The sequence below is a fragment of the Lepidochelys kempii genome, chromosome 2 (genome assembly GCF_965140265.1).
Source record: "Lepidochelys kempii isolate rLepKem1 chromosome 2, rLepKem1.hap2, whole genome shotgun sequence".
Taxonomy (NCBI): domain Eukaryota; kingdom Metazoa; phylum Chordata; order Testudines; family Cheloniidae; genus Lepidochelys; species Lepidochelys kempii.
In genome coordinates this window covers 162,059,310-162,181,205 of record NC_133257.1, presented here as the reverse complement: position 1 = coordinate 162,181,205, position 121,896 = coordinate 162,059,310, and the positions used below count along the sequence as shown (strand labels likewise).

Sequence of the window (121,896 nt, the reverse complement as noted above, 5' to 3'; positions counted from 1 at the left end):
CTCCTCCCCAGTGCTCCCCTGCCTGCCAGCAGCCCCGTCAATCAGCCCCTTCCTCCCCTCCCAGCACCTCCCCCTGCCATGGATCAACTGTTCCGCGGCGTTCAGGAAGCACTAGGGGGGAAGGGGAGGACCAGGAGCAGGAAGAGGCAGAGCAAGGGTAGAGCACCCCCTGGCAACTTGGTAAGTCGGCGCCTATGCTCCACACAAAACAGCCGGAAGAGGGGATGATGCCACCCACCTTGTAACTGTTAGCCCAGGTGCCCCCCACACCTGGTGTAGGGGTTGAACTCCCCTAAATGCACCCTTGGACTTTGCTGACCTCAGACAACAAACCATGAGTAAGGTGCAGCGGAGGAAAAGGGGAGTGGCGTGTTAAAGGGACAGTCGTCCATCGGACTTTCACACCACAAGGTGGGAAATTGAGGCAAAGGACTACTGCACAGGATACTGTGGGTAGCAAGAAAAAAAGACAATCAGATCTAACGTTTTGATACATGAACTGATTATTGCATGGCGTAGGGCAGTGTTTTTCAAAGTATGGAACGTCTGGCACTGGGTCACCTTGCTGATTCAAATTATAATGATCATTGCTGCGCAGCAGCTCTAAAGGACCACACAACAGGGACCTGGAGAGGACAGAGGTAGGCGGGAACTGGAGAGGGGAGCAAGTTGGGGCTTGCAGGGCTACTGCGGGCCTGTCCCCCAGCCCTGGAGCTCGCTGCTGGCAGTGGGGAGAGAGGGACCCTTCCCTTGGAGCTCCGTGCAGAGGGAGAGAGAGGCCCCTTCCCTGGAGGCTTATCCACTGGAGCTAGCTGTTGCCGGTGAGAAGAAGGCTGGGGGGAGTCCTCTGGCCCCAACCCGGGGGCAGCCTGGCTGCCTGCACCCCAAACTCCTCATCCCTGACCCCACCCCAGAGCCCACACCCCCAGACAGAACCCCCTCCTGCATCCTGAACCCCTCATCCCCAGCCCCACCCTTTGCCCTACCCTGGGCCACGTCCCACACTCCTTACCATAGGCTTACTAAGGTTAGTGTCTAATGTTAGTTATGTAAAGTGGGTTAAGCTGGAATGTATTGCAATATTATGATTTTGTGAAAACTCGAGTCAAAAGATATAATTATGTTGGGTCATGGGCATCGACAATTTTCTTCAACAGGATCTTGAGGAAAAAAGTTTGAAAACCACTGGGGTAAGGAAACTTGGTATTGGCCACTGCTGCAGGTAGAGGCTGGAGTAGATGGACTAATGGTATGGCAAACCCAATGTAAGGAATTAAAACTAGAAATTAGACTTAATAGGCACTATGACTGCCAAGGGAAACCCCTACTACTGGAGAAGCAATTCTATTCTATTTGTTGTTTTAATAGTTTAAATCCTACCTGGTTTCATTTTTCTTACTAAACTGGGATGTATGAATAAGCAGAGATGAACTCAGTAAATCTTTTTCAAGCAGGACTTTTGAAAATTGTGATATTGTAAGGACGTGTGTCTACAGAGCAGGTGCTAGCCCATTGGGGGCCCTCACCAGGACTATTTTTGGACAATGCCCTCCTCCCCCCCGCAACACATAGTAATAATTAATCAGGGGGGAAGAGGTTTGAGCTGCTTAGGGCCCTAAGCAATTGCTTAGTCTGCTTATGCCTAGTGCCAGCTCTGACAAAATCATCACTACTTCAGCAATTAAATTTACTTCCCATATCTCCTTCATATCACCAAAGTCCAGTCTTCTGAAACTATTAAAAAAGGACAGATGTCTTGACCTGAGCTATGCCAACATTTAAAAAAAAAAAAAAAACTTATCAGAATGAATAATTCAACAAAGATGAGGTAAACCTAACCAGGAAAGGAAAAACATCTTTTAAGTAATTCCCACTAGACTATCTTCAGAGAAATAAAGAGAAAACATGGGTACTTTTCAATTAACTTTGCATTGCACTTACTACCAGTGTTTCTTTGGTAAAGTACATGGTAAAAGAAACCACTTAAGATATCATAGTGAAAAATACGATGGCATCAAAATCTCGACAGCAATGGACTCACCCTAGATCAGAGGTCATGAGGTTATTACATGGAGGGTTGCGAGCTGTCAGCCTCAACCGCCAAACCCTGCTTTACCTCTAGCATTTATAATAGTGTTAAAGTGTTTTTAATTATAAGAGGGGCCACACTCAGGGGCTTGCTCTGTGAAAGGGGTCACTAATACAAAAGTTTGAGAACCACTGCCCTAGATTATGCAATGGGTGCATTCAGTAACTCAGATAATTAAGCAATAAATGTATACTTTGAGCTTTAGCAAAGCATTGCCAAAACTAATTATATTACTGTTGAATCACAAGATGCACTACATATACAGCAAAGAAGAACTTCCTTGTATCTTGTTTTTCAGTACCTTGGCCTTCATTGTTCATTTCTAATACTAATGTACTATTACTTTTGTTATGCCTCTTCTAAAAATACTTAAAATCATGGCATTCCCAATATGTGATTTTAAAGAATTTTATTTGTGCATGACCTTTAGCACTGCACAGAAATTCACCCATGTCCAAAAAATAAGAATATGCAGCTTTAGAAAATCACTACATCCTTATTAATTCAGTTGAAATGTCAACTGGCTAATCAAAATCTTGACAGACACATTCTGATCACACAAAGATGTACACTGTAGGCATACAGTTCAAAGATTTAATAAAAAAAAGTCTCTCTCAAAATGTCAGTTTAAAATCATTTGTCCTCAACTTTTAAAATACTCGTAGAAACCTTTATTTTGCCTAACCTCTCATGCTTTCTCTAGGGTCCAGTGCTTCAAATTGCTGAGTGCCTCTTTCAAGGGGCTGAATGGCCTTAACTCCGGTAAAGTCAATGGGAGATGAGTGCAAAGTGCCTCACAGGATCCTGCCCACTCTATAAGAGCCCTCAGAACTCACTTAATTGGTAAAGACAGTGTGTCACTGCTGATTAATGCACCTTCTTTCACTTTAAGCACCTGAGCTGAATCTAATCTACATGAATGACCAAAGCTCAATCTAATCTGACAGTGCTGAAATTATTAGGCATTTTACGTGCATTCTCAGTTCCTTTGCTAGTGTATAGATCCTTCCAAGCTTTCCAAAGTAGAGTTCAAACGATATTCACTTGTTCTTTGGCAAAATTATACAGAAAGCACTTGTAATAATAGGGTGAAAAGTGATGAAGCCAATTATATCTTCTGTGTTTATATTGGCATTTAACTTAATTTTTTCTAGAGGAAATAATCTATCATTGTGCCAGAAGTGTGCTGGAGGAAAGAAGGAATGTGGGGAGGGAAAGAATGTTCAGACTGTACCAAAGAAGACCTTCTCTGATCTTTAATAATGGGTTCCCTTTTGCTAAGTAAGAGTACAATCCTGCTCACATGGTGAAATCATTTGCAAAACTCCACATTTGTAAGGTGCTGCTGCTGTGCATATAAAGCCAGTGCAAGTAAGCAGTTTCAGCTTCTCTCCCTCAGGCTGCGCTAACTTCACAAAGGAATTGGCCTTGCCCAGATCAGCCTTCCAAGTCAAGGCAGCACAACTCTGACAAAGTTACCCTTTTTCTTCTCCCTGCTCAGCTTTGCTGAGTTATCGTCAGCCACAGATGAAGATCTGGGACATTACCCTCATCCAGTGTAAAGTAATGAGTATTTCGTCACACCACAACAATCCCAAATAAATATTACTCTTTCCACTAGTAATCTCACTATACAACACAACAATATTTTGAAAGAGAAACAGTATTTACATATATACAAGTTAATTATTCATATTGATCTGGTTCACATGCCATGCCACATTTGCATTTAATTGTGCCATAAATTAATGCTATCCCACTTTCTTATTAAACTACACATTCATCATACCCATTAGAAGTACTTCACTGAAACTTCCAGTCAGATGATTTTATAAATACCAATTAATCTAACAGTATTCCTTAAAAGAAAATGCTTAGATAACTGAAGGCCAGGTAATATAAACCGTTAAAAAGCCTACCTCAGAGGATCAGCAGGAGGCCACAATAACATGGCTCCCTGAAGCTTGAGCTCTGGGGGGAAAGCAAAGCAATCTGCCTCCATCAACCCCCCAAACTTACTAAACACCCCAAAACAACAGAGCACAGACTTGCAGAGGATGGGTTCTCCAAGCAAATCTGGAAAATTAAAAAGATACCTCACTCAGAAGAATGCTTCTGGCTCACAGTGTGAAGAAACCTCTCAGAGTCCAAGTGAGTACATGGCAGGCAAATCAGGCAGAAATGCCAAAGCTGAAGAAAATGAAATGGCTACCAAAGCAGACATTCTGGAGATGACCTCTAAGTGTAAGGCCATGAGAGATGATTTCATGACCAAGCTTCTCACAGTACAGAAGGAAGTTGCTGACTTGGAAGACAGGGTCACAATGCTAGAGACTGGCCTAAGAGAAGCAAGTGATCAATAAACAGATCTGCATGGCACTGATGGAGCAGAGGGAGAGAGACATGCATCTTAAACTGAATGATCTAGAAAACAGATCAAGGAGAAACAACATCAGAATTAAGGGGTTGCCTGAAAATGCTGAAGGAGGAAACCCAATCTGGTACGTAAAACCTGTAATTGTGGAGTTGCTACAGCTGACCTCTCTGGAAGAGGTAAAAGTGGAGTGAGTACACAGAGCCTTGCTCCCCCAACCTGGCCCTCATAATAATAAACCCAGAGACTTAATTGTAAAATTGCATGATTATCAACAGAAAAAAAAAGTAGTTATGAAAAAAGCCAGAGAGCATTCAGAGCTCATACTCAAAGGCCACAAACTGCCAGTTTTCCATGACCTCTCTGCCCTAACTTTAAAAAAAGAGAAAAGAGCTGTGGGAAATTACAGCAGCACTCAGGTGGGCAGATATCCACTACAGATGGGGGATTCCCATTTAAACTCTCATTCAGCTTTCAAAATCCGTATTATACAATAAAAGACTGTAAACAAGGGGAAAATATACACCTGTCACTTCGGTTAGAAATCCAAATCCCAGATGTACAAGAAGACTCCCCAGAGGTAGTAACTAGAGATAAGCTGCTGAAAAACTGCTGACAAATGGTGAAACCCAGAAAAAAGAAGACAGGGAAAAAAAGACAAAGACTCTAGAAACCATACTGGCCATGAGAAGCGAAGCTGACCAAGAGAACTTAGATACCTGAGTAGTAATCCAAATACTAATCAGAAGGGACTTCTTGGGAGTCACCAGGAATGAACAACGACTAAACAGTAACTGTTAATGTTATAAAAACAGTAGTATGACCTTTACTGCAATTGGGATGATCAGTAATAGCAGTGTTCTGTATTTTAAAACCTAGAGGAAATCAAGGACTATAAGAGTGGAGTGGGGGAATCATTTCAAGCTTGCAGGGGTCTGGAGAAAGAGAGGAAGGGGAAGAAGCATTTAGGGTGTCTGTGTAAGCCCTCCCTATAACTCAAAATACCTGATGGCAATCCAGCCCTGGGTAGGGAGGGGGGCAGGTCAAGGTCCCATAGTAGAGAACATAACTTCTTTTGGATTGCAAGAAAAGGAGTCTAAGTGCTTAGGGGGAGAGAACAAGGGTTTAGAATTCAGCAAAGCAGAGTTGTTTGGGTGCTGTTTTACATGTTGTGTTAGTACTTCATTTGTGGAATTAGAGTAAGGGGAATGCAGAAGAGTGGAGGAAACTGGGGAGGCAGGGGTGAAATAACACAAGTAGCAGCTATGGAAGTTTACAAACAGAAACCAGCCATATTCAGGTACCTATAGTGCATGCAACATAATTGGAAACAAGAGACACATGGGCAACACAAGGGTTCATGTAATCAAACATCTAAAGAATCACAATAATTTCAGGTTTTTCAATAAGATAATTAGTTCCTCTGAATGTCTCTTCCTTTAAAAGCAATACTTTTGAATGTTAAAGGGCTAAATAATGTCATCAATGGGGGGTGGGGGAATCCCTAGTAGAATTTAAAAAAAAACAAAACACATTCCCAGATTATTCTACTTCAAGAACCTCATTTTCAGCAGAGGCAGATTATGGACATGAAAGGTAACTGATTTCAACACACATATTTTGCTTCAGAAAAGAAAAGAAGTGGGCATAATATTTGCTAAGCATGTACCTTTTCAGATTAAAGGTCAAGTTAAGGATGAGGACGATTTATATTGCTGAAAGGCACAATTTCTAGTTTATTAATAAAAGCGAGATCAGTGTATACTTGTAACCCAAAGCAAAAAACCCCACTTTTTTTAAGGACTTCTTTTAAACACTGCAACACTTTGGGGAAAGGGAAATTATACTTGTAGGAGACTTCAGTTGCACACCAACTCCTTACGGGGACAGATCTGATAAAGACTGGGGCATAAGGAAGCAGGCACAGCATTGACTTCCTGTGCCAACAATTGACTCTTTCAGATTGCTGGAGAAAATGGCACACAGGGGAAAGAGATTACGTATTTTATTCACACCCTCATCAGTTATATGTTAGAATAGATTTACTGTTAATCTCTGAATCCTTAATGAAGCAGACAAGATCTGCAGAAATTGGCAACATTATATGCACCACTGGAAATATTTGATGGCTGGGTTGGGTCCCAAAGATTATTTTATTGGAAAATGAACTGCTTGCTTCTCCAAGACAAAGATCTGGTCGCAGCAATTAAAGACATTGTTCAAATAAATGATATGAACAATATAAAAAGTCTTCTCTGGGAGGCAGGTAAAGCAGTATTTAGGGGTTAGTTGATAAGCAAAGCCTTCAACTGAAAAAAAAAAAGAGCTCAAGAAAAAACAAGACTAGAACAGGAGACAAAGATTACAAGACATTCCTAAAAACACAGGTTCAGAAAAAATATAACAATTAACTAGTATTCAAGAAGAGGTGGGCAAACTATAGCCTGCAGGCCACATCTGGCCTGTGGGACTCTCCGGCCTGGCCCCCGAGCTCCCGGCCCGGGAGGCTAGCCCCCAGCCCCTCCCGCGCCGTCCCCCCTCCCATGCAGCCTCAGCTCACTGCACCGCCAGTGCAGTGCTCTGGGCATGGGGGCTGCAAGCTCCTGGGGCAGCGCAGCTGACTCCAGCTGGGTGGTGCGGCTGTAGCACCGCCAGCCACCGGTGTTCCAGGCAGCATGGTAAGGGAGCAGGGGGGGTTGGATAGACGGCAGGGAAGTTCAAGGGGGTGGTCAGGGGCCGGGGGTGTGGATAGGGGTTGGGGCAGTCAGAGGGCGGGGAACAGAGGGGCTGAATGGGGGCAGGAGTCCCAGGAGCGCAGTCAGAAGGAGAGGAGGCAAATTCATAGTTATTAGAACATAGATAAAATTCTAGATTGGGGAGTACATAAAAACTTAGCTTATGAGAAAGTTAAAATGATTATGTAGACTTTCCATTATTAAATTGACCAGTAAATAATTGATTTAATATAGGGTTCTAGGGCAGTGGCAGGGTGGTAGCTGCATCATTACTCAGTATGTATTAGACATGCATCTAATTTAAGATGACATTTTCCCTTACACTTTTTTTTTTAAGCAAGGGAGAAACTCAATTTCTTTTTAACAGATTTTATTTTTTATATGTATTTTAAATGTAGTTTAATTTTGCTGACATGGTATTTTGGTGAAACGTGCTGGGCATACTGTCCATACAATTTTTACAATCAAAAGGCAAACGTTACAGAACATTTTCAGTAACTGCTAATAAAGAGGAAATATGGCTAAATATTCTTAGTTGGAAAAGTAAAGTCACAATTTTAGTAGGTTACAAGTAGACAATTCAACTAACCACTACATTATATCTACATAGAACAAGCTTTTTGAATTCTTTCTTGTGAGTCAACTTTGATGTGCCAAAGTTGTCAAATTTTAAAATACATTCAAAATAGTACATAGCTTTTTGTACCATTTTCATGGTCGTCTTTTCTCGTGAACTAATTTTCTATACCATTTTTTCTAAAGGTCTAGAGATGGAGTTTTCAAAGCTTATAACATGAAGCTTGCATTGAAAAGTAGATATTATGTGGATGTACTTTTATAATGTTAAAGGCATTTCAGTAGTCATCTATAATCCAAAATTCAAATACCTATTTTAAAAGTACTTGTCACTCTACTTAAACAAAGGTACTATGCCTGCAGCGAACAAATTGCAGGAGTTTGCACTGCAGGTTCTGCAAAGTAATCAAAGCCACTAAGTATTTGTAATGAATGACGTACAAAATACCACCAGATCTCACAAGCTGCACTGCAGGAATCCAACGCTTTTTAGTTGATAGTGCTGTAAAGCTAAGAACGTCAATCTTTTCTCCTTTTGGAGAGCCCATATAAAAATGTGTTGAATATTGTAGTCTAACCATATACACATTTTTTAAAAAATAATATTTTTTATTTTATATTTTGCACCATCCCATTAACAAACAGTACATCCTACTTTAGCATGTTATCAGGGATTGACAAATTAATGCAAATTAGTTGTCTGCCTGCTCCAGTAAATTGTAGATGTGAAATAACTACATATAGTTATGATTTATTTTATAGGCATTACTATAGTATTCATCACTTTAAATTCTGAGCATGTAATCTAGTGAATTAATCCAACAAAACCCCTATGAGACAGGGAAGTGTGATCCCCATTTAAAAGATATGGAAACAAAGGCAGAAAGACGTTGGGCTTATAGTCACAGCTCCCAGTCAAGCACCCTCCTTGCCCACTCACCAGACTGCTGTGAGAGAATCTAGGTGCTGGATCTAGTGTGTTTTTTACCTCCAGAGTCTGAACAGAGTCCATACACTATCCCTACCTTGGGGCCTCTAGGCACACTCTTGGGGTGCAGATTCTCTGTCTAGCACCCCATACAGAGTTGGAACCAGGCAGTCCACTGTCCAACCCCTAGAATTAGTGGTGACCCCTCAGACTCTCCCCAGAGTTTAAACACTCCCTTTGCCAGAACTTCAGCCAAGTGAGTATTCTGGGCCCGGAGTTTACCTCTGGGGCACATGGTAGTTGTAATACATGGAACGCACCGGCACTTTTTACAGGATTCTAGCACTGTTGCTCTTAACTTAATCACATAAGAAACACACAATCTATATAAAATAATAAACCGAAAATGCACTTCCCTGCCTCAGTTTCTTCACCACTCTAGAACATTCTTTGAGCTGGAGTGAGGGTCTTCTGGGGCCATCCAAGGACCTTCTGCTGAAGTGCATGGATTGTGTTCTACAACATGGAGCCTTCTCTGAGCTTAGCTGGTCCATCCCCTTTCCTGCCCAAAACTTTCTGCATAGTTCTCTGTCTTCTGCCATTAGTCTTTTTTTAACTCTAGTTTGTCATCACCTCTGCCCAGTTTGGGAATTTTCCACTCTTTTCACTTCCCTCCTTCCGGAAGACAAGTTGGGGGAAGTATCTTCTCCAGGCTCCAGCCAACACATTGTCATTCTGGTATTTCCCCCAAAAATAGAACAGGAGGCCACTGTATTCTAAAATCCCACCACTGTCCCTGGTCTGCAGGGATGTGACTTGCCAGAAGTGGTAGGATACACAGACCTAGAAGCATTCCATGAAATGGCAATTTTCATAGTAACAATGGAATGTCATAACAACAATCAGAGTTCATATGTTGTGCAGTCAGGTGCCCCAAATCATCAGTTATAAGGCCAGAAACAGAACTAGATCTCCTAAATACAGTCCAGTACCTTAACCACAAAGCTGCTCTTTCATCTTTTGTGGCAAATTTTTAAAGATGTAACACCAATAAATATGTTGAAAGTGTGTAACTAAGGCCTTGTCTAAACACAAAAATTGTACCAATTTAACTAAAACCATTTAAAAAAATCAATTTAAACAGGTGGAAATTCCCTTGTGGTCACATTATATCAGTTTACCACATTACACCTGGTTTATCAATTAGACTTAATTGAGTAATCAATACCAAAACCAATCAACTGCTCAGAGGCACCACTGAATGTTGCAGTACTGGCCCATGAGGAAGAGTGTGGTGTGAAAGTTAAATGCCGGTTCATAAACAAATTATCATCTACTGGACAGAGGTGATTTGCTACTACCAAAACAACAGGTAAGACACTGCCTCATTTCTTGATGAGGCACCAATAAAGAGCCAACAGAAGACTTCCTCCTTCCAGGAGTAGCAGGTATTAGGAGTTAATGGAACTAAGCTCCACTTATAATGTCCCAACTGTATAGTGTGGCTTGATCTATGGGAGGATGCATACCACCTGATGCCACTGAAGTAGTCCTGGAGGTGCTCCAATCATTGGAGGTTGCAGTACTCATGTCTATAAGGATTTCTGGCCCTGTAACACGCAGATTGCCGGCAGCAGAAGCAGAAGCTACAGTGCAGGGAATACAAAATTATGTGGGGCTATTTCTGTTCTGCTCCACAGAGAGGATGCACATAGGACCGTCTCCACATGCTTCTTGTAACCTTCAGCCCCCAAAGTTCATGTAGCATACATATGGAGAATGTACACAGCACGGACTTCAGGCTTCTGTGGGTTTTTTTCAGATCAGATGCACATGCTTCCTCCTACACTGCTTTCCATCTAGCAAGAAGTACGTAAGGAGCACCTCCGAGCCTGGTGGCAGTGGACAACAGACAGGAGGAGAAAGAGTTTTGAGCCTGGAAATTGGTTCTCTGAGCCTATTTGGTTTGTGTATTCTGATCCTTTGTCTATACTACCAAGTTTTGTCGCCAAAAACTGTCTTTTGGTGACAAAACAGAGAGTGTGTACACACTGCAATGCGACTTTTGTCAGTAAAAACGCCCAGTTTCGGCAACAAAATACTTCCACCCCTATAAGAGACTTTTTTCTTTTCTCCTCCCTTTATTGTTGACAAAAAGCCAGCGTAGACACTGCTGTTTTTTTGTCGATAGAACTGGCTTCTGCCAGTATCCCACAATGCCTGCCCTGATCGCTCTGCCCAGTGTTTTGATCTCTGCTGCCCTGCAGCATGTGCCCTTCCCCTTTCAAAGCTCCGGGAAGTATCTGACAGCGGAGTATGCTGCTCCGTTTGGGGGACAAAGAGCAAATCATTGGAATGCTCTTGTTCTGTCCTACACCAGGAACACAGCAGCAGGCAGACTGCTGTGGCAGGGAGAGTGGGAGGAGAGACTGCTGCGCAGCTTTGACGTTTCTCAGCATGGGGAGCTACTCATGATGCCTTTCCCGGCAGCTGAGGAGGCTGTGGGAGAATGTGAAGGGAATCCTCCCATGATGCACAGCGATCAGCTCCGCCTTCCCACAACACAGCACTGTGGGATACATACCCACAGTGCATTGCTTACACTATCGATGATGGTGCTCACGATCTGTCGCCAGAGGGAGCAAGTGTGAACACCCTTTGGCGATTTTTGTTTTGTTGACTTTTGGGTGTCGACACAAGTTTTGTCGCCAAAACTTGGTACTGTAGACAAAGCCAGAGAGTGCTGGGTGCAAGAGGGTTCATAGCTATCTGTAGGTGGAGAGGTGGTTCTGAGCTTTGGAGAGGTTAGGTAGCAAGGGGAAATTCAAGGGGGGAATTCAAGGGGGAATGCAGGAACAATGAGCGTGAGAAGGGATTTCTGAGCCAGTGGGGGTTGGTTTGAGCTGAGGGTGCCTGAAGAACTTCTGAGCTGGGAGAGGGTTGGGTTGAATTGGCAGGGTTGAGTAATGGAGGAAAGGAATTGAACTGAGTAGTGAATGAGGATGAGAATGAGACAACAAGGCTAGATGGTAGGATAAAGCCAGATTGGATGAGGAGAGTTTGTGCCTAGTAGTGTACAGTGAAGGGGTGAGAGATGAATATTGGTTTCCCTCACTCTGCCTTTTACTCTAACCTGTCCCATTTTGTTCTTCTGAAAAGAAGTGGGAGAGAGAAGCAGCACTCCTATTCTTCATGGCAGAGCTAGAATTTGAATGTAAGTAGTTTTAGTGTCTAATGCCTTGTCTACAATGGCAAGTTTCTGCACAGTAAAGCAGCTTTCTGCGCTGTAACTCCCAAGGTGTACACACTGCCAAGCCGCTTAGCGTGCAGAAACGGCACAGTTCTAGTGCTCTAAAAAAAACACCCCGATGAGAAGCATCGAGCTTTCTGCACCGGGGCTACAGCACTGCAGTGCCAGTGTAGACACCGTGGCGATTACAGCGCTGCGATTGGCCTCCAGGAGGTATCCCACAATGCCTGTTCTCACCTCTTTGGTCATCGATTTGAACTCGACTGCCCTGCCCTCAGTCCTGCCCAACTGTCATCCCCACCCCATACATTCCTTTGCAAATTTGAAAGTCCTCTTCCTGTTTGCTCAGTGATGCGTGCAGTGGCCTCAGTGCACCTTTCCAGGTGGCCATGCCTGCTCAATGCACCAGGCAATCCCCCGCTTGGAGCAATGGTGAGCTGCTGGACCTCATCTGCATTTGGGGAGTGGAGGCTGTGCAGTCCCAGCTGCACTCCAGCCCTAGGAATTATGATATCTACAGACAGATTTCACGATGCATGATAGAAAGGGGCCATGACCGGGACACATTGCATTGTAGAGTAAAAGTGAAGGAACTGTGGAACGCCTACTACAAGGCACAGGAAGCAAACTGCCGCTTCAGTGCTGCGCCCACGAGCTGCCAGTTCCACAAGGAGCTGGACACGATACTTGGTAGCAACCCCATCTCCATTGCAAAAGCCCCTGTGGATATTTCGTTGGCTCGTGTGCCAGATGAGAGTGGACCGAGCCAGGAGGAGGAAATCTTGGACGAAGAGGGGGAGGGAGACCCAGAGGCAGGGGATGACTCAAAGGCCAGACATGCAGGCAGCCAGGAGCTCTTTTCTACTCCAGAGGAGCCTACGCAGTCAAAGCAGTCGGAACTTGGCAAAGCGCAAACAGGAGTGGAGGCCCCTGGTAAGTGAATCTGATTTTGGGAATTGCTGAAGCAAGTTGTTGGGGGCAGAAAGGTTGCAGAAAGCAGGCTTGTCTCCCGCCACATGGCTAATCTGAGCGGTGGAACAGGCTGTTGATAGACTCCCTCACTTCACAGGAACCTCAGAGATCTCCAGGAAACTCTCATGGAGATACTGGGCAATCCACTGCCGCAGGTTCCTCAGCAGAGCTGCTTTGTTTCTTGCCCCATTAACGGTAACTTTCCTGTGCCACTATGCCGTCACAGGGGCAGGGAGGGACCATTGCTGCACACAGGTGAGCCGCATAAGGGCTGGGGAGGAAGCCACAGGCTTGGAGAAGACCCTACCTTGATTCCCTGCTCACCCTCAGCAACAAGATATCTTTCATCATGATCACTTTCTGTGGAAAGTGTGGGGAGAGGAAGGATTATCAGGCCTCCGTAGAGTGCTGGCTCTCCCCAAGAGCCACATGCCCAGTGTACAGCAGGGTCAGGGAAGAGTGATTTACCCTGCCCATGTGACTACTCACCGTTTTGGGGGTCTTGTGGCTCATGTGTGCTTGCCTGGGGTCAGCCAGTTAGTGACAGGTGTGTGATTACTGGCTGCGTTTTAAAGCACTGTCATAAATATAAAGGGAAGGGTAAACCCCTTTGAAATCCCTCCTGGCCAGGGGAAAGCTCCTCTCACCTGTAAAGGATTAAGAAGCTAAAGGTAACCTCGCTGGCACCTGACCAAAATGACCAATGAGGAGACAAGATACTTTCAAAAGCTGGGAGGAGGGAGAGAAACAAAGGGTCTGTGTCTGTCTGTAGTCGTCTTGGCCAGGGACAGGACAGGAATGGAGTCTTAGAACTTTTAGTAAGTAATCTAGCTAGGTATGTGTTAGATTATGATTTCTTTAAATGGCTGAGAAAAGAATTGTGCTGAATAGAATAACTATTTCTGTCTGTGTATCTTTTTTGTAACTTAAGGTTTTGCCTAGAGGGGTTCTCTATGTTTTTTAATCTAATTACCCTGTAAGATATCTACCATCCTGATTTTACAGGGGGGATTTCTTTATTTCTATTTACTTCTATTTTTTATTAAAAGTCTTCTTGTAAAACACTGAATGCTTTTTCATTGTTCTCAGATCCAAGGGGTTGGGTCTGTGGTCACCTATGCAAACTGGTGAGGCTTTTATCCAACATTTCCCAGGAAAGGGGGGGTGCAAGTGTTGGGAGGATTGTTCATTGTTCTTAAGATCCAAGGGTCTGGGTCTGTAGTCACCTAGGCAAATTGGTGAGGCTTTTTACCAAACCTTGTCCAGAAAGTGGGGTGCAAGGTTTTGGGAAGTATTTTGGGGGGAAGGACGCGTCCAAACAGCTCTTCCCCAGTAACCAGTATTAGTTTGGTGGTGGTAGCGGCCAGTCCAAGGATAACGGGGGTAATATTTTGTACCTTGGGGAAGTTTTGACCTAAGCTGGTAAAGATAAGCTTAGGAGGTTTTTCATGCAGGTCCCCACATCTGTACCCTAGAGTTCAGAGTGGGGGAGGAACCGTGACATGGTGGCAGTGGTGGGATGATAAGGGGTCTGGAGGGTTCTTTGGGAGGTAGGTGGGGCTTTGGGCGGCCCCCGGTAATAGGGTGTGGTCTGGGGTGGTCCCTTCTGGTCTCCGCTCCAACTGCGACCAGTTTTCTTCTTCTCTGCCACCTCCACCCATCTGGCTCCAATCTCTCCTGCCTCGATTACAGTTTTGGGTTTCCCATCTAGGATGTATCTTTCTATTTCCTCAGGAACACCCTCTAAGAATTGTTCCATTTGCATTAGGAAGGGCAAATTTACTGGAGATTCAACACTTGCTCCTGATATCCAGGCATCCCAATGTTTCACAATGTGGTAGGCATGTCGGGTAAATGACATGTCTGGTTTCCACCTTAGGGCTCGGAACCTCCGACGAGACTGCTCAGGGGTTATCCCCATTCTGCCTCTCGCCTTGGATTTAAACAGTTCATACTTGTTCATATGTTCTTTAGGCATTTCAGCTGCCACCTCAGCTAAGGGTCCACTGAGCTGCGGCCTCAGCTCTACCATGTATTGGTCAGTAGAGATGTTGTACCCAAGGCAGGCCCTTTCGAAGTTTTCTAAGAAGGCCTCAGTATCATCACCTGCCTTGTAGGTGGGGAACTTTCTGGGATGGGAAGTGGTACCTGGAGAAGAAGAAAACTGGTCGCAGTTGGAGCGGAGACCAGAAGGGACCACCCCAGACCACACCCTATTACCAGGGGCCGCCCGAAGCCCCACCTACCTCCCAAAGAACCCTCCACTGGGAGGGAATGGGCAAGGATGTTTCTACCTATGTCCAGTCTTGTGAGGTGTGCCAAAGAGTGGGAAAACCCCAAGACCAGGTCAAAGCTCCTCTCCAGCCACTCCCCATCATTGAAGTTCCATTTCAGCGAGTAGCTGTGGATATTCTGGGTCCTTTTCCGAAAAAGACACCCAGAGGAAAGCAGTACATACTGACTTTCATGGATTTTGCCACCCGATGGCCGGAAGCAGTAGCTCTAAGCAACACCAGGGCTAAAAGTGTGTGCCAGGCACTAGCAGACATTTTTGCCAGGGTAGGTTGGCCCTCCGACATCCTCACAGATGCAGGGACTAATTTCCTGGCAGGAACTATGAAAAACCTTTGGGAAGCTCATGGGGTAAATCACTTGGTTGCCACTCCTTACCATCATCAAACAAATGGCATGGTGGAGAAGTTTAATGGAACTTTGGGGGCCATGATACGTAAATTCGTAAATGAGCACTCCAATGATTGGGACCTAGTATTGCAGCAGTTGCTCTTTGCCTACAGAGCTGTACCACATCCCAGTTTAGGGTTTTCCCCATTTGAACTTGTATATGGCCGTGAGGTTAAGGGGCCATTGCAGTTGGAGCAGAGACCAGAAGGGACCACCCCAGACCACACCCTATTACCGGGGGCCGCCCAAAGCCCCACCTACCTCCCAAAGAACCCTCCAGACCCCTTATCATCCCACCACTGCCACCATGTCACGGTTCCTCCCCCACTCTGAACTCTAGGGTACAGATGTGGGGACCTGCATGAAAAACCTCCTAAGCTTATCTTTACCAGCTTAGGTCAAAACTTCCCCAAGGTACAAAATATTACCCCCGTTATCCTTGGACTGGCCGCTACCACCACCAAACTAATACTGGTTACTGGGGAAGAGCTGTTTGGACGCGTCCTTCCCCCCAAAATACTTCCCAAAACCTTGCACCCCACTTTCTGGACAAGGTTTGGTAAAAAGCCTCACCAATTTGCCTAGGTGACTACAGACCCAGACCCTTGGATCTTAAGAACAATGAACAATCCTCCCAACACTTGCACCCCCCCTTTCCTGGGAAATGTTGGATAAAAGCCTCACCAGTTTGCATAGGTGACCACAGACCCAACCCCTTGGATCTGAGAACAATGAAAAAGCATTCAGTGTTTTACAAGAAGACTTTTAATAAAAAATAGAAGTAAATAGAAATAAAGAAATCCCCCCTGTAAAATCAGGATGGTAGATATCTTACAGGGTAATTAGATTCAAAAACATAGAGAACCCCTCTAGGCAAAACCTTAAGTTACAAAAAAGATACACAGACAGAAATAGTTATTCTATTCAGCACAATTCTTTTCTCAGCCATTTAAAGAAATCATAATCTAACACATACCTAGCTAGATTACTTACTAAAAGTTCTAAGACTCCATTCCTGTCCTGTCCCTGGCCAAGACGACTACAGACAGACACAGACCCTTTGTTTCTCTCCCTCCTCCCAGCTTTTGAAAGTATCTTGTCTCCTCATTGGTCATTTTGGTCAGGTGCCAGCGAGGTTACCTTTAGCTTCTTAATCCTTTACAGGTGAGAGGAGCTTTCCCCTGGCCAGGAGGGATTTCAAAGGGGTTTACCCTTCCCTTTATATTTATGACAAGCACTGAATCAGTGTAGTCTGTGTTGCAAACAATACTGCTTCTGTAAAATGTTGCATTTAAACTTCGCAGAGATGACCTTGGGAGGCCAGCCTGTTGTACCAATAAAATAAAAACCAGCAGGATCTTATTAAAGGGAAAAGGCAAAATACCACATTTATTGTAAATACAGAAAGAATCATAGTAAGCAGTTAGTTATAGCTATAACATTCCATTCAATCTCATATTTATTCACACATTCATTCATACAAACACACACCCACACACATACAGGTTCTGCAAGGTTGTTATCATAGTTACCAGCCTTAGAGTTGCTCATGCCAAGTCACTGGCCAGGTGGCCTGGACATGAGGAGGGAGCAGGGCCTTGTCAGATGCTCATCTGATGCTCCTGGAAGTTGGTTTGCAGAATCAGACCCCAAAGTTCTCACTTTTTAGAGTCTATTTTTATAGGAATTTCTTCCTATGCCAGTCTATGGGAATTGCTTCATCATGCTGTTGCTGAATCAATCAGCAGATAGCACATTCCTGACGGCTCCAAGATGTTATCTTGTTCTTTGGTTCTCCCATTCTTGAGGCTGTTGGGTGGATTCCAGTCTGCCCTCCGGGTGGGGTCCTCTGGTTATTTCCACTTGACACCTTCTTCAGCCGATGGACACTGGATTCTTAGGCTGGCACCTCCCTGATCATTCAGTTATTATCCACACCAAGCATCCATCCACATACATCCTCTATCTCTATTTTAATCACAATTGTTAATACAACAAAAGGGTGGGGAGTCTCTGGGTGCTGTTTCTGTTGTTAGAGTATTGCTTTGAGTCTCTCTCTCTTGTGAATTGCTTTGAGAACAGACTCTGTCTTAGAATGTACTAACACAGTTAGCAGCTTGCAAGTTTCACACATAGAGGGAGAGAAACAATACCAAAAACCAAGAGACCTCTTAATTAGTAATACCCTGGAATTTAAACTCTGGGGAATCAAACTCATTTGTGATTTTAATACAGAACTTCTTTAATATGATCCAACAAGCCTCCCTCTTTGTTATCGGTGGCACAACGGCTGCGCAGAATTAAGAAGCGGCCAAGATGAACTGAGGAGGACTTTCTCCGTGAGCTTATGATGCACTCCGCCACCAAGAAATAGGAATTGAAGGAGTGGAGGGACAGCAAGAAGAGGGACTGAAAGGAGAACACGACACTCCAGAAAGAAGCCATGGAGCGGCTCTTAAACGTTACGGAGTGCCAAGTGCACACGCTCCAGGCGATTCTAGCTCTTCAAATGGAGTAGTTCCACGCCCACCCTCCCCTGCAGCTGCTGTCGCAAAACTCTTTCCCTGTACCCCCCACACACCACCAACACTCTGTTATCAACCTCCTGGCTCCACTCTCTACCCACAGCATTCCACTCCTCCCTCCTCACAGTTCAGCAGTGTGGACTCCCACTACCCACTGTACTCAACACCCATCACTCTGCAGTTTGGCCCTGCTGAAGTACAGCACCCACAACATTGTACTCCAAAGGAGAAGGTTGAGTACGATCCCTCGACATACACAAATCTGTAGCCGTCCCGGGACCAGTCCTCCTCTTGAGACCTTCTCTTCCCCCATCACCCTCCCTGATGTATTTTTTCATTTGACTCTCTCCTCCAGTTATCTTTTAACAAAAGGATTGTGTTGGTTTGAAAGCAACCATTCTATTAAGTGAAAACAAAAAGATCACTGCAAAGCAACATACAATTATGTTAAGTCCCTTCTTACATCATGTGCACCAATCACCTCCTACAAGCACTGCAATCCCGAGCACAAAATATTAGTGGCTTTCAGCTTCAACTTGCTGCCTCAAGGCATCCCTGATCCTTATGGCCCCGCCCTGTGCCCTTCTAATAGCCCTGGTCTCTGGCTGTTCAAACTCAGCCTCTAGGCGCTGAGCCTCTGCGGTCCAGCCCTGATTGAAGCTTTCACCCTTTCCTTCACAAATATTATGAAGCATCCAGCACACGGCTATAAGCATAAGAATATTGTCATCGGCCAGGTCCAGCTTCCCATAGAGGCATCGCCAGCGGGCTTTTAAATGGCTGAATGCACACTCCACAATCATTCTGCACTTGTTCAGCCTGTTGTTGAACTGCTCCATGCGCTCAAGTTGCCCCATGTATGGCTTCATAAGCCATGGCATTAAGGGGTAGGCGGGGTCTCCCAGGATCACAACGTTCAACTTCCCCTACAGTGATCTTCTGATCCGGGAGAAAAGTCTCTGCTTGCAGCTTTTGAACAGGCCAGTTTTCCGAAAGATGCATGCGTCATGCACCTTTCCAGACCAGCCTGCATTAATGTCTGTGAAATGCCCACGGTGATCCATAAGTGCCTGGAGAACCATTGAGAAATACCCCTTGCGATTAAAGTACTTGGTAGCTAGGTGGTCTGGTGCCAGAATTGGAATGTGCGTGCCATCTATCACCCCTCCGCAGTTAGGGAAGCCCATTTGTGCAAAGCGATCGACAACGTCACGCACATTGCCCAGAGTCACGATCTTTCAGGGCAGGATGCAATTAATGGTCCTGCACACTTCCATCAACACAACTCCAACGGTCGACTTTCCCACTCCAAATTTGTTAGTAACCAATCGGTAGCAGTCTAGACTAGCCAGCTTCAACAGTGCAATTGCCACACGCTTCTCCAGTGAGATGGCAGCTCTCATTATCATGTCCTTGTGCTGCAGGGCTGGGGTGAGCTCATCACACAGTCCCAAGAATGTAGATTTCTTCATGCAAAAGTTCTGCAGCCACTACTCGTCATCCTAAACAAGCATCACGATGTGATCCAACCACTCAGTGCTTGTTTCCTCGAGCCCAAAAGCAGCGTTCCACTGTGGTCAGCACTCCGTGAATGCCACAAGCAATCTCTTGTTGTAGCTACTACGCGTGGTGAGATCAATGTCACACTCTTTTTGCCTTTGTAATTTAAGGAATAACTCCACTGATGTGTTGGTCTGAGCAAGCAGCATACTGGTCAGCAGTTCAGGATCCATTCCTGCAGCCCGAAAGAAGCAGGGCGTGCAGTACACACACACCGTTGAAAGATGGTGCCAAATGCGGACTTAAGCACAGGGATAGCTGGGATGTGAAGCAATGCATCATGGGGCATTGGGACAGGACCCAGGATGCCCCGCAACCCCCTCTGCCTTCCCACAAGTCTCAGCGGCAAAAGAGAAAGAGATGCTCTGTGGGATAGCTGCCCAGAGTGCACCACTCTGAATACCACTGCAAATGTGAACACACAACAGCGGTTTTCCTTCTGTGCTCTCTGAACGGCGCTGATGCTGTAACTTTGGGCTAGTCTACACTGGCAATGCTAAAGTGCTGCCGCAGCAGCACTTTAATGTGGCTTGTGTGGTCGTGGGGCTGGGAGAGCTCACCACCTTCACAAAGGGCGCGGCTCCCAGCACTGGTGCACTGTCTACACTGGTGCTTTACAGTACTGAAAATTGCTGCGCTCAGGGGGGTGATTTTTCACACCTCTGAGTGAGAAAGTTACAGCACTGTAGATTGCCAATGTAGACAAGCCCTTTGTCAGTGTAGACGTGCTGTTAATCACAAAACCATCCAGCCTCTCAAATTAAATCATCATCAGGGGGCACCTGAGGTCTTCTCAAGGTTAGGGAAATTTACACTGGTGTAATTGCACTGATATGTAAATTAATAATCTGGACAAGCCCTTAATTAACCACCTATTGAGCTGAATGGGACAACTCATACCTCTTAGAGCTTGTTTCAGTGTCCCTGGAAATGAAGGCAGATATTGCTGCATCATTTATACCTGGATCAGATTTTGAAAGCTTTCTTTACAATCATAACAACAGAAGGCTTTCATTTTAAGAGAGAGAAATTGTGGAGAACAAGATGGCAGTACCTGGTAGCCAAAACAGCATGACTTTGCTCAAATTAAGTCCTAACTAGAACATTCTGCTTCCTCAGGTTTGCAAACAAAAGATTTTCAACCTAATCTTATTGCTCTTTTCATTTAAAGATTTGACAAGGAACAAATTTCCTGTACAGCCATTTCATACTACATTAACTAGAAATTCATCCTAAATAATTTCAGGGTTTTTAAATGAGACAAGGTGGGTGATGAGGGAATATCTGCTAATGGGCCAACTTCTGTGATGAAAGAGACAAGCTTCCAAGCTTATCATAGAATCATAGAATATCAGGGTTGGAAGGGACATCAGGAGGTCATCTAGTCCAACCCCCTGCTCAAAGCAGGACCAATCCCCAATTAAATCATCCCAGCCAGGGCTTTGTCAAGCCTGACCTTAAAAACTTCTAAGGAAGGAGATTCTACCACCTCTCTAGGTAACGCATTCCAGTGTTTCACCACCCTCCTAGTGAAGTTTTTCTTAATATCCAACCTAAACCTCCCCCGCTGCAACTTGAGACCATTATTCCTTGTTCTGTCATCTTCTACCACTGAGAATAGTCTAGAACCATCCTCTTTGGAACCACCTCTCAGGTAGTTAAAAGCAACTATCAAATCCCCCCTCATTCTTCTCTTCTGCAGACTAAAAAATCCCAGTTCCCTCAGCCTCCCCTCATAATTCATGTGTTCCAGACCCCTAATCATTTTTGTTGCCCTTCACTGGACTCTCTCCAATTTTTCCACATCCTTTTTGTAGTGTGGGGCCCAAAACTGGACACAGTACTCCAGATGAGGCCTCACCAATGTCGAATAGAGGGGAACGATCACGTGCCTCGATCTGCTGGCTATGCCCCTAATTATATATCCCAAAATGCCATTGGCCTTCTTGGCAACAAGGGCACACTGTTGACTCATATCCAGCTTCTCATCCACTGTCACCCCTAGCTCCTTTTCCGCAGAACTGCTACCTAGCCATTCGGTCCCTAGTCTGTAGCGGTGCATTGGATTCTTCCGTCCTAAGTGCAGGACTCTGAACTTATCCTTGTTGAACCTCATCAGATTTCTTTTGGCCCAATCCTCCAATTTGTCTAGGTCCATGGACTTGTGTACGTCCAGCTTTTCTAAATAGTCCCTAACCACTTCTTTCTCCACAGAGGGCTGGCCACCTACTCCCCATGCTGTGTTGCCCAGCGCAGCAGTCTGGGAGCTGACCTTGTTCGTGAAGACAGAGGCAAAAAAAGCATTGAGTACATTAGCTTTTCCACATCCTCATTCAGTAAGGGGCCCACATTTTCCTTGGCTTTCTTCTTGTTGCTTACCCATGTATGAGCTGAAGAAGAGAAAGCTTGTCTCTTCCACCAACAGAAGTTGGTCCAATATATTACCTCACTCATCTTGTCTCTCTAATACCCTGGGACCAATACAGCTACAACTCCACAGCAAATAAAGTCAGTGCTGGAGCCAGACTTTATTTTCCTTTACTCCCAGTGCAATTCCAGTGAATATACAGGGTTATGCAGCTCTTTGTGTAGAATATGGCCCCCGATTCACCAACAATTCAGTATCTGCTTCTGATAGGTGAACACGGGACTGGGCATATTTTGTGGATACCTCCTACCCCAAAAAACAGTCCTCCTGGACTAGGAGTGAAATACTGAGGCCAGGTCTAAACGTACATCACTATAGTTAGGCCACTGGGGGTGTAAAAGAGCCACACCTCTGACTGAGACAGTTATACCAACCTAACCCCAGGTGAGGTCAGCACTCTGTTGAGGGAAGGGCTCCTCCCACAGACGGAGCTGCTGGTGGAGGTGGGTTAACTACACTGGTGGGGGACGCTCCCCTGTCCACAAAGTAGCCTCTTCACTGAGTGCAGCCCTGCCCTGAGGCCACCAGGCCCATGCCGAAGGGCTCCCGGGGCCTTGCATTTCCTCCCCCAGACCTCTGGTCCCGTCCCCCGCCCAGGCCGCCGCTCTAATGAGCACCTGGGCGCCCCGAGCACCTCGGATCTGAAGGAAGGAGGCGCCCAGGATTCCAACCGCACGCGCTACTCCCGCCTGCCCAGCCCCCACCGACCCGCGGAAAAAGCCGGAGGAAGCCGCGCATGCGCAGCAGCGAAACTGGAGGCGCGGCCAGGGAGCGAAATCAGTCCGCAGCCAGCCGGCCGCACTGCGCGCGCGCGCGCCCCCGCGGGGAGGGGCGGGCAGCCGGATCCGGCCCAGTGGAGGAGGGGGGGAATGGCCAGTCTGGTGCCAGGGGCAGCGGCTCTCGCCCCCGCCGCCCCGGGAGCGGCCCGCAGCAAGAAGCGTCCGGCGAGCCCGGGCAACGGCAGCGGCCCCAGCAAGAAGAAGAAGGTGACGGTGAACGGCCCTCAGCTAGCAGTGAGTGCGGGTGGTGAGGACTGGCGAGGGAGGAGTGCGCATGTGCGGGGGGGGGACGGGAGGAGTGCGCATGTGCGGGGGTCATAGCGCCCCCCCCCCCCCCGAAGCCTGCATTTCCCACAGCCACGTGCCCTAGGCGGGGCGCTCCCACCCACTGGTGCCCTTGACACCCCTCCCCCCCCATAAGCCGGCGTGAGGCAGCGTGGCCTAGCAGGCAGAGCACTGGATCAGGACTCTAGAGCTAGGTTCTATTCCTGCCTCTGCCACCAGCCTCCTGGGTAACCGTGGTACCTTTGTGCCTCAGTTTCCCCACTTGTGAAATGGGGTTAATGACACTGGGCTCCTTTGTCAAGCACTTTGAGACCTGTTGTCATGCACTCTTAGAGCATCTCAGCACAAAAAATGAAGGGATATGTCCCCCATTACACGTGGGTGAGTGCGGAAACGGAGGACAAAGTAGTGCAAATGGGGTTTTGCAATGGAAATGCTCATACCTGAGCTAGGCTAAGCCAGATCCTAATCACCTGGGTTAACTGTATTGTAGCTATAGCTTAAGGGATGTAGCCTCACACAGGTGCAATAAAGGCATGTTTAAAACCACTTTATATGTATCTAGGTCACTAAAAGGTGTTGTAAATGTGTTAGAACGCCCAATCAGACCCTGCTTTGGAGAAGTTAGATTTTAGGCATGATTGCTGCAAACCCAGAATCCTGTACTATGCTCAAGGACTTGTGTTCAGCCCAATATAATTCATATAATTGGCCCTTCCTTGAGTTCCACCACATACAAATCTCGTAAGTATGATGGTGCTTTTAACTCAAGATGGCCTGTTGGGCTACATGTTGAATTAGCCCAATTCATCAGTTGCTAATACAATTACTCTTTGCATCTTGAGTGTTATTTCACAGGGTGGGCTGCTCTCACTTGAGTTAAACTAGCACAAGAGGAGTTAGGTGTCTTCGCTGCAGAGTTATTACATAGTGTGGTATAGTGTCATGCATCTCTTGAGCTATCTATGCCTACCAAATGAGGATTGGGGCCAATGGAGCATGCATGTCTTTACATGTGAATGTTGAAAAGTTGAGTCTCTGTAGGCTTTGTGTGTCTATAGTGTAGATCCTCAATGATTTCTATTCCCTTTTCAGGAGGCATAACAGTAGCTAGAACTAGTCCAAAAACAGAAAAAGTTTCCGTGACAAAAGTCTGTCCTTATTTTTCATAGAAAATATCTACTTCCACACTTTTTTGATTAGCTCTAGTGGTATTACAGCTTCTAAGTGAGCAATGTTGCCAGTAAGGTTGCTTATTTTCACAAAAGCCTTGGGGAGATCAATGGGGATAGCTCTGGAATTCCCAGCAAATCCTCTGACCCTGTAACTTGAAGATCACCATCCTTGTTCTTCTCTGTATGACAATTAGCCCTCCCTCAGCTGGACAGCATCTCTGCAACTCCCATGAGTTCAGCTTGTGGCATTTACAGATCTTCCTTTCCCCTTCTGTGGTATTATCAATAAGCAGTGAGGTTTTTGGCCCACTGTTGTTTGTAACACTGGCTGCTAGCTAAAATAATGTTAAAAATGGTTGCCAACCATTATCACATTTGACAACCATTTTCAAGGGCTGTTGTGGCTAGCAGTCTGGATGTTCAAGGATGGTAAGGGTGAAGTGTATTTTTATATGACTTGTTTATAAGAAAATCTATCTTTATGTTTGAGATATATTCTGTGTCAATAGACAGCTGCTAGTAAAGTGAAAGAATCCTTAATTTCCTGCCCTAAATTGGGTTGTAATATTTTGTACTAAACAGCTTTTGCATTCCTCCCTTGAGGTGGCTGCATTGCACTGGTGGATGAAGTAATTTCTCTACACAGTGTATGAAGTACTATATATAAAAGTATGCTATTGACTTCAGTGGTGCAGGGTCTGTTCCAAAAAGTCACAACTCAGGAGCTTAGGCTCAACCAAAAGCATACTTAACCCCCTGGAATGAAGAAAATCTGCTGTCAGTGTACTGGTTCTCTGGCCATCAAACAGACACACAGTGTTGACTAGCTGTGGAGAATGCCATATCCTCTATACCTTAGACAGAAGAAGAGACACCCTGATGCAGGACTTTTAAAACAGAAACATAGAAATGAAGTTGGTCTGTATATTTTTAGAGTTAGAAACACTCATCATTTGGCATGTTCTTCAGCAATTACTTTTTCTACCCATACCCCATAAATTCCTACAATTTTTAGTTACACAGCTACCAACGTATTCATGCATAAACTGATTTCTGACAAGATGAAACACTTAATAAATCCAGTCTCTAATCTAATCATAATGCAGCCAGTCATCAACTAGCTCTAACTCTACTTCATGAGTATCCCTCTGATTAAGTAGCTCAGTCAGCGACTAGTTCATCCACAAACATTGTAAACCTTTCTGTACTAGCTGGTAATTGTGGGACTTTTTTAAAACTTAACTGAATGAGATTCACCTGTCCAACAGTCTGATAGGTAGATACACCTTTTATACAATCCAATTTTAAAACAAGTTTTGTGAGAATGCTTACTACTCTTCATACCATTCACTTTCCAAGTTAACCTCTTTTGACCTTATTTTTTAAAACTTTGCATGCTAAGCATATCATTAGTCATATGTCTCAATATGGAATGTTTTTTCTTGTAAAGAAATAGACACTATGGAACAGATGGAGAAAAATAGAGTTAACATTCCCCAGTTTAAATCAGCAAATTATAGTTAATAATACATACGTTACACACTTATGTAAATGTATGTAAGATTGGGCCTTTAGATTGCAAGCTCTTAGGGTAAGGAAGTGCCTTCTTATATCTTTTTAAAGCACCCAGCACACTTTTTGGAATTGTGTAAATAATTATTGATGCACAGGACCTTGTGCTTGGCCTTTTCACCGTAGGTGTATTTCATATTTAGTGCTTAGTCTGCACTTTTCCCCACATCTGTGGGTCAGTCTCCATGAAGTTAAACAAAAACTGTTTAACCCCACAAGCCTTATTTTCCCTTTGCATGCTTTAGAGTAGTAGCTACTACAGTGCTTGAACTGGGAAGAATGTTGGTATGGTTGAAATATAGATTTCAAACAAAAAAAAGGAATAAGGAAAGCAGTGAGAGCAAATAAAGTTTTGTTTACAAATTGTTTTATCACCTTCACCTGGTAAAATAATTGGTTAATGGGAAGATTTGTGTGCTCTTGTGCATCCTGGAAGAAGGACTGGGTTTCTTGCTACGTATCAGTGCAGCTCTGTACTGGACTTGGACTATATTTACCCAACACATGACCTAGTGTATACATTGAGAACTTACCTTTAATTCATCTGTGTCTCACAAACATGAACAATAAAATATTGTTCACTGTTTGTAAAAGGTATTGAGTCATGTTTGTTTTGGAAGGCCACAGCACATAATGCTTTTCAGTCATGTCTGCAATAAGAGACACAGCTCTTTTGGAAATAATGCCTGTATTTACCAAATGCAGAATTTAAAATGAATTTACAGGAGAGCATGATTGCAGTTTGATTACATCACTGTTATTAGTCTTACACGATTATTCCTCCCATACTGTTGTTCCATTGAAAAATACTTCAATCTTGCTGGAGTTCAGTATTTTCAATATTGAGGATTAATGTGAATATGAAGTAGAGATGGAAATCAGTAGAAAACCATTGCTGTTATTATTGATTGATATAGCACCCATTCATTTAGGGATTGTCTACAAGAGGATTTTGTTGTTGTTTGGTTTTTTTGCTAAAAGGATTTCCACTGTTGCTCGCGTTCTTTCAGCTCCATCAGAATCAATGGGAGCCCTAGTGTGCTCTGAGCAGCTTAGGTGCCTGCCTAACTGCATACAAAACAGCCTATAGGAGGAGGTCTCCTTAACCTGAGAGATGGTAGATCAATGTTCAAATCCCTCCTCATCAGGTAGAGCAGGGGATTTGAACTGGGGTCTCCCGCATCTTAGGTGAATACTCTAACCACTGGGCTAAAGGTTATAAGGGAGGGCCTCTTCCCGTCGTTGGCTATCTTGTGTGGAGTTAGGCAGCCTTTGAGTATGCCTAGTGGATTAGGTGGAGTTGCGCTGGGGATTAAGTGGGAGGCAAGCCTCTGGATATCCAGTGTGAGGCAGCAGTGTACATGCTCAGAAGCAGAAACATAGGTGACTAGGACACTTTTACTGAAAAGGCTTAGGTGCTGAGTAAGTTTAGTCACCTGCAGGGTTGGGCGGCTGCTGAACAGGAGTTTTTTGGATCACAGTTGCAGTAAAAGTGGGACTTAGGCACCTATGTCTGGGGGATAGACTTCTAAGTCTATTGTACACAAAACTATATGCTGCATTGTACAGCAGGATGTATTTGCTAATCAGAAAACAAAACAGAATGCCTGCCCTGAAGAGCTAACTAGCTAAAAGACAAAATGTGACAGTACAGGTAACCGAGGGATAGGGAAAACATTATCATCGGTAGGTTTGTCAGAAGATATTTGCATATGATTGACAGAAGATGGAAAGTGCTATTTAAGTGCTAAATATTATCATATGTAAGGGTTGTGGTGTACCATTAGTTTGAAAGGCTGCTCCAGGCATAGTAACATACATACAATAAGATGAGTTTTAAATAAATGCTTCGCTTTGAAAATCATACCACAGTTTGTCCTATGCTTTGGATACATAGAAAACCCTTCATAAAATTTCATGGCAGAGCTTTCCTGCACTTTTTCCCCTATATGCATCAGCATATGTAGTTTCTCTTTCTATTTTTAGTGTTTATTTTAATCTTCATTTTGCAAACGCTTTTCTCCAGTGTTTCAATGGCATTTAAGAATTGGTTACATAAGTGACTTGATATGATGTTTGTCTCAAACAGTGAATGTAGTTAATTGGAACCTCCTTGTTTTTATATAATTAGTAATGTAATAAACACTTTATTTTATTTAACATGTCAAGTGCCTATAACAAAAGTAACTAGGAGTCGTACAATAGTATTAAAACATATACAAGTCAAAATGACAATATCATTCCCTTACTAAAGGGTTGCCTCTCCCAAACAATCGAAGAGATTAAACCCCAAGATAAACACAAAATATTGTTCATGTTAAAGCATGACTGAACTAAGATGATCATCAAATTAGGTATCTGATAGATGGTCATATTTTCTAAACCTCAATATCCGGGCCTTTAAAAATACATATATATGAATTACAATTATGTACCGAGAGCCTGCTCCACTGTGACCACAGTCCCTCTGACTTCAATGGAACAGAATTGGGCTCTAATCCATTTACCAAATATGATAATAAAAAAAATGCTATTTTCTCAAAGCCATAAAAATACCCTCACTGTAAATAGGAAACTATCAAATAAATTTTAATGTAATTTTGTTTTAAAAAATTTCATGTTCAAGCTGACTTTAATTCCCTTAAAAATAAGATTATTGAGGAAAAGTTGAACTATCCTTAACACAGAAGTAGTGAGTGCCACCACCATAGCTATCATGTTCTGGTTGAGTACCCCTTACAGCATTCTGCATTGTAATGAGTTCCCACAAGGCAACTAAAAATTAATCACTCATTTAAATTAAATGAGCTCAAAAAAGTTAAGGTCTCCAAACTTATTCTAATTACTGTAACATTGTCTTATATAAGATTTGTTGTGATAAAAATAACAGTTCTCCTCTATACTTGGAAATTTAAAATAAAAAATAACAAAGCATGTTTCTGAAGAACCCATTGCAATGATAGTGATTAGGGAACCAGAAATAATATGATCATGTGAGTGTGTATATAGTTATGTAGTTGTTGATTTAAAAAAAAAACGGTCATATCATTATGCTGTAGAGCAGTGGTTCTTAACCTTTACTGTAGCCTACACCCTTTTGGTTCTCAAAATATGTTCTTGCACCCCTTATAAAAAATCAAAATATGTTCTCGCACCCCTTATCAAAAATTGTTGAAGCAGGTCAGTTCTTTAAACCTGTTTGTATATAACAGTAATCGTTAAATGTGTAAAAAGAAAAGGAGTACTTGTGGCACCTTAGAGACTAACCAATTTATTAGAGCATAAGCTTTCATGAGCTACAGCTCACTTCATCAGATGCATATCGTGGAAACTGCAGCAGACTTTATATATACACAGAGAATATGAAACAATACCTCCTCCCACCCCACTGTCCTGCTGGTAATAGCTTATCTAAAGTGATCATCAGGTGGGCCATTTCCAGCACAAATCCAGGTTTTCTCACCCTCCACCCACCCACACAAATTCACTCTCCTGCTGGTGATAGCCCATCCAAAGTGACAACTCTTTACACAATGTGCATGACAATCAAGTTGGGCTATTTCCTGCACAAATCCAGGTTTTCTCACATCCCCCCCACCCCCATACATACACAAACTCACTCTCCTGCTGGTAATAGCTCATCCAAACTGACCACTCTTCAAGTTTAAATCCAGTTAAACCAGAACATCTGGGGGGGGGGGGTAGGAAAAAACAAGAGGAAACAGGCTACCTTGCATAATGACTTAGCCACTCCAAGTCTCTATTTAAGCCTAAATTAATAGTATCCAATTTGCAAATGAATTCCAATTCAGCAGTTTCTCGTTGGAGTCTGGATTTGAAGTTTTTTTGTTTTAAGATAGCGACCTTCATGTCTGTGATTGCGTGACCAGAGAGATTGAAGTGTTCTCCGACTGGTTTATGAATGTTATAATTCTTGACATCTGATTTGTGTCCATTTATTCTTTTACGTAGAGACTGTCCAGTTTGACCAATGTACATGGCAGAGGGACATTGCTGGCACATGATGGCATATATCACATTGGTGGATGTGCAGGTGAACGAGCCTCTGATAGTGTGGCTGATGTTATTAGGCCCTGTGATGGTGTCCCCTGAATAGATATGTGGGCACAATTGGCAACGGGCTTTGTTGCAAGGATAAGTTCCTGGGTTAGTGGTTCTGTTGTGTGGTATGTGGTTGTTGGTGAGTATTTGCTTCAGGTTGCGGGGCTGTCTGTAGGCAAGGACTGGCCTGTCTCCCAAGATTAAATGTGTAATATTAATAAATACATGGGTTTGATTAAACAAAGTAGTTGTACTTACGTGCCTGTGCTTAATTTCTGTTTGATGATTTACCTTCTAAAAACATCTGGCATGTCTCGCACCCCCAGAAAGGGCATCTCGCACCCCCAGGGGGTGCGTGCACCCCAGGTTAAGAACCACTGCTTTAGAGCATAAACTTTCATTTTCTGTAGCTCTTAAGGTTGTTAAGATAACTGATGAAGCAATGTCTATCTCAGGCCTAGTCTACGCCAGTAAGATAGGTCAACCCAGCTACGTCACTCCGGTGTGAAAAATCCACACCCCGATCTACATAGTTAAGCTGACCCAAGCTCCTGTGTAGATCGTCGACAGAAGAATTCTTCTGCTGACCTAGGTACCATCTCTCGGAAAAGTTCCAATGGAATCTATGCCAGTGGAATTACCCTCCCATCATTGCAGGCAGTGTCTACACTGAAGCACTACAATGGCGCACCTGCAGCTGTGCCACTGTTTTGTTTTAAGTGTAGACAAGCCCTAAATCTGCAGGCAGCCTGAAGCAATACCTTCTGGAAGATGTGAAGTGTTCCCATGGGATGTTAACTCAAATCTACTTAAGTCAATTTAAATATCTATCTTGCTGGATGTAGTGGCAATATTGGGGATGTTGGTTAGCTAGTTACTGCTACGGGCTGCTGGGATGAGGAATTCAACTTCCCTCTCTCAAATTCAGTCACATTCACATCTGTCCACAAGGAAGGAAGTATGGAGGAGATGCATCACCTCGTTAGTACCAAAAGCCTCAAGGACCTTTTGAAGTAAAGCCTAGGCTTTCACTGGGCTTTAACTCAACCAGTTTAGCATAAATTACCTTGTTTTAGCTAGAGTTTTAGACAATATTAGTTAGATTGAGCTAGCTGACATACTCTATCATCACACCTTTAAATCGTAGCCGAGGCAAGGCCCTGGAACGCTTGCAAAGTTAGGTGTTGCAACAAAGCAGACAGCGAACAGCTAAATATTAAATATGAGTATTAAATACCAGCAAGTTCTTTTATTGCTGTCCCAAAGACTAGCTTTATTTACTAGGGGTCCAGAAATGAGAACCAAGACTGTTCTTAGATATTTGTAGATGTATAATCCATCCAGTCTCTTAAAGAACCAGCATCCCTCCACATCCTTGGTGATAGGAAGATTATGTTTATAACACACAGTTAACAAACACTTCTCAGTAATATTCATAATATCATCTGGCCAAGATTATAATATACGTGTTTTAATTCAGCTTTATAAAACAAAAGAATAATTTTTAAAACTAGTCATTTTAAAAGGGCGACTATTAAGGCTGGGAGGTCTAAAAATTGATTTGCTTGACGTTTGTCACATATTGAAGGATTTAGAGTATCTGTAATCACAAAAGTATGTGTATTCCAAATCAACCTATGCCAATCCCAGAGAAATGCTACCCCCCCATGTGATTTGATTTGAGATTCAGAGTAAACACAGATGTGCTCCCACCCTTCTTTCTACATCATAGCACATGTGTATTAATTTTACTATGGATCTCAGTAAATTGGTGTCAGATTTTTCACCCTCTTTCTTCTCTCCTTCTCCCAGCATAAGGTTTAAAATAATTTACTTTAGCTAATGGGCGTGCAACATCTTTTAAAAATCTATGCAGGATCTAGCAACTGCTGCACTTCGTTTCATGATGTATAACAAAAATACAAGAGACTCAGAAAAGGACAAGGAGAAAGATTGGATGTTTCTGTCAGAAGGAGATAATACTGTACTAGGATTATTTGATTTTGAAAGAAAAGTGTAAGAGGAGATACGACAGTGATACTGTATAGAAAATTCGATTCAGACACTTCACACATTAGCAAGATAGCTCACTTAAGATGTGACGCTCATAAAAATGGTCATGTTAGAATCAAATTAGCTGTTTAAAATGGTCAAGGTAAACCAGACTCAATTAGGAATAACGTGAATATTTATCTAGATACTGCAACTTTATACATCTGAACTACTCTTTTACACACTTCAGTATGTGTTACAAGCTTGCACTGGATAGCATTTCAGTTTTTGCTTCAGAAAAGTGATAGACATTATATAAACATGTTAATGTTAGAGTACGGAAGTTAATAGAAAATTTAATTTTGTAGTTTAACAGGGTTTTGAATTTAATGGTTTGTATCAAGAAGCAAGCAAAGCAGAGACTTGTCCATTGGGTTATTCATTTAGTGATTACATTCCATGTATATTTATAGGTGCTAAATTATCTGCAGGAGTGGCTCTCTCTTTGTTCTCTGGAGATTGAGAATTATTGGACAGTTATAAGGAAAAACTAATAATAAACTGAATATAAAGAACAGAGTTTTTTAAAAATGGTGACAAAATTATAAGCTAATAATATAGTGGAGACCAGTTAGTCACTCCCATTTCTGTCGTCCCATAATAAAAAGGAAACATTCTGTTAAATAGAAATTTAGAACAGATAAAAATAAATAGTTTTTCTGAATAATGGATTGGCAAAAAGTATTCGCAAAAAGACCAAATATCTGTAGTTACATTGCTATGAAAATTTTTACAAAGGCTTTCTGTCCTCTTGCTCCAGGGCATAAACTGTCAGCTGCATTCAGGAAGAAATTTTGTCCCCACTTGCCATAGTATTGTACAATGGATAGGAAACATTTTGTGGATCTTTTTAAATCTTCCTTTGAGGCATTATAGGCCAGAGACAGGATCCCAAACCAGCTGAATTATTGGTTTCTTTCCATGGCAAATCCTATATATCTATGCCTTCATATTAATGGGGAGGAAAAAATGTTTGGTCTCTCATATGTGCATCATATTTCACCAATTTTCATCAGAGAGAGAAAGTATTATGCAGAGAATTCCCCAAGCTCCCACATGCACACCTTCCTGATGCATGAACTATGTAAAACTCTGAGTTTTGTGTAAATGCCATCACTTAAAAAATATCTGCAGTCCTGAGGGATAAATCTTTCAGTGTGGGACAACTTCAAGTTAGATAAATTGTTTAAAGAAAAGGAGTACTTGTGGCACCTTAGAGACTAACCAATTTATTTGAGCATGAGCTTTCGTGAGCTACAGCTCACTTCATCAGATGTTTACCGTGGAAACTGCAGCAGACTTTATATACACACAGAAATCATGAAACAATACCTCCTCCCACCCCACTGTCCTGCTGGTAATAGCTTATCTAAAGTGATCAACAGGTGGATCCAGCTGGAAATGGCCCACCTGTTGATCACTTTAGATAAGCTATTACCAGCAGGACAGTGGGGTGGGAGGAGGTATTGTTTCATGATTTCTGTGTGTATATAAAGTCTGCTGCAGTTTCCACGGTAAACATCTGATGAAGTGAGCTGTAGCTCACGAAAGCTCATGCTCAAATAAATTGGTTAGTCTCTAAGGTGCCACAAGTACTCCTTTTCTTTTTGCGAATACAGACTAACACGGCTGTTCCTCTGAAACCTGTCATAAATTGTTTAGATTTCCCGCCGTGATAGTGATTGTCTACTTATGACACTGCTAACTATGGGGCGATCAGGGTGCTAATCACATATCTCTGGCACTACTGAGCAGTTGGGGAAACCGCTTACTCAGTTTCCCTGTCTTTGAGAAAGTGAAACCATGGGGAAAAGTTAACATAGTTTTGGAAGGGGGAGAAAGGACAGAAGAGGGACCAGGTCCTCAGACATCTCTCTGAAAGTCCCTGCAGAGACTAGCACAGTCATTAATACACTGCATGGTAGTCATACAGTTTATATCACTGCTCATGCCGAACAGTAATACCCTCAATTTTCAAATATGTTGGTTTCTAACAATAGGTAACAGCTTCAGTATGTATTACCATAGCTGCTTCTAACTGAAGTGAGTTGCATAGCGTCTTCACAGCACAATAAACTAAAAATTACCAAAATGGGACGGGGTGAAAACAATTAGATGTCTAGACACTCAGAATGTTCAGGCTCCAAATTTAGCTCATCTTTTAAAGATAGAGTTAGAAATGTTCTGAGTCTACCAAGGTGTGTCTTCAGTTGATAGTTCTGGACTGAATGAATCAAGATAAACTGTTCGTTTAGCTCTCAATCGTAAATTACTTACCCTCCGGTAAATTAAACATCCTGATGGGGAGTCTGGGTTGAAGTGGGAAGACAAAGTGATACTCTCCTGTAAACTTTATTTGCTGCACCCACAACTGCCTGCCCTTCTGTCCCCTTTACCCATACTCCTCCCATCCACTCTTTAAAAAGGAGGGCAGTGGTGCATTGATTTGCACTTGGTAGTGAGGCATGACCCAGTTCTCCCCTCCTCCAGGTAAGTCTGGCCGGCATGGATCCAGGTTACACAATGTCAAGTGGCTACAGTGTCCTTTATCACTGCATAACATAAGCTTTAGCCATAAGTTTAATAACTATATATTCACAAAAGGAGTTGGCTTTTTCATATTTCTGCCATATCAAATCAACTTGGGACTTACCAGTTGTTTTTTTAATTCAAAATTGTTCTCAGTCCTCAAAATAGCGCACTGTATTGCATAAAAAAGAACAGAATTTGAAGTAGCCACTATTTTTATATAGTGTACAACAGCTAGGAACTACAACATTTTTTAAAAGGTCCAAGTTTGGGAGCTGTCTAGATCCGTTGTCTTTACAGCTGTAAATGCTCTGATTCACAATCTGAACATCTCCGCAATTTTTTTTTTTTCACTGACATGCTAAATATTTTATTGTGGGTGCTTTCTTACAAGATCCCATAAAACCTCTCCCAAAATCCCTTGATTCTCTCTCACCTGCACTCTTGAAACTGGTACAAATACTTCACTAGTTCTGATGCAATGGAAAAGCCAGTCTTTTCACAGCTCTCTTTTATTTTATGTCCTGCAAAAGAGGCAATCAGGATGCAAAACATATTCAAAAACAGGACTGTCTAGTTGTTTTCAGGATATGTGGCAGTTCTTCAAACTCAACCAAAAACAGTGAGGTGCATTTTATTGCTACTCAAGCCTTACATCTTATTAAAGCAGCATATCCTGGAGATATTATCAGAAAACAGACCTCAAAGTGGCATTTGATTGTATAAAGGAAGCAAAGTAGTTCACAACAGATGCTTGTGTGACTCTGTTCTCTTCTAAACTAGAATTTGCCTGGTGTCTATTTCTGTTCACTTACCAACTTACTCATTATGCTGGAAAATTTAGGTCTCCTGAAGTAGAGTACAGTTTTGCCGAGTACAGTCTCCATGCTACTCGGAGAAGAGAAGCCTGGCTTAAGGCCTACTTTCCTTTGTGACTTTACAAGGTGCGGGAGGGGAGGTTACAATGTTTGGTGAATGTACAAAAAGACTCTACGTAAAGAAAGCTTGTGTTATTGGGAGGGAATCTAAGATTAGAAAATATAAAAATGGATGTGAAGTTCCTTTTATTGTCCTCTTACAAGTATCTTGTGGGTATCTGGTTGGGTTATTCACTCCTGATGTGGTGCACCTTTGGCAAGCTCTTTTGAAGCTTGTGTTACTTGTCAGTCAGAAGAATTCGTATATGATGTGGAACTCAAGGGTTTTTGTTTTTCTGTAAATTGCTTTAAGAATGAAATGCTTCACAATTGATTTTGGGATGGTGGAGGATGTTTTGGGGATCTTATGGGTGTTGCAGAGTTTGTTCCTGTGCAGGAGTGACGGAATCTACTTCTTAGGGTACGGTTAAACTGCAAAAAATCCACCGCAGTAATGAGTCTCAGAGCTCAGATCAACTAACTCAGGCCCATGCTACAGGGCTAAAAATAGCTTGGGCTAGAGCTCAGGCTCTGAGAGCCACCCCCTCACTGGGTTTCAGAACCGGGACTCCAGCCTGAGAGGGAACGTCTACACTGATATTTTTAGCCTCCTAGCACAAGCCCATGTTAATTGATCCAGGTTCTGAGACTCATTGCCGTTTTGGTTTTTTTGTTAGTTTGGGGGATTTTTTTGTGATGTAGATGTAACCTAAACTACCCTAGGATCTCATGCTAAAACTCTGCATTAAGACTCACTGCAGTTACTGCTGAGTCCTGTTGGCAGGGGGACTGTTAGCTCCCAACGGGACAGGAAATGGGTGGGAGTGTCTGTCCTGCTAGAGTGAAAAGGGAGCTAGGACAGCCTAAAAACCTGGTAAGGTAGGAAAGGGCCTGTGTGTCATGTTGTCTTTATTGTAATTGAATTACTAGTTAAGCTAAAATCATGGAAGAGGTTAAGTTTGGACATTAGCTCAAGGTCCATGGGTCCATGTGCTCTCATAGGAATTTGGTAAGACGTATATAGCAATTGCTACTGGAAACTAACTGGTTGCTGATTTCAGGAAGGGTATAATCAAGAGAACTGGTTGAAAAAATTAACATCTCTTTTTAAAAAATTAAAATATTGGTTTTGACCAAACATTTGTTGGGAAGGTTTCTTAGGTCCAGGAGGAAAGCGGGGGAGGAGGGGAGAGAGACACTCCCACATTCCAGGTAAATGGCCTAGTCACCTGGCTATTGGCTACTGTGAGGTGGCTTGCTCTCTTGATGAAAAATTTCAACACAGGTCTCATTTTCATTCTGCATTGGAACTAAACATATGTCAAAACCTCAGATTTTCATGACATTGATTTTTTTGTTTTCTAGCCAGTCCTAAGAATCAATACGCTTCTGCTTTCTCTTTCCTTCTCTCTACTGCTATCCTACATAAAGCTTTTTAGTGGGCAGATGGACTACGATATTAGAGTTAGTTTTCTCTCTCTTCTCCTTCCTTGGTTGCAATCCACTATTTGATATCCCCTCTAAGAACTGTTTTGACATTGACATTCCATCAACAATTTGTGATCCTCCTTTTCTTCCTGTACCTTGTTTCCTTAAAAGAACTGCAATATGTAAAATGATAGATGTAAACAGTTTTATTATGGAATTTACTCTCTAAGTCGTTGATTAGACTAGAACAATGAAAGTTGTTTTTTGTTCACAGAACCATACAGACAGATAAGTGTTATCAAATATTCAGTCCTAATTTATTAATTGAATGATTTTTAATCACTAAGATGACTCCTTATGCTTTTATTTTTAAAATGTAATAGTTCAGGAGAAATTATATTTTCTTTAAAGAACTCTAACTAGTCTCTGTTTACTGGGCTCAGTCTTACTCCTGGTAATGTATGTTGTAACATATACTTTACTTTTTTCATTCTACATGTCCCAAGTTTCCTAACTGCAGAGCTTCTTTAGTATGCTATTCAGCTCCTGCATTTGCTTCTGCGTTACAATTTTTGTAATAAAGAAAACTGTCAAATGTTATAAACAAGAAATAGTCCCAATCCACCAAATAAATCTAAAAGTAGAGATCTTTTGCAGTCATTTAAGCTGAAGGGAGGTTTGTGGCAAATGCAAATCGAATCAAGCTTTCCTGGGATTGTGGGAAGCTATCCACAGTTGCTTCCCAATTACATTTTATTGTGGCTTTTCCCTCCTAGAAAATGGTGTTTTCTTAAAATATCTGTAAGTTATAAGAACTTTGTTCAGCATAGTGCTTGAAAGTTTTTAAATGGAAAAATAAGTTTGGCATCTAAACTCTATTGAGAAGAAACCAAAGCTTTTATTAAAGCTTGTCAGTCTGTTCATGTGTTTGAAAGTTTAATAATTAAAAAAAAAAAAAAAAAAACCAGTCAATTCAAGTTTTTTCTTTTTTCTTTTTTTTTAAAATAAGCTGTACCAGTGAAAAGGGATTTCTTGTGTCATGAAATTGCTGGCTCTTTTTCCTTTAGGTTTTGAGAGACTGAGGACTACAAATGTAATTAAAATCTTATTCTCTCTTTGGCTGCATTTTTAATTTTAAATTCAAACCCTTATGCAGTTTAATAGAGCTTTGCTTTAGTGTATTTTATACCTCCATCTAAGTGACTAAAGTAATTTAGTATTTTATACATGTTGGTCAAGTATTTTGTGACTGAAAGCACCAATGTCGGTGAATGTTGGTGATTTGAAGCTCAGTCAGTGATGGGACACTAAGGGCTTGGCTACACTTGCGAGTTACAGCACAATAAAGGAGGCCCTGGGCACACGAGCTTACTACCCGTCCACACTGGCAAGGCACGCAGAGCGCTCTGACTCCGTGGCTACAGCGCTGCTGGCACTCCACCTCGGCGAGTGGAATAACATTTGCTGTGCCCCTGCCGGAGTGCCGCGGCACCAGTGTGGACGAGGTGTTGCATTACTGCGCTCTGATCAGCCTCCGGAAACGTCCCATAATCCCCTTAAGTCAAGTGGCCACTCTTGTCATTGTTTTTGAATCACTGTAGGAATGCAGATTGAAAGCTCCGTTTCTGACAGCCGGCTTGTTTATCTGCTCTGAGATAAAGCAACCATTAGTGTGGAATGCTGTGTGAGAGAGAGAGAGAGGCGGTGGGAGGGGGGGGTTCTGCTGCTGCCTGAACTTACAAGACAGCATGCTGACGTGCTCCCCCCAAAACCCACTCTCTCCGCTCACATACACACAACACGCTCCCTGTCCACTCCACCCCACCCCCATTTGAAAAGCATGTTGCAATCACTTGCCTGCTGGGATAGCTGCCCATAATGCTCAGTGCCGCTGCAAGTGCCGCAAATGTGGCCACGCCAGTGCTCTTGAAGCTGTCAGTGTAGACAGACTGCAGCGCCTTCCCTACTGCACTCTACGAAGGCTGGTTTAACTCAAAGTGCTCTACATTTGCAAGTGTAGCCATGCCCTAATAAGTATGTCGCCCTTTAATCAAGAGCACTTGGAGTTTATGGTGTTCAGATGCTCTACAGAGAACATAGAAAAGCTATCCATCACTTTGTGACAGTTCAATCTTTTAATGGATGAGTAAAATTTTAGTCAGCCTTTCTCAGGCAGATGGAATATGAGATGTTTCGAGCCATTTCAAAACAGAAAAGTTTGAGGGAATACGGTACAGATCGTTTTCTCTACAGTGTGTAACCTTTTTTCACGTTATTTATTTATTTAGACTGCAATTTAACTATTTTTCATGCCATGGTTCAAACAAGAAAATGCTTTTTACAGCAAGCTAAATTACTTCTAAGCTCTAGTCACCTTTTTTGAGTTAATTTCATAGAGTAACACTTCATATTCAGCTGTTTTGCGGTAGGGGAAGGACAGATTTTTTTCCATTCTTTTTCAAGGCTTTTATAAATATATTCAGGCATCAGCAATGGAAGATATGTTAAGCTTTTTTCCTCCGTAAATGAAGCATCCACTTCAATAAACTCTTATTGGAATACTATAGTTAAGGGGGGAAGTGGGAGGGACAGTTACCTCTCCATAGCTAAGGCCGGAGTCAGCTTCCAATATAAAGCCTATTTTAGCCTCCTGGTAACTTTGGTTTGGAAAAATGGTTTGGCTTGAATATTGCCATATTTCTCTGAAGGCAAAGGAGATTGTTTATAGAAAGTCTGGAGGAAATTGGTCAAACTGCTTTTCAGTTATAGATCACTTAGAAAAGAAATCTGATTTCTCTCCTTGTTAATACCCTTTCATCTTTCCTTCCTAACTAGTGCACCGGCTGTATTTGAAGAAAATAGCTTGTAATTAAGCAAGAATATTATTTTTTGTTGTGAGTTTTTGGGGCACAGTTCTACTCCCAATGAAATTTTTGCCTTTGATGTCAATCAATGGGAGTATGATCAGGCAGTGTGAGCCCTGATTCTCCATCTTATTTACGCTGAGGTGGCAATAGTGAAACTCCATTGACTTAAAAGGATTTACTCCTAATTTACACTGTATGCATGAGCATATTTCCCATACTACTGGCTGGTTGCAGTTTATAAGAATATTGTTGGGCCATGTACTTAGTACCCATTGCCAGCCTCACTGCTGCCCTCTACTTCAGAGGTGGCTACATTTCTGAGGTTCTTTATTAATTTAGTATATGATGGTCTTCAGTATCCTTCAGAACAAAACTTGCTGTACAAATGTAGTATTTTCTCCTGGTATGTGAACAGTCTCAAGCTGAGATCTCTGGTTCTCAGTTCTTTTCCTCACCCAAAATAAGCACATTTAATCCTTTGATCCTCTTGAAAGAAGAGTGCTCTTAAAAAGGCAATATATGCCAGAAGTCTGAAAAAGAAAAGGTTGGGGGAATTGCATCAGGTTTCCTTTTCCAGTAGGGAAGAAGGAGAAATGTTTCCCACTGAACCCAAGAACCAGTAACATTGAACCAGATGGGGAAGACTTGTTCTGTCTGTGCATTATTATTTATTATTTCCATTACTGTAGTACCTAAGAGCCCTAGTAATGGACCAAGACCCCATGCAACTGAATGAATATTTATAGTTATCCCCTTTTCTGTCACAAAAATGAATAGACGGTGTTAATCTTGACTTTCAGGAGGGAGTGCTACTATCCCATCCTGATGCTGTTACTGAGACTTCAGTGTATTTGTTTTGGGGAATCCACTATTCTAAATTTTCCTACCACCAACATTGCAAAGCTATCATTTTATCTAAAAATAAAGTCCATCTAACTGTGACAAACTCACCCCCACATCATCTCCGGTGATACATAGTGCTAATTTTCCTCTTCTGGAGAATTGGTGCTCAACTTTTCAGTATCTGAAGTCACTTCACCACTCCGAGTTAAAGGAATTAAATATTTAGAAAGCAAAAAAATCTGTAGCAAGCTTGTTATGAAGTGAGAGCTAATATATTAAAACAGCTTAATAAATGTTACAGTATGATTAGTATTAGTTGGGATTCAGGGAAATATCTGACATTCAAAGTCTATTCCCTGTTTTGAGAAGTCCGCTGCTATCATTGTTGCTATCACCCAGTGACCTTCTGTAGGGTATTTCAATATGCATTTTTCAGTTACCTTAATTTGCTACCAGTGAAAATCTGCTACCAGATTTAATCCATCCCTCAGTTTTTAATTAACAAGTTGCTCCCTGGCCAGTTGCTACATCATTATTCTGTAGTCAGGATGTCACAGGATGTTATGCAATCCTGTAAAGAATGTGGAAAGTTGAGTATCACAGCTTTGAAGTGTAACCTATACTCCAAAGATGCTATAATCAAATGGCTCACAAGAAGTGGACAATATCAGAGTCAAGAATTGCTGAAAACAAGAAAAATCAATGAACTTCAGAATTCCAATGCAGAATTAACTGATTGAAAGAGAAGTATTGGGAGTCAGCTATCTAAAGACTACTGTAATAACCAAAGAGACAAGGTGGGTGAGGTCAATATCTTTTATTGGACCAACTTCTGTTGGTGAGAGAGACAAGCTTTCGAGCCATAGGGTTGCTTATCTCTTTCGCCAACAGAAGTTGATCCAATAAAAGGTATTACCTCATCCACCTTGTCTCTCTAATATCCTGGGACTGACATTGCTACAGCTATACCACATACAGTAATAACCAAAGACAGATTATCAAGCCTTCATTATACCGAGGGCAGAGACAAGTCTGCCCTCTGCAGCCCCACTCATGTGCTCACTGGAGTCAGTGGCAATTTTGCCATTGATTTCCAGGGCCTGATCCAGCATCAAAGCTCCTTTACTGTTCACACTGGTTGTCTACATGAGGCAAAACCATAATACTAAAAGTATTACACCATAAGAACTATTATGAAAACAAAACTACTACATAGATTATCTTTATTTATGACTGAACTACTCAACATAAGACCTATGGTAAAAATTGGCTAAAAATAATGTTTATAGTATTTTTTTCTTCATAAAGAGTTCCCATCTTTCTTTTTCTTATAGAGTTTAATATTAGGTCAAAGTTTCACAAACAAAATTTTGATTTGATTTGAAATTTTTATCCTCAAGTACTCCCATTTGGAATTGCAGTTTTTGAGCTACTGTTTGGAACAGCCAGCAGAAGGGGGCATAAGATCAGATAAATTACCTACAATAGTGTATACATGCAGTTTCTTTCCAAGCCATATCACCAATTTCCTTGTGTTCAGCAGCAGGATGCCAGCATTGTATGGGTGTGATAGCTGTTGCTGTAAAAAACAAAAAAACAAACCTTTAAATATTTTTTTTGCAAAATACTACAATAATGTTGAAACCAAATTATAAAATACAATACACAAATTAAATGTAGTCCAAATGGATTGGGAAATGACATCGTCAGCATAAATCAGTTATTCCAATATAGAATTTTCATCCCCTTTTTAAAAGTTAGAGAATTATGTAGTTTTACTAAAGAAAGACTTAAAATGCAGACAAGCAAATTCACAGCAAACTAATTAGACTTGGAACTCAGTCCCCCCAAAAACCCACATTGCTGATTCCACCTCAAAACAGCCAAAACAAAGAGTTCTGCTTCCATGTTCTACAAGTTTCTGCTGTCCTCTCCCAAAATTAAACCAGATGGATGAAGAAATCTTTGGGGATGAGATGTGAAATATAATACATCAGAGGCAGGGAATCTGGAACAATATATGTAGAAAATGAATAAATCTATCAAAACCTAGGACTGAAACTAATGTGCAAGTAGGCAGCTTTCCCAGCCTGCTCTACCAGTACAATCCAGATGTTATCTAGAGTCCAAACTAGACTCATTCCTGGGGTTTGGCTTTAATAACAAAGAAACCAACATTAAGGTAGCAAAACTCAGCTCAGATCTGCTCCCCAGACTTGTCTGCTCCTGTGGCCCATTTGTTGGGAGTGCTCTGCCTATGCCAGAGGCCCTCTTCCTCCAGACTCTTACCTCTCCTTTATCCAAGAGGGGTAGTTATTCATCTCCCTCACTGGGCAGCAGTCCATCCTATTCATCAAAGTACTCAAACCATAATTAAGTCCCACCAAATAGGGATGGATTTAAGCATATGCTTAAAAGCTCTGCTGAACTGGGGCCCAAGTCAGAAAAACCTACCTAATTCTTTCCCAGCAGGATCAACATCTGCTAATGTTAGGTTGTTTCAGGCAAACACTGTCAGCCTATTACAATATATTTTTTATTATATTTATGACAAAGTACTTGCTATTTTTAGGTTATTATAGTCAAAATGCTGGGTGAATAGTGAAGTAAATTGGGGAGAAGGTGTGGATTTAGGAGGAATGTAGCCACTAGGTGATATAGGGTTAGCAGCACACATTGAGCAACTCCCATCTTTTCATGTGCTGTGATATATGTACTGCTTACTGTATTTTTCACTCCATGCATCTGATGAAGTAGGTTTTAGCCCACAAAAGCTTATGCCCAGATAAATTTGTTAGTCTCTAAGGTGCCACAAGGACTCCTCCTTGTTTTTTTCTCTTTGAGCTATATACTTGCTCATTGTGCTGTTGAAAACCAGACCATCTAATAAAACTGAGACTGAAAGGAGCTTTATGAGAACCAAGCCCACTCTTAATTCTGGTATTACTAACATTAGAAAGTGAGCAATTAATTTCTTTACTGCCCCAAACTCTAAATCAAAGCAGAGCTACACCACTGAGAGACTTGTTTCACTAATGTTAGACTAGGAGAGAATACCTTTAATGAGCACTAATTACCCTTTGAGGTCTTTCAGGTTCTTAGCAGTGGTTTGTTCTTGTTTATCATTATATTATTCAATTTCAAATTGCATAGGTATTATAATAGAAAAACAGGATTAGTTAAAATTAATTTGATTGTTTATTTCGCCTCTTGAAACTTAAAAAAAAAGTCAGTAAGTGATGTTTGTCATTTTGATTATAGTTTTTGTGATTCAAACCACTGGCATTTTGAAGCACATTTTGAAACAGTTTTTAGAATTGTTGAAAATATTTGACTTCATAGTTAAAATGCTGAGGATTTTAATTCAGAATTTATACTGAAAAGGGAGCTGAAAGGCTTTCTAGTTAGAGGAACTCAGGAGATGATAGCGTAGACAGTTTTTCTAAGAACGTAACCTATGCTGGAAATTGTTTCAATGAAACTCCTTTACATTCTTCCAGAAAGATAACAACATTAAATTAAATACCCCTCTTCCATCCCAGTACTGCTGTAAGTTAAAGTTTTAATACAAGCAGTGATGACAGTTCATTGTATGAGACTGTCATGTCTTGCAAGCATGTTTTTATCTCACAGTTACCAGGAGACTTCGGTTTTGATCATCATTCTCAGTCTAGTTTGCTGTAGCATTAGTTATTCTGATATTATGAACCTGTAATTTCTTAAGGGTTTGATCCTGCAAATGTGCTGGGTGTAGTGTTTGCAACTGTGAGTGAAAATCCCATTCATGTCAACCAGTAGACCCAATAGTGTTTGTAATATTGGGCCCAATTCCCTGATTCTGCAATTGAATTCAAGGAGGTGAACTCCTGTGTCCATGCAGAGAGCCCCACTGAATCCAATCCTGATTGCAGAATCAGGGCTTATGTTTGTAATAATACCCTCTTTCCTCCATCTGATGTCCTCTGAATTTTTTAAATTGCTTTGACTTTAAATATTGGACCAGTGCTTATTATGTTTAGATTATATTATTCAAAATGACCTTGTTTCAGTTTCCTTTGATTTTATTTTTAAACATTGTTAAATGTTCAAAATTGAAAGTGTTTCACTTGACCTAAAACAATTTTTTTGAGATTTTTCAGATATGCCAGCAAACTGAAACATCAATTATTTATGCGTCTCTAACTATAATCCACTAACAAAAACATACAAAATGGAAAGAAAACAGGAGTTTGTTAAGAGTGCTGACTCCTTCAGTTAAAGACTTTGCAGTGACACAAAAAGACAGATAAAAGATGATGTTGCAGGATATTAATTATTAATCAACAATCATTTTGTATCTTCAGTCACAGCTTTCTGAAGAAAAACTTAAGAGTAATGCTTGCTCCTTAAACCTGAAATACTAGCTTCTAAAATTATGTCCTGAAAGTATAAATATTTGTAAGAATATGACATTGGTTTTGGCCAAGGTAAGAAAGAGAGGTTGAGACCTAGCAGCTCACTAGCATTACCAATTAAGGACTGAGAGGAGTAGGACTCATTCTTTTCACTGCTCCATAAATAAACATAAAAGCTTGTGCTTTTCTTTTTTGTTTCTGGATTTATTCCTCTCCTATGACAGAGTCCTAGTCTATTAGTGGTTCGACTTGCACTGTCCTTAGTGGGGGCAGAACTGGGTTTGAGCCATGGACTTGAATGGAAGTAGGATTGACATTGTAATGATAATATTTCCAGTTGTACAGGTTCATCAACTGAGACCTTGAGTAAATTTGAAAAATAAATCGTCGTAACTGTTGAATTTTTAATTTCATTAAAATATTTGACAGAATATTTAATTTGGGTTACTTGTTGAATGCATTTTTACTCAACATGCTCAGATTTTTCTTTAATGAATCTGTTTGATTGATTAGTTAAATAGACTAAAGACTCTTCCTAACTCTTAAAAACTTACATTGGGTCTGTGGGCAGTGGAAGGGCAAGTTGACAGTAGAAAAACAAAAGGCAAAAAAAATCTTGGACGAATATTGTGGTATCCTGGTTGGGATCAAAGGGATTATTCATCCACAAAGATATTAGCAGATCATTGTACAAAATGGGCTACCATGGTTGCAAACCTCCAGGAAAGGAGATGCTACATAAGAAGCAGGGAAAGAAAAAAATCCATCACTGACACTGAGTGATATATTTCCCCAGATAAGTGGGCCACTTGCAAAGTTAGGTCTAAGCTTGTAATTGCTTATGCATGTGGTTATATAAGCATGCAAATAAGCCCTTCGTAATTACATGCATAAAGATTTGCTGGATCACAACCTGAGATAAATATATTCTCATCTTCTAGGTGCATTTGTGTAATTCACTAACACTAATGAACCTTGCATACCATCTAAAAGAACATGTATCAACATGGAATGTCTTGCAATGTACATCTTCTACGGAAAGAGTTTTTATAGTCTGAGCACAATCAGTGTACGGGCAGGATATGGAAATACTTGTCAGCCTGTTCTATAAGTACTATTAGCTTTTTTCCTAGTCCTTTTGGTCTTCAAGAAAGAAGAGTTAGGGAGTGAAATGCTGGGACCATTAAAGCCAGTAGCAAAATTCCCACTGATTTCAATACGGCCAGAATTTCACCTAGGAATTTTTGTGTATTTATTATTTGCTATATTTCAGTCACTTGTGATACAGACTGAATAGAAACTTAACAGGGCACTCTCAAGAGAAAAAATAAAAGCTATGTATCATTCTTGTAAAATTATCACAAAAAGTGGCTAGCCTAGACACAATTGTTCTTCCTTACAATCATGACTTTAAAAAACAAAAAACATACCCATCCCTTTTCTTCCCCTCCCGCCCTTCCCCCCAAACCAAACCCATAGCCAGTGGGCATGTGGAATTTTGCAAGGCTCATATTTTTGAACTGATGCAAAGGTCTTTAATTAGTTTTTTCTCAGTCCTTATTTAGACATGATTCCCACTGAAGTCAGAAATAGAGGAAAAGTTTATTAAGAACCTCTGGAATAAGCCCAGTGTACATTTTGAAGTTCTTTCCTGTGTTGACATTGATACTTTATTAATACCAAACATTTTGAAACAAATGTTATGTACTTTTGTCCATTTATGTGCTCATGTGCTCTCTTCCAGTTTATTCAGGTTGTTTTCAGTGACGTTAAAACAAAACCTGTGGCAGTTCTATTTAGTAGACTTTGGTAACCCCTCTCCCCTTCTCCCAATTTTAATTTTTTTAGCTACCAGATTTTAAGTACTGGTCCTTATTTGCTTGACAGTGTCCCCTTTAATGCTACACCTACTAATGGCAGGTAACATTTTCAAAGTTTAAAAAAGGCTTACTTCACAAGAAATGGATTAAGAAGTTAATGTTCACAAAGAAAACTGTTCACTTTCTTTTAAATATATTCAGATTAACAAATAAGCAATGAGATTGTGTGTGTTCTGCAGACTGTAGGTACAGAGACCATGAATGAGAATAAATTTATGACTGTGGATCCCAATACCGGGCCAATGGAAGCTGCCATCAAACCATTGCCATTTAAGGATTCAAACTTCATTGTAAGTATATTAACCATTAGAAATTCTCAAACTTTAAATGAAGTAGTAACTAAGATACTATATTACTACATTGCTAATATTCCTACTAAGAAAGTAAGATTAGGAGCCATGTCAAGGGTCCATATCATACCATCAGTTTTAAAGAAATTCAGCTTCAAAATCCATGCCAAGTTATGGCCAAAGTGTGCATTAAATTACAGAACATGAAAATGACACTAGTCCAGAGGCAAGACTTCTTATATTCAGTCCTGACCCAATGCCAAAAAAGTACTGCTGCTAGATCAAGGTACCTGTAATGGTTTATGGTCTGGTATCTCGCAAGTCACCAAGGCTAGAAATGAACAATTTATACCATTGTAAATCTGGGAATCCAGTCGGTTCAAGTGCATGAAGCATTCGTTCCTAAGCCCAGTCAGGTTGCAAAATAATGGACTAAAAATCAATCATGTCATTAGTGATTGCCATTATGCACCCCCTCAGTAATTTCATTGCCAACATAATGTTAGTGGCCATTCTCTCAATCATTAGAGCTAGAAACAAATACTTACTGCTCTCTAAAATCTTGGCATTCCAGCTTTCAAGTGGTGGAAACTCTAGCAATTTGTGAAGTACAGGCTGCTAAAATAACCTCAGAATTAAATTGTGGGTAGAGGCATAGCAAGATGATAATAGCTGCTAATGTGATTGTGGTTTGGTCTTTACTGTTGTTTTAATGTCTGCTGTCTTGCTACCTGTGGGGGCGCAGACCCAGTTGTCAGACTCTACCAAATGTTCTTTGGATCAGTAACCTTTTCAGAGTGCAAGCCCTAAGCCATTGCTCAAAAAGAAAGATCTGATCCCTGTAATTTAATTCTGTATGAATCAGATGCAACCATCCCACAAAATAAAGCCTGAGTACTTGGTGTAGTTTGCTAAGCAGGGGTTTTACAGGGATATGAAATTGGCCCCAGAGTCTCAGGGTTTGCATTTATTTTAGACCACTACATCCTTTGCTTCTCAAACTCTTCTCTAAGCACCAGCCTCTTTGGGTTGCATGGTTTGTGCAGAAGCCTCATGTGCCCAAAGCCTCTTCACGTAGCTTGAGTATAGGATTTGGGTAGTGCAGATGCATTGTGCTGGCCCTTCATGTTTCAGGTGAATTTCACTACGTCTGAATTGAAACTGTTGGTATCCACAGGCATGAAAGCTGAGGTATGTACAGAATCTGGTACCACTGTTGCAGAATTAGTTGTAAAATTGTAATGAAAACTACCACAGTATTGTCTCACACTTGACACAAAAATTAATCAGAGGGAAATTCTAGGAGATTATTCTGAACCCACATCCACCCCATGAGCTGTGATTAAGAATTCTGCTGACTTTTAAAATAATTTTATTTTAAATTAATCTCATTGTGAAGAAAATAAAGTCAAATACCTTAACTTCTAAAAGTATGCCAAAAACTGAAAAACTGTTAGTTCACTCCACCAGAGACAATTTTTGGTTGCAAATTTAAAAATAAAAAGCAGGAAGGAACAAGTTGCCCTTTAACTGTTAATCCCAAAATATCTAGATTTAAGGACTAATGCTGCAAGGTGCTGTGCACCTTCTGGCAACTGAATAGAACAAGGGGTTGATAATGGGATCTAGAGCCTTTCTCCCATAAGTCACCAGCTCACGTGCAGCTAAATTAATTTGCACTTGAGAGTTGTTGCCATGTGATTGCTATCATGTAAGAGGAGACTCACTCCAGGTCAAAGCAGATACAAATTCATGTCAGTTTAGTTGTTGGCAGTCTCAGCAGGAAGAACCAGGATAGAGAGTACTTTTCTGTATCACTCATTCAAACTCCTAGAGGTGATCCCTCCAGAACAAATTGGAGGCACATTCATAGAACAGTACAACGAGCCTTGTACTGTCTCTGCCGCTACTGTACCTTTCCTGTCAATAAAGCTATCAGTCCATTACCTTTTACAAGAAATACACAAGTGCATTAGGCCCAAATCCTGCGTTTGAGTCTCTGAGGGTAGGCCTAGAAAGAAAACCCTGTCAGTTTCTAAGGCACCCCATGCAGGTGTAAGGATCCATCTGCATAGATCCACAGGCAGGATCGGGCCTTCTCAAGCATATAGCACAGAAATTTTGCTGATCTTGCTTTTGTAAATCCAATGTATAGCATTTTCTGGCTATTTAAGTAAAGTATAATCAGCAAGTATCATTGTTATATCAATGGGGATGGGTGGTATTTTTAAACATTTGGAAATGCTCTCAGTTCCATTCTCAATCCCTCAATCTGTTCAGATGCCAGAAGGTGCAGAGCACCTTGCAACATCAGGCCTTAAATCCAGATATTTAAATCTTGCTTTAGTGGATTTAAAAGCAAAATATACAGTGAAAAAAGTGATAGCTTCTGATTCTTCTTCCTTTTTATTAAAGCAAAAACAGATTCTTCACAGTGTAATAATTAGTATATTTCCAGTTTGGCTGAGTCTTGCCACTAGCTTTAGATCACGTCATAAGTGCCAGCAATAGGCCAAACAGATAACTTGAAACGTGATGAGGTAGGGGGAAGATCCATGTAATGAATCTGAATTACAAATGTGTTGGGATGGAAATGGCTGTGGTAGCTGTCAATAGCCTCTCTCTTTCAGTGCTATCTAGGTTACCAGGGTGTTACTCCTATAGCTAAATGTTCCATTTACTTTCCATTTTGGCTATTCATTGCCAAAAAAAAATGAAGTTGATGTAATCACTAGCTCATGAGCATCCTCCCTGAATCCAGTATCTTACAGTCACCTCTATGGAAAAACCTTTTCACGGAGAATCCTAGTCATCTACTTTACCATTCCCACTCCTCCCATTCTCAAGCACTTTACACACCAATTTATAAAATACAGCCAAAATGTGTGTGCAGAACTTTGAGAGAGTTTTGATAAGGCTGATGTGGTGGATAGTAATTATTAAGAGAGAGAACACTTCTGGCTATGAGAAAATGTTCTTTTTTGAAATAAAACTGAGAAGCTCAGTCCTTTCATCTTTTAGAAGCAGTACAGTATGTTGTGTATCTTCTTTCTCTTGAGGGACATAAATAAAATTACTCCGTAGCAATCACATTTGATAACTGAAATGACTTATGATAACTATAGAAAGGCTTGCTTCCTTTAGTATAGCTTTCAAAATGCACAATAGTCTTTCCAGCACAACGTTCTCTTACTCCTTTTCTATTTTACAGTCTTCTTTCATTTGAAAGAAAAAGAAGATTGCCACAAGGCTTCTCATAGCATTGATTACATTTTACAAGATCAGTTGTATTTTTGCACAATCACTTTTCACTTACTGAAGATACAGCTGCACCTGTAATTTTGCATATGCCATGCAAAAGAGAATTTAGACATGTAATCACAATTTAGATACAACCCCATAGTAAACAGTTTTAATATGATGGGAAGTGCGCACAAGTGCGGAATCCTGTAATCTCAGACTAACCCTAACCAGACTGATTTTCTATTTCCCTATAAAAAGCAGATTTTAATTTCCTTCAGTTAATCCCAAAACTAGTAGTTTTGACAGTTAAAAAAATCTTTGTTTTTCTTGCAACTGAAATTAAAGTGTACAGTGTGTTAGACTATTGATTAAATAAGTGAGCATGATAAATGGTTCATGACAAGATGAGGCGTATCGCAAAGGCTGTGAAATAAAAATGTCATATTTTGAAATAGTCATCTTTATTTTTTCTTAAACACTATGTTTTAATTCTAGCACTCTGGCATTGGTGGAGCAGCAGCTGGGAAGAAGAACAGAACTTGGAAGAACCTAAAACAAATTCTTGCTTCTGAAAGGGCATTGCCATGGCAACTCAATGATCCTAGTTGTAAGCTGCTTAGATGCTTTGCATGTATTTATAAATAATAAAATCCACACAAATTACTTTCTTTAAAGTGAACCTAAATTTTATCTATGCATGCAGTATTCTGATTGAACAGATTCCAGTGATACTATTTAAGAACAGCCTGACCCCACAACCAAATGGAGAGGAACATGAAGCATGTAATTGGGAGTGGTGTTAGAAAGTTTGTGCGTGTTTGAGAGAGAAAAGTTTGGTAGGTCAAGATTCTGTCACCTTTATTCATATTGAGTGGTACTCTATGAGTAACCCCATGTCTGCCTTAATCTACTCATGGAGTAATAAATTGCTCAACATAAATAAAAGGCAGAATCTACCCCTCAGTTTTTATCTGGGCAGGCTATAAGAAATAAAAAAGCACCTCAGAAATTGAGCGTGTTTGCATTTTTTAATATTTTATTTGTCAGCCTGTTAGGGTATATCTACACTGCAAGGAAACCCCTGTGGCAACAAGTCTTAGAGCCTGGTCAACTGACTCAGGCTTGCGCCATGGGAGTGAAAGTAGTAGTGTAGATGTTCCTGCTTAGATTGGAGGCTGGGCTCTGAAACCCCACAAGAGGGGTGGGTCTCAAAGCCGGGGCTCCAGCCTGAAAAGGAATGCCTTCACTGCTATTTTTAGACCCAAAGCGCAAGCCCAAGTTAGTTGATCCAGCCTCTGAGACTCCCTCCTGCAGGGTTGTTTTTTTGGTAGTGTAGGCATACCCTCAAGTGTTTTATCCAAAAATAACTTGCCATTTTCAAAAGGGTTTTTGAGACTACTATTATAGAAAAATGCAGACGACTGTGTGTTCCTGGCTATTACAACTGACAATCTGCTGAGGTTGCTATTTCCACTACATTCTATTTGTAAATGTACACATTTTAAAAAAAGATAGAAAAACAAACGTAATTGCATATTTTAAAACAGCTGCCTCAGGCATTAATATCTTTTGAATTATTGCCTTATAGTGCATGTGACGATTAAAGGATCTGATCTGCTAAATTGGAATCCTTCATCCATAAAATCTGAATCAGATGCACGTGGGAGGAAAGAAGCTAGCCATGTACAAGATATTTTTGTGTATATCAGTACTTTGTCAAGTTAGGGTTTGTTTGTTTTTTTGTAACTATTGAAACATACCGAGTTGTGTCTGAATAAACGTTTGCATATAAGAGCAATGCTATTACTGCCTAAGGGACACCAAAAAAATAGCAATTTCTATAATTTCATTTAAGTATTCAAACAATTTTCTAGGTCATTGGCCAGGCTTAAAGTGGCACATGCTTAAAGATTTATCTGATTTAAAAGATTACTTTGCTTTTCTGGATTACAGTATTTCAAAGCTTCAGTCTTGAGCAATGTTTGGTGGTCTTAACGTACAGCAGGCATAATGACTATTCTTGCAGATATAGTATCTCTGACTGTAGAGGAAATATTGTCATTAAGACTTACATGAAACCATTGTGTTTGTAATGAAGTTCAAATAGCTCTCTTGCATTTTTCTTCCTTTAGGGGCCAGTCCTGCTCACCTTACCCCTGTCAGTAAGGCAAGCAGGATGAGGGCCTTAGTGTACAAAGAAAGCAAGCTAAATGCTTTCAGTTAATTCTGTTTCATGTCTCTTTGCCTTACTGTTGCTAGAAAATAGACATTTCATTTAGTAAAACAATTGTTTTTCAACAGTTGTTTACCTTTCCAAGTGTTATTTTTATTTAAAACAAAACAAAACACAAGAGTGACCCTGAAAAGATAGAATGCAGAAGTTAATGTCTTCCTTTCTCTCTTTGACATACTTTTAGACTTTAATATCGAAGCTCCTCCTTCCTTTAAACCAGCCAAGAAATACTCTGATATTTCAGGACTTCCTGTAAGTATTTTTTTTTAAACTTGTCTAAATTGGCATAGCATTTCTCACAACACAAAATAAAGATTCATAGATATTAAGGTCAGAAGGGACCATTATGATCATCTAGTCCGACCTTCTGCACAATGCAAGCCATAGAATCTCACCCACCCACTCCTGCGAAAAACCTCTCACCTTCGTCTGAGCTATTGATGTCCTCAAATCGTGGTTTAAAGACTTCAAGGAGCAGAGAATCATCCAGCAAGTGGCCCATGCCCCATGCTACAGAGGAAGGCGAAAAACCTCCAGGACCTCTTCCAGTCTGCCCTGGAGGAAAATTCCTTCCTGACCCCAAATATGTTGATCAGCTAAACCCTGAGCATATGGGCAAGATTCACCAGCCAGATACCCAGGAAAGAATTCTATGTAGTAACTCAGATCCCACCCCATCTAAGATCTTATCACAGGCCATTGGGCCTATTTACCATGAATATTTAAAGATCAATTAATTACCAAAATCATGTTATCCCATCATACCATCTCCATAAACTTATTGAGTTTAATCTTAAAGCCAGATAGGTCTTTTGCCCCCACTGCTTCCCTTGGAAGGCTATTCCAAAACTTCACTCCTCTGATGGTTAGAAACCTTCATCTAATTTCAAGTCTAAACTTCCCAATGACCAGTTTATAACCATTTGTTCTTGTGTCCACATTGGTACTGAGCTTAAATAATTCCTCTCCCTCTCCGGTATTTATCCCTCTGATATATTTATAGAGAGCAATCATATCTCCCCTCAACCTTCTTTTGGTTAGGCTAAACAAGCCAAGCTCCTTGAGTCTCCTTTCATAAGACAGGTTTTCCATTCCTCGGATCATTCTAGTAGCCCTCCTCTGTACTTGTTCCAGTTTGAATTCATCCTTCTTAAACATGGGAGACCAGAACTGCACACAGTATTCCAGGTGAGGTCTCACCAATGCCTTGTATAACGGTACTAAAACCTCCTTATCCCTACTGGAAATACCTCGCCTAATGCAGCCCAAGACCGCATTAGCTTTTTTTCACTGCCATATCACATTGGCGGCTCATAGTCATCCTGTGATCAACCAATACTCCGAAGTCCTTCTCCTCCTCTGTTACTTCTAATTGCTGCATCCCCAGCTTATAACTAAAATTCTTGTTATTAATCCTTAAATGCATAACCTTACACTTCCCTCTATTAAATTTCATCCTATTACTGTTACTCCAGTTTACAAGGTCATCCAAATCTTCCTGTATGATATCCTGGACTCTCTCTAAATTGGCAATACCTCCCAGCTTTGTATCATCCGCAAACTTTATTAGCACACTCCCACTTTTTCTGCTGAGGTCAGTAATAAACAGATTAAATAAGATTGGTCCCAAAACCGATCCCTGAGGAACTCCACTGGTTACCTCCCTCCAGCCTGACAGTTCACCTTTCAGTATGACCCGCTGTAGTCTCCCTGTTAACCAATTCCTTATCCACCTTTCAATTTTCGTATTGATTCCCATCTTTTCCACTTTAACTAATAATTCCCCATGTGGCACGGTATCAAATGCCTTACTGAAATCTAGGTAAATTAGATCCACTTCATTTCCTTTGTCTAAAAAATCTGTTACTTTCTCAAAGAAGGAGATCAGGTTGGTTTGGCATGATCTACCTTTTGTAAAACCATGTTGTATTTTGTCCCATTTACCATTGACTTCAATGTCCTTAACTACTTTCTCCTTCAAAATTTTTTCCAAGACCTCACATACTACAGATGTCAAACTAACAGGCCTGTAGTTATCCAGATCACTTTTTTTTCCTTTCTTAAAAATAGGAACTCTGTTAGCAATTCTCCAATCATACGTTACAACCCCTGAGTTTACAGATTCATTAAAAATTCTTGCTAATAGGCTTGCAATTTCATGTGCCAATTCCTTTAATAATCTTGGATGAAGATTATCTGGGCCCCCCGATTTAGTCCCATTAAGCTGTTCGAGTTTCGCTTCTACCTCAGATACGGTAATATCTGCCTCCACATTCTCATTCCCATTTGTCATGCTACCATTATCCCTAGGATCCTCATTAGCCTTATTAAAGACTGAAGCAAAGTATTTGTTTAGATATTGGGCCATGCCTAGATTATCCTTGACCTCCACTCCATCCTCAGTGTTTAGTGGTCCCACTTCTTCTTTCTTTGTTTTGTTCTTATTTATATGACTATAGAACCTTTTACTATTGCTTTTAATTCCCTATGGAAGGTCCAACTCTACTTGACTTTTAGCCTATCTCACTTTATCCCTACATGTTTTGACCTCAATAGGGTAGCTTTCCTTGCTGATCCCTCCTATCTTCCACTCCCTGTATGCTTTCTGCTTTTTCTTAATCACCTCTCCGAGATGCTTGCTCATTCAGCTTGGTCTATAACTCCTGCCTATGAATTTTTTCCCCTTTCTTGGGATGCAGGCTTCCAATAGCTTCTGCAGCTTTGACTTAAAGTAATCCAAGGCCTCCTCTGCCTTTAGATCCATACGTTCTTCAGTCCACTCCACTTTCCTAACTAATTTCCTTAATTTTTGAAAGTCAGCTCTTTTGAAATAAAAAACCCTAGTTGCAGATTTATTTTTGTTTGTCCTTCCGTTCACTTTGAACTGAATTAGCTCATGATCACTTGAACCAAGATTGTCCCCTACAACCATTTCTTCTGTGAGGTCCTCACTGCTCACCAAAACCAAATCTAAAAGGCATCCCCTCTAGTCGGTTCAGCAACTACTTGATGAAGGAATCCATCAGTTATCACATCTAGGAAAATCTGAGCCCTATTATTATTACTAGCACTCGTCCTCCAGTCTATATCCGGAAAGTTAAAGTCTCCCATGATCACGCAGTTTCCATTAGTATTTACTTCATTAAAAACATTAAAGAGGGCTCTATCCGTATCCAAATTAGATCCCGGCGGTCTATAGCACGACCCAAGCACTATCCCAGGGGAGGCTCTAGTAGTTTTCTTCCCCAATGTAATTTTTGCCCAGACGGACTCTGTCTTATCCATTCCATCGCTTCTTATTTCTTTACGTTCTACCTCATCATTGATATACAGTGCTACTCCACCACCTTTACCTTTATTTCTGTCTTTTCTAAACAGCACATACCCTTCAATACCTGTAGTCCAGTCATGGCTACTATTCCACCATGTTTCTGTTATCCCTATAATATCTGGTTTCGCTTCCTGCAATGTATACAGGTAGGTCCCACTTCAGCAATGTACTTAAACATGTCCCATGATTTAGAGCCAAACCCTGAGCTAAACTGCCTCTGTATCACATAGCTCCTAAGACAGGGGTTCTCAAACTGGGGGTTGGGACCCCTCAGGGGATCACAAGGTTCTTACATGGGGGGTCACAAGCTGTCAGCCTCCACCCCAAACCCCGCTTTGCCTCCAGCATTTATAATGGTGTTAAATATTAAAAAAAGCATTTTAATTGATGGGGGGTGGGGGAGGAAGAGTCACACTGAGAGGCTTGCTGTGTGGAAAAGGGTCACCAGTAAAAAAATTTGAGAATCACTGTCCTAAGACCTAGGTGGACTCCATGGCTAAAGATCCAAAGCAGATTAAGGGCCTTGCCTCTTGAGATAGCTGCACAAGTCCCTCTACCCTGCCTCTTCCCAGTGGTAGAGTCTGGTTCCCTCACCCACACACATTATAGGTGGAGCTGGTAGCTCACATTTCCCATTACAGGAAAGGACCCTGTCTTCAGTTGCATACAATTTTTCCAAACTTCACCGTTCAGACTAAAACTTTCTATGTCCACTGTCGGTCTCCAGCTCATTATTCTTAGTCTTATTTGGAAAAATGATTCAACAGTTGCAGAGAATAAGATTAGGGAAAAATATGTTGTTTGGCTCATGTTCAAAAATATTCTTACAACTGTTACATTGAGAAGCTCTAATGCCCCTATGATTTGGAGTCAGAATTTGCCATTTGGCAGTGGGGTAGCCTTTGTGTCAGGGATATACCTTTTGCTTCTGTTATGAAAAAAACACCCACATTTGGCCAAATTATAAGACTTTCAAAAATGTCAGTTCACATATGTTCAGTAGAGACTTGTTAGAATTTGGCAGCTAAATTCTCTGTCTGCAGTAAGCATAGTTAATGCAGTTGAATGCTGTCCTGGAGAACTGGATTTTACTTTTGTCTCTGCTGTAGATTTCCTATGTGATATTAGTCAAGTCACTTAAACTATATTTTTAAATTAACTGTGTGGTTCCTCAGTTTTTGGGTGCCCAACTTTAAACATTGGGTCTGATTTGCGGAAGTGCTGAGCTGAGTGCAGAAAAACTGCAACTGAAGTCAATAGAAGTTTTGCTTTGAACATGGAAAGTGCCATATAATGCTAAATACGCTGAAAAAAATCAGGTCCTGGCTATCTCAAACTGGAAACCCAAAATTGATGGCCATTTTTGACCTTAATCTCTCTGTGCCTCAGTTTCCCATCCCTAATGCTAGGATAGTAATACTTCTCTACCTATCTAGGGATGTTGTGAACATAAATTCATTGTTTCTGAATCACTCAGATACTGTAGTGATGAGTGTCATAGAAGACTGCATGGGGAAATTAATAATTCTGTGTTCAGAACAGGGTTAGAGTAGTGTGCAGTAAACAAGTTGGAGGGCCACACATTGAACAATGAGGAGAAAACAAAGCATTGAATAGTTGCTCATTAAGTGAGCACCGTCTATTCTGGGCACTGAATGCTGCAGGAATGCTGAGATAAAAATAGAATGTGATCATGTATTTAAAGATTGGTATCATAATGCATCCACGCAAGGGAGTTGGAATTAAGCTTGTACAAACAACGTTAATTCAGGCATTTCCTAACTTTTGAGAGCTTTACTTTGCAACCTTAATTTTCTTTTAACATCGTTTTTTTGATTTAATATATAAAGGCAGTTGGTGGATGACATCAGAGGAGACAATATGTCTCCCATGGGATCCTTCTTCTCTGAGTGAAACCTGCCACTTTGACCCTCTAGATTTAGGAGTTGCCAGCTGAGATCCATCAGACCTCTGATTCAAACACATGCCTTTCTCCCCGGTCATTTGGGACATAGCTCGCCCACTCAATAAAACCACTCCCCTCCAGCCAGTTTGTGTTTTTAACTAGAATATTATCTATATTATGTTAGCACCCAGGATCCCCAAGGAAGGATTGGGGTTCAGTTGTACTTAGTGCCACATAATCAAGTAATCCAGAAGTCTGTCATTCTATAGGAAAGACAGGGCGCAACAGGTGGATGAAATAGACAAATGGGGGGTGGTTTGGGAGGTGAGGTAATAATACAAACAGATTCTGAGCAGAAAAAAACAGAGGATGCAATTAGTGTCTTCATCCCCCTCTATCTTTTCCCCATCCCCTCGCCTGACTGTTGCTTTGCAGGTGTAAACAGCAGCCCTAACTGTGTTTACTTGGGTTGCAGTAACATTTCTGATCTAGCACAGGGAAGGGCTGCTGAAGGAGCTTAATTGCATAAGCCTTTTCCACTTCCGCCTCCCAAAGCAGCTCTATAATTCCCTTCCTCACTGGCCTAGAGCCTCTTCAGAATTGGTCAGTTAGTGAGCACATGGATTAGAGAGGCTACTATTTCCCACTGCTACGTAAAGATGTGTCAGAGTTTGGCTCTTTAATTAGCCAGAGGAGACCAAATTTACCCTTGGGAAGCCTGTAGGTTTCCTACTGACTTCAGCAGTCTCTTCTTTTTTGCCCATCCCCCACTGTCGATGAGCTATGTAAATGTAACTACTCTAGTATGATCCAGATAATCTCTCTCTGACGGCTGCATTCAGAGCTGCTTTTTTTCTTTTCTCTTTTGGCTCTTTCAATTTTTCATCTTCTGAATACATCTTGGGACAAATTTCCTGTTTTGCTTATGGCTGGAAAGTTTCTCTTGACTGATAAAAATATCCTGTTTAACAACCTTTCTTATTAAGATAGGAGACTATGTGTCCTTTAAATTGCTGAGTCAGAATTGGTGCATAAGAAGCACAACATTTATTCTTAAAATCACTTCCTAATGGGAAGATACAGTATGTAAGGGAATATTTTAGAAGTCTAGTCCAAAAAATGTCCCCACATTATCTGTGAGAAATCTGATAGCATTTGTATGAGAACATTTCCTGTGAGGAGTGCAGGATTCCCCAAGAAATGCTATGTACAATAAATTCTTTAGCATTACTCATGCAAGGAAGTATTAAATGGTCTGTCTTATATAAAATGAGGAGTGCATTAAAACTCTCCCATCAGTACATCAGCAGTTATGTTAAATACCACAACTGAATTCTGTTGATTCTTGTCTCTTTCTGTGTGGTAACACAGATGGAATTATATCCCTTAATGGTCTAATAAGACACCCAGTTTATAATTTTAATGTGGCATATGCTAAAAGTTCAAAAATAATTGTATTTATGGATTGCATTTGCATTTTTAGACACTTAAGCTCTTCTGTTGAAATTTAGAAGGTAGGCCTTGGGTTAGATTAACATACAGAACAAAGTAATTTAATCTAACAGAAGAAATTACTCAAATGCTTGAACTTCTGCCTTTTCTGAAAATGTATCAGCTTTGGTGATGTAAAAACAGACTAAGATAATTACATACTTCAAAACATGATAAAGTATCTGTGGCCTTTGACTTAGTTTACAAAATGTGGAGGGATTTTTCCTTGCAAAATTGCATTGCTCTGCTTTTTATCTGGTTTAATTATTGCAGAAATATTTGAAAAAGTTTTAATCATCATATTGCTTCCAACAGAATTTATCTGAAAATCACTAGATGGTAATTACATCTAGTATATAGTAATGTCTTGACCTCCAGTATGAAGTGTAAGACTGGTAGAGGATCCTCTCAGGGTCACAGTTTTTTAACAAACATTTAATGACATGCAATAAATAAGTAGATACAATTTAGCTGAAAAACTTATTGCTATTGTCCATTAAAAATCAACCTGTTTTCTTACACACCTTGAGCCAAACTCATAGAACTTTGGTGTACAAATATATACCCAGGTTAACTCTGTTGACTACATCAGGGATGATATTGGCCCTTCATTAAGTCCTACATTTGCTATTTTCTGAAAACTAAAATATTTTTCATGTTAATTAATGTTTTGTGGCGTTGTAAAAAAAAATAAAATGCTATATGGCAATAGTCCTCAATATACTCTGCTACATAACGCTTACCAGCCCTGGCAGTTGACTACCCAGTAGCCACGTACTGAGTTTTCACTTTAGAGTTCCCCCCACATTTTTCGCCATGGAGAACATTTCCTTCCTGCCATGGAACTGGCAGGGGATTCAACACTACATCCTGAATCTGGGGAGACCTGCAGAGCCTGTGCTCTTCTGCAGTGCTTCCTGTCCCCTTTGGTAGTATGCTTCTTAAAGAAAGCAAGCTTCCAATGCCTCAGCCTTCCACCATCCCAGATCTCTTGTCAGGGAGAGCAAGGAAGGAAGGTCTCATATCACTGGCAGGTACGACATAAGATAATACGACCAGGGTCAATAGTTATTTCATTTGGGTCTAGGGTGGAGAGAATAATACAATGGAGATTAACTTTTCTCCTGGTTCTACCCAATGTGCTGAGCCTGATAGCTAACATATGCTCAAGCTTTCTGTGGCAACAGGGAGGGAAGGATGATGGGGTGGAGCTGGAACCTCACCTAGGAAGCCCTAATCCAAACGTAGCAGAAGTGGAGGATACAAGACCAATGTTAGTTGTGTCACTGAAAGCAGAAATCTGCAGTAATGCAAACCACTGAGGTCAAGTTTCTTATCAGTTCAGCCACAGAACCAAAAGCTTTTTCTTTAAAAAAAATCGTTGCCATTGAAAAGAAAACTAAAGCTACAAACAATCCGACACAAGCAGAGAAATCAAGTCAAAGCTATCAGACCACCCATAATTCAGCCTCTTTGTTGGTAATTTATTGGCAACAACCTCATTCTTTGGAGAACTACTTGTAAAGGACTGTACCAGACACACAGTTGCTAGAGTGATGTTAGAGAGCTGTGTTAGTTTTTTTTCTGTTGTGTAGATTTGTATGTGAAGCTATTTTAGCCCTCTTATGTTTCATGCATTTTTGATGTAAAAGCTTTTTCAGGGAACTATTTAGTTCTCGTAAAAGTTTTGACATGTGAGGGAAGAAAGAGGAAACAACTTTTTGTCCCGTGGTAACGTGTTATAAATTTCTCAGTTGTTACACACATTATGGACTCAAGAAATGTTTTGTTTTGACATTTTTACTGAGATTTCTCTCTGAATGGTATCTCTGCCATTGTTTCTTTTCCAGGCAAATTATACAGATCCACAGAGCAAGCTGAGATTCAGTAGCACTGAAGAATTTGCTTACATTCGGATGCTTCCTTCAGACGTTGTTACAGGTTACCTGGCATTAAGAAAAGCAACAAGTATAGTCCCCTAAGACTTGCAAAATGCCTTTGAGCAGCCAGCCACAGATTGGGATAACATTAAGCGTTTTACATAAAACTCTGGTTTGGGCGGGCGGGGGGAGTTTCTTATAAATTAATATTCATATTTATGTCTGAAAGCGGCTGGTATTGAAAGGTATATTCAAAAGAATATTTCGTTTTAATTTTGATACATCTGCATATTTGTTAGCGTGCTGACTCTTAAGAAACCTGTTGTAGTCAACAAAAGATCCTGAATGTTTAGCGTGCAGTCCTGGCCCTACTGAAATCAGTCTGAGTTTTGCCATTTACTTCAGTGGGGCCAGGATTTCACCCTTGCTATTGTTAAGTGCACTGATATTTATCTCAGAGTGATCTGAGCCCAGGAGTAGTGACAAAGAACTCCTGAATTCTAAACCTGTCTTGCATATGGAGAAGTCACAACCTCTTTCCTTCAGTTTGCCCCCTCTGTAATATACTTCTCTGAATACTGTTGTGAGGATTAGTTAGTTAATGTCCATTAAGCATACTGAAAATGAAGATGGCTATACAAGTGCTAATACGCTAATATTTATATTACAAACTTAATTATCCTATTATGGGCAGGGCGCTGGGTGGGGAAACAGATACTGAATAACTTGGGATATTTTAGCTTTCAGATAATCAAGAGAACTGTCAGTGTAATTAAAATTATACACACAAACTATGATACAAGACTCAATCATAATGAATAAGGAAAAGAGGGGGAATTAAGGTTGTACAAATGCTGGCATTTCCTTAACTTTTGAGTACCTGACTATGCAACCCTAATAATGTTCTTTTTAATGTAGTTTTTTGTATGAAATTTCCTAGGTTTTTTAAAAAGCAAACTGAAACAGAAATTCCATCATTAGCATCATAGAAACACCCCCATGGTTCATCAACAGGGTTGGAAGCTTCAGATTCACCACACTGACCTCTGTTGCATGAACTAGTGGAGTAACTGATAGCAATAGTAGTTTGGCATCTGCTCTGTGGACCAGCACTAGCAGGGTATTGGATGCTTGGCCAACTGGTTTCACAGATATTTGTTCACAGGAGAGGAATGATGAGAGTTGGGAATCTTGGCTTCCAGTCAAGGTTTTAGAGGGGAATGTGATCTAGTGGGCACAGCCTGTTTTTCCTGTTCCTCCTCCTGAAGCATGATCCCCTCTGCCTTATCCCCTCCAACCTGTCTCTGTCCTATCTTCTCTTCTGTGGCTCCCTGGCCCAGCCTCATTGCTCCACAAGTCCTTGTCTCACCCTTTCTGGCATCCAGTCCCAGTCTCTCTCTCTCTCTCTCGTCCCCTCAAGTCTCTTCGCTCAGTTATTCCCAGTCCCCCACCTCACTCTGAGCTCCTTGTCTTATCTACATGCCCAGTGAATCCCAGTTCCCTCTCTCCTGGCTCCTCAGCCAGTCATTCTTTCCCCAGCCCTGGCTTCCAGTGTCTCATGCACACACACACACACATCCCGTCCAACGCATGCTCCCAGTCCCAGTCTCCCTCTCCAAGCTACTTGGCTAGTCTGTGTCTCCCCTGCTTCTGGCTCCCTCTCCCAGTTTCTTTGCCCAGCTAGTCCCAGTTTCCCCCTGCACCCAGTCTTCTCAGCTCTGTCTCCTCCTTCTCACTGCACCACTGGTTCTTAGTCCCATAGTCTTTTATTGAATTTTAATGACCAGGTTAGGGAGGAATGGAATCATTGTGGTCTTGTGGAATGAGCCTGGGATCGTGGTAGCAGGTCTGTTCTAATCAGAGCTCTGCCACTGACTCACTATGTTACCTTGAGCAAATCGCTTCATTTCTGTCTGTTTCCTTATTTGTGAGATGGGTCTAATGGTACTTAGGAGTCTAATCTCCCATTAATGAATGTCTGTACTGTGTTTTTCACACAGGCCTATGGAAGTGCTAATTATTATTATTATAGATTTTTCTCTACTGCAGGGATGTATACACAGAGTACTGTCAACATTAGCTTACTTCCAAGCCCTAAACAGGAAGGTTAATTAATGGGAAATTTCAAATGTATAGGATGTAGCTGGGATTTAATGCCCATTTTTTTATGATCCAATACTTACAAAACTAAGTCAATTAAAAAAATCTTTTTGACGTGCTTACAACAGGTCCCTCAAATCCTTGGATAATGCCATGACTATATCCCAGAACAGAAAATAATAAGACAGTATATCTCGCTTGATGCCAGAAAACATCAAGGCCACATTCCCTTTGCGTATATGTTTTTAAAGGGATGTTTTCTCCTTACTTTATGTACTGAAGATATGTTTAAGATAGGCTTAACTTTGATATGAAAAGAAATCTTGTAGTACTACTGTAAGATAAGTATTGCTTTGACTAGGCAGACAGCTGCTCAGAAAGTTGGATTTCAGCACAGGTTATTGGCTCCCACAAACACATTTAAAATTCTTTTGGTACAAATCCACATAGGAACGCTTTTAGAGTCCACTTCCTCCCCCCCCTTTGTTGTTGTTGCCATGTTGGTCTCAGGCTATGAGAGAGACAAACTGGGTGAGGTAATATATTTTATTGGACCAAATTCTGTTGGTGGAGCTACTGAACTTCCCAGAACCTTTTAAAGTCCCTCGCAGGAGGGCTGTTGGGGCATAACTGTGGGGGATCATACAATGTCAATGTGTAACCAAATTTGTTACAAAGTTTCTACTGTACAGCATATATATTTATGTATATACATTAAATATCACATTTGAAAACCTGAGTTTGTGTCATACTGAATAAGATCATAATTATTAGAGGCATATAAGGTTCAGAGGTCTGCATTTTTAAAAAAACAATATTTCTCTGAGTGACTGTTCGGGTCCCTTTTTCTTCTCCCCTCTTCCTTGTTAGCTATTGTTTCCCTTTTTTCTCATCCCAAGTGGCTCACGTACACTCATTAAGCTGTGGAGTAGTCATGCTAGGAAGTGAAAGAAGCAATTTACTTGGGATATAATATTAAACTGAACAAAGTCAGTTTGCTATGTGGAATAATCAAAATATACTTGAATTGGTAGAAAATTGAACTATAGCTCTTTTCCAACATCTGACTGTCATTCACTCAATCTTTTTGTGTGTATACTGTATGGACCTACTACTGTTGTCATTGGTTTCAGTGAGAGCAGGATTATCTTTGTAATTATGTACAAGTTGAACAAACCAAGAGCTAATTCATGCTATTGAGAAGTGGTTTTTAAAATATATGTTTTGGGGCAACTTAAGGAGAGGTAAAGACTGAAAAGAACATATAACCTTAAACGGTAATGAGAACATAGAAAGGAAGATATTTTGAAATGACAAATTTTTTTGTGGGGGAGCACCTTATTCAGAGCATGTATTTTGACTATTAATGCATCCCCATGTGCTGCATTGTCTGCTCATGATCTTGGAAGGGGTTAACTATTAAATGTAAAGACATCACTGTCTATAAGTTGTCACCCATTGATACAGACCACAATTTATTTTAGTCTCAAATGTGTTCCTGTTAATAAGCTCTATTCTATTCATGAACGATGTATCCGCCATTTATAGTACTCTGTTTCCCCCTACATAATTATTCCTCTATAAGGACCTGATCCACTGAGGTGCTCAGCACCTCAAGTCCCATTGAATTTAGGGTGTCTAACAGCTTGCAGGACTGGGCCCTGTGAGTGGGAATTTGGTTTCAGCTTTCAAAGCTTTCTTCTTTGAGGGGGGAGGGTGTTTCTCTTAATTCAACACCCCAGAGGGGACCAGGACTGCTGTACTTAAACTCAAAGATCTCAGATCACCCACTAATGGCCTAGTCTGTATGCCTCCATTTTGCCAAGTGTCCACGCACTGTTGTCCTAGAAACACCTTTGGGATGTGGTTTATTATAATCTTTGATTGTAATAACTTGGGCTGGTTTTACACCTGAGGGCCCTGCTGAAGGGTACCATGGAAAGCAGTCACCCCCAGAGCCCAACTGTTTCTCAGTCTCCCTTCCGGGAATCTGCATCCTCATGGAGCTCCCACATGAGGGTATTCACGGAATCTACAAGAAGCAGGGGAACCTGGTGGGGAGCTGTCTCTTTCTCCAGGTCTGCAAAGGGGAATATTTGCATTCCTTCGCTGTTAAAGGAACAATGAACGAGTAGGCCACAAGAAGCTTCATGAATTACTCTGTGAAGATAAATGCTCAAACCTCACATGAAATGAATTAGTAAAGTGAAGACACTTTATCACTTGAGAATTTATTAACTGGTTTCAAGGCTTCTTAGAATCTGTAACTCATTTTTTTGTGGGTTACAGACGAGCATATAATTTTCCTTTCTGACATACGGTGGGAAGGAGAAAAGTTCACAGATTTGATCATCAGATTCTGAAAAGGTCACATGTAAAGCCCTTTTTAAAGAGAGCCAGCCAAGTAATATCTGTGTTACTGCAGAACACTTCAATCACACAGAAAAGATGATGATCCCATAAATACTAGAAGAACTCATAAAAATGCCTGCTTATTTTTTTCATTTTAGCCCATGTGTTCTGATTACAAACCACTTTTCTTTGCCTGCTGAAAGGCGGGTGGAATGTAATACATTTTCTTGTAAGAAAAAGCATTTTGTTTAAGTCTACTTGGCATCTCCATGTATTGCTTGACTTGGTTTTCTATTATCTGAGGAGCTTAACAAATCCAGTAGTTTCAGATGACTACACTATTGTAAATCACAGTCTACAGAATGCAATAGGAGTAATCTCTTGAGATACCTAATAACTAATAAACTGTGTTTAAAGTACTTGTAAGTATTGCTTGTGTAATTGAATAAGGTTTATGACCTAGGAGATCACAAGTTTTAAGTACAGAACATCACTTTCCCTGCTACTGTAGCCTAAAAAACAATAAGTACTACATATAAATGGTAATACTAGTGGACTAGATAATACGATTTTTATATTACTATTGCCAGCATCGCACCTCTGGGGTCGATTTTTCTCTCAGTTACTTGACTGCAGGGACTCAGTTATTTGACAGTAGTTTAACAGAATAGGATCTGGGCTGGGGAATTTCAAAAATCTTCCTCAATGTACTATACCTGGGACTCACCGGTATCCTTTACTTTGCACAAAATTCCACAAAGTGAAAGGAATGAAAAAACTCTCTCACCAATGCAGGCTACCTGTACCACACAAATGCATGTGAGGCAGACCATTTTTTCCATGTAACAAGTTTTACTTGAATATGAAACTTTTTTTTTATTAAACAAGGGGGAACAATCCTCTAGTGCACAGATTTGTGACCACAGATAAAGTATTATCAGCATTACAGTGAAGAATGTTGTTTCATAGTAGAAATGTTGGGCCAAATTAGTCTGGCATACACGTGTCCAACTCCCCTGATTTCAGGGAAATCTCACGCACTTATGCAAGCAGTGGATATGGCCAGCTCTCTCCTTTAAGTTCTTACAGTAATTGGGTAACATACACTGGCAGCCATATTCTCTGCAACCCTGGACCTCCAAGAGATTAAATTCCTTTGATAGTGTGGTTACTTTTAATATTTCTTAAGCGGCAATGTAGACCAGGCCTAAGTCGATGTAAATTATGTTGCTTGTGGGGGTGTGAGGAAAAAAAATCCCTCCCTGAGCAACATCAACCTTAGGCGGTGTCTACACTATGCTATTTTGCTGGGAGATGCTTTCCCACCAACTTAGCTTTTGCCTCTCAGGGAGGTGGAGTATTGAAATCAATGGGAGAGCACTCTGCCATCAACTTATTGCATCTTCACCAGACCCACTAAATCGATGCCACTGCTTCGATCACAGCAGCGCCGATTTAGCGTGCCAGTGTAGACAACCCTTACTGTTCCAGCTTCACCAAAATAGCAATGATTAGCATAGAGAAGGCTCCATTTGGCACCTGCCATTTAAATACCATGCACCTTATCTAAGGTCCACTGAAGACTATGGAAAATCTGTCATTAACTTTATGCGGTTTTGGATCATCATGGCCTACGTCATCCAACTCTGTTCAGAACAGGTCTGCACAATACCGGGTTTGAAACAACAGTGGCCACGAGACACCTTGTACCACTATGGTTCCCACTGCTGTTACCAGTGTTGGAGCTGAACTGGTGGTAGCAAAAGAGGGAAATTTTAAGGGAAAAAAAAAATGCTAGTGTAGACAAGGCCATAAAACTTTATCTTTGGAATGGTGACAATCTCTCCCTAGCTAAAGCTGTGTTTAGTTTGCTGTTATCAACCCAGTTTTGTCATCTCCCCCATCAACTTTTCCAAAACAGACTACAAACATCACACAAATTATTATTTAAGTTTGAGATAAACTGGACAAGTCATCAAAGACAAGGGCTTAAAACTCCCGGTTTAAAATACATTTTTCCAAAATTGTGTTTGTCTCAGGAAGAACAGTAATAATGGGTGTCCTTAAAGACCCACACACTGATTGGTCAAATATCACCTCAGGATAAAAGTTAGAGAAGGAATTTCTTGACACCTTAAAAATTATTTCTGCGGAGGGAAGCTAGTTTCAGAGCTCACAAAAGGAGAAGCTATTCTAGACTCAGTCCTAAAAAAAATGTACGAGTTAGCTCAAGTAATAATTATAACTGAGTCACTAAGTAATAGTCACCAAAATGTAATTAGAGTCTACCTCGTCCCATGTGACAACAAATGGGGAATTTCAGTACAAAATGAGTGCTGGCCAAAAGAGGCCCTAATTCAAACAAGGAACTTGAAATCTGTAGATAGGCATGCAAGCTACTTAAGCAAACCATTATAGAGCCACAGAAGCCATGCGTAAGTAAACAGAAAAGGAAGCGGGAAAGCTAGAAAGAAAATAGCATAGCTACCTGGCAGAGTTTAAGAAGTAAACTTTTTCTCACACAGTTAGGCTTCAGCGAATGGCACTCCAAACCCTAATGAAGCCAGTGGGTAAAAAAAAAAGGAGCATAAACAATGTCAGTCCAGCTGTAAGAAGGGCCATTGAAGGGAACCTTAAAAGAGAATAATTTTAACAGAAAACAAAATGGTTCATGATCAGATAAATGCATATACTGAATAGTTTAACATAAGGAAACACATTTTTGTTTCCCCAGTTACAAAAAGTTACCCAAGTCTAAATATTCACTGTTCATTTGAGAAACTTGACCAAAAAACAAAAAAACCTGAAGACAAAACTTTCAGGTTTTGCTCAGCACCTCTCATGATCAGATATACTGGCCCCTTCACCCAGTCTTACCCCTCTCTTTTTCCTCAGAGCATCTCTAGACTAGGAAAATTTGCCCCAGTGTAACAGCAGCAATGTAAACACATTGCATGGTGCAATTTACCCTAGTAACATTAGGGGTTTGCACCGGTGAAATTACACCACTGTAGTTTTGCCAGTGCAAATTTCCATCAGCTGGATCAGACCTAGACATGGTAGCACAAATGGTACCTGTCACTGCACATTGATCTCAGACTCCTGCAGTTAGGCCAGGTCTATGCTACAGACCTATAACAGTATAACTGTGTTGCCCAGGAGCGTGAAAAATCCACACCCCTCAGCAATGTAGTTAGACCACCCTAACCCCAGTGTGTAGACAGTGCTATGTCACCAGGAGAACGTCTCCCAAAGACGTAGCTACTGCTTCTCAGGGAGGTGGATCAGCTACACCAATGGGAAAAGATCTTCCCGTAAGTGCAGCTACAGCGTTTTCAGTGAAGACCGACCCATAGAGTGACAGGTTTGGCTTTGAAATTCTTTTTTTGGCTAAGTCATTTAAAATGGAGCTTTAAGGCCCTTTGAGCTAGATTAACAAAGGAATTTCAGCATGGTGATACTCCGCGTTGCCTCACCTAATTTGTAGGCACCGAGGTTCGCTATACAATGCATGGGAAGAGATAGATTCCTAAGAATGGGCTTCACAAATGCCAGCGCACTGTACAGCTCCCCACCGAAACTAGCCAATGGAAGATGCCAAGGCAAGGGAGGCATCCTAAACCCTGCCTCCCTCAGGGAGTTCACTGCCTGAGTCTGGGCTGGAGAGAGGTGCCTCCGTCTGCTTGGAATTCTCCACTGCAAAACCACCTTTGGCCTTAGGCACCTCTGCCATTTTTTGCAAGGAGACCCTTTAGCCCAATGGATAGGGGTACTCAGCTAGGTTGTGGGAGATTCCTGGTTTAAGTCTCCCCCTCCACCTGTTAGGGAGAAGGGATCTGCACAGAGATTTACCACCACACAGGTGAGTGCACTACTAGTGGGCTATGGGCTATGCTGATGTGGGGCTCCCTCAGACTCACCTGTGGAAGCTGTTCCACAGTGGATAAATTGTGAAAGAATCATTGAGACAGCGCGAGCATGACAATGACTCTGTAGCCTGGTGGTTAGAGCCCTCACCTAGGAGGTGGGAGACCCAGGGTGCAATCCCACTGCTCCAATGACTTTAATTATTTATCCACAGTGGAACAGCTTCAACAGGAGAGACTGAGGGAGCTGCACTACAGAACAGCCTATAGGTCAGCAGTTAGGGCACTCAGTTGAGAGATGGCAGATCCCTTCTCCCTCTCAGGTGGAGGTGGAACCTGAATCAGCGATCTCCCACATCCCAGGTGAACACCCTAACCCACTGGACTAAAGTTATCAGGGAAATTCTCCTCCTCCTCTCCCTCCACTCAAATATTTCATGTGAGCTCATAGGTGCCCGATCTGATAAACGGCCTCAGAGCTCACCTCCTGGATCAGGGCCCACAAGTAAGTTAGGCAGAGGAGCACCTGTCTTCCCCCCATTCGTGCAGTACACTGGAGCTAAGGCATGCAGATGCCTAGAATGAAGCTGCAGTGCACAGGGAACTTTTACTGCAAAAACGTAGGCATCAAGTGAGTTTAAGTGCCAATAGGATTTGGCAGCGACTGAGCAATGGTTCTTCCCAGTGGGGTCTGATTCTGGGATTTAGGTGCCCAAAATGGCATTTAGGCACCTGAATCCTTTTATGAGCCTAGCCCTTTAAAATACCATATAAAAAAGCGCAACTGCAACTCTATCTATAAATGCCTTACAAATAAAAGTATAGTAGTCAGGTAAAATCTAGCAGATCAATCATGATTAAATTTGCCAAAATATAGAGTTTAACAATGCTAAGAACAGATAAGAGCTATTCTATAGGCCAGATTATTAAAGTAAAACTCTACAGGTGACTTACAGCTGCTCCATTGACGTACTGATCCAGATATTGGGTGGGGGAGACAGATCTGATATTTTTACAAGTTTCGTGAGGTTTTTGAAAAATCCAGACATCTGCGTTTTAATCTCTGGAAATTCCTGAGATCAGCAAGACTATCGTCTGCAGTATTTAACCACAAGTTAGACCCACCTCTTAGAAAGTATATAAGTCTTATGATTGCAGAAAAAGAATTCCTTTACACATAATGATGGGGTTGTGCTTTAAAACATTTATCTTCAAATGAGAGGTTAAGTTCATGATAATTCATGGTTTTGCTAAAAGTGAGTTACTGTATGTGTCCTACTCTGACTAATTTAGATAAGTACAGCTTTCACCTTCTTTCATTGTCTGGTATATTTATATTGCAGCTGTGGGTGTCATACTATTGATAAAACCAACTGATAAAAACAGCACTGCTTCAATCAATTGATAAAAAAAATCAAGCAATAAAAACAGCATCACTGAAATAGCTTCACACAGTTATGTCATCTGTTGTCAACAAATCTCCTACATAAATAACTCCTACAAACTACAGGCCTGATCCCAAGTGGAGGTGAGCACGTGCAACTCCCACAGACTTCAAGATACAGCCTGAGCCTGCAGTACTTACTCAAACAAAATTTGCATTTAACTCAGTGAGAGGTTTGCCAGACTTCAGTCAAACAAAAAAAGTTGGAAAGAGAAATCAGATTTTGTCCACCTGTGAGGAAAATTCTGAACGTGTCCATGGTTTTGTCTCAGGATTTATGTGACTTTCAGTGTGAAATGCGACTCCTAAATAACCCTCAATGCCCATATAAACAATTCCAGGGAAGACTGGATCAATGATCAAATCCTATCTTGGTACGCATCATGAAGAAAATGTACATACCTCTGTGGCATTGTGCCAGATATGCTTACGTGGGCAGTGAGCCGCATGGCTCATTAGATAAAACACTGGCTGGGGATTGAGAAGACCTGAGTTCCATTGATAGCTCTGTTATTTTATTTAGGCTGAGACCTTGGGCTTGATTCTTAGGGAGTGATTCACTGGGGGTTTGGTCTTGCACCATTCAAATCAAGGGGCATTTTCCCCTTACCCCTTCCGTGTTTCAATTTGCCCCTGTAAAACAGGGGTAATGATATTTACCCAGCTATGTAAACCATGAAGAGCCTCTGATGAAAAGTGCTAAGTATTATTAAATGACTCCACCCATTCTAGGTTCTGCTCCTAGAATCTCATTTTAAAAAGCTATTACAGTAGTTTGTCATTTGAAAAGGAAAAGGGGACAATTTTTACAAAGGGCTGACTGTTCCAGTTTCTGTCTGGAGATGTTGCACTCCATGGTATATTTCATTATGTCATGGCACACCACCTTCCACCCAGCCTCGCATGTGACACAATAGAAGCTGCTCTAGGACTAAATCCTGCAAACTCACTTGCGTTTTTGACTTCATTTAGGCCACTCGTGAATGCTGATGACTATTTACATGGATAAGACTCCCTGGGCAGCATCAGGACCACTCCTAGGAGCTGATCTCGCACCTATAGATGTCTAAGGGTGTTTTGCCATTGATTCCGAAAAGGGCAGGCACAAGCCTATAGATTGCAACATACAGGAATGACAGCTATTATTCACACACAGTATTGTGACTAGAGATGGATTTAGATCAAAATCCCAGGTCTCAACACAGCTGAGCTTTGGAGGTATTTGAAATCCAAGTTTTGTAAGTATCACCTAGCTTTATGCTGATCGTAACCAAAACTTTGTTTCCAAACGCTCTCAAACTTTTTGTAAAGTACAAAAATCTGATCAGAATTTTTCAGCACAAGGCATAATGATTTAAATGTTTTTTGGTTTGGTTTTTTTGCACAGCTTTGTTTTGTTTATAACTAGTGAGGGGAAGGCACTATTGGGCTGTCCAGTGGGCTATTCTGAGTTAACTTTTAGTCCACCTGAGGAGAGAAGCATTTCATTTTATTAGTCGTAGGCCATGATTGATTAACAAGGTAAAGTAGCTCAGGTGTGGTCCTCCTGCTTTTCATCCAGTACTTTTATTCTGACTACCATTGCTTCCAGCTAGTGAGTGGGAATGGTAGAATTATTGGCATTTGGTCAATTGGTATTGTAATATTTTAACTATTTGTATATACACATAGGGGGTTGTTGATGGAAGCATTTGAGTACATATACTTTATTCTATTATTTATTACTACCATATTTGCAGGACACCAGGATCTAGAGGGAAGCTCTAGTATAAAATATAGTAATTTCACTTTTACTAAAAGGAAAGAGAAATACACCACGTTGTATGATCAGACTCTCCCCACTCTGTCTTATCTACAGTGTATTTTTTCAAGTTTATGCTGCCTTCTTAGGCTCCCAGCAGAAGAGAACTGACTCATAGTTTTTTACTACATGACCTACTGTTTTGCATGTCTCAAGGAGCTCAGTGACACACCCCTCATTAGGAAAATGACACCAAGGGTGGTGTACACCCAGTGGAAAAACTTATTAAAGTCTCGGCTGGTAAACTAATAAACAGAAACAGATGGATCATGATATCGAGTGTCTCAGAGGGAGGACTGTAAGATTGTAGTGTTCTTTAGATAATTTACTGCACTTGTTTCCAACTAATGTATTTTGAACAAGGAAATCGTATTTTATTGTATATTTCTCTTTCTGCTTCTAGAATGGGCAGATATTATTTTGGCACCTACAGAGTCCACCAGGGAAACAATCTTAAACCAGGAATATTCATGCTGAAGGACTGGTCTCATAAACTGAGCTTTGTAGGGGCAAGACAGGCAGAGGCAACACTGTTCATACATTCTGAAAAGAACTTAACCTGTAGTAAGCTAGAATTGGGAGAGGAGAGGGAGGGATAGGGTTGTAAAATCCAGCCCCTCTTGCCTAGGGCCAGCACAGTACATTATAGCTGTTCAGGCTAGAGTGGCACAATAGTACCTTCATGCTAGGTGGAAAAATAGGGTCACTGGATGCATGCAGGGTCACTATATATACCTTGCCCTGTCCCATCATTGCCTTCCAGCCGGGCTTATGTTGGCGCAAGTGCAGGGACATCTTCCCCTACAGCAGAGTGATTTGTATTTTGTAGGCCCCCTCCTGCATGGCTGCTGTGCCCGCTGATCCCCAACACAGGACTTAAGTGATGCAGGCAGTCTTGTGCTGGCCCCCTGCAGAAAGCTGGATTTCACCTTATAGGAAATGTGTGTGCTGCTGAAAGCACATGATAGGAAAAACACAGAGAAGGGGAGAAAACACAATCCCGTTCAGGTTTGCAAAACACATCTATCTACTGTAGTAGTTATAATATTTTCCTATTGGGGTGTATGTTCTACGAGCAAGACCTTACTTAATGTCAATGAAAGAAACTACAGAACCTTGGGGGGAAATAGCTAAAAAAATAGATTTCTACATTTTGCAGTAGACTCTCTCGTTAATGGTGGTTTCCTCCCAAACCAGCAGGCCAATTCAATGACAGAATCAGCAGTGAGACGCACACAGCTGTACTTCCCAGGACATTCAGATGCTTAGTTTTACATTTGCTAGACAGACAGATTTCCGGGGAAAAACTTACCCACTGTTGTCGCACACAGGAAAGACCAGTCTTCTGTCATTAGCTCACACAACCAGCTGAGTGCTTGAGTCAGAGCCAGACACACTATGTGCTCTCCTCAGCACCATCCTATTTCCCCTCCAAGCTCTGAGTCACTGTTACATTCTACTTTCCTGAGTGGGAAATAGATTATTTTCATTGGAAATAGACAGGCACAGGTGGTTCCACCTATTGCAAGTTAGCGTAGAATCTACAACAAATTGTCCTTTGACTTTTTCAATAGTTTTCTTAGTAGCAGAGAAGGAGGGAGGAACAGTATGGCCAATGGTGCTGTTCAATGATATTAAAGCTGCTTTTCCTAGCAAATACAGTGGGTGCATTTCTCCTAAAAGTCACCCAGATGGTCACCCAGATGTTGATCTGCTCATAGGGGCTCCAGGTAGGGATCAGTACTTCAAAACGTTGGGGAAGTTCAGATCCAGCGTTATCACTCTCTCTGTTATGGGCTAACCCAAAATCCCAGTACTAAATGCCCCAGAACTTTCAGAAAGTATGGGTCTGGATCTGAACACAGCAACCATTTTGCCACCCATAGCAGTGAGTAACTTCTATGGCTGCTGGCTAAAAGATCTGGGTCTTAACATTAGGGATATAGCTCTCAGCACTGTCTGTATATTTTTTACTTATATTTTCATTTGCTGATTCTCTTTTTCTCTCAGGTTGATTTATGGTTAACCCCCCTGCATTTTATTCTGTTTGATCCACAGGAGCCTTCCAACATTTGTTCTGATGCTATTTTGCTCATTTGGGACTCCAGGCCCAATCATTCTCTAAACTATAAGGGATCTGTCTTTTTATAGACCCTTTATATAAGTTTTAGCACAATTAACTATATTAAACTGGAACCTGAGATCTACAACTTACGCTTTCCTTAGGTTTTGGGTAAGATCAGCTATGGATCCTAACTCTATAATGGGCCTGAGCTAGAACCCTGACTCTAAATACCCTCCAACTTGGGGGTAGTTGAAGTCCAGAACCAGCTCTGATCACAATTTGAAAAATTGCCCCTTTTCAATGAACTAAATCAAAAGCCTGGATCTGAACATCCCCCTGAACTTTTGCAAATCAGATGCAGATCTTATCTGTGCAAAAGGCCAGAACCAGAACCTTGATCCCAAACCAAGTTTATGGCTTGTGCCAGCTCTAATTTCATGTAAAGAGTTGTATTCAAATGGAATACAGAATCAAACCCTACTATGCCCCACTCATGGTTCAGCAGGGTGAAAGGACACAAACTTCTGTATTTGCCTTTCAGTTAGTAGTGGAGAGTGCTCCACGTGCTCTTACCATGTCTGCTCTGCTTCCAGGCCGTCACTCAGTCTGCCCAGAGCATCCCAGGATACACTCCTAAAAACACACGTGAGGCAGAAGCAAGAGCAAAAACGTGATTGTGGTGACAGGAAAACTATGTGGATGTGAACTGACCAACGTGACTTGCACCCACTTAAACTGAATACACCCTGGAAGTCATTTAAAGCTGAGCTTTCTGCTATTCACATGTTGTAGTTACAAAATCACAGTTCAAGCTCTTGTCTGCAAAGGGCCTAACAGATGTCACAAATACTCCAGAGCTAGGGGGAGTAAGCTGCAGAGAAGCTCTTGACCACATACAATTATTCCCCCTTGTTTATTATACTTCATTATATCGATTCTCAGGTTACACCACTTACAGATATAAAATTGTTTATTTCTATTACATTAGCACTAAGTCATCAATCAGAATCAGATTCTTTTGCTGTAGGTACTATCTGAACATTTAGTAAAAGATAGTCCTTCTTCCAAGAGCTCACACCCTACTTACAGAAATTCAGAATTCTCATTTCTGCTTGTCTCGTCTCAGGTATAACATTCACAAAGTACTCAAACGGGGGGAAAGAATTTAGAATGACTTTAAATTTTTGCTTGAGGCTCACGAGTCTGTTACTCCCCCTTAATAGCGTTAGATACAATCATGAGAATAAGTCTCCAAGAGAAGAAAGCACAGTCAAGTCCTAATGCTTTTGGCAGGAAAGTTCTTAGTAATAAACTGTGATAGTCTCCTCCCTTCTCTTCCTCTCAAGAACTTGAATGCTATTTGATTATGGATAAAAATGATTCATGGTTTGGAGTGAATGTTATGCTCACTTCCCCCTCCCCTCTGTTTCTCTTGCAGAGTCACCAGTCTAGCGCTGGACTTGCCTCCCACAATATGCAAAAGCCAAATCCCCTGCTCAGAACGTAGCTGTGATGTGACGTAGAACTTTCATTCTGAACAGCTCCTCAGCTGCTGTGCTGGCTCCCACGCTTGGGGGCTGTTTGAATTTCCCACTTGCTTGGTGACATGAATTTCAATTATAGCTGAGACTCACACTTCATTTCAAGCCCAATAGCCACACTTAATCTTGCGATGGAGAGTGAGCTTTAAATGGCTTGTTTGAATTTCTGACAAACATTGCAGTTCCAGTCTGAAGTCAGAGCAACTATTTACTACTAAGTAGATAGAACCAATCAAGCTATTCATTATGAACAATTTGTCATATCTGGCCCTTTTTCTGGTTGCAAACATTGCGATTTTTACAGTCTGTATTTGTAATTGTTCAGCAAATAGTTTTAGTGAAAATAGTTAAATCTATGGGTTGCTTGTGAACTGTTCTATTACCTTAAATATTTGGCATTCAGAACTCAAAATTCATGCTATGTTACTGGTCATCTGAGTCACATGGTATGGTTTCTGTTTTCTGATTGTTTTAGTTTTATAAAGAGTAGGAGTGCCTGAAGAAATCGTGAAGGCACTGACTGGAGCTCTCAGGAAGATTGGGGGAAAACACTACGGTAAGAGAGAGACATGTAGAACTGATCAATGAAATTGTTTTTAATTGTTCCCTTTATTAATATAAGTTCATAAGCAAAGTTTTATGAATGAAACAACATTCATTCATAAAACCAGTTACCCCAATAACTGGCTAATTGAGTTTCACTTTCAGTCCAATTGCTGCTTAAATCGCTGAAACTTACACTGTTTCAACATTGTAACTTCTGCTCACTGTTTGCCATTCATTATACTTGTCTATATTGTAACTTCTGCTCACTGTTTGCCATTCCTTACACTTGTCCATATTGTAACTCAAACGCCATTTTAACTTGTCCCAAACTCCATTTTAAAATGCTCGCTCCATTTTGTAGAAGGTTGCAGCAAGCTTCATTTTTGCAAAACCCTGCTGTAATCTTATTAGTTTAGTTTAGATGTGTGACTGAGGTATGTATGGATGATGGAATCAACCTCCAGCCCCAGCCTGTCCTGATGAAATAAAGTGTAAACACGGAAGGGCTGACGATGCAGACAACAGCCCTGACAAAGTAAGAGGAGCCCACCCTCAAAAGAAAAGAACAAAAGTACAATTGAAGAAACATCAAAGCCAGGTCCCAGGCTGAAAGTCATGTCTGCAATTGGCGGGTGATCAATCACACCGAACCCAGAGGCAGAGTGACACAGCAAGGCCTATGGACTCTGGATTCAAACTCAAGCCTACAAAAAGGATGGGTGAGATGGAAGACTTTGAAGGGTAACATTCTGCTGCCAACATGGAAGGGCACCAGTGCATGCCCAACAGAGACCCAGCTCTTCCTTGTGCCCGGCTTTCCTGGCCAGTTAGCCGCCACAAGATACGAACCCAAGCCATGAACTCAAGCTACATTCAGAACTGGTAACTATACAGCAGCTGCAGAACCTGTGTGTGTGTATGAACGAACGAACATGTGAATGAATGTGAAACTGAATGAAATGTTATAGCTATAACTGACTGCCTACTACGATTCTTTTTGTATTCACAATAAATGTGACATTTTGTCTTGTCCCCTTTAATAAGTTCCTGCTGGTTTTTATTTTGTTGGTGTAACAGACAGACCCACGACATTTTTGAACAAGAACATGCACAAGAATTTGGACCCAGATTGTAAAGCAGTTGGGTTCCTTCCTGAAGGAGAGAGAAAGATATCAACCAGATATCTTGACTATCTAGAAGACATTGCATTTTCTCTTGCCACATTCACACCAAGTTATTGTGAGTGCATGTGTTTCTTTAGTCCTCATTGTGAGGTTTGGGCCGGATCCTAGTTTGTCTCGCTTAATTGTCTTAGCATCATGGTTCTGACCAGAAGGCTCCGGAAGAAACTGTCCACTCCCGCACCCAATATATAGCATCATACACTATATTCAAATACCTGCCAGTTTAATGGATCAGTTCATTCCATTTTCTATCATATTATTGCCAACCATTTATTAGAGTCATTCGTCATGTGCACAAGTGCAATGGTCACCCCTGCTTGTTTGTGTCATTTGATCGGCACAGTGCCAGATTGGCTCCACAGGAGTTTGGAGAACTTCCTGCTTAGATGTCTCCTCTAGCAATATTTCACATACCTACCAACTGCATTTACTCATCTCCCATTTTTTGTCATCATGAACAATCATCGTTAGACAGAAACAACAAAGGGCTTTTGACTTTGTGACAACTAGTAAATCTCAAAACTGGCCATAGGACCAAACAGCGCGTGGCCCAGTCCATTAGTCTCTGGGCATACACCCAGGGCTGCACCACCACCATCCATCAGGCCGCCCGGAACTTTTGGCAGTACCGCTCTGTCGACAGGCCCACCCGGTCTAGAATGGCCGCCCTAACCAGCTTATAGTTTTGTTTTTGCTCGTCGCTCAAGGCCATACAGGCCGCTTGAGCCTCTCCCGTCAGGTATGAAGCCAGTCGGAGGGCCCAGGTTGCCCTCTCCCACCCGGCGTCTGTGGTTACCCACTTGAAAGTCTCCAAGTAAGGCATCCGGATCATCCACTGGGCTCATTTTACAGAGTCCCCAGTGCAGCGGCTCGGTGCCCTCCCCTCCCGCAGGACTCACCACTCTTTGCAGGAGCTGCTGTTGCTCTGCTTGCCAGGTCAGTAAGGCCTGTCTCTTGGCCTGGTGGGACTGCTGAAAACTGCAGGGCCTGCTGCATCTGCTCCTGCTGTTTGACCAGCCATTGTAGGGTCTCCTCCATATCCAGGCTGCCAACCACATTCGCTGGGTCTCGAACCCCGGACAAGCCCTACATGTAACAAGGCCTTTGCTTGTTCCTCGCACTATGGGACTCCTGCGCCCACAAATCAGCCAGAGACCTCTTCTGGGTTCAATCACCGGTGCCTCTTATACACAGTATCAGCTTCCACTGCCTTCTATTTACAGACTGCTCCAAACTAGTAACATGGGGGGGAGAGCTAGCTTCTCCAGCAAGCAGGGACGTACAGCCCCTAGCTCCTCCCTTTCCTGGCTGCCCCCCCCCTTCCCGCCAGCCAGCCCTATATAGCCCCCTGGCTAATGAGGCCCGCAGGTGTTTCCCTTCTATCAGTTAGGTGTGGCATACTTAGCCAGCCCCAATTAATGCTTCTTAATTGGAGCTGGGCTAACAGAGGGCTGGCTCAGGACCTCCTGGCCGGCAACCTGTTACAGATGTATTTACATTAGTAAAATTAGAGCCTGTATTTCATTGATGGTGAAGCTCTACTGAAGCTAAGCCTCATACAGGATTACACACTTTTACCAGGTCATGAAAACTCAGAACAGACTGCTCATGGTCTGCAGATTGCAGCTTGGGAAATACTGCATTATATTTTACACTGTAATAATTGACAAATAATTTATAATGATAGAGAGACAACGTTGGTATTTTCAATGCTGAGTAAGAGATTTAAATGCACAACTTCCATTAATGCAAGTGGTGTTTCTAAATCCTCTAGTCAGCTTTAAAAATCTCAACTCAGATGATCAGGGATAAGAACTTAAATCCACATTTCTTGACAAGTGCTTGGATTCTTAACCGTAATGCTGCACTAATGCTTAGTACTTGCATAGAACTGAAGTTGGCATGTAAGAGCATTTAAAAAAAAAAATGTTTTAAAGTTTGCTATTAGTTGCTAAGGAGAATTTACATGTACCAGCCGTTATATATCTGGTATTTTAATAGCTCTAGATGTAATCGTTGACGGATTATAGGCAGTAATTTCTCAACCAGAAGTCAGCACTGACACACTTCTACATTCAATTAAATCCGTAATTAAAAAATTAACCTAAGAGCAAATTTTAAAAAATCCCAATGTTTTTATTGGTGGGTTTTTTTCATCTTTATAAGGTCAATGAAAACATTTTTATATTTTCGATAGGAATTTTTCTCTGAAGTATGCCAGAGTAGAGTGCATCAATAAAACAAACATGATTAAAACAATCAGAATGAGACAAAAACAGATGCGAAAATATGCAGTGCAATGGGTCAAGTACTGCCAAATGTAACCTCACCAAACCATTGCTCAGGTAACCAGCAGCCTGAAGGCGTTTGATATTTTGGAAAGAGATTGTTTAACTGAAGTTTAACCCTGGTTGCCTATGCTACTGATTTAGGTAGTCATCTGAAGGGACAGAAGGGTAGGTAAAGGGTATAGCCATGCTAACGCACTGTATCAGGAAAACTCTTGTACTGCAAATGAGGAACTGTTAAAAGAATGTCTTTTCTGGGTATCAGGCCATAGATTATATAATGAAACTCTTTACAAACTAACTTCCGAAGGAAGGAGACTATTAAAAGAGTGCATTATCTGTACAACAAATTCAATAGCAATTCAAAGTGTACATGAATAAAACTGTTAGCAAAATACATTTACTGGGCACCAAACCAGAAAATATGTAATCATATTCTGGAACCAACTTAAATAAATAACTGTAAAAGAATAAAACCACTTATGAGGAGACTTTTTTGTGCTTAATGAGGCTATGTATTTAACAATTTCTCTTTGTAGTGGTATTTTAAATAGGTCACATTTATGCCTGTTAAGATGACATTTTACACCCTATTTATAGAATCTCATTATAATGTCTGCCTTGTCTCATTTCAATTATATTTTGACTTTGAAATGGGATGGAAGATTGGAAGAGGACAGACATTCCAGTGGGCGATAATGACGATCTATTAAAAGTTTATATTGCATTCTGAACGGCAGGGAGGATCAGGAGGAAAATACGGGCACAAAAACATTTTCTTGAGAAACTGAACAGCTATGCAATAAGACTGAGAGAGCTCCTTGGGCTCCTTAACCTCTCTGTGCACATGCTTTCTGTACAGAACAATTCCTAACCTTGATTTACCTTGAACCCTCTATGGATTGGGATTCACTGTCCCTGCAAACTACCCAATAAAGGGGATGTGTCCCCCCAGTCATGTTGATGGACCTAGCTGTCTCCTCAGACTCACACTAACCCCTGCAATTCATTCCATTTCCTTTTTAAATTTCCCATGTCAGGATTCCTGCCCTCAACTCACTGATACTCTCCATTCATACTCATACTGCTGGGCTGCCCAGGGACACCACAATGAACTGCTCCCCCCATGGTCCAGTTGAGAACTGGGCCCCTCCCAATTTACCCTTCCATTGAGCAAACCACTCCAATTAACATTATGCTTCTAGGACATGACAATCACTCCAAAACACCTCCGACCATCAATGCCAATACCACAGCCATGCATTGACAATCAGATCAAGGGCCAACCCAGAGAACTGCTGCCCAGGGCTGTAAAAATGTGGAACTGACCCTGAAGCCAGAGTGACAAGGTGCAGATTAACGTTACTGTCCACACCAAGCATTCAAATACCATGAGCTGGGCTACAAATCACAACTGGATTAAAAAAATCATGAGACATTTGAAGAAATGATGAATTGACTCTCTAGCCCCCTTATGTTTATCTGTCCCCCATGTTTTCTCTTACTATCATGTACCATTCATATTCTCCCTTTTTCTCAGCACCCCCTACAGTCTCCCACCTTTCTACCCTGTATTACCTCCTAGATCCCCTTATAGTCTTGCTTTCTGCATCCCAAGTTTCCCTGTGACTCTCAGTCTGCCCCATTCCACACACATTGGTCTGTACCCCATTGTTTGCCTTCTGCCTCCCCATATTCCTCTGTCTTGTAGTAGCTTCCCCTTCTGCTTCCCACATGCCCCTATCTCTAGAACTGGTCAACATTTTTTTGTCAATAAAAATGTTTAATGAAAAATAGCCTTTAAAAACATTTAAGTTAATTTCAGTCTCTTTGGGAATTCTCCAGTCACAATCAAAAACTGAAAATGTTAAAAAGTTGTTTCTTTTGAAAAATTTCTCAGAAAATACCATTTTCTGACCAGCTCTACCTGGGCTCCCTCCAGTTTCCCATCCAGAGGCCCCAGTAGGCAGTCATGTTCCCTAAGAGCAACTTGGCTTCAGCCCACTTGAAAACAATGGGAGACGCTGATTATCTTTACTAGGAGCAGTCTCAATTCCACACGCAAAGGCTGTTTTGAAAAGTCTGTCTTGGCTGAGAGCAGCCTGTAATTCAATCTGGTTGAAAAGAATGGGAAATGACAGCCATTTTGTAAAAGGGAAAAATTTACCAGAAAGCTGCCAGATAGTCACAAGAAGGTAAAACACTGCAAAGATCAGAAGGCTTATGATAAAATTCCAAGAGTTGACAAATCTGAATTATCTACTGCTGAAGCTCATTACACTATTGTATAACACTGTGGAATGAAGTTACAGTTTAAAACACGTTTTTAATTAGGTAACTGTTCTGGTAACCAAAACCAAGGTTCACCAAGGTTTTGTATCTTCCTCAGTTTATCATTGTTTGTAAGAATGTGATTACAAGCAGTCCCAACGTCAACCAATGTGTACATGGATGAATTACTAAAATGTGGCACTATATAAATCCAGTTTGCTGAGTTTGAGTTAAATGAAATATAGTTCTTTCCCCACAGGTTGTAAGCTACATTCCTCTCTTCAAAGAGGCTGTGTTCTGAGTCCCCTCTCCTGGAGCGCAGTGAAAAAAATCTGTTATTTTTGGAGCTGGGCCTATTTTAAATAGGCCATGATACTTGGAGAGTGGCCTTTGAAAGCCAGCCCACCTGCAGGCCAGTGGAATCCCCCTTCCTGCTGTCTGGTCTTGGGATTTGAAGCACAGACTTTCCAAAGCCCACTGTCTGACTCCATTGTGCTACCACCTCCCTGATTTTCTGAAGCTTACTTACGTCCCCTTCACCCTGCGAAAAACTGAAGCCAAACCACAGCACGTCCCACACCGGTACAGACTGGGGGTTAGCGATCTGAAATGCAGTAGTTGGTAGCCAGCCTGACCGTGTGAATGATTCACGATCACATGGACTTAATATTACCTGTTATGCCACTGTTTCTAATGGCTAGCGAACCTAGCATGTCCCCGTCTCTTCTGTTTGTCTGCACTTGGCCTCCCTTCTCTGCCATGCTCCCATTCCACAGACATCTAAAAATTTCATTACAAAATGTACTGTAAGATAAGAAGTACACACAGTAACCTATTTCTCCTAAATGGGGGGTTTTCTGGTGGCATTCATGCATCTTATATCAATCTTCAAAACACCATGCTGCACCTTAAACTCAGACATTGATTGCCCCAATAACTAGAAGACTCACTGTGAATTTGCAAGGAAAGCCAACGTCCAGTGTCTTCTTCTGGGCAGAGATTCCCCAGGCCTGGTTCTGCTGCATAAGAGTGGAAAGGTAGGGACTGGAGAGTGGGAGGCAGGGCACACCCTTTGTCCTGTACAGTGCTTAGCTATGCAAGGCCCCTTTCTGCTTTAATACATGTAAGACAGGAAAAAGATGAGGCAGAGGAAGGGCTATGGGGATCCACTGCTGTGCAAATTCCCTCATGCTGCCCATGTTGAAGGGCTGCATAAAGATTCCCATAACCTAGTCCCGACACAGGGCTCTAAGAGCAGATTCCTCTCTGCTGCTCTCCTCAACATCTGTCAACTGCATGGGCTGACAGTGGACTCTAGCTTTAGTTTATGTGAACAAAGCATAAAATAGCAAAGACAATGTACCGCAAACTATACCAGCTCCTCAAGCGTATGAAAAGGGAAGTTCAGAATAAGTAAAAAGAAAAGGAGGACTTGTGGCACCTTAGAGACTAACCAATTTATTTGAGCAAAAGCTTTCGTGAGCTACAGCTCACTTCATCGAATACAGACTAACACGGCTGCTACTCTGAAACCTGTCATTATGCAAGAATAAGTAAATAACTCAACAAGAATTAAGAGTACTCACTAGCTGGGTGAGAAGGAGATCCAGGAAGCATCAGCCAGTTACAAAATGGATACTTTAGGGCTGCAACTTCTCCTCGCTTCCAAATTTAAAGGGCTAGCCCCACAGTGATGCCAGGGAGGCAGCTATAACCTAAACAGGCCCCAAGAGTTACACCTGGAGTCCCAGCACAGCCCAAGATTGGGAAAGTGTAAAAGTGACTTAAAGCCACCTTACTCTATACTCTCCTGTGACTAGGAATTCTCTACTGTGCCTTTTAAAAGCTCAGCACAGAATCTCATCTGTGGTGTTTTAATTCCTATCTTTAGAATTTCCTTTATTCCCTTTACAGCCACAGCTTCTCTGCTATGTAGAATCTTAAAGGTCTGAGATTCAAGTTTTATGAAATTGCCTCTGCAGATCCCCTCGTTAGGTGACACATGTCATGCTTCATGTTTCAAAGGGAAAATATAAATCCTAATATGGAGATCTGCAGAGACAATGTATTCAATTTCAGTTACTAGTAAGTAAACCCTGTTTCTTTAACTTTAGAATATTAGTACTCTGCCCACATTTGGTTAAAAAGAGGGGAAAAGAAAAGCATTAACTGAAATGCCTTGAGCTTACAACATTTGTATGATACGCTGTGTTCGTGCACAACAGTCAAGCCATTGTAGGCATTTCTCAAGTGTTGCTCAGACCTGGCTGAACCAGTGCAATGTACCAGCAATGAATTTTTGAACCTGCACTAGTTCTGTCAGTCAACATAACTCCATGCCACAATATAGGGCTTTGTACCTGTAAGCTACCCAAAAGTTCTTTTCCTCAATAACAATCCTGTGCATTAAAGATTAGGTTCTTAAGAAGTACCACAGTGCACTGCTATGGTTATAGTTTTACGATAGAGACATGCCAAAACAGTTGCATTAAACACAATGATGCTGCATGGATATGTTAAATTGTTCCAAGCCCTGGCTATGCAATAGACCATTTCATTGCACAATGGCCTGGATCCACAAAGAGACTTAGGCATTGCAAGGCCAAGTGCCTAGGAAATCACTGGAATAACAATAGGATCCACAAAGCTGAATTAGGTAGCTAGACTCCCCATGCAATGCGTGGAGAGAGACAGGTGCCTAAGAATTTGATTCACAAAAACCAATATGATGAGCGTAGAGCTGCCTAAGCCAGCTAATGGGAGATGCTGACGAAAGGGGTGTGTCCTAAGCCCCACCCCATCATGGAGTTTGGTGCCTAAGTTAGAGCACTCCCTGGAGTAGCCAGAGACCCCTGTTTAAATCCTTTATTCCCCTGAGACAGAGGGAGGAATTGAACCCAGGTCTCCCATATCCCAGCTCTAAGCATGCAGCTAGAAGAGTGGCATTGGTACCACCACCTCCTCTGGCCGTTTTACATGGAGTTAAGCAGGCCCCTAACTCATTCTCACATGAAGTGTCTTAGGCTCCTAAGCCACCTGACTCCAGGAGAGGGTTCCCAGGTGTGGATCCCAAGCAACGATAGGCACCTCCTTGCAGCCTAGACTCAAGTCGGGGTACTGAAACCCAGAGGTGGTCTCTGCATAGTTTTATAAAAAGCACTAGCAAAGTCAGTACAAACTAAAATTTCATACAGACAATGACATGTTTACACCTCTCTGTATACTATACACTGAAATGTAAGTACAATATTTATATTCCAATTCCAATTATTTCATAATTATATGGTAAAATGAGAAAGTCGGCAATTTTTCAGTTAATAGTGCGCTGTGATACTCTTGTATGTTTATGTCTGATTTTGTAAGCAAGTCATTTTTAAGTGAGGTGAAACTTGAGGGTACTCAAGACAAATCAGACTCTTGAAAGGGGTACAGTAGTCTAGAAAGGTTGACAGCCACTGCTCTGACCACAAGCTATGGGATATTTTGATATATCTCCCCACTGGGCAAAAGCCCATACCCCACCATCCCATCGCAAGGCACAGGTCCTGAGCTCTCCCCCACCCCAAATCTGGTAGGTGGAGAATGGGAGTGCCATGGTGGTTTCTGCGAGCCACACTTCAATGGAAAAAGAGCCACATGCAGCCTCCAAGCCATGGTTTGGCCACCCCTAATACAGAGCATAACCAGCTCTCCAGGGTATGCATTGGGCAAGAGAAGGCTGGGGAGAAGAGTGAACTGAGTTTGAGCATATCTGCTAATCAGAGGTTTCAAGTTTATGCTTGCTATTGAGCCAAACTTTAATATTCTTAATTTAGAGGGAAAACAAACTGTGATATTGACCTTTCCATATATTGGCACACTATTCTTTCACACTGCATGGCATAGCTTGGTCTTTTACTATTTAAAATAGAGTTCACTGCATCTTTTCTACTGACTTAACAAAACATAAATGCAGGTGGGTTTTAGGATTCTGAAGCCAAGTGGGAGGGACAAATTTACCAGCACAAAGCAGTGTCAAATAACAAAACACATGTAAGTGCAGCTACAGAGAGGAGGTTAGTTATTAGTTAAATCTAGATCATGTACAAGGAGAATGCAAAGCCCACTGTCACAGCTTAATCTGCACAGGTTTGTTGTAAGGCATGAAATAATTTGATAAGAATAGATCATTCCTAAAAAACACTTAGAGATCTACAACAAAAGGGAATGTAAATGTGATGATCTCCATCACTGGAGGATTTTGCCCTTAATCCTTCCATTACCAGTAGCAGCTATCACCATTCCAGCAACTTCAGCTGGGGCGTTCTAGATTTCTGGAAGTAAACAGTTTGAAGTTTCTGCAATTCTGGGATAAGCTGCTTTAAGTGAAAAGCTGGCACTTCAAAATTTCCGAAAACTGAAGCCAAGTACTGAGCAACAAAGACTTTAAAACTTGCCAGCATTGCAGATTTATGTATAAATAGGGGCTGGCTTTTCCTCGAGCTGTGGCAATATCGGAAATGGCATTCTCCACTCCCAGGGTGCAGAAAGCAGTAAACCTGTGCTTTTATAGTCAGTTTAAAAAGACACTGACTATAATTGCAAAAGCAAATATAAGAGAGTTTTGGATGACTAAAAAGTTGATTGGCATCATTTTAGACTAATTACCATGAAATGTGGCAACCAGTTATGTACAACCTCCTAGAATGAGTAATCTTAATGTTGTACACAGTGTTGTAGCCATTTGGTCCCAGAATATTAGAGAGACTACAGGGGTATTAATGAGCTACTTCACCTTGAATGGTCCCTCAGAATATGTGGTTTCAGAGTAGCAGCCGTGTTAGTCTGTATCCACAAAAAGAAAAGGAGGACTTGTGGCACCTTAGAGACTAACCAATTTATTTGAGCATAAGCTCCACTGCATGCATCCGATGATGTAGCTCATGAAAGCTTATGCTCAAATACATTTGTTAGTCTTGAAGGTGCCACAAGTCCTCCTTTTCTTTTTTTAGAATATGTGCTAATTACTTAGGCTAAACTGTCTGTTCAATCATGTATTCAGCTGTGACACTCTGAGTACTTTCCCCAGACCTGAAGAAGAGCTCCGTGTGGCTTGAAAGCTTGTTTCTCACCAAAAGCAGTTGGTCCAATAAAAGTATTAGCTCACCCACTTTGCCTCTCTGAGTACTCTTAATTTAGGCCTGGTCTACACTAAAGTGTTAGGTCAACATAAATTGCCTTATGTTGACCTAATTATGTCAATGTACACACTACAGCCTTGCTCCTGCCAATGTAAGTGCCCTACTATACTGACATAACTCCACCACCTCCATGAGAGGCATAGGTAGTTAGGGTGATGCCATGTCCCTTCAGACACTCCATTACTTACATCTATTGGCTGTCATTCTTGTCAATGTCATGACTCCATTGGAGCTGTGAAATTGACAAGAAAGCCAGCTCCCAGCTGAGCTGCTGCCTGGTCTCCACTCCAAACCAGGCTGCCACCCAGGCTCCCACCCAGCCAGTAGCCCTGCTTCCTCCCTGGGGTCCTGGGTCCCCGCTCCCAACCTCGCTGCTGTCCAGGCTCTCAGCTCCCCATTGGGAGCATGGCTGTGCCCAGTGGGGAGCTTCAAGCCCTGAGTCGGGTTGGCTGCCCTGTTCCCAGTGGGAAACGGAGAGCTGAGAAGCCAGTGCAGCTGCCCCATTCCCAGCAGGGAGCAGGACGCCAAGGGGTGGTGGCAGCTGGGTTACTGGCAGGGAGCAGGATACAGAGCTGAGATCCCTGGCTCTCCGCCCCACAAACTGCCCCTCTTAAGTGGATGGAAGCGCCTGATGCGGACGCGCATTACCGACAGAAGGAGGGCAGTGTGGACATGAAAAATAGGCATATCAAACAGTAAGGAAAAGAACTGGGAAAGGAAATTGCAGTTATTCAGGGCATGTCTACACTATAAACTTAAGCCCTGGTCTACACTAGGACTTTAGGTCGAATTTAGCAGCATTAAATCGATGTAAACCTGCAACCGTCCACACGATGAAGCCCTTTATTTCGACTTAAAGGGCTCTTAAAATTGATTTCCTTACTCCACCCCTGACAAGTGGATTAGCGCTTAAATCGGCCTTGCCGGCTCGAATTTGGGGTACTGTGGACACAATTCGACGGTAATGCCTCCGGGAGCTATACCAGAGTGCTCCATTGTGACCGCTCTGGACAGCACTCTTAACTCAGATGCACTGGCCAGGTAGACAGGAAAGAACCGTGAACTTTTGAATCTCATTTCCTGTTTGGCCAGCGTGGCAAGCTGCAGGTGACCATGCAGAGCTCATCAGCAGAGGTGACCATGATGGAGTCCCAGAATCACAAAAGAGCTCCAGCATGGACCGAACGGGAGGTATGGGATCTGATCGCTGTTTGGGGAGAGGAATCCGTGCTATCAGAACTCCGTTCCAGTTTTCAAAATGCCAAAACCTTTGTGAAAATCTCCCAGGGCATGAAGGACAGAGGCCATAACAGGGACCCGAAGCAGTGCCGCGTGAAACTGAAGGAGCTGAGGCAAGCCTACCAGAAAACCAGAGAGGCGAACGGCCGCTCCGGGTCAGAGCCCCAAACATGCCGCTTCTATGATGAGCTGCATGCCATTTTAGGGGGTTCAGCCACCACTACCCCAGCCGTGTTGTTTGACTCCTTCAATGGAGATGGAGGCAATATGGAAGCAGGTTTTGGGGACGAAGAAGATGATGATGAGGAGGAGGAGGTTGTAGATAGCTCACAGCAAGCAAGCGCAGAAACCGGTTTTCCCGACAGCCAGAAACTGTTTCTCACCCTGGACCTGGAGCCAGTACCCTCCCAACCCACCCAAGGCTGCCTCCTGGACCCAGCAGGCGGAGAAGGGACCTCCAGTGAGTGTACCTTTTAAAATACTATACATGGTTTAAAAGCAAGCATGTGAAAGGATTACTTTGCCCTGGCATTTGCGGTTCTCCTGGATGTACTCCCAAAGCCTTTGCAAAAGGTTTCTGGAGAAGGCAGCCTTATTGCGTCCTCCATGGTAGGACACTTTACCACTCCAGGCCAGTAACATGTACTCGGGAATCATTGTACAACAAAGCATTGCAGTGTATGTTTGCTGTCGTTCAAACAACATCCGTTCTTTATCTCTCTGTGTTATCCTCAGGAGAGTGAGATATAATTCATGGTCACCTGGTTGAAATAGAGTGCTTTTCTTCAGGGGACACTCAGAGGAGCCCATTCCTGCTGGGCTGTTTGCCTGTGGCTAAACAGAAATGTTCCCCGCTGTTAGCCACAGGGAGGGGGGACGGTTGAGGGGGTAGCCACGTGGTGGGGGGAGGCAAAATGCGACCTTGTAACGAAAGCACATGTGCTATGTATGTAATGTTAACAGCAAGGTTTACCCTGAAAGAGTGTAGCCACTGTTTTATAAAATGTGTCTTTTTAAATACCGCTGTCCCTTTTTTTTTCTCCACCAGCTGCATGTGTTTCAATGATCACAGGATCTTCTCCTTCCCAGAGGCTAGTGAAGCTTAGAAAGAAAAAAAAAAACACACTTGAGATGAAATGTTCTCCGAGCTCATACTGTCCTCCCACACTGACAGAGCACAGACGAATGCATGGAGGCAAATAATGTCAGAGTGCAGGAAAGCACAAAATGACCGGGAGGAGAGGTGGCGGGCTGAAGAGAGTAAGTGGCGGGCTGAAGACAGGGCTGAAGCTCAAATGTGGCGGCAGCGTGATGAGAGGAGGCAGGATTCAATGCTGAGGCTGCTGGAGGACCAAACCAGTATGCTCCAGTGTATGGTTGAGCTGCAGCAAAGGCAGCTGGAGCACAGACTGCCACTACAGCCCCTGTGTAACCAACCGCCCTCCTCCCCAAGTTCCATAGCCTCCACACCCAGACGCCCAAGAACGCGGTGGGGGGGCCACCGGCCAACCAGCCACTCCGCCACAGAGGATTGCCCAAAGAACAGAAGGCTGGCATTCAATAAATTTTAAAGTTGTAAACTTTTAAAGTGCTGTGTGGCATTTTCCTTCCCTCCTCCACCACCCCTCCTGGGCTACCTTGGTAGTCATCCCCCTATTTGTGTGATGAATGAATAAAGAATGCATGAATGTGAAGCAACAATGACTTTATTGCCTCTGCAAGCAGTGATCGAAGGGAGGAGGGGAAGGTGGTTAGCTTACAGGGAAGTAGAGTGAACCAAGGGGTGGGGGGTTTCATCAAGGAGAAACAAACAGAACTTTCACACCGTAGCCTGGCCAGTCATGAAACTGGTTTTCAAAGCTTCTCTGATGCGTACTGCGCCCTCCTGTGCTCTTCTAACCGCCCTGGTGTCTGGCTGTGTGTAACCAGTAGCCAGGCGATTTGCCTCAACCTCCCACCCCGCCATAAACGTCTCCCCCTTACTCTCACAGATATTGTGGAGCACATAGCAAGCAGTAATAACAGTGGGAATATTGGTTTCGCTGAGGTCTAAGTGAGTCAGTAAACTGCACCAGCGAGCCTTTAAACGTCCAAATGCACATTCTACCACCATTCTGCACTTGCTCAGCCTGAAGTTGAACAGCTCCTGACTACTGTCCAGGCTGCCTGTGTACGGCTTCATGAGCCATGGCATTAAGGGGTAGGCTGGGTCCCCAAGGGTACATATAGGCATTTCAACATCCCCAACAGTTATTTTCTGGTCTGGGAATAAAGTCCCTTCCTGCAGCTTTTGAAACAGACCAGAGTTCCTGAAGATGCGAGCGTCATGTACCTTTCCCGGCCATCCCATGTTGATGTTGGTGAAACGTCCCTGGTGATCCACCAGATTTTGCAGCACTATTGAAAAGTACCCCTTGCGGTTTATGTACTCAGCGGCTTGGTGCTCCGGTGCCAAGATAGGGATATGGGGTCCATCTATGGCCCCACCACAGTTAGGGAGTCCCATTGCAGCAAAGCCATCCACTATGACCTGCACATTTCCCAGGGTCACTACCCTTGATATCAGCAGATCTTTGATTGCATCGGCTACTTGCATCACAGCAGCCCCAATAGTAGATTTGCCCACTCCAAATTGATTCCCAACTGACCGGTAGCTGTCTGGTGTTGCAAGCTTCCACAGGGCTATCGCCACTCGCTTCTCAAGTGTGGGGGCTGCTCTAATCTTGGTATTCATGCGCCTCAGGGCAGGGGAAAGCAAGTCACAAAGTTCCATGAAAGTGCCCTTACGCATGCGAAAGTTTCGCAGCCACTGGGAATCGTCCCAGACCTGCAACACTATGCGGTCCCACCAGTCTGTGCTTGTTTCCCGAGCCCAGAATCGGCGTTCCACAGCATGAACCTGGCCCATTAGCACCATGATGCATGCATTGGCAGGGGCCATGCTTTCAGAGAAATCTGTGTCCATGTCCTGATCACTCACGTGACCACGCTGACGTAGCCTCCTCGCCCGGTATCGCTTTGCCAGGTTCTGGTGCTGCATATACTGCTGGATAATGCGTGTGGTGTTTAATGTGCTCCTAATTGCCAAAGTGAGCTGAGCGGCCTCCATGCTTGCCTTGGTGTGGCGTCCGCACAGAAAAAAGGCGCGGAACGATTGTCTGCCGTTGCTCTGACGGAGGGAGGGGCGACTGACGACACGGCTTACAGGGTTGGCTTCAGGGAGTAAAATCAACAAAGGGGGTGGCTTTACATCAAGGAGTATTTCAGGCAGGACTTCATGGAGGGTTCCAATAAGAAATGGTGCACCTAAGTTATTGTTCTTATTGGAACAAGGAGGTTAGCCTGGCCTCTGATTGATACATGGCTAGATTTACCTCGCTGCACCTTCTCTGTGAGTGACTGCAGTGTGACCTAGAGGAATGAGTCCCCTAGACGGGGGAGGAGGCAAATGAGTACAAATCAAATCTGGTCTATTTCTTGTTTTGATCCACTCCATCTATCTTTTACATCTTTGGCTGGCAGCAGACGGTGCAGAAGGACTGCATGCCATCCACATTTCATGGCTGCTCGGCAGAAGATGGTACAGTACGACTGCTAGCCATCCTCATCTCTTGCCTGCCCGGCAGAAGATGGTACAATACGACTGCTAGCCATCCTCATCTCTTGCCTGCCCAGCAGAAGATGGTACAGTACGACTGCTAGCAATCCGTACCACCTGCCTGCTCACCATAAGACGGTTCAGTAGGACTGACTGCAGGACTAAAGAGAATGACCTGGTCAAGTCACTCCAAATTTAGTCCCTGCGCCCATGTCTGCCCAGGCACTCCCAGCCGATCTGGCCAGGAGCACCTCGGATACGACGAGGATGGCTACCAGTTGTACTGCACCGTCTGCTGCCAGAAAGCAATGGGTTGCTGCTACTGTGTAGCAAAGTCATACCACGTCTGCCAGCACCCAGGAGACATACGGTGACCGTTACCTGAGCGGGCTCCATGCTTGCCGTGGTATGGCGTCTGCACAGGTAACTCAGGAAAAAAGGCGCAAAACGATTGTCTGCCCTTGCTTTCACGGAGGGAGGGAGGGAAGGGGGGCCTGACGATATGTACCCAGAACCACCCGCGACAATGTTTTAGCCCCATCAGGCATTGGGATCTCAACCCAGAATTCCAATGGGCAGCGGAGACTGCGGGAACTGTGGGATAGCTATCCACAGTGCAATGCTCCGGAAGTCGACTCTAGCTTCGGTACTGTGGAAGCGCTCCGCCGAGTTAATGCACTTAATGCACTCAGAGCATTTTCTGTGGGGACACACACACTCAAATATATAAAACCGATTTCTAAAAAACCGACTTCTATAAATTCGACCTTATTCCATAGTGTAGACATACCCTAAGTTGACCTATGTTAGGTCGACTTACAGCCACCGCTGTACTGTCCCAGTTCTTTTCCTTACTGTATGATATGTCTATTTTTCATGTCCACAGGGTAGTGTCCATGTGTATTGATAGGTGATGTAAGGCATCTAAGCATGCTTTTGGGTGCTGTAAAAACTATAAGGCATTGTGTTTATTCTTTGTGGAGTCAACTTTTATTTTATTTCATTTTTTAAATTTGGCTGGTCTGTGTATTTTTTCCCGTTCATGGCCTTGATTCAGTGTCAGACTAATAAGAGTTGGATGTTGTCCCAAATATTTTACACACAGATTCCTTTGGTAAGGATACATTTCTGTTATAAAATGTTTCCTGATGCATTGTCTGAAAATTTCCACAGTGCATATAAATGCAATTAGAGTGCTTAGTTATTGCCAGGTGCAATAATAGTGTAATGTTGCAAGTAAAATTCAGTTTATGCAACAATAGCATTGTAACTGTGCTAGGAAACAAATCAGTTATTGATTTTAAAAAATAGTAACTTTTATTAAATATAATTGCTTTCCATTTATAGCTCTTCGTGTGCTTTGCATACTGGTTAGTTCTCATTAAACTCTTGATGAGTTAGATCTGTTTACTATACCATCTTACAGAACAGAAAACTGAGACAGAGGCTGGGGTATTTTGTTTTGAACTCCATGGATTTAGGGGGAAAAATACTTAAACAGCACGTCAACTTCAGCACTGAACAATAGAATAATAAACTAGAGTATTACATACGCTATCTAGTAAAAGTTAACAACCCCGTGCTCTTTAGATTAAGTGCCTTCTCTCAGAAAGCACCCCCTGAAGGACTCACTAACAACATTTTTATCATCTATCTAGGTGCTTATATGGCTCCCATCACTGCAGTATCAGATTTTATTGTAGATATGAAATACAGAATAATAGAATTTCTAATATCGAATCAAAACCATGAAAACAATGTTTGCTTACATTCTGTGTAAGCCAACAAAGGAAACAGAATGAGAATTCCAGTAAGTTCCAATTAATTTTTACAACACTGGGTAATTCAAGGTGTATGTAGCATCTAACTTATCAGCATCACACTGCTGTTATTAAAATACATTTTAAACAAATATTTACATATTGTAAAACCTTCTAGAGACCAAGACCTATCCCTTAGAGGAAAGATACTGCTTTACATGGGAGACGGATATTTTACCCATGTACATCACAAAGAAGCAAAGTTGGGTGCAATCCCCATTTCCTCTTTTCCGCAGGTCACCTTAAAGAAATAAAAAAACCAGAGCACTTTTCCCATTCACAAAAAACCAAGGAGATTTAAATTAAAGATTAGCCAGATAGTTTTCCAATATTGGAAAACAACAAGAGAGAACAAATGTAAAGCCTCCCTTGGAGAGCAGCGTGCACGTCATGCCTGTTCTGTTACAAGCTTCAGCAATAGGCAGAACGAAATTGCTGTTCTTTGCACTCAGGCAAAGTTTTCTGCAACTATGCACTTTGTAGCCACCTACATTTGTGCAAACCAGGTGTAAGACACAGTTAACAGAATTCAACACCCAAGTTTCACTTTCTGCACAGGTGAAACTGAATACACAGGGTGGAAGACAGTGGAGCTTAGATAGTTAAAGGAGCAGTGCACAAAGTTTTCCAGCGTTTCATAGCTATCTGCACCAAGCAGATTAGCAAAGTCTTCAACTGGCTTTATGTATTAGCCTACTGCCAGAGACAGCAAGCCTTTGGGGGAGGTGGATTAACTACACCGATGACGGGAGAGCTCTCTCCCCTCGGTGTGGAACATCTTCATTAAAGTGCTATAGCAGTGCAGCTGCACCATGCCCAGGAGCTTTTGGATTAATATTGTTTTGGGTAGAAGAGTGTGTGTGTGTGTGTGTGTGTGTAAAGAGAGAACATACAGAAACTGAGAATGGACATGGAGAGAGAGAGAGGAGAGGCAAAAAGCAAGAGAACCAAGCAGTAGCCTGTAAAGAGAGTGAACCTGGATAAAGCTAGAAAGAGAGACCTTTTGAGTTGGTGAACAAATTTGCCCAAACGGAAGGGTTTCTCAGTGACTCAGAGGGTCATGACCTCTAAGGGAGTCATCTGGTGGGTGACTGGCCCTGACAAAATGAGTGACCCATTTATGGACTCCACTAATCTGGGGGGCGGCTTATGCTGGGTGGGTGTCTTGTGTGCTCGGGTGAATGCCAGATCTATGAAATTGCCTGAGGCACCTGAGTCCATCAGCCCCTCTGGGTTGATTCAGGCACCAAAGGGTGCCAGAGCCAGAGAGGGGGAATTGGAGATGTGTTGGTGTGGGCTGCTGGGGAAAGGGGAAGGGCACCAAACCAGCTGTGATCCCACGATTGGGGTTAGGGTTTCATGTTTACTTACCAGGGCGCAGATTGGACCTTGGCAGGGCAGCTTGATGCAAAGCTTTCTTGTGCCCTGCAGTATAGGCATAAGCCTGATGCCTGGTGTTGATTCTTCTCCATGTCAGAAAGGCGGGGCTAGACCTGATCAACTTGAATGGGTTCCAGTGACAGAGAAGGGACTGGTGACAGGAGGGTTTGGGGACAGCGCCCGCTGGGCTGGGGGAAGTTGGCAGAAACTTCTTTGTCCTTGGCGGTGTTTGGTCAGGCAGTCAGTGATCTGGATGCATCGGTCAACTGAGGCGACCAGGCCAGATGGGGCTTCCACCCATGCCAGTTCATCTTTAGTATCATCATTAAGGCTGAGCCACAAATGATAATGCTGGGCAGCCTCGTTCCATTCAGTATCTACTACCATGCGCTGGCACGCAGCTGCATATTTAGCAACTGGCAGGCGTCCCTGCCACAGCACAGGAAGGGCAGTTTTGGCTGCACGCATTGAAGATCATCACCAGAGCTTGAACAAAGTCGTCAAATTGTCCCAGAAGTGGGCCTGATTTTCCTGGAGCGGAGACACCTGAGCTAGGGTCTCCCGAGTAAGCAGGCTGATAGTCAGTCCTGCTGAGGCTTGGTCAGTGAGATACGACTGCGGGTGTAGCAGAAATAGAAGCCAACACTGATTTAGGAACCCAGGAAATTTGCTTCGATTGCCATTGAACTGGTCAGGAAGGAAAGGTAGCAGCTGGAGATGAAGCTTGCAGGACTACGTTAGAGAAGGAGTCGTGCCCAGGGGTTACAGCAGGAGTTAGTAGTCAGGAATTGGAGCCCAGGGTCAGAGCTGGAGTCAGAGGCGAGACGCCAGAGCCAGAAGTCAGGAATCAGGACCGAGGGCCAGAGCTGAGTTACCTGGTGTGAGGCAAGGCGGGGCAGGGCTGGGAACAAACAAGGGCAGGAGCTACATGGCTGAGTGCTTTGAGCAGCTGCTGGGCGTTAGAGTTGGCCTGCTGATTCTTCCAACAAACAGGGGGTGTAGCCAAGCTGGCAGCCTGCTACAGGCCAGCTGTGATAGCTACGTTGCACGGAGACTGGCTCTGCAGCAGGCCCTGATTCCTAACAGTTCTTGGTCCCGCCTGCATTCAGAGAAGTATTTACAAGGAATGTACAAAGTCCTAATCAAGACTGCATCAAAGAAAATACCAGACGCCATCAATTTCTGCTTCCAACTGGAACATCCTTAGGCCCTGAACTTAGATTAGGTCGAAAAGGGTCAACATTATAAAAATAAGTTATGATACTGGTGTAATTACATCTGTCCCTAGTACATATGAGAGCAGCCTGCCATAGCCTTATACTGGACGAAGAGTGAGTGTCACTGGAAAGAACTTCACAGTTGTGTCTAAGTTTATTAAAACCAATCTGTTTTGTTTCCCCCTGCAAATGTCTCACTTTCATTTGAAACAAATGGAACCATTTTAATGTGCTGCTAATGGAGGAAGACATAACACTTCTTCAGTGAGTTTGATGAAAGTATTGCTGTGCAACAAATTGTAAACTAAGCTGTACAACAATCTATTAATCAGAAATGTGAATTTTTCCCCCCCAAGAGTTGGAGTTTCACTAAATAAGCATTCAGTGTATGATTAATTGATTCAGGATGGCTTCTGTTGAATAATTATGTTCAATAATAGTCTGGATTCAACTTGTTATCAATTGTCACTTTAAATCAAGTATAATAGTTTTCAGCTGCGCATACTATATAAACTGAATATCCAGGGAAAACAACAACCAACCATCTGATTTCCAGACAGCTTTGCTGCCCATGGCTAAGTTCTAATGGTGGATTTCAAAGGGACGCTTCTTGTGGGGGGTAGTTCCAACAACTTTGCACACTACTTTGAGAGTGGAATAACAAACCAGGGCTGAGGAGAGCTACTTTCCTATTGCCCCACAGTTGGATTCACACCATATGTACTGCGGTTAATGGCAATTAAGAGTAACTTCTCTATGTATACACACACATGTAGGATTAGACACTTAGTGCTTCCTCATCAGGTGCTGGGTTGCAGGTAACAACCAGCTTTTGTCCAGTACGCTGAGAATTTCACAGCATCATGGGTTGGTGAATCATGACTCAGCATGATGGTGCAACAGATCATTGCTGCGTCAAGGCAATTCATTTAATCAACTTTACGTAGGTCTAATTTTTTAAAAGATGCATCTGTTTTTACCAGATGATACTTCTCCTCTGAGTCCCCTTGTGAGAACTCTCACACGTATAATGGTGCTCTCTTAAAGAATTACAATGGATTGCCATCATTTGCCTCTATTCCAATATGGAATGCTACCACTGAAGTTGGATACAATATTGGGTTTGATTCTCCTCACTCTTTCACCATTTCTGACTTACATTAATGCAGGAGAGGAGAACCAAGTCTATCTAAGGTAGCTATCTGGCCCTAATGGTATCTTTAATGTATTTGTCTTTACAACACCTATATGAGGTAGGGAAATATTATTAGCCCCATTTTACAAACAAGGAGCTGAGACACAGAAAGCCTCAGTGACTTGCCCAAGATCACAGGGGAAACCTGTGAGCAGCGAACTGAAGGCTGGTATTCCAAGTCACAGGCTCTCTAGCCACTAGGCCATCCTTGCTCTTGAATGTTTGATACATGTGGAGAGCCTTCACCTGAGGTGAATTTGGGCTGGCACAAACCAGCTTGATAAACTGGGGTTCCCTTTTTTGGGGGCGGGGGGGGGAGACTATTGTTTCTTGTTCCAGAATCTAAGATTTTTTTTTAAGTGTCTAGTCCTTCTAGTTTGAAATGAACCTTCAAAATCGTGAACATGTGTAGCTGATGCAGAGATGTCTTCAGACACTGGCAGGCATCACATATCGAAGTGATAGCTGAGAGGTATGAACTGTCCTATTCATCTGAATAAGATGTTCCCTCTGAAGCCTAATTATGATTATTTAAATGTCAGCATTGTTAAATATTTCACTGACAGTCAAAGCATGCATGCAAGAATGAAGCACAATCTGTCATTAATCTTTGTAAATTCACTTATGGCTATACCTACATTTATGAATAGATAATATTGTTTCTGGTCCATATTTACTTCATACGCTGAGGATAAGCATTAAAAAGTAAAACTGTTACCTCATGTATTTTGCAGATCTGTGAAATTGGTAGTAGGGTGGTTTTCTGTAAGAACTTTACACACTTTTCACTCCTTGCCACTCATAGTCATCTATGGTGCTATATGCTGGTGGGGCTATGTATGGCGCTGATGGAATTATGGGTAGTCTAATCCACGTGATATATAAAGACAATTGCACAATCGTTACTGTTATTTATCTCTAGTTAATCTTTCTCTTCTTTCTGGCTAAAGTAAATTGGAAAAAGGTGTTGTAATAGTTGGATCTCTTTCATTCTTCTTACTGTTTAATTCAAAGCTATTTCTGACTATTAAGGCTGAGATTATTGCCTTAATGTTAAGACTGTAACAGTGAATGAGAACACTATCAGCTGTTGCTGTTTCCAAAAGAACACAGATTTAGGTATATTGCACTGCAGTGCCATTTAAAACTTATACAAGGAAAACAATGCTCCTAGTTACATCGAATGGAACCCTAATACCAGGCATCCAAGCCGATGCAATTACAGGGCAAGGCATCATGATGGTGGAGCAATATCTTTTAGGGTTCAGCCTCAGCATATTCAGCCAGTGTATCATCTAGTAGCTCGGTCTGAGCCCTCCTGCCTAGGAAAGAACACCATGATATCAGTGGGAAGGTGGCAGCTCTATGCTAGGCCCATTGCCCCGAGAAAACTTGTCTCTTGATCAGTCTACGATACACTCCTCTCTTATAACCCATGAAAATAATAGCTCACTATTTTCACGGAAGCTTTCACAAGTTATTAGAACTTCCTTCTCTTTCCCTTTTGTTTGCAGAAGAAGAAGAAAAGTTTAAACAAACAAACAAACAAACAAACAAAAAGGCCTACCTGCAACTGTCATTATAAACAACAGCACTATTGCAGTAGCGATTAGAAATCCCAACTAAGATCAGGGCCTCATTGTGCTAGGCACTGCATAAACACACAAGGGGTACAGTTCCCCCTCTGTGTACACATACTCCTCTTAGCTCTCATTGAGCCAGGGCCAGTATAAATAGCCGTGTAGCTGCAGCAGCCTGGGTAGCAGCAGCGGAGGCATGGCTGAGCTATGCCAAGTACACACCGGTTTCAGATGGTTTCGTACTTGGCACAGCTTCACGGCCGTTACCCACGCTACCGCCGCTACACTGCTACTTGTACTTGTGCTAGCTCAATGAGCGCTAATGAGAGCATGTGCGCACAAGCAGGGGACTCACACCCCTACCTGGTGGTGTAGACGTAGCTCCAGACTACTCCAAAGAGCCTACCATCTAAATATACAACTATAATTAGACCTTGTACGTAGTTATAATAGCTCTTCCTCCTCATTGCAAAGCCACCACCAAAGAATCATCTCTCTTCTTTAGACATGTTTATGGGTTGATCCTGGTTAACTCTTTCCTCTCTAGAAGGGGGCTTACTATGACTGTTTTTCCAGATACCTAACTGTAAAATGTTTCCTAGGTCACTGGACATATAGCTCCCCTGTTTCTCAGAAGAATTAATCTGGGTTATTTGGCTGATTGTTTGAGAGGGAGAATCTCATATGAACATACATGAGAATGCATTTTATTATTATTTATTATTTTTATTTATAGTCAGGTGGGGCCTAGGGACCCCAACCACGATCAGGACCCCATTGTATAAATAACTGTACAACCAGATTAAAAGACAGTGCCTGCCTCAAAAAACTGGCAATTAAACAGACCATACAGACAACTGTTGGGGAGAAGGGATATAATATACAAGCCGAGTGAATTTAAATGTAGGCTTCAGGGAATGGGTTACAGCAATTAAAATTATAGCAGCAAGGTCCCCAGAGTTTTGTCCTAAGTTGTTTTTGTTTGTTCGTTTGAGAGCCCAGCTGATTCATGTAGCCAGACATGCTGGGCCCAGTTAATCCTACAGTTAAATGGTATGACTTCAGGGATGAATATATCTCATTATTGCCTTGTTCTGGAAAACAGCATCATAGGCTAAATGAAATAGTGAAAATGACACCTAACAGTTGTAGCAGTTTCTGAAGTACAGATCACTAGTAGGTATAGAACAAGCTAAAATGTGACCAGAACTGATGATCTTTCTGGGACTCCCTTAGATCTCAACAGCAAACAGATCTCTATTTATAGGAACCTCTATTGTCTTGTGAAATAAATATATTTCTTTACCAAGAAATTTCTGTTAATGTAACTTATTCCCCAAGTGCTTATACACTGATCTAGTCACACGCACATCTACATGCGCCAACATTTTGCCTCCAAGAATAAATAAATAATATAGATTTTAGAATGCTATTTATGGGGGAAATGAAAGTAACCTGATCCCAGACTGAACAGTCCCTTGAATATACCCTCAAACTACAGCTCAAATTGACTACCCCTTAAAAATCAAAAACTATGTTCTATGTTAATATGTGATAACTTACCACTTGATAGGCATTTATCTCAATGGACTTCAACCTGGAAGGGCTGAGTTCTGAAATGAAGCCAAATTGAAGATTAAGTGAATAAACTGTTTCTTTTCATATCAAGAAAAAGCACCAAACTGTACTTTCTTGAGAACTGATCCTCTTCCTATTAACTGGATGCTGTACCTATAAACAGGACTTCTTTTGGGAAAATAATTAAGAGATCCTTTCCTGAAATATCTGCATTTTTCCATTTATTTCAACTATGCTTACACTGATGCTTTAATAGTTTGTGCAAGCTGCATGACTAAATTTGTGTTCCTGATTATTCAGGTACTATTATCTGATGTATGGGAAAGGGAAAGGGAAAGGGAAATCATGCAGAATGTAGAGTATAATTATTAGGGGACTAACACCAGTTCACTATCTGAACACTGCCCTGACAACAGGTTAATAATATGCCACTTTCCCTGTGCTGTCAAAATCTTTGTCATGGTAATAACCCATTTTCTCTTCTTGTTAATCTTTCTGTCTTGAGGATGAAGTGTCAGAATTAAACATTACAATGGTGAATTACAGCATTGTGCTGGTGATGCTGCAGTATTCTGTATTTTGATTAACTGGACATTCTTCTAAAATTTGTATTCAATTATTTTTTGACTGAACAATTGTGCTGATGAAGGAGAATAGGATGGCAGTGATGGGACTGAAAACTCACTGCTTCTTAATGATTTTAAATCAGCCAGATACAGTCAGACAGCTGCTGTTTGAATTTCCCCTGTCTTGTAAAAATTAACTAGGAGAACCTGCCATTATCCTTGGGCGTCATTTCAAGTTGCAGCTCACCTCAGTTTTCTGGATTGCTTCCGAGCTGAGACTGTTAATTAAATCTAAATTGTATGGTGTATTTCACACCAACAAGCCTTCCAGGTTCTTTGGAAATAGTTTAGGGAACAAACTTCTCATCGGTCTTTGTTTCTGCTCATTTTAACTCTAATTAAAAATCGCACCTGTAAGCAGGTATTGAAATTATGTGTTAATTTAGATCCCCATTCTGCCACCTAGCCTGGTCACATAGAATCTCATTGATGTCAATGAGGTTGCACCTGTAGGCTGTACCTTTAACAAGAACAGAATTCCTGTCCAAGTCAATGGGAGTTTTGTTATTGATTTGGTAACAATTTCAATGGAAGTAGCATTAGGCCCTTTGCTTTTGTTGGCAAGCCCATGAAAACATGTGATGTGAGCAAAAGGAGACTTCACATTGCCCCTTTAATTGAATTAAGCAAAACCAATTACCATGAGTTAATGAAGACATTGGGCTCCTGGAAGCTGTATTTTTGTTTCCTAAGGAGCCACATAACTGAGGCAAGGGATGCAGTTTCAGGAATTCCAGTTCAATTATTAAACAGACAGTTCATAGGAGAGGCCCCAGTGCAATTGGAGAGAGTCTAAATACCTTGGCTCATTTCTTCCTTCCCCCACTGCACAGTGGGAGTAATAAGATACCATATCTGAACGGCAGCATTTTAAACCCCTTTTGCATGAGTGTAAATGACTATACAAGGTGCAAGGCAGTTAAGAATCAGTCCCATAGGGGGCATAACTACACTGCAATTAAACACCCCCAGCTGGCTTGTGCCAGCTGACTCGGGCTCACGGGGCTCAGGAGAACGGGCTGTTTAATTGCAGTGTAGACACACAGGCTTGGACTGTAGCCTGGGCCCTAGGGCCCTGCGAGGTGGGAGGCAGCAGTGTAGACATACCCAGCATTTCATCATTGCCTTCAATTGTGTGTATTTTCACTGTGGGACAAGAGTCAGTTGCAGAAAGTTTGTGTATTCCAAAAATGATCTCTTTTCTGCTTGGAACTCATTAGCAAAACATTTCCCCTAAATACAGTACATATCATTCCAAAGTGGTCACCTTATATTTACAAGCTGTGCAATCCAACTGCTGTGCAATCATTTGCATCTTGTTAGTGAACTGTTTAACTTTCCGAATACCTATAAACTCACGCTCATAAATGAGTTTGATTTAGCAACCATTTCCACAATGTCCTCAAACTGCTCCCTCTGAGCTGGTTTGACATTTCACTCTCCAAACTATTTACAGTGCTATCAAAAAGGTTTCCTTATTAATGGCGAAATCTGAAGTGCCTGTGTGGTGGTTAGTTACATCTCTCCTTCCTCCCACATTAGAGCACATATGTGGAATTTCCAATGGAATTGGTCATCATACTGGATGCTTAACATAGGACAGGAAAGACTGGAGATAAACGGAAACTGACTACACATATGAACCACGCTCATTTTCATTAAGCACCTACCTCATTATACCCCAAGATAGCATCTGACTGTCATCCAAGCAATTCTCTGTACATTTATTTTATTCCACTATGATCAATCTTCTTATATATCTGGGTGCGGAGAATTCTCAACATTGTTTATATCTTATAAGTTTGCAGCCCATAACTTGAGGGGCATCGGTTTTCCTGTGACTGCTTAATTCAAACAGATTGATAGCAAAGTGTTCCCGAATCTAAATAAATACTCCAAATCCAGGCACTTGGTTGAAATGAACTGCTGAACTTTCTGAGGTTTAAAGAACAACAAATACAGGCAAGGAACTGTAAAGCAGGATGCCATCTGTATGAGCTATTGAACTGCAGGGACTCTTACTAGTTCAATAAGGCATACATACCGACTTAGGCAGGCACATGCATAGGAAATCTAGCAATTGACTGACAAAATGAGACTGGGCTTCTTTTAGTTGAATCTTTTAGTCAGTCTTGCAAACCACAGCCCCCCGACCATCTAACTGAAGAGAAGTCAGGTGAGACTTCAGTGATGTAAAAGATATACATGATGAAAGGGGGTGACGAAAGGGAGACGGGCAGCATTTGGAGGAATAAGAAAAAAAAAACCACAGTAATAATGCTTGAAATCTGGAAGAAAGATGATTGAAGACTGATTGAGATATTGGTATAATAGAGGGAAATCGAGGGCTGACCTATTGAATTAATCACAGCCAAAGCAAATGGAGGAAAGAGAGAAATGATCAGAAATGAGGAAATGTTTTTAAAAAAATGTAGGCTCAAAGTGCTGGAGAAGAGGGAAAAAAGAGGTGGGAAGAGGATGGAAAATATTTAAAAAGGAAACACTCTTGGCCATATGTGAAGATAATAATTGTATATGGAATTCAATAGTTTATTGCCATAAAACAATCCATGAACTGTTGCTAACAGCAGCTAGTTAGCATGGCTGGAGCAGAGAACACAACTATCTTTTGGCTCAGTGGGAAAGCCACCATGCGGCATGTTTTGTTAGGCTGCTGCAGTACTCCGCCTGCGTAGGGCCATCAGGGATATTAAAAGGATGGGCAGGCTTTTTAGATTAAAAAAACCATGACTGAGTCAGCAGAGAATTAGAAACAAAACCTGTGTTTGTTACGACTAAAGAGATTAGAAGGGTAGGAAGGAAGGAACACATGCAGGGAATTTACACAATAGCAGCAGCTTTGGAAATTCCATTCTGTCCAAACAGGCTGCTTTCAGGAGACAATGCCAGCATTGCTCTGAGAAGAGAGACTGGCTTTGGGGTCCAACAAGAGGTTTTTATTAAAGAACTGACTGCCCCTTTGGGAGACCAGAAGTGGCACATCTCCAGGAAGGAAATGTGGTCTAGGGTACTGCCTCTGCCAATAAGACTGAAACTGCAGAAATAGCCTGGCAGTGCTTGGTGTTGGTAAATAGAAACAGAACCCAACTGGAAGTAGCAAAGAGTGGCAATGGAGTCAGGGGTGATAAGCAGCAGGTCACAGACCATGAGCCTTGTGCAAAATGATGGGCACGATTCTCCTCTCACATGATTTTTTGACACCACTGTTGCTCCATTGTGTTCAAAGCAAGCCCCGCTGACTAACACTGAAGTATGTGAGGAGAACTAGATCCTATGAACTTAGACCCTTTAGAACAGGGGGGACCAACCTGTGGCTCCGGAGCCACGTGCGGCTCTTCGGAAGTTAATATGCGGCTCCTTGTATAGGCACCGGCTCCAGGGCTGGAGGTACAGGTGCCAACTTTCCAATGTGCTGAGGGGTGATCACTGCTCAACCCCTGGCTCTGCCACAGGCCCTGCCCACACTCCACCCCTTCCCACCTCCTCCCTTGAGCCTGCTATGCCCTCGCTCCTCCCCCCCCCACCCCAGCTTCCTGCATGCCATGAAACAGCTGATCGGGAGGTGTGGGGAGGGAGGGGGAGGCGCTGATTGGCAGGGCTGCTGGTGTGTGGGAGGCACTGGGAGCTGGGGGGAGGAAGGGAGCTGATGGGGGCTGCTGACGTATTGTTGTGGCTCTTTGGCAATGTATGTTGGTAAATTTTGGCCACCTCTGCTTTAGAAGGATATGCCATCTCACTGAAATCAACTGCAGGAGTGCAAGTTAGAATACATTTTGAGAACAGGTAAAAAAGGAAACAGACTCACACAGCACTGACTGTGTAGGAATATAATTTCTGGGAATAGAGATCCAGAGGAAAGACTGGAGTCTGTCTCCTTCCTGTTTCATTACAGCCAAAGTTTCAATGGTCTCTACCCATGTGGCCCAGCTCTATCACCTCTGGACTTCCTGTGGGAAGCCTATAGAAGGCCCTACCTCCAAAGGAAGGAGCGCACTGCCACCTTCGGCCTCCAGGAACTGGTCTGCCAATAGTGTCTGCACAGCATCCCACCGATTTGTTTATCCACCCACTTTACTTGAATGTCACATTTCACCTTAGCAGAATGGCCCCTGCCACTCCATTGCTCATCTTCTTTAGGCACATTTTGTCTGCATATTGGATATGAGTTTATCCGCAAAATGTTTGCCATTTTAACCTGATGTTATACTCTACTTGCATACTGCTTCCCGTGGTGACCTGCCTCTCATCGCTCTATATCTCTTCCTACTACATTTCTGCTCTGACTCTATGATATTCTCCAGCCTTCTAATTCTCCACCATGCTGCCATTTTCATTTAAATGGATAGATAAGTCCTTAGCACAGAACATCAATAACATCCTTGAAAAACCTCAGTATCACAATGGTTTGTCCCAGTCCCCTGGTCTGTTTGGATTTTGGTTTTTGTTCTCTGGGGATGCAGTGACCCCAGGTGGTGCAGGCAGTTGCACCTTGTCTCCTTTATATCAGCAGGCTTGAAGCAACCCTAGGGAGATGATCTGTTGTTCAAGATGCAGCCGTATTTGCTCAGTTGCTTTTCTGAGCATAACCACACTTGAAATAGTTCCATTTACATGTACACAGTCTTCATGATCTCCATAAACTTGTATTGAAGTCATTCTATTGGCCCTGTATCACTCACCCAGTGAATGCAGCAGTGCATTCAAACCCAGAAGATGATAGGTGAACGTGGATAATGTGATTCCTGGAGGTCAGGCTGTTGAAATGGGATCCATAAATGTCTTTGCAGAGAGGATTGGGTGGCCGAGGGTCTCAAATGTTCTGCACTTAAGATGAAACCATTTTGCAACTAGAACTTTCCTCTTTATTACAAAAACCTTTAACAATCGGTGGGATTCTTCAGAGCCAATTTCTAAGCTAAGTGTAAGAGAATTCTGGAGTGTTTTTGTGTGTTTTCTTTTTGCACATTTTGCTGACTTTGAGGCTCTGATAATGTCTATCTACTAAATTTGAGGTGTCCTGGCTTATTTACAGTTTCATTATCTCAAGTCCACAGAATTTAATCCTTTAAGCACACTTTAGTGTGCGTGTGCATATATATATATTCCAAGAATGAACACACAGTATTAGACAAAGAGATAAAGGTCCTGAGAGACTTATATGACACTAAAGGTTGGTTTCTGTCCTTTGAAGCATAGCTATGAGGCATAAGTTGCCATGAAACACTTTTTCCCCCCTTTATCTGCAAATTAGAAATACTACATTTTAAAGGTGTTACCCCCTAGACTTGCCTCTGGTACTCCTGTGAAAGTAACTTTTTTCAGGCAGGCACGTTATGTAAATGATTTGTACCTCTTGTAGACAAACTTTCTCAGGAAGGGATCCTACTCCTTGGATCACACAGAAAAGGATGGAGAATTTACAGCAAGAGGTTTTTGAGCAGTGGGCTGAAGTCCATAAGGAGGAAGTGCAAATGTCCATAGATGAAAAGCTTAAACTTTTAGACAATGAATCCTGCGCTGAAGCTTCATTACACTGGGGAATGGTCCTCAGGCTGTGTTATGCTAGCGTTGTGGGAAGCAACCTGTGACCTACACTCATCTTTGGTAGTTTTGTCTCAGTTATGTAACTGTGAAGGACTGGAAGCAAGCCAGGGGCACATCATGTCTGGTATGATGTGATAACTCTATATAGTTAAAAAATTTAGTTTTCAAAACCATGGCTTTACAGAGCTTATTCCCTGGAGCAGACTTATTGACTTTGATACTGTCAATGTGAATATGAAACTGGAAATGTTTCTGGAATATGAGTTCTTGAAGGCATAGTTTTGACTTAATAAAGTTGCCCATAAGGTCATAGATCTTGTTCTCTGGGTATTTATTGATTTATTTTAAATAACAGAGACTGGGTCATCAGCAACATCCTAGAATTGTGGCATTAACTTTTTGAAATCTTAGCCTTTCGGAGATGTCTGAATAAGAGTGAATTATTGAATGAAGGTCTCTAACAGGGCATAGACAGAATTACAAGAAACCCCATCCCCATGATGGACAAAACTGAAACGTAATTCTTTCCAAGATTGTTATGCCTCCCAAAATTCAATCGGCCAGTCATGCTTTTTAGTTTAACTACAGTGAACCTAAATGGATCAGAACAGCAAAACAATCCAGTTAGAGGTTTATAAAGACCACCCAGCCCTATTACTTTCTTGGGTTTAGTCATCAACCAACTTGCTGAAACAACTTCCTACTGACCATCCTTTCAAAGTCTTCATCCAGAGTTTCCTGGGTCTTAAAAGGTGTGGTAAGCACACACATGCTTCTTAAAGTTCCATTCATCACACTCCTAAACTTGAAGTGTGTTACAAAATCACCGGCTTTACATTCCCTCCTTAAGCTATACAAGGGAGCGGACTGGGGGAGCAGTTCTTTAAAACGTGCTTTGTTACAATATTTAAAAAGCAATCAAGCCTATTCACAGTGGGTAAGGAAACCTTGATGAACCTATGTTAGCACCATTCTTAAAAACAGTTCTAATTAGGGCATGAAGAAAAGGAGTACTTGTGGCACCTTAGAGACTAACCAATTTATTTGAGCATGAGCTTTCGTGAGCTACAGCTCACTTCATCGGATGTTTCCACGGCATGCATCCGATGAAGTGAGCTGTAGCTCACGAAAGCTCATGCTCAGATAAATTGGTTAGTCTCTAAGGTGCCACAAGTACTCCTTTTCTTTTTGTGAATACAGACTAACATGGCTGTTACTCTGAAACCTGTAATTAGGGCATGGCTACACTTGCGAGTTAGAGCACATTAAAGCAGCCCAGTGTGCTCTAACTCATGACGCTTCCACACTGGCAAGGCACGCAGAGCGCTCTGACTCCGCGGCTACCGCGCTGCTGGTTCTTCACCTCGGCGAGTGGAATAACATTTGATGTGCCCCCGCTGGAGCGCCGTGGCGACAATGTGGATGCCCTGGTCTGTTATTGAGCTCTGATCAGCCTCCAGAAGTGTCCCACAATGCCTGTTCTAGCCACTCTGGTCATCGCTTTGAACACTACTGCCCTGCCCTCAGGTGACCAACCGTCAGACCCGCCCTTTAAATTCTCTGGGAATTTTGAAAATCCCTGCCTGTTTGCTCAGCCAGGCGTGGAGTGCTCTCAGCGAATCTTTCCAGGTGACCATGCCTCCATGCGCCAGGCGATCCCCAGTATGGAGCAATGGCAAGGTGCTGGACCTCATCAGTGTCTGGGGGGAAGGAAGCTGTCCAGTCCCAGCTGTGCTCCAGCTGTAGGAATTACGATACCTTCGGGCAGATATTAAGGGACATGATGGAAACGGGCCATGACCGGGACACACTGCAGTGCAGGATTAAAGTGAAGGAGCTGCGAAATGACTATCACAAAGCCTGCGAGGCAAACAGCCGCTCCGGTGTTGCCCCTGCGACCTGTCATTTCTACAAAGAGCCGGACACGATACTTGGGGGCGACCCCACCTCCACTCTGAGTACTACCATGGAGACTTCAGAGCCCAGTTCAACAAGGCAGGAGAAGGAGGAGCAAAGCAGGAGCGAGGGTGCTGAGGCGGAGGAAGACACCCAGAATCCTAGATGCATGCGGCCAGGAGCTGTTCTCAAGCGCGGAGGTAGGTAGCCAGTCATGGTGGCCAGTGCTTGGGGAAGGACAAACACCAGAGGGGGTTCCTGGTAAGCGGCTTTTATTTTGGGAAGTTATTCGGTGCGGGCTCTTGGGGTGAGGAGGGTTAGAACTGCATGCATGTCTAGATGCGGAATAGGGCGTTGATGTGCTCTCTTGCATCACAGTAATCAGCCTCAGTGATCTCTTCAAAGGTCTCATCCAGAACTTGGGCAATGCGCTTGCACAGGTTTCTTGGGAGAGCCACTGTGGTTCTTGTCCCAGTCAGGCTAACTTGTCCGTGCCACTGTGCGTGAGGGGCAGGGGACCATTGCTGCACACAGGCAAGCTGCATATGGGCCAAGGCAGAAGCCACATTAAAGTAGAAGACCCTGGTCTTGCTTCCCAGGTCACCCTCAGCAGCGAGACATCTTCCAGGACGAACTCCTGTGGAAAATGTGGAACAGTGTTCAGTACAGGGGGCCCTTGCAGCTGTTGGCTCTCCCGAAGGCACAGAAACTCAGAGGACAGTACAGCCGTGAAACAATCAGTCACGCTTGACTCTGTGCTTATGCACCATTTTGGGGCTTCCATGGGATATGTGCACTCGCTTAGGGCTGGGCAAATTATGCTATTGTGTAGACTGTGCTTGCCCTCCTTAAGTACGGGGGAATCATTTCTCTGTCTGGTGTGAACAATGCTGCCTTTGTTAAGTTGCATTTTGCCTTTACAGATGCAACCTTGTGATATCAGCCATCCGTGTTATCACTGCTGAGAGACTGCAAAGACTCAGGACGAGGCCACATAGAAGCAAAGACGACATGCTGCATGAATTAATGCAGCAGTCACTTAATGAGAATCTAAAAGTGCAGGAATGGAGGGAGAGTGAAAGGAGGATCCGCCAGCAGAATTAGGAATGCCAGCACCAAAGCATGGAGCTCCAGCAGAAAAGCAGAGATCAGCGGATAAGCATCATGGAGCACCGAGCGGACTCAATCCAGGTGGTCGTAGCCATGCAGGCAGAGCAATACTGCGCCTCTGTGTCCCCCCCCCGTCTAGTCCCCCCCACAGCCCTTGTCCCAAAACTCTTTCCTTTGTGCCCCTGTGTCACCTGCAACCCACTTACCGCAACATCCGGGTTCTTATCACCACCAGCTGCCTCCAACACCTGTAGATTCACCATCCAGCCCTGAAAACTATGACTCTTACCCACTGCACTCAACCCCCATCACCATGCAGTACAGCCATCGTGAAGTGCAGCACTCATTGCACAGCACTCCAGACAGGAAGGCTGAGTACGATAACAGGACATACGCAAATCTGTGATTGTATCATTCCCCACCCCACCCCCTTGCCCTTTCTGTTTCCCAAGCAGTTGTGTTTCTTTTTGATAAATGAATTTTCTTTTCAATAAATGGATATTTTTGGCTTTGAAAACATTCTTTATTATTTCATAAAGTAAAAGATACCTTAGCTCAGGAAAGCAACAGCTACTGCAAGTCAGCGTAGCAAACACAGATTCTTGCTAACATTGGAACCACTGCACTTCACTCCCGTGCAGGGCACCACACATTACTGGTGGCTTTCAGCCTCAAATTGCTCCCTCAAGGCATCCCTAATCCTTGCAGCGCTGCACTGGGCCCCTCTAATAGCCCTGCTCTCTGGCTGTTCAAATTCGGCCTCCAGGGGTTGAACCTCTGAGGTATGTGCCTGAGTGAAGCTTTCACCCTTCCCTTCACAAACGTTATGGAGGGTACAGCATGCAGATGTAACTGTGGGGATGCTGTCATTGGCCAGGTCCAGCTTCCCATACAGAGAGCGCCAGTGGCCCTTTAAACAGCCAAAAGCACACTCCACAGTCATTCTGCACCGGCTCAGCTGGTTGTTGAACCACTCCTTGCTGCTGTCAAGGCCCCCTGTGTAGGGTTTCATAAGCCACAGCATTCAAGGGTAAGTGGGGTCTTCAAGGATCACAACGGGCATTATGGTGATCTTCTGGTCTGGGAAAAAAGTCCCGGCTTGCAGCTTCCTGAACAGGCCAGTGTTCCAAAAGATGCGTGCGTCATGCACCTTTCCGGGCCAGTCAGCGTTAATATCAGTGAAACACCCACAGTGATCCACAAGCGCCTGGAGACCCATAGAGAAATACCCCTTCCAGTTAATGTACTCGGAGGCTAGGTGGGCTGGTGCCAGAATTGGAATATGCGTGCCATCTATCGCCCCTTCGCAGTTAGGGAAACCCACTTGTGCAAAGCCAGCCACAATGTCATGCATGTTACCCAGAGTCACGGTTCTTCTGAGCAGGATGCAATTAATGGCCCTACAAACTTGCATCAAAACGATTCCAGTGGTAGACTTTCCCACTCCAAACTGGTTAGCGACCAATCAGTAGCTGTCTGGAGTTGCCAGGTTCTAGATTGCAATAGCCACCTGCTTCTCCACCAGCAGGGCAGCTCTCAATCTTGTGTCCTTGCGCCACAGGGTGGGGGTGAGCTCCTCACACAGTCCCATGAAAGTGGCTTTTCTCATCTGAAAGTTCTTCAGCCACTGCTCGTCATCCCAGACTTGCATGATGATGTGATCCCACCACTCAGTGCTTGTTTCCCGAGCCCAAAAGCGGTGTTCCACGGTGGTGAGCATGTCCATGAATGCCACAAGCAATCTCGTGTTGTATGTGTTACTCAAGTCGATATAATCATCGAGTCCTCACTGTCAGTTTGGATCTTAAGGAATAACTTGACTGCCAAACGTGACATGCTAGCGAGACTCGTCAGCATACTCCTCAGCAGTTCGGGCGCCATTCCCGCAGACCAAAAGGGAAGACAGAAGGTGCAACACAGAAAACATTGAAAGATGGCGCCAAGTGTGGACGGAAGCACAGGGATTGCTGGGATGCAAACTGATGCATCACGGGGCGTTGGGACAGGACCCAGAATGCCCTGCACCCCCTGCCCAGAAGCCACAGCACCAGAATGGGAAGAGGTGCTCTGTGGGATAGCTGCCCATAATGCACCTCTCCCAATGCCACTGCAAGTGCCGCAAATGTGACTACACCAGTGCGCTTGCAGCTGTCAGTGTGGACAGACTGCAGCGCTTTCCCTACTGCACACTCCGAAGGCTGGTTTAACTCAAAGCGCTCTACAACTGCAAGTGTAGCCATGCCCTTAGTGTGGTTAGCCTACTCGTACAGAAAAGCCTATATGATTACATGACATCTGCTATCACTCATTACAGCGGGCATCAGATCTGTCAGTCTCAGCAGACATTGTAACCAGTATCCCTTGCTGGAAATGGAACTACCAGCTCCTGGAGCCAGCTTAGAAATCTCTCCCTTCCCCATGACTGCCTTTTACCACATCTGTGTAGAGGATCCTGCAGCTGATTGAAAATTAGAACCACCAAATTACTTTCACCAGTTTTCCCTCTTTTCAAAATGAATTTGCTGGAGAAGAACTTGCCAGGAACTACTGATTAGCAGTGGCAGGGATTTTGTGGTACAGGCATCCATTTGAGCAAAGGCAAGGTTTCAGCTACAGTAAATGGGGCTGATAAGAAAGGCTGCCCTAATCTGTTTGTAGTAAAAAGTACAAATACTTATGCTGAAGCCAGAAAAAAGTCGAACACGGGAAGCTGGAATGTTTTGCTTTAGTGAGGGGGTCAATATAGTTGGTGTTTCAGAAACGATGTACACAACGGGAAATGGTGATCTCTGGATTCAGAATCTAGGCTAGCTCTTAGGAAGTTGCCCTACACATGAAAGAGACCATAAGATAATATAGAATGTTCATTTCATGGGGGAGATGACCAGGGAGTAGAATGGGCTTATCATGGGTGAAAGAAATACAGACAGGTACAAGGTGGTACTGAAGGCCCCTAAAACAGCACACATGAGAACATAAGTGGGCCAGATGTGTTGGACGTGGAAATGTGGCTTTATGCCATTTGTGTGGCTGTCTTGATCCTGGGTGGAGGATGCTCTAGAGCAGTGTTTCTCAATCTTTTTTGATGCCTGGGACTGGCTTGCTGCCTTCCTAAACTGTGTCAGGGAGATCTCAGGGGCTGGTGCCGGTCCACAGACCGGTCACTGAGAAACAGTGCTCTAGGTAGCACCTGGCTGCTTACAGATACAAGGGGCTGCTCTAGCACCTGTGCTCCAGCCACATGTTCTTTTCCCTAGCCATGTCCTGTAAGCCAGAGGCAGGAAAAAGTGTGGCAGGGAATCCCTATACTGGCTCTCGTCACCAGGGGAACTCCCCACTTCTCAAGGGACCATAAGCACAGAGTGGTGCAAAGGGGCCAAAGTGGGACTGAGAACCTGGCCTGGTATGTTAACAGGCAAAAGAAATGGTGAAACCTGCCCTTTCAATTTTGTTCTGTGTGTGTACAGCACCTAGCACTTGGTCCATGACTAGGGCTCCTAGGTGCCACAATAATACGAATAAATAATAATAATATAGAGTGATTTTCACTTGCCGTCTGACCCAATTAATATTTAATTATACAATTATTTAAATAAAATGAAAGGGCTTTAACAAAAGAGATTGAAAGCGTCCTATACCAGTGTGTCCCATAGTCTAGCAGTTGGAGCACTCTGCTGAGAGGTGGGAGATCCATGTTCATATCCCTTCTCCTCACCAGGCAGAGTGAGGAACTGAACCAGTATCTCCCACATCCAAGGAACCATTACGAAAAGATTATAAGGGAGTTGTCCTGCTCCCAGCGGTGTGTGTGGAGTTAGGTGCCTGCCTAATTCATTCTTGCAAGCAACAGTTTAGTCTTCTCAACTGCCTGACTGCAGGAGAGGGTTCCTGGCGGTGGATTGCAGAGGTAGGTGCCTCCTAACAGGCTGGATTCAGGCACCCAACTCTGTGAGAGGGGCAGGCTTATGGAGCTGAGGCGCCTAACCCAAGCATTGTGGATCACAGTATTTTTCCTAGGTGCCTAAGGTGCTGGAGTAGGGGAGTCATCACCGTGCAATTTGTTTTGATATCGCCGTGGGGTGCGGCTTGAAGTATAAGAGAGTGGTGACTTTTAGTGGGGCAGTGTTTGAAACAATGAGGAAAATGGCTCACGTGCAGGCTCAGCAATTATGCCATCAAAGGATCTATTGGAATGAATTAGAAGAATGCCAGGTCACTTGTCTGTGCAGTCTGCTCCCAGAGCTTTCCATCCCTCAATCCTGACGCCTCCGTCACTCCCGTTCTCCAACTCATTTCTGCTCTCCTTGTCTTATGCAAACCAGTTTCCCCTACCTACAGCCACCCCATTCATTAATTTCTGCCCACACTGCTAGTCCCTCCTTCCTCTCTTCTGGCCCTTCCCACAAAAGGCCAACACTCATTCCTGGCTTCTCCCTTCACTTTTGCCTTCCTCTGCCCAGCTTTACACTCTCAACACATGCCCCATCTCATCAGCCACCCCCCTCTTGCTTTGAGAGGATCAGGAAGGGAGGTGCTCATGGACGAGAGCCAGAGGTATATTCTATATGTCTTCCCACAGGCCTAGATGTGGGGGAGTCACATGAATCTCTTCTCCCACCCCTCTCAACCACAGGTCTAGGAAACTAAAGATAACAGGAGCAAAGAAGGAAATAGGCATGAACCTCTGCTCAGAGAACTGATGGATTTTGTCCAGCTCCACTAGCAGTTACAGGGCTTCTTTAGGTGAAAAAGTAAATCAGCTTTTTTTCCAAAATCCTATTTACTAAAATTTAGTTTAATTATAAATTATGCTTTTATATGTGAAATAAGAAGCTGGCTTCAAAGTAACCCATTTACAGCTTCTGGCAGTGCTGGTATACATTGGTGCCCCCCTAAGCCAGGGTCACACAAAGTGTCTTTCCACTCCCAGGTTTTGAGTCTTTCCCTCTCAGTTGCTAACTCAGAATAACACCACTACTGCTTTTCTGGCTGACAGAGCTGAAAATTAAACTCACTTTTCAGCTCTAGCAGGTTACCCACCTGACTCCAAAGCTGTCTGTCAAGCTTTTATATTCTTTTCATTGGCAAAAGAAATTCCTAATAGTGAATTTTAAGGCCATTAAATGTACAACTGGCATTGTCATGCTGGGTTCTCAGCCTTTAAACACTGTGGGATTAACTGTTACTCTGATCAGAGACAGCAAAATAGACACACAAAGGTTTCCAGTTTCTGCTCACAAAAGCGCATTTTTCAGTACAGATGGGAGCAGGGAGGTCAGGAATTGTGGGATAAGTGCCAGCTGTAGACCTAAGAGCCTTAGAAGTCTGCCTATGAAATATTTTCTCACTCAAAAGGATGGTTTGGATTGGACAGAGCCTCTCGATATCTGTGAAGGCTGGGCCACTGATGACCATGCCCTTCTTCCATGTTCAGCAGCGAGTCAGGGGAAGGATTGTAGCCCTATAGCAAATGAATTTTCCAGCACAGGAAACTCCAGAGGAGTCAATTAGCTAGAGTGGTTACCTACAAAAAGGATGGAAAACCTCAAAAGAAAGTACTGAGTGAACTTGTTCAATTGCCTTTAACCACAAAGCTGGATTACTTATTCTTTTATTGGCAAACAGCTTCCCAAACCTTCCCTACATCACTGTACTGCTTTCCCCACAATCCCCTAGAAAAATGGAAAAATAGATTATTGGAGTACCCTTTATTTATTTATAAGACGCTTAGGCAGTTTACTGGAACAGCATCTGTAAATTAAGTCAGCTGACCAAAACCACAATTGGGGGGACCCAGCCCATATTAAAACAGAGGAAAATTCTAGAGGATGGTGGTTTTGATGAGTTATAGCTTTCTATTGGCCATTTCTTTCAAGGCAGACAAAGAGCTACAGTTTTAGCTGAAACAGCTCCAATTAATGCTACCTCATGTCTGAGAGATTTTGGCTTAGCAGCGAGAATCACAAGTATGACCTATTGTGGCTTTTACCTCATGTAAGTTGACCCAGTGCAATTGTTTCTTTCCAGTAAGCTTTCCATCTGTATCCACATCTCACCATTCACATCAGTCCTTGTTTTGTACTATTTAAACCAAACTCAAAACCCACACAAGAAGTCTAAGCAATGCAGATTTGTTATTTGAACAAACTATTTCTCCTTGCTGCCTTTCATGGATTTATTCGCTAAACAAATTTCTACAAGTCCAGAACACCTTAACATATACCAGCCTCTGAATGAAGTCTGGGAAGAGGATCCTGAGGTATATCTTTTAGTTTGAGCTTAAAAATTAAATACTTCAGCAAGTGAAAGAATGGCATGACACTTTGATTGATATCAGTCATATTAACAGCTGTGAAGCTTTGGGACTTAGCTGGGGAAGGATGGGCTGCAATCTATTAGTTTTTTATTTGTCCATTCATAGTTGCTAAGGATTTAATGGCAATTGAAATGATTTTCAGATAATGTTGGAGTACTGAATAATAGCTTGATTGAAAGTAGCTATTCAGTGTCAACAGGATAATTGTGCAATGGATGATTTAGAAGTGAGAAGAAATTCAGACCACACAACACAGGGAGTAACACAGAGAGTAAACTCAATGTGCTTTCTTCACCTCCCACATTTTTCCTCTCCACGCCCAACTTTTCTGCTGGTTTCTGACTCTGAAAAATGCTCATTAACAAGTACATTGTTGTTGTTGTTGGGCACAAGAGCAAACTATCCCACTGTGTAGGAAAGATAGGAAGTATGGCAAGAGAGCACCCTGGCTTAACCAGGAGATTTTTAATGACGTGAAACCCAAAAAAGAGTTTTACAAAAAGAGGAAACTAGGTCAAAACACAAAGGATGAATATAAACAAATAACACAAGTATGTAGGGACAAAATTAGAAATATCAAGGAACAAAATGAGATTAAACAGCTCGAGGCATAAAGGGTAACAAGAAAACATTCTACAAATACATAAGAAGCAAGAGAAAGACCAAGGACAGGGTAGGCCCTTTATTCAATGAGGGGGAGGAGGGAACAATAATGGAAATGTGGAAATTTCAGAGGTGCTTAATGATGTCTTTGTTTTGCTTTCACCAAGAAGGTTGGTGACAACGGGATGTCTAACATAGTGAATGCCAGTGAAAATGAGATAGGATCAGAGGCTGAAATAGGGAAAGAACAAGTTAAAAATTACTTATACAAGTTAGATGTCTTCAAGTCACCAGGGACTGATGAAATGCATCGTAGAATACTCAAGGAGCTGACTGAGGAGATATCTGAGCCATTAGTGATTATCTTCGAAAAGTCATGGAAGACAGGAGAGATTGCAGAAGACTGGAAAAGGGCAAATATAGTGCCCATCTATAAAAAAGGAAATAAGGACAACCTGGGGAATTACAGACCAGTCAGCTTAACTTCGGTACCCAGAAGGATAATGGAGCAAATAATTAAGCAATCAATTTGAAAACATCTAGAACAGGGGTTCTCAAACTTCATTGCACCATGACCCGCTCCTGACAACAAAAATTACTGCACCACCCCAGAAGGGGGGACCGAAGCCTGAGCCCACCAGAGCCCGCCACCCAAGCCAAAGCCCAAGCCCCGCCATTGATGTTCCCTGTAACCTGAGCCCCATGCAAGTCTAAGCTAGCCCTGTCAACCTCTTTAAAACGGGATCATGACCTACTTTGGGGTCCCAAACCACAGTTTGGGAATCCCTGATCTAGAAGATAATAAGGTGATAAGTAACAGTCAGCATGGATTTGTCAAGAACAAATCATGTCAAACCAACCTGATAGCTTTCTTTAACAGTGTAACATAAGCTTTGTGGATGGGGGGAAGCAGTAGATGTGCTATATATTCACTTTAGTAAAGCTTTTGATACTGTCTTGCATGATCTTCTCATAAACAAACGAGGGAAATAAAACCTAGATGGAGCTACTATAAAGTGGGTGCATAACTGATTGGAAAAGCATTCCCAGAAAGTAGTTATCAGTGGTTCATGGTTAAGCTGGAAGGGCATATTGTGTAAGATCCCACAAGGCTCAGTTCTGGGTCTGGTTCTGTTCAATATCTTCATCAGTTATTTAGATAATGGCATAGAGAGTACACTTATAAAGTTTGCGGACGATAGCAAGCTGGGAGGGGTTGCAAGTGCTTTGGAGGATAGGGTTGTAATTCAAAATGATCTGGACAAACTGGAAAAATGGTCTGAAGTAAATAGGATGAAATTCAATAAGGACAAATGCAAAGTACTTCATTTAGGAAGGAACAATCAGTTGCACACATACAAAATGGGAAATGATTGCCTAGGAAGGAGTACTGTGGAAATGGATCTGGAGGTCATAGTGGATCACAGGCTAGATATGAGTCAACAGTGTAACACTGTTGTAAAAAAAAGCAAACATCATTCTAGACTGTATCAGCAGGAGTGTTGTAAGCAAGACATGAAAAGTAATTCTTTCGCTCTAGTCCGCGTTGATACTCAGCTAGAGTATTGTGTCCAGTTCTGGGTGCCACATTTCAGGAAAGATGTGGACAAATTGGAGAAAGCCCAGAGAAGGGCAACAAAAATGATTTTAAAGAAAACATGACCTGTGAGGGAAGATTGAAAAAAAAATCTTTTTTTTTTTTTAGTCTGGAGAAGAGGAGACTGAGAGGGGACATGATAACAGTTTTCAAGTACATAAAAGGTTGTTACAAGCAGAAGGGAGAAAAATTGTTCTCTTTAACCTCTGAGGGTAAGACAAGAAGCTAAGGGCTTAAATTGCAGTAAGGGCAGTTTAAGTTGGAAAAACTTCCTGTCAGTGTGGTTAAACACTGTAATAAATTGCCTAGGGAGGTTGTGGAATCTCCATCTGTCAAGGTTCCTTCCCCACTCTGAACTCTAGGGTACAGATGTGGGGACCTGCATGAAAGACCCCCTAAGCTTATTCTTACCAGCTTAGGTTAAAAACTTCCCCAAGGTACAAACTTTGCCTTGTCCTTGAACAGTATGCTGCCACCACCAAGCGTTTTAAACAAAGAACAGGGAAAGAGACCAACTGGAGACGTCTTCCCCTAAAATATCCCCCCAAGACCTACACCCCCTTTTCTGGGGAAGGCTTGATAAGAATCCTCACCAATTGGTACAGGTGAACACAGACCCAAACCCTTGGATCTTAAGACCAATGAAAAATCAAGCAGATTCTTAAAAGAAGAATTTTAATTAAAGAAAAGGTAAAAGAATCACCTCTGTAAAATCTGGATAGTAAATACCTTACAGGGTAATCAGATTCAAAACAGAGAATCCCTCTAGGCAAAACCTTAAGTTACAAAAAGACAAAAAAACAAGAATATACATTCCATCTAGCACAGATTATTTTACCAGCCATTAAACAAAAGGAAATCTAATGCATTTTCTAGCTACATTACTTACTAATTTAACAGGAGTTGGAAGGCTGATCTGTTCCCAGCAAAAGCATCACACAGACAGACAGAACCATTTGTCGTTCCCCCCGCCCCATCCAGATTTGAAAGTATCTTGCCCCCTCATTGGTCATTTTGGGTCAGGTGCCAACGAGGTTACCTTAGCTTCTTAACCCTTTACAGGTGAAAGGGTCTTGTCTCTGGCCAGGAAGGATTTTATAACACTATACAGAAAGGTGATTACCCTTCCCTTTATATTTATGACACCATCATTGGAGATTTTTAAGATCAGGTTAGAGAAACATCTCTCAAGGATGGTCTAGATAATATTTAGTCCTGCCATACGTGCAGGGGACTGGACTAGAAGACCTCTTGAGGTCCCTTCCAGGCCTATGATTCTAAGATACATCTGGGGTATAGCAGATGTAACTGTCCTTGCGTCACTAGAAAGTCCAAGGTGAGATCTCTAGGGAGGGGTTTTGGACAACAGCTGGGTCCAGTGTTACACAGGCTGATAAATCCAGGAGCAACTCCAACACAGCTTCTCGCAAACTAAAAGCACAGAATGTAATAAGTTTATTATTAGGAGTCTGGTGGAACCTTAGAGACTAACCGATTTATTTGGGCATAAGCTTTCGTGGGTAAAAAGAAGTTTATTATTGTCCTTTTTAAAAGGATGAGGCCCAAGTATCTGGGGTGATACCCAGAGTTCATGATGAGCATTACCTGTAATACTTCTCATCCTCATCTGCTTCTGAATTATATTTGAAATCAGCTTTTGTACACTTGCCTGGTGAGATTCAGGTGATGGATCAAGCTTCTCACAATTATGTATAGCCTTCAGAGCTGCTGTCAAATGAACTACATAAATAATTTTGAGAATTGCTGTTCAAATGAAAATTCTGAGACAATGTTTCATTGGCTATTGTCAGACCATTCATTAAAACCAAAGCTCTGACACTGGAAGAAGTAAATTTGATTACTGGTGCCTCAGCTGGATTTTTGATGCTCGTGTGAATGTACCAATGGGTAGAATGCATGGTCAGGTGACCACCAGCATCTTTGCTAGACATCTAGCATAGTTGTGGGAATTGCTATGATTAATATTAGATTTCTTCTTGCTCTGAATGGGTAAGTATTAAGCCCACTGGGAGGTGGATTTCTCTTCCTGGGCCAATTAAAAAGGTGTGAATCAGTACTGGAGTGCACACTCTACTATTGCGGACAATATTTGACTTAGAAGGTCATCCCTCTTACTGGCTGTAGCACAGAGAAATTTAGCAAGCTAGTCTTTGAGAGTCCAATTAAATTACCCAATTGTCCAGTTCTGGATGAGAGATCACACCAATTTGTGTTTGTAAGCAAGTCAGTCTAAGAGATGTCAGTAAATCAGACTCAAATTCCCTTTTTGCTCAGCGAAAGATAGCCACCTGGTAGTATGTCTATAACAAATGCCTGGCAATTGTTGAACCTCTCTGGTCCTTCACAGCATATACTGTGAGCTGGCATACTAAGTAGTCTTGATCTAGTGAAGCTGTTATTGTTCGTTAGTAATATGCTTTTTCAGAAACTGGAAAAGAATACTACTGAGAAGTAGGGCCAGACTGGTCTCTGTGCATGTGGAGTGATGGCACAAAGAGCTCTGGCTTCAGGAAAAGGCCAAGGGCCATGTCAGGTCCTGCATGCAGGAAAGTGTAGACTTTGCACGCCCAGGATGCAAATCACCCCAAAAGGCTCAGAGAGGAGGTGGTGGGATGTGGAGAAAGGAGCAGAATGCACTGTA

At 42.4% G+C, this 121,896-nt stretch overlaps 1 protein-coding gene across 1 annotated transcript; it reads left to right on the top strand.

Annotated features, from left to right (window-relative positions):
• Nucleotides 1–22,778: 22,778 nt before the first annotated feature.
• Nucleotides 22,779–64,115, top strand: INO80C (INO80 complex subunit C). Its single transcript, XM_073332669.1, has 5 exons — nucleotides 22,779–23,132; nucleotides 47,082–47,192; nucleotides 50,931–51,042; nucleotides 52,853–52,920; nucleotides 61,247–64,115. The coding sequence occupies exons 1-5, from the start codon at nucleotides 22,989–22,991 to the stop codon at nucleotides 61,376–61,378; spliced, it is 567 nt and encodes a 188-aa protein (XP_073188770.1). The 5' UTR covers nucleotides 22,779–22,988; the 3' UTR covers nucleotides 61,379–64,115.
• The last annotated feature ends 57,781 nt before the right edge of the window (nucleotides 64,116–121,896 follow it).

Bases quoted from the DNA above. Each gene is read 5' to 3' on its own strand.
- INO80C (XM_073332669.1), top strand. From the start codon at position 22,989: ATGGCCAGTCTGGTGCCAGGGGCAGCGGCTCTCGCCCCCGCCGCCCCG. The intron at 23,133-47,081 runs GTGAGTGCGGGT...TGTGTTCTGCAG, and splicing joins TGAACGGCCCTCAGCTAGCA to ACTGTAGGTACAGAGACCAT. The intron at 47,193-50,930 runs GTAAGTATATTA...TTTTAATTCTAG, and splicing joins TTAAGGATTCAAACTTCATT to CACTCTGGCATTGGTGGAGC.